Genomic DNA, 121,896 nt, shown 5'->3' on the forward strand with positions numbered 1-121,896 from the left:
TATGCACGTGTAATACTTTTGAAAATAGAGCCTTTTCAAAATGAATGAATCATTTATACTAACTCTATACTTGATGTTTGATTGACTATTGACGACGGCACAAAAGCTCTGGTGAGTTTGTGGTTCTTTTCATATATCTTTCATGTGTATGAACGTGTAATACTTTTGAAAATAGAGCCTTTTCAAAATGAATGAATCATTTATGCTAACTCTATACTTGATGTTTGATTGACTATTGACGACGGCACAAAAGCTCTGGTGAGTTTGTGGTTCTTTTCATATATCTTTCATGTGTATGCACGTGTAATACTTTTGAAAATAGAGCCTTTTCAAAATGAATGAATCATTTATACTAACTCTATATTTGATGTTTGATTGACTATTGACGACGGCACAAAAGCTCTGGTGAGTTTGTGGTTCTTTTCATATACTTTCATGTGTATGCACGTGTAATACTTTTGAAAATAGAGCCTTTTCAAAATGAATGAATCATTTATGCTAACTCTATACTTGATGTTTGATTGACTATTGACGACGGCACAAAAGCTCTGGTGAGTTTGTGGTTCTTTTCATATATCTTTCATGTGTATGCACGTGTAATACTTTTGAAAATAGAGCCTTTTCAAAATGAATGAATCATTTATACTAACTCTATATTTGATGTTTGATTGACTATTGACGACGGCACAAAAGCTCTGGTGAGTTTGTGGTTCTTTTCATATATCTTTCATGTGTATGCACGTGTAATACTTTTGAAAATAGAGCCTTTTCAAAATGAATGAATCATTTATACTAACTCTATACTTGATGTTTGATTGACTATTGACGACGGCACAAAAGCTCTGGTGAGTTTGTGGTTCTTTTCATATATCTTTCATGTGTATGCACGTGTAATACTTTTGAAAATAGAGCCTTTTCAAAATGAATGAATCATTTATACTAACTCTATACTTGATGTTTGATTGACTATTGACGACGGCACAAAAGCTCTGGTGAGTTTGTGGTTCTTTTCATATATCTTTCATGTGTATGCACGTGTAATACTTTTGAAAATAGAGCCTTTTCAAAATGAATGAATCATTTATACTAACTCTATACTTGATGTTTGATTGACTATTGACGACGGCACAAAAGCTCTGGTGAGTTTGTGGTTCTTTTCATATATCTTTCATGTGTATGCACGTGTAATACTTTTGAAAATAGAGCCTTTTCAAAATGAATGAATCATTTATACTAACTCTATATTTGATGTTTGATTGACTATTGACGACGGCACAAAAGCTCTGGTGAGTTTGTGGTTCTTTTCATATATCTTTCATGTGTATGCACGTGTAATACTTTTGAAAATAGAGCCTTTTCAAAATGAATGAATAATTTATACTAACTCTATACTTGATGTTTGATTGACTATTGACGACGGCACAAAAGCTCTGGTGAGTTTGTGGTTCTTTTCATATATCTTTCATGTGTATGCACGTGTAATACTTTTGAAAATAGAGCCTTTTCAAAATGAATGAATCATTTATACTAACTCTATACTTGATGTTTGATTGACTATTGACGACGGCACAAAAGCTCTGGTGAGTTTGTGGTTCTTTTCATATATCTTTCATGTGTATGCACGTGTAATACTTTTGAAAATAGAGCCTTTTCAAAATGAATGAATCATTTATACTAACTCTATACTTGATGTTTGATTGACTATTGACGACGGCACAAAAGCTCTGGTGAGTTTGTGGTTCTTTTCATATATCTTTCATGTGTATGCACGTGTAATACTTTTGAAAATAGAGCCTTTTCAAAATGAATGAATCATTTATACTAACTCTATATTTGATGTTTGATTGACTATTGACGACGGCACAAAAGCTCTGGTGAGTTTGTGGTTCTTTTCATATATCTTTCATTTGTATGCACGTGTAATACTTTTGAAAATAGAGCCTTTTCAAAATGAATGAATCATTTATACTAACTCTATACTTGATGTTTGATTGACTATTGACGACGGCACAAAAGCTCTGGTGAGTTTGTGGTTCTTTTCATATATCTTTCATGTGTATGCACGTGTAATACTTTTGAAAATAGAGCCTTTTCAAAATGAATGAATCATTTATACTAACTCTATATTTGATGTTTGATTGACTATTGACGACGGCACAAAAGCTCTGGTGAGTTTGTGGTTCTTTTCATATATCTTTCATGTGTATGCACGTGTAATACTTTTGAAAATAGAGCCTTTTCAAAATGAACGAATCATTTATACTAACTCTATATTTGATGTTTGATTGACTATTGACGACGGCACAAAAGCTCTGGTGAGTTTGTGGTTCTTTTCATATATCTTTCATGTGTATGCACGTGTAATACTTTTGAAAATAGAGCCTTTTCAAAATGAATGAATCATTTATACTAACTCTATACTTGATGTTTGATTGACTATTGACGACGGCACAAAAGCTCTGGTGAGTTTGTGGTTCTTTTCATATATCTTTCATGTGTATGAACGTGTAATACTTTTGAAAATAGAGCCTTTTCAAAATGAATGAATCATTTATGCTAACTCTATACTTGATGTTTGATTGACTATTGACGACGGCACAAAAGCTCTGGTGAGTTTGTGGTTCTTTTCATATATCTTTCATGTGTATGCACGTGTAATACTTTTGAAAATAGAGCCTTTTCAAAATGAATGAATCATTTATACTAACTCTATATTTGATGTGTGATTGACTATTGACGACGGCACAAAAGCTCTGGTGAGTTTGTGGTTCTTTTCATATACTTTCATGTGTATGCACGTGTAATACTTTTGAAAATAGAGCCTTTTCAAAATGAATGAATCATTTATGCTAACTCTATACTTGATGTTTGATTGACTATTGACGACGGCACAAAAGCTCTGGTGAGTTTGTGGTTCTTTTCATATATCTTTCATGTGTATGCACGTGTAATACTTTTGAAAATAGAGCCTTTTCAAAATGAATGAATCATTTATACTAACTCTATATTTGATGTTTGATTGACTATTGACGACGGCACAAAAGCTCTGGTGAGTTTGTGGTTCTTTTCATATATCTTTCATGTGTATGCACGTGTAATACTTTTGAAAATAGAGCCTTTTCAAAATGAATGAATCATTTATACTAACTCTATACTTGATGTTTGATTGACTATTGACGACGGCACAAAAGCTCTGGTGAGTTTGTGGTTCTTTTCATATATCTTTCATGTGTATGCACGTGTAATACTTTTGAAAATAGAGCCTTTTCAAAATGAATGAATCATTTATACTAACTCTATACTTGATGTTTGATTGACTATTGACGACGGCACAAAAGCTCTGGTGAGTTTGAGGTTCTTTTCATATATCTTTCATGTGTATGCACGTGTAATACTTTTGAAAATAGAGCCTTTTCAAAATGAATGAATCATTTATACTAACTCTATACTTGATGTTTGATTGACTATTGACGACGGCACAAAAGCTCTGGTGAGTTTGTGGTTCTTTTCATATATCTTTCATGTGTATGCACGTGTAATACTTTTGAAAATAGAGCCTTTTCAAAATGAATGAATCATTTATACTAACTCTATATTTGATGTTTGATTGACTATTGACGACGGCACAAAAGCTCTGGTGAGTTTGTGGTTCTTTTCATATATCTTTCATGTGTATGCACGTGTAATACTTTTGAAAATAGAGCCTTTTCAAAATGAATGAATCATTTATACTAACTCTATACTTGATGTTTGATTGACTATTGACGACGGCACAAAAGCTCTGGTGAGTTTGTGGTTCTTTTCATATATCTTTCATGTGTATGCACGTGTAATACTTTTGAAAATAGAGCCTTTTCAAAATGAATGAATCATTTATACTAACTCTATATTTGATGTTTGATTGACTATTGACGACGGCACAAAAGCTCTGGTGAGTTTGTGGTTCTTTTCATATATCTTTCATGTGTATGCACGTGTAATACTTTTGAAAATAGAGCCTTTTCAAAATGAATGAATCATTTATACTAACTCTATATTTGATGTTTGATTGACTATTGACGACGGCACAAAAGCTCTGGTGAGTTTGTGGTTCTTTTCATATATCTTTCATGTGTATACATGTAATACTTTTGAAAATAGAGCCTTTTCAAAATGAATGAATCATTTATACTAACTCTATACTTGATGTTTGATTGACTATTGACGACGGCACAAAAGCTCTGGTGAGTTTGTGGTTCTTTTCATATATCTTTCATGTGTATGCACGTGTAATACTTTTGAAAATAGAGCCTTTTCAAAATGAATGAATCATTTATACTAACTCTATACTTGATGTTTGATTGACTATTGACGACGGCACAAAAGCTCTGGTGAGTTTGTGGTTCTTTTCATATATCTTTCATGTGTATGCACGTGTAATACTTTTGAAAATAGAGCCTTTTCAAAATGAATGAATCATTTATACTAACTCTATATTTGATGTTTGATTGATTATTGACGACGGCACAAAAGCTCTGGTGAGTTTGTGGTTCTTTTCATATATCTTTCATGTGTATGCACGTGTAATACTTTTGAAAATAGAGCCTTTTCAAAATGAATGAATCATTTATACTAACTCTATATTTGATGTTTGATTGACTATTGACGACGGCACAAAAGCTCTGGTGAGTTTGTGGTTCTTTTCATATATCTTTCATGTGTATACATGTAATACTTTTGAAAATAGAGCCTTTTCAAAATGAATGAATCATTTATACTAACTCTATACTTGATGTTTGATTGACTATTGACGACGGCACAAAAGCTCTGGTGAGTTTGTGGTTCTTTTCATATACTTTCATGTGTATGCACGTGTAATACTTTTGAAAATAGAGCCTTTTCAAAATGAATGAATCATTTATACTAACTCTATATTTGATGTTTGATTGACTATTGACGACGGCACAAAAGCTCTGGTGAGTTTGTGGTTCTTTTCATATATCTTTCATGTGTATACATGTAATACTTTTGAAAATAGAGCCTTTTCAAAATGAATGAATCATTTATACTAACTCTATATTTAATGTTTGATTGACTATTGACGACGGCACAAAAGCTCTGGTGAGTTTGTGGTTCTTTTCATATATCTTTCATGTGTATGCACGTGTAATACTTTTGAAAATAGAGCCTTTTCAAAATGAATGAATCATTTATACTAACTCTATATTTGATGTTTGATTGACTATTGACGACGGCACAAAAGCTCTGGTGAGTTTGTGGTTCTTTTCATATATCTTTCATGTGTATACATGTAATACTTTTGAAAATAGAGCCTTTTCAAAATGAATGAATCATTTATGCTAACTCTATACTTGATGTTTGATTGATTATTGACGACGGCACAAAAGCTCTGGTGAGTTTGTGGTTCTTTTCATATATCTTTCATGTGTATGCACGTGTAATACTTTTGAAAATAGAGCCTTTTCAAAATGAATGAATCATTTATACTAACTCTATACTTGATGTTTGATTGACTATTGACGACGGCACAAAAGCTCTGGTGAGTTTGTGGTTCTTTTCATATATCTTTCATGTGTATGCACGTGTAATACTTTTGAAAATAGAGCCTTTTCAAAATGAATGAATCATTTATACTAACTCTATATTTGATGTTTGATTGACTATTGACGACGGCACAAAAGCTCTGGTGAGTTTGTGGTTCTTTTCATATATCTTTTATGTGTATGCACGTGTAATACTTTTGAAAATAGAGCCTTTTCAAAATGAATGAATCATTTATACTAACTCTATACTTGATGTTTGATTGACTATTGACGACGGCACAAAAGCTCTGGTGAGTTTGTGGTTCTTTTCATATATCTTTCATGTGTATGCACGTGTAATACTTTTGAAAATAGAGCCTTTTCAAAATGAATGAATCATTTATACTAACTCTATACTTGATGTTTGATTGACTATTGACGACGGCACAAAAGCTCTGGTGAGTTTGTGGTTCTTTTCATATATCTTTCATGTGTATGCACGTGTAATACTTTTGAAAATAGAGCCTTTTCAAAATAAATGAATCATTTATACTAACTCTATATTTGATGTTTGATTGACTATTGACGACGGCACAAAAGCTCTGGTGAGTTTGTGGTTCTTTTCATATATCTTTCATTTGTATGCACGTGTAATACTTTTGAAAATAGAGCCTTTTCAAAATGAATGAATCATTTATACTAACTCTATACTTGATGTTTGATTGACTATTGACGACGGCACAAAAGCTCTGGTGAGTTTGTGGTTCTTTTCATATATCTTTCATGTGTATGCACGTGTAATACTTTTGAAAATAGAGCCTTTTCAAAATGAATGAATCATTTATACTAACTCTATACTTGAAGTTTGATTGACTATTAACGACGGCACAAAAGCTCTGGTGAGTTTGTGGTTCTTTTCATATATCTTTCATGGGTATGCACGTGTAATACTTTTGAAAATAGAGCCTTTTCAAAATGAATGAATCATTTATGCTAACTCTATACTTGATGTTTGATTGACTATTGACGACGGCACAAAAGCTCTGGTGAGTTTGTGGTTCTTTTCATATATCTTTCATGTGTATGCACGTGTAATACTTTTGAAAATAGAGCCTTTTCAAAATGAATGAATCATTTATACTAACTCTATATTTGATGTTTGATTGACTATTGACGACGGCACAAAAGCTCTGGTGAGTTTGTGGTTCTTTTCATATATCTTTCATGTGTATACATGTAATACATTTGAAAATAGAGCCTTTTCAAAACGAATGAATCATTTATGCTAACTCTATACTTGATGTTTGATTGACTATTGACGACGGCACAAAAGCTCTGGTGAGTTTGTGGTTCTTTTCATATATCTTTCATGTGTATACATGTAATACTTTTGAGAATAGAGCCTTTTCAAAATGAATGAATCATTTATACTAACTCTATATTTGATGTTTGATTGACTATTGACGACGGCACAAAAGCTCTGGTGAGTTTGTGGTTCTTTTTCATATATCTTTCATGTGTATACATGTAATACTTTTGAAAATAGAGCCTTTTCAAAATGAATGAATCATTTATACTAACTCTATATTTGATGTTTGATTGACTATTGACGACGGCACAAAAGCTCTGGTGAGTTTGTGGTTCTTTTCATATATCTTTCATGTGTATACATGTAATACTTTTGAAAATAGAACCTTTTCAAAATGAATGAATCATTTATACTAACTCTATACTTGATGTTTGATTGACTATTGACGACGGCACAAAAGCTCTGGTGAGTTTGTGGTTCTTTTCATATATCTTTCATGTGTATACATGTAATACATTTGAAAATAGAGCCTTTTCAAAACGAATGAATCATTTATGCTAACTCTATACTTGATGTTTGATTGACTATTGACGACGGCACAAAAGCTGTGGTGAGTTTGTGGTTCTTTTCATATATCTTTCATGTGTATGCACGTGTAATACTTTTGAAAATAGAGCCTTTTCAAAATGAATGAATCATTTATACTAACTCTATACTTGATGTTTGATTGACTATTGACGACGGCACAAAAGCTCTGGTGAGTTTGTGGTTCTTTTCATATATCTTTCATGTGTATGCACGTGTAATACTTTTGAAAATAGAGCCTTTTCAAAATGAATGAATCATTTATACTAACTCTATACTTGGTGTTTGATTGACTATTGACGACGGCACAAAAGCTCTGGTGAGTTTGTGGTTCTTTTCATATATCTTTCATGTGTATGCACGTGTAATACTTTTGAAAATAGAGCCTTTTCAAAATGAACGAATCATTTATACTAACTCTATATTTGATGTTTGATTGACTATTGACGACGGCACAAAAGCTCTGGTGAGTTTGTGGTTCTTTTCATATATCTTTCATGTGTATGCACGTGTAATACTTTTGAAAATAGAGCCTTTTCAAAATGAATGAATCATTTATACTAACTCTATACTTGATGTTTGATTGACTATTGACGACGGCACAAAAGCTCTGGTGAGTTTGTGGTTCTTTTCATATATCTTTCATGTGTATGAACGTGTAATACTTTTGAAAATAGAGCCTTTTCAAAATGAATGAATCATTTATGCTAACTCTATACTTGATGTTTGATTGACTATTGACGACGGCACAAAAGCTCTGGTGAGTTTGTGGTTCTTTTCATATATCTTTCATGTGTATGCACGTGTAATACTTTTGAAAATAGAGCCTTTTCAAAATGAATGAATCATTTATACTAACTCTATATTTGATGTTTGATTGACTATTGACGACGGCACAAAAGCTCTGGTGAGTTTGTGGTTCTTTTCATATACTTTCATGTGTATGCACGTGTAATACTTTTGAAAATAGAGCCTTTTCAAAATGAATGAATCATTTATGCTAACTCTATACTTGATGTTTGATTGACTATTGACGACGGCACAAAAGCTCTGGTGAGTTTGTGGTTCTTTTCATATATCTTTCATGTGTATGCACGTGTAATACTTTTGAAAATAGAGCCTTTTCAAAATGAATGAATCATTTATACTAACTCTATATTTGATGTTTGATTGACTATTGACGACGGCACAAAAGCTCTGGTGAGTTTGTGGTTCTTTTCATATATCTTTCATGTGTATGCACGTGTAATACTTTTGAAAATAGAGCCTTTTCAAAATGAATGAATCATTTATACTAACTCTATACTTGATGTTTGATTGACTATTGACGACGGCACAAAAGCTCTGGTGAGTTTGTGGTTCTTTTCATATATCTTTCATGTGTATGCACGTGTAATACTTTTGAAAATAGAGCCTTTTCAAAATGAATGAATCATTTATACTAACTCTATACTTGATGTTTGATTGACTATTGACGACGGCACAAAAGCTCTGGTGAGTTTGTGGTTCATTTCATATATCTTTCATGTGTATGCACGTGTAATACTTTTGAAAATAGAGCCTTTTCAAAATGAATGAATCATTTATACTAACTCTATACTTGATGTTTGATTGACTATTGACGACGGCACAAAAGCTCTGGTGAGTTTGTGGTTCTTTTCATATATCTTTCATGTGTATGCACGTGTAATACTTTTGAAAATAGAGCCTTTTCAAAATGAATGAATCATTTATACTAACTCTATACTTGATGTTTGATTGACTATTGACGACGGCACAAAAGCTCTGGTGAGTTTGTGGTTCTTTTCATATCTTTCATGTGTATGCACGTGTAATACTTTTGAAAATAGAGCCTTTTCAAAATGAATGAATCATTTATACTAACTCTATACTTGATGTTTGATTGACTATTGACGACGGCACAAAAGCTCTGGTGAGTTTGTGGTTCTTTTCATATATCTTTCATGTGTATGCACGTGTAATACTTTTGAAAATAGAGCCTTTTCAAAATGAATGAATCATTTATACTAACTCTATATTTGATGTTTGATTGACTATTGACGACGGCACAAAAGCTCTGGTGAGTTTGTGGTTCTTTTCATATATCTTTCATGTGTATGCACGTGTAATACTTTTGAAAATAGAGCCTTTTCAAAATGAATGAATCATTTATACTAACTCTATATTTGATGTTTGATTGACTATTGACGACGGCACAAAAGCTCTGGTGAGTTTGTGGTTCTTTTCATATATCTTTCATGTGTATACATGTAATACTTTTGAAAATAGAGCCTTTTCAAAATGAATGAATCATTTATACTAACTCAATACTTGATGTTTGATTGACTATTGACGACGGCACAAAAGCTCTGGTGAGTTTGTGGTTCTTTGCATATATCTTTCATGTGTATGCACGTGTAATACTTTTGAAAATAGAGCCTTTTCAAAATGAATGAATCATTTATACTAACTCTATACTTGATGTTTGATTGACTATTGACGACGGCACAAAAGCTCTGGTGAGTTTGTGGTTCTTTTCATATATCTTTCATTTGTATGCACGTGTAATACTTTTGAAAATAGAGCCTTTTCAAAATGAATGAATCATTTATACTAACTCTATATTTGATGTTTGATTGACTATTGACGACGGCACAAAAGCTCTGGTGAGTTTGTGGTTCTTTTCATATATCTTTCATGTGTATGCACGTGTAATACTTTTGAAAATAGAGCCTTTTCAAAATGAATGAATCATTTATACTAACTCTATATTTGATGTTTGATTGACTATTGACGACGGCACAAAAGCTCTGGTGAGTTTGTGGTTCTTTTCATATATCTTTCATGTGTATACATGTAATACTTTTGAAAATAGAGCCTTTTCAAAACGAATGAATCATTTATGCTAACTCTATACTTGATGTTTGATTGATTATTGACGACGGCACAAAAGCTCTGGTGAGTTTGTGGTTCTTTTCATATATCTTTCATGTGTATGCACGTGTAATACTTTTGAAAATAGAGCCTTTTCAAAATGAATGAATCATTTATACTAACTGTATATTTGATGTTTGATTGACTATTGACGACGGCACAAAAGCTCTGGTGAGTTTGTGGTTCTTTTCATATATCTTTTATGTGTATGCACGTGTAATACTTTTGAAAATAGAGCCTTTTCAAAATGAATGAATCATTTATACTAACTCTATATTTGATGTTTGATTGACTATTGACGACGGCACAAAAGCTCTGGTGAGTTTGTGGTTCTTTTCATATATCTTTCATGTGTATGCACGTGTAATACTTTTGAAAATAGAGCCTTTTCAAAATGAATGAATCATTTATACTAACTCTATATTTGATGTTTGATTGACTATTGACGACGGCACAAAAGCTCTGGTGAGTTTGTGGTTCTTTTCATATATCTTTCATGTGTATGCACGTGTAATACTTTTGAAAATAGAGCCTTTTCAAAATGAATGAATCATTTATACTAACTCTATACTTGATGTTTGATTGACTATTGACGACGGCACAAAAGCTCTGGTGAGTTTGTGGTTCTTTTCATATATCTTTCATTTGTATACATGTAATACTTTTGAAAATAGAGCCTTTTCAAAATGAATGAATCATTTATACTAACTCTATATTTGATGTTTGATTGACTATTGACGACGGCACAAAAGCTCTGGTGAGTTTGTGGTTCTTTTCATATATCTTTCATGTGTATGCACGTGTAATACTTTTGAAAATAGAGCCTTTTCAAAATGAATGAATCATTTATACTAACTCTATATTTGATGTTTGATTGACTATTGACGACGGCACAAAAGCTCTGGTGAGTTTGTGGTTCTTTTCATATATCTTTCATGTGTATACATGTAATACTTTTGAAAATAGAGCCTTTTCAAAACGAATGAATCATTTATGCTAACTCTATACTTGATGTTTGATTGACTATTGACGACGGCACAAAAGCTCTGGTGAGTTTGTGGTTCTTTTCATATATCTTTCATGTGTATGCACGTGTAATACTTTTGAAAATAGAGCCTTTTCAAAATGAATGAATCATTTATACTAACTCTATATTTGATGTTTGGTTGACTATTGACGACGGCACAAAAGCTCTGGTGAGTTTGTGGTTCTTTTCATGTATCTTTCATGTGTATGCACGTGTAATACTTTTGAAAATACAGCCTTTTCAAAATGAATGAATCATTTATACTAACTCTATACTTGATGTTTGATTGACTATTGACGACGGCACAAAAGCTCTGGTGAGTTTGTGGTTCTTTTCATATATCTTTCATGTGTATGCACGTGTAATACTTTTGAAAATAGAGCCTTTTCAAAATGAATGAATCATTTATACTAACTCTATATTTGATGTTTGATTGACTATTGACGACGGCACAAAAGCTCTGGTGAGTTTGTGGTTCTTTTCATATATCTTTCATGTGTATACATGTAATACTTTTGAAAATAGAGCCTTTTCAAAACGAATGAATCATTTATGCTAACTCTATACTTGATGTTTGATTGATTATTGACGACGGCACAAAAGCTCTGGTGAGTTTGTGGTTCTTTTCATATATCTTTCATGTGTATGCACGTGTAATACTTTTGAAAATAGAGCCTTTTCAAAATGAATGAATCATTTATACTAACTGTATATTTGATGTTTGATTGACTATTGACGACGGCACAAAAGCTCTGGTGAGTTTGTGGTTCTTTTCATATATCTTTTATGTGTATGCACGTGTAATACTTTTGAAAATAGAGCCTTTTCAAAATGAATGAATCATTTATACTAACTCTATATTTGATGTTTGATTGACTATTGACGACGGCACAAAAGCTCTGGTGAGTTTGTGGTTCTTTTCATATATCTTTCATGTGTATGCACGTGTAATACTTTTGAAAATAGAGCCTTTTCAAAATGAATGAATCATTTATACTAACTCTATATTTGATGTTTGATTGACTATTGACGACGGCACAAAAGCTCTGGTGAGTTTGTGGTTCTTTTCATATATCTTTCATGTGTATGCACGTGTAATACTTTTGAAAATAGAGCCTTTTCAAAATGAATGAATCATTTATACTAACTCTATACTTGATGTTTGATTGACTATTGACGACGGCACAAAAGCTCTGGTGAGTTTGTGGTTCTTTTCATATATCTTTCATGTGTATACATGTAATACTTTTGAAAATAGAGCCTTTTCAAAATGAATGAATCATTTATACTAACTCTATATTTGATGTTTGATTGACTATTGACGAAGGCACAAAAGCTCTGGTGAGTTTGTGGTTCTTTTCATATATCTTTCATGTGTATGCACGTGTAATACTTTTGAAAATAGAGCCTTTTCAAAATGAATGAATCATTTATACTAACTCTATATTTGATGTTTGATTGACTATTGACGACGGCACAAAAGCTCTGGTGAGTTTGTGGTTCTTTTCATATATCTTTCATGTGTATACATGTAATACTTTTGAAAATAGAGCCTTTTCAAAACGAATGAATCATTTATGCTAACTCTATACTTGATGTTTGATTGATTATTGACGACGGCACAAAAGCTCTGGTGAGTTTGTGGTTCTTTTCATATATCTTTCATGTGTATGCACGTGTAATACTTTTGAAAATAGAGCCTTTTCAAAATGAATGAATCATTTATACTAACTCTATACTTGATGTTTGATTGACTATTGACGACGGCACAAAAGCTCTGGTGAGTTTGTGGTTCTTTTCATATATCTTTCATGTGTATGCACGTGTAATACTTTTGAAAATAGAGCCTTTTCAAAATGAATGAATCACTTATACTAACTCTATATTTGATGTTTGATTGACTATTGACGACGGCACAAAAGCTCTGGTGAGTTTGTGGTTCTTTTCATATATCTTTTATGTGTATGCACGTGTAATACTTTTGAAAATAGAGCCTTTTCAAAATGAATGAATCATTTATACTAACTCTATATTTGATGTTTGATTGACTATTGACGACGGCAGAAAAGCTCTGGTGAGTTTGTGGTTCTTTTCATATATCTTTTATGTGTATGCACGTGTAATACTTTTGAAAATAGAGCCTTTTCAAAATGAATGAATCATTTATACTAACTCTATATTTGATGTTTGGTTGACTATTGACGACGGCACAAAAGCTCTGGTGAGTTTGTGGTTATTTTCATATATCTTTCATGTGTATGCACGTGTAATACTTTTGAAAATAGAGCCTTTTCAAAATGAATGAATCATTTATACTAACTCTATACTTGATGTTTGATTGACTATTGACGACGGCACAAAAGCTCTGGTGAGTTTGTGGTTCTTTTCATATATCTTTCATGTGTATGCACGTGTAATACTTTTGAAAATAGAGCCTTTTCAAAATGAATGAATCATTTATACTAACTCTATATTTGATGTTTGATTGACTATTGACGACGGCACAAAAGCTCTGGTGAGTTTGTGGTTCTTTTCATATATCTTTCATGTGTATGCACGTGTAATACTTTTGAAAATAGAGCCTTTTCAAAATGAATGAATCATTTATACTAACTCTATATTTGATGTTTGGTTGACTATTGACGACGGCACAAAAGCTCTGGTGAGTTTGTGGTTCTTTTCATGTATCTTTCATGTGTATGCACGTGTAATACTTTTGAAAATACAGCCTTTTCAAAATGAATGAATCATTTATACTAACTCTATACTTGATGTTTGATTGACTATTGACGACGGCACAAAAGCTCTGGTGAGTTTGTGGTTCTTTTCATATATCTTTCATGTGTATGCACGTGTAATACTTTTGAAAATAGAGCCTTTTCAAAATGAATGAATCATTTATACTAACTCTATATTTGATGTTTGATTGACTATTGACGACGGCACAAAAGCTCTGGTGAGTTTGTGGTTCTTTTCATATATCTTTCATGTGTATACATGTAATACTTTTGAAAATAGAGCCTTTTCAAAACGAATGAATCATTTATGCTAACTCTATACTTGATGTTTGATTGATTATTGACGACGGCACAAAAGCTCTGGTGAGTTTGTGGTTCTTTTCATATATCTTTCATGTGTATGCACGTGTAATACTTTTGAAAATAGAGCCTTTTCAAAATGAATGAATCATTTATACTAACTGTATATTTGATGTTTGATTGACTATTGACGACGGCACAAAAGCTCTGGTGAGTTTGTGGTTCTTTTCATATATCTTTTATGTGTATGCACGTGTAATACTTTTGAAAATAGAGCCTTTTCAAAATGAATGAATCATTTATACTAACTCTATATTTGATGTTTGATTGACTATTGACGACGGCACAAAAGCTCTGGTGAGTTTGTGGTTCTTTTCATATATCTTTCATGTGTATGCACGTGTAATACTTTTGAAAATAGAGCCTTTTCAAAATGAATGAATCATTTATACTAACTCTATATTTGATGTTTGATTGACTATTGACGACGGCACAAAAGCTCTGGTGAGTTTGTGGTTCTTTTCATATATCTTTCATGTGTATGCACGTGTAATACTTTTGAAAATAGAGCCTTTTCAAAATGAATGAATCATTTATACTAACTCTATACTTGATGTTTGATTGACTATTGACGACGGCACAAAAGCTCTGGTGAGTTTGTGGTTCTTTTCATATATCTTTCATGTGTATACATGTAATACTTTTGAAAATAGAGCCTTTTCAAAATGAATGAATCATTTATACTAACTCTATATTTGATGTTTGATTGACTATTGACGAAGGCACAAAAGCTCTGGTGAGTTTGTGGTTCTTTTCATATATCTTTCATGTGTATGCACGTGTAATACTTTTGAAAATAGAGCCTTTTCAAAATGAATGAATCATTTATACTAACTCTATATTTGATGTTTGATTGACTATTGACGACGGCACAAAAGCTCTGGTGAGTTTGTGGTTCTTTTCATATATCTTTCATGTGTATACATGTAATACTTTTGAAAATAGAGCCTTTTCAAAACGAATGAATCATTTATGCTAACTCTATACTTGATGTTTGATTGATTATTGACGACGGCACAAAAGCTCTGGTGAGTTTGTGGTTCTTTTCATATATCTTTCATGTGTATGCACGTGTAATACTTTTGAAAATAGAGCCTTTTCAAAATGAATGAATCATTTATACTAACTCTATACTTGATGTTTGATTGACTATTGACGACGGCACAAAAGCTCTGGTGAGTTTGTGGTTCTTTTCATATATCTTTCATGTGTATGCACGTGTAATACTTTTGAAAATAGAGCCTTTTCAAAATGAATGAATCACTTATACTAACTCTATATTTGATGTTTGATTGACTATTGACGACGGCACAAAAGCTCTGGTGAGTTTGTGGTTCTTTTCATATATCTTTTATGTGTATGCACGTGTAATACTTTTGAAAATAGAGCCTTTTCAAAATGAATGAATCATTTATACTAACTCTATATTTGATGTTTGATTGACTATTGACGACGGCAGAAAAGCTCTGGTGAGTTTGTGGTTCTTTTCATATATCTTTTATGTGTATGCACGTGTAATACTTTTGAAAATAGAGCCTTTTCAAAATGAATGAATCATTTATACTAACTCTATATTTGATGTTTGGTTGACTATTGACGACGGCACAAAAGCTCTGGTGAGTTTGTGGTTATTTTCATATATCTTTCATGTGTATGCACGTGTAATACTTTTGAAAATAGAGCCTTTTCAAAATGAATGAATCATTTATACTAACTCTATACTTGATGTTTGATTGACTATTGACGACGGCACAAAAGCTCTGGTGAGTTTGTGGTTCTTTTCATATATCTTTCATGTGTATGCACGTGTAATACTTTTGAAAATAGAGCCTTTTCAAAATGAATGAATCATTTATACTAACTCTATATTTGATGTTTGATTGACTATTGACGACGGCACAAAAGCTCTGGTGAGTTTGTGGTTCTTTTCATATATCTTTCATGTGTATACATGTAATACTTTTGAAAATAGAGCCTTTTCAAAACGAATGAATCATTTATACTAACTCTATACTTGATGTTTGTTTGATTATTGACGACGGCACAAAAACTCTGGTGAGTTTGTGGTTCTTTTCATATATCTTTCATGTGTATGCACGTGTAATACTTTTGAAAATAGAGCCTTTTCAAAATGAATGAATCATTTATACTAACTCTATACTTGATGTTTGATTGACTATTGACGACGGCACAAAAGCTCTGGTGAGTTTGTGGTTCTTTTCATATATCTTTCATGTGTATGCACGTGTAATACTTTTGAAAATAGAGCCTTTTCAAAATGAATGAATCATTTATACTAACTCTATATTTGATGTTTGATTGACTATTGACGACGGCACAAAAGCTCTGGTGAGTTTGTGGTTCTTTTCATATATCTTTTATGTGTATGCACGTGTAATACTTTTGAAAATAGAGCCTTTTCAAAATGAATGAATCATTTATACTAACTCTATATTTGATGTTTGATTGACTATTGACGACGGCACAAAAGCTCTGGTGAGTTTGTGGTTCTTTTCATATATCTTTCATGTGTATGCACGTGTAATACTTTTGAAAATAGAGCCTTTTCAAAATGAATGAATCATTTATACTAACTCTATACTTGATGTTTGATTGACTATTGACGACGGCACAAAAGCTCTGGTGAGTTTGTGGTTCTTTTCATATATCTTTCATGTGTATGAACGTGTAATACTTTTGAAAATAGAGCCTTTTCAAAATGAATGAATCATTTATGCTAACTCTATACTTGATGTTTGATTGACTATTGACGACGGCACAAAAGCTCTGGTGAGTTTGTGGTTCTTTTCATATATCTTTCATGTGTATGCACGTGTAATACTTTTGAAAATAGAGCCTTTTCAAAATGAATGAATCATTTATACTAACTCTATATTTGATGTTTGATTGACTATTGACGACGGCACAAAAGCTCTGGTGAGTTTGTGGTTCTTTTCATATACTTTCATGTGTATGCACGTGTAATACTTTTGAAAATAGAGCCTTTTCAAAATGAATGAATCATTTATGCTAACTCTATACTTGATGTTTGATTGACTATTGACGACGGCACAAAAGCTCTGGTGAGTTTGTGGTTCTTTTCATATATCTTTCATGTGTATGCACGTGTAATACTTTTGAAAATAGAGCCTTTTCAAAATGAATGAATCATTTATACTAACTCTATATTTGATGTTTGATTGACTATTGACGACGGCACAAAAGCTCTGGTGAGTTTGTGGTTCTTTTCATATATCTTTCATGTGTATGCACGTGTAATACTTTTGAAAATAGAGCCTTTTCAAAATGAATGAATCATTTATACTAACTCTATACTTGATGTTTGATTGACTATTGACGACGGCACAAAAGCTCTGGTGAGTTTGTGGTTCTTTTCATATATCTTTCATGTGTATGCACGTGTAATACTTTTGAAAATAGAGCCTTTTCAAAATGAATGAATCATTTATACTAACTCTATACTTGATGTTTGATTGACTATTGACGACGGCACAAAAGCTCTGGTGAGTTTGTGGTTCATTTCATATATCTTTCATGTGTATGCACGTGTAATACTTTTGAAAATAGAGCCTTTTCAAAATGAATGAATCATTTATACTAACTCTATACTTGATGTTTGATTGACTATTGACGACGGCACAAAAGCTCTGGTGAGTTTGTGGTTCTTTTCATATATCTTTCATGTGTATGCACGTGTAATACTTTTGAAAATAGAGCCTTTTCAAAATGAATGAATCATTTATACTAACTCTATATTTGATGTTTGATTGACTATTGACGACGGCACAAAAGCTCTGGTGAGTTTGTGGTTCTTTTCATATATCTTTCATGTGTATGCACGTGTAATACTTTTGAAAATAGAGCCTTTTCAAAATGAATGAATCATTTATACTAACTCTATACTTGATGTTTGATTGACTATTGACGACGGCACAAAAGCTCTGGTGAGTTTGTGGTTCTTTTCATATATCTTTCATGTGTATGCACGTGTAATACTTTTGAAAATAGAGCCTTTTCAAAATGAATGAATCATTTATACTAACTCTATATTTGATGTTTGATTGACTATTGACGACGGCACAAAAGCTCTGGTGAGTTTGTGGTTCTTTTCATATATCTTTCATGTGTATGCACGTGTAATACTTTTGAAAATAGAGCCTTTTCAAAATGAATGAATCATTTATACTAACTCTATATTTGATGTTTGATTGACTATTGACGACGGCACAAAAGCTCTGGTGAGTTTGTGGTTCTTTTCATATATCTTTTATGTGTATGCACGTGTAATACTTTTGAAAATAGAGCCTTTTCAAAATGAATGAATCATTTATACTAACTCTATATTTGATGTTTGATTGACTATTGACGACGGCACAAAAGCTCTGGTGAGTTTGTGGTTCTTTTCATATATCTTTCATGTGTATGCACGTGTAATACTTTTGAAAATAGAGCCTTTTCAAAATGAATGAATCATTTATACTAACTCTATACTTGATGTTTGATTGACTATTGACGACGGCACAAAAGCTCTGGTGAGTTTGTGGTTCTTTTCATATATCTTTCATGTGTATGAACGTGTAATACTTTTGAAAATAGAGCCTTTTCAAAATGAATGAATCATTTATGCTAACTCTATACTTGATGTTTGATTGACTATTGACGACGGCACAAAAGCTCTGGTGAGTTTGTGGTTCTTTTCATATATCTTTCATGTGTATGCACGTGTAATACTTTTGAAAATAGAGCCTTTTCAAAATGAATGAATCATTTATACTAACTCTATATTTGATGTTTGATTGACTATTGACGACGGCACAAAAGCTCTGGTGAGTTTGTGGTTCTTTTCATATACTTTCATGTGTATGCACGTGTAATACTTTTGAAAATAGAGCCTTTTCAAAATGAATGAATCATTTATGCTAACTCTATACTTGATGTTTGATTGACTATTGACGACGGCACAAAAGCTCTGGTGAGTTTGTGGTTCTTTTCATATATCTTTCATGTGTATGCACGTGTAATACTTTTGAAAATAGAGCCTTTTCAAAATGAATGAATCATTTATACTACCTCTATATTTGATGTTTGATTGACTATTGACGACGGCACAAAAGCTCTGGTGAGTTTGTGGTTCTTTTCATATATCTTTCATGTGTATGCACGTGTAATACTTTTGAAAATAGAGCCTTTTCAAAATGAATGAATCATTTATACTAACTCTATACTTGATGATTGATTGACTATTGACGACGGCACAAAAGCTCTGGTGAGTTTGTGGTTCTTTTCATATATCTTTCATGTGTATGCACGTGTAATACTTTTGAAAATAGAGCCTTTTCAAAATGAATGAATCATTTATACTAACTCTATACTTGATGTTTGATTGACTATTGACGACGGCACAAAAGCTCTGGTGAGTTTGTGGTTCATTTCATATATCTTTCATGTGTATGCACGTGTAATACTTTTGAAAATAGAGCCTTTTCAAAATGAATGAATCATTTATACTAACTCTATACTTGATGTTTGATTGACTATTGACGACGGCACAAAAGCTCTGGTGAGTTTGTGGTTCTTTTCATATATCTTTCATGTGTATGCACGTGTAATACTTTTGAAAATAGAGCCTTTTCAAAATGAATGAATCATTTATACTAACTCTATATTTGATGTTTGATTGACTATTGACGACGGCACAAAAGCTCTGGTGAGTTTGTGGTTCTTTTCATATATCTTTCATGTGTATGCACGTGTAATACTTTTGAAAATAGAGCCTTTTCAAAATGAATGAATCATTTATACTAACTCTATACTTGATGTTTGATTGACTATTGACGACGGCACAAAAGCTCTGGTGAGTTTGTGGTTCTTTTCATATATCTTTCATGTGTATGCACGTGTAATACTTTTGAAAATAGAGCCTTTTCAAAATGAATGAATCATTTATACTAACTCTATATTTGATGTTTGATTGACTATTGACGACGGCACAAAAGCTCTGGTGAGTTTGTGGTTCTTTTCATATATCTTTCATGTGTATGCACGTGTAATACTTTTGAAAATAGAGCCTTTTCAAAATGAATGAATCATTTATACTAACTCTATATTTGATGTTTGATTGACTATTGACGACGGCACAAAAGCTCTGGTGAGTTTGTGGTTCTTTTCATATATCTTTCATGTGTATACATGTAATACTTTTGAAAATAGAGCCTTTTCAAAATGAATGAATCATTTATACTAACTCAATACTTGATGTTTGATTGACTATTGACGACGGCACAAAAGCTCTGGTGAGTTTGTGGTTCTTTTCATATATCTTTCATGTGTATGCACGTGTAATACTTTTGAAAATAGAGCCTTTTCAAAATGAATGAATCATTTATACTAACTCTATACTTGATGTTTGATTGACTATTGACGACGGCACAAAAGCTCTGGTGAGTTTGTGGTTCTTTTCATATATCTTTCATTTGTATGCACGTGTAATACTTTTGAAAATAGAGCCTTTTCAAAATGAATGAATCATTTATACTAACTCTATATTTGATGTTTGATTGACTATTGACGACGGCACAAAAGCTCTGGTGAGTTTGTGGTTCTTTTCATATATCTTTCATGTGTATGCACGTGTAATACTTTTGAAAATAGAGCCTTTTCAAAATGAATGAATCATTTATACTAACTCTATATTTGATGTTTGATTGACTATTGACGACGGCACAAAAGCTCTGGTGAGTTTGTGGTTCTTTTCATATATCTTTCATGTGTATACATGTAATACTTTTGAAAATAGAGCCTTTTCAAAATGAATGAATCATTTATGCTAACTCTATACTTGATGTTTGATTGATTATTGACGACGGCACAAAAGCTCTGGTGAGTTTGTGGTTCTTTTCATATATCTTTCATGTGTATGCACGTGTAATACTTTTGAAAATAGAGCCTTTTCAAAATGAATGAATCATTTATACTAACTGTATATTTGATGTTTGATTGACTATTGACGACGGCACAAAAGCTCTGGTGAGTTTGTGGTTCTTTTCATATATCTTTTATGTGTATGCACGTGTAATACTTTTGAAAATAGAGCCTTTTCAAAATGAATGAATCATTTATACTAACTCTATATTTGATGTTTGATTGACTATTGACGACGGCACAAAAGCTCTGGTGAGTTTGTGGTTCTTTTCATATATCTTTCATGTGTATGCACGTGTAATACTTTTGAAAATAGAGCCTTTTCAAAATGAATGAATCATTTATACTAACTCTATATTTGATGTTTGATTGACTATTGACGACGGCACAAAAGCTCTGGTGAGTTTGTGGTTCTTTTCATATATCTTTCATGTGTATGCACGTGTAATACTTTTGAAAATAGAGCCTTTTCAAAATGAATGAATCATTTATACTAACTCTATACTTGATGTTTGATTGACTATTGACGACGGCACAAAAGCTCTGGTGAGTTTGTGGTTCTTTTCATATATCTTTCATTTGTATACATGTAATACTTTTGAAAATAGAGCCTTTTCAAAATGAATGAATCATTTATACTAACTCTATATTTGATGTTTGATTGACTATTGACGACGGCACAAAAGCTCTGGTGAGTTTGTGGTTCTTTTCATATATCTTTCATGTGTATGCACGTGTAATACTTTTGAAAATAGAGCCTTTTCAAAATGAATGAATCATTTATACTAACTCTATATTTGATGTTTGATTGACTATTGACGACGGCACAAAAGCTCTGGTGAGTTTGTGGTTCTTTTCATATATCTTTCATGTGTATACATGTAATACTTTTGAAAATAGAGCCTTTTCAAAACGAATGAATCATTTATGCTAACTCTATACTTGATGTTTGATTGATTATTGACGACGGCACAAAAGCTCTGGTGAGTTTGTGGTTCTTTTCATATATCTTTCATGTGTATGCACGTGTAATACTTTTGAAAATAGAGCCTTTTCAAAATGAATGAATCATTTATACTAACTCTATACTTGATGTTTGATTGACTATTGACGACGGCACAAAAGCTCTGGTGAGTTTGTGGTTCTTTTCATATATCTTTCATGTGTATGCACGTGTAATACTTTTGAAAATAGAGCCTTTTCAAAATGAATGAATCATTTATACTAACTCTATATTTGATGTTTGATTGACTATTGACGACGGCACAAAAGCTCTGGTGAGTTTGTGGTTCTTTTCATATATCTTTCATGTGTATGCACGTGTAATACTTTTGAAAATAGAGCCTTTTCAAAATGAATGAATCATTTATACTAACTCTATACTTGATGTTTGATTGACTATTGACGACGGCACAAAAGCTCTGGTGAGTTTGTGGTTCTTTTCATATATCTTTCATGTGTATGCACGTGTAATACTTTTGAAAATAGAGCCTTTTCAAAATGAATGAATCATTTATACTAACTCTATATTTGATGTTTGGTTGACTATTGACGACGGCACAAAAGCTCTGGTGAGTTTGTGGTTCTTTTCATATATCTTTCATGTGTATGCACGTGTAATACTTTTGAAAATAGAGCCTTTTCAAAATGAATGAATCATTTATACTAACTCTATACTTGATGTTTGATTGACTATTGACGACGGCACAAAAGCTCTGGTGAGTTTGTGGTTCTTTTCATATATCTTTCATGTGTATGCACGTGTAATACTTTTGAAAATAGAGCCTTTTCAAAATGAATGAATCATTTATACTAACTCTATATTTGATGTTTGATTGACTATTGACGACGGCACAAAAGCTCTGGTGAGTTTGTGGTTCTTTTCATATATCTTTCATGTGTATACATGTAATACTTTTGAAAATAGAGCCTTTTCAAAACGAATGAATCATTTATGCTAACTCTATACTTGATGTTTGATTGATTATTGACGACGGCACAAAAGCTCTGGTGAGTTTGTGGTTCTTTTCATATATCTTTCATGTGTATGCACGTGTAATACTTTTGAAAATAGAGCCTTTTCAAAATGAATGAATCATTTATACTAACTGTATATTTGATGTTTGATTGACTATTGACGACGGCACAAAAGCTCTGGTGAGTTTGTGGTTCTTTTCATATATCTTTTATGTGTATGCACGTGTAATACTTTTGAAAATAGAGCCTTTTCAAAATGAATGAATCATTTATACTAACTCTATATTTGATGTTTGATTGACTATTGACGACGGCACAAAAGCTCTGGTGAGTTTGTGGTTCTTTTCATATATCTTTCATGTGTATGCACGTGTAATACTTTTGAAAATAGAGCCTTTTCAAAATGAATGAATCATTTATACTAACTCTATATTTGATGTTTGATTGACTATTGACGACGGCACAAAAGCTCTGGTGAGTTTGTGGTTCTTTTCATATATCTTTCATGTGTATGCACGTGTAATACTTTTGAAAATAGAGCCTTTTCAAAATGAATGAATCATTTATACTAACTCTATACTTGATGTTTGATTGACTATTGACGACGGCACAAAAGCTCTGGTGAGTTTGTGGTTCTTTTCATATATCTTTCATGTGTATACATGTAATACTTTTGAAAATAGAGCCTTTTCAAAATGAATGAATCATTTATACTAACTCTATATTTGATGTTTGATTGACTATTGACGAAGGCACAAAAGCTCTGGTGAGTTTGTGGTTCTTTTCATATATCTTTCATGTGTATGCACGTGTAATACTTTTGAAAATAGAGCCTTTTCAAAATGAATGAATCATTTATACTAACTCTATATTTGATGTTTGATTGACTATTGACGACGGCACAAAAGCTCTGGTGAGTTTGTGGTTCTTTTCATATATCTTTCATGTGTATACATGTAATACTTTTGAAAATAGAGCCTTTTCAAAACGAATGAATCATTTATGCTAACTCTATACTTGATGTTTGATTGATTATTGACGACGGCACAAAAGCTCTGGTGAGTTTGTGGTTCTTTTCATATATCTTTCATGTGTATGCACGTGTAATACTTTTGAAAATAGAGCCTTTTCAAAATGAATGAATCATTTATACTAACTCTATACTTGATGTTTGATTGACTATTGACGACGGCACAAAAGCTCTGGTGAGTTTGTGGTTCTTTTCATATATCTTTCATGTGTATGCACGTGTAATACTTTTGAAAATAGAGCCTTTTCAAAATGAATGAATCACTTATACTAACTCTATATTTGATGTTTGATTGACTATTGACGACGGCACAAAAGCTCTGGTGAGTTTGTGGTTCTTTTCATATATCTTTTATGTGTATGCACGTGTAATACTTTTGAAAATAGAGCCTTTTCAAAATGAATGAATCATTTATACTAACTCTATATTTGATGTTTGATTGACTATTGACGACGGCAGAAAAGCTCTGGTGAGTTTGTGGTTCTTTTCATATATCTTTTATGTGTATGCACGTGTAATACTTTTGAAAATAGAGCCTTTTCAAAATGAATGAATCATTTATACTAACTCTATATTTGATGTTTGGTTGACTATTGACGACGGCACAAAAGCTCTGGTGAGTTTGTGGTTATTTTCATATATCTTTCATGTGTATGCACGTGTAATACTTTTGAAAATAGAGCCTTTTCAAAATGAATGAATCATTTATACTAACTCTATACTTGATGTTTGATTGACTATTGACGACGGCACAAAAGCTCTGGTGAGTTTGTGGTTCTTTTCATATATCTTTCATGTGTATGCACGTGTAATACTTTTGAAAATAGAGCCTTTTCAAAATGAATGAATCATTTATACTAACTCTATATTTGATGTTTGATTGACTATTGACGACGGCACAAAAGCTCTGGTGAGTTTGTGGTTCTTTTCATATATCTTTCATGTGTATACATGTAATACTTTTGAAAATAGAGCCTTTTCAAAACGAATGAATCATTTATACTAACTCTATACTTGATGTTTGTTTGATTATTGACGACGGCACAAAAACTCTGGTGAGTTTGTGGTTCTTTTCATATATCTTTCATGTGTATGCACGTGTAATACTTTTGAAAATAGAGCCTTTTCAAAATGAATGAATCATTTATACTAACTCTATACTTGATGTTTGATTGACTATTGACGACGGCACAAAAGCTCTGGTGAGTTTGTGGTTCTTTTCATATATCTTTCATGTGTATGCACGTGTAATACTTTTGAAAATAGAGCCTTTTCAAAATGAATGAATCATTTATACTAACTCTATATTTGATGTTTGATTGACTATTGACGACGGCACAAAAGCTCTGGTGAGTTTGTGGTTCTTTTCATATATCTTTTATGTGTATGCACGTGTAATACTTTTGAAAATAGAGCCTTTTCAAAATGAATGAATCATTTATACTAACTCTATATTTGATGTTTGATTGACTATTGACGACGGCACAAAAGCTCTGGTGAGTTTGTGGTTCTTTTCATATATCTTTTATGTGTATGCACGTGTAATACTTTTGAAAATAGAGCCTTTTCACAATGAATGAATCATTTATACTAACTCTATATTTGATGTTTGATTGACTATTGACGACGGCACAAAAGCTCTGGTGAGTTTGTGGTTCTTTTCATATATCTTTTATGTGTATGCACGTGTAATACTTTTGAAAATAGAGCCTTTTCACAATGAATGAATCATTTATACTAACTCTATATTTGATGTTTGATTGACCATTGACGACGGCACAAAAGCTCTGGTGAGTTTGTGGTTCTTTTCATATATCTTTCATGTGTATGCACGTGTAATACTTTTGAAAATAGAGCCTTTTCAAAATGAATGAATCATTTATACTAACTCTATATTTGATGTTTGATTGACTATTGACGACGGCACAAAAGCTCTGGTGAGTTTGTGGTTCTTTTCATATATCTTTCATGTGTATGCACGTGTAATACTTTTGAAAATAGAGCCTTTTCAAAATGAATGAATCATTTATACTAACTCTATATTTGATGTTTGATTGACTATTGACGACGGCACAAAAGCTCTGGTGAGTTTGTGGTTCTTTTCATATATCTTTCATGTGTATGCACGTGTAATACTTTTGAAAATAGAGCCTTTTCAAAATGAATGAATCATTTATACTAACTCTATACTTGATGTTTGATTGACTATTGACGACGGCACAAAAGCTCTGGTGAGTTTGTGGTTCTTTTCATATATCTTTCATGTGTATACATGTAATACTTTTGAAAATAGAGCCTTTTCAAAATGAATGAATCATTTATACTAACTCTATATTTGATGTTTGATTGACTATTGACGACGGCACAAAAGCTCTGGTGAGTTTGTGGTTCTTTTCATATATCTTTCATGTGTATGCACGTGTAATACTTTTGAAAATAGAGCCTTTTCAAAATGAATGAATCATTTATACTAACTCTATATTTGATGTTTGATTGACTATTGACGACGGCACAAAAGCTCTGGTGAGTTTGTGGTTCTTTTCATATATCTTTCATGTGTATACATGTAATACTTTTGAAAAAAGAGCCTTTTCAAAACGAATGAATCATTTATGCTAACTCTATACTTGATGTTTGATTGATTATTGACGACGGCACAAAAGCTCTGGTGAGTTTGTGGTTCTTTTCATATATCTTTCATGTGTATGCACGTGTAATACTTTTGAAAATAGAGCCTTTTCAAAATGAATGAATCATTTATACTAACTCTATACTTGATGTTTGATTGACTATTGACGACGGCACAAAAGCTCTGGTGAGTTTGTGGTTCTTTTCATATATCTTTCATGTGTATGCACGTGTAATACTTTTGAAAATAGAGCCTTTTCAAAATGAATGAATCATTTATACTAACTCTATATTTGATGTTTGATTGACTATTGACGACGGCACAAAAGCTCTGGTGAGTTTGTGGTTCTTTTCATATATCTTTCATGTGTATGCACGTGTAATACTTTTGAAAATAGAGCTTTTTCAAAATGAATGAATCATTTATACTAACTCTATACTTGATGTTTGATTGACTATTGACGACGGCACAAAAGCTCTGGTGAGTTTGTGGTTCTTTTCATATATCTTTCATGTGTATGCACGTGTAATACTTTTGAAAATAGAGCCTTTTCAAAATGAATGAATCATTTATACTAACTCTATATTTGATGTTTGGTTGACTATTGACGACGGCACAAAAGCTCTGGTGAGTTTGTGGTTCTTTTCATATATCTTTCATGTGTATGCACGTGTAATACTTTTGAAAAAAGAGCCTTTTCAAAATGAATGAATCATTTATACTAACTCTATACTTGATGTTTGATTGACTATTGACGACGGCACAAAAGCTCTGGTGAGTTTGTGGTTCTTTTCATATATCTTTCATGTGTATGCACGTGTAATACTTTTGAAAATAGAGCCTTTTCAAAATGAATGAATCATTTATACTAACTCTATATTTGATGTTTGATTGACTATTGACGACGGCACAAAAGCTCTGGTGAGTTTGTGGTTCTTTTCATATATCTTTCATGTGTATACATGTAATACTTTTGAAAATAGAGCCTTTTCAAAACGAATGAATCATTTATGCTAACTCTATACTTGATGTTTGATTGATTATTGACGACGGCACAAAAGCTCTGGTGAGTTTGTGGTTCTTTTCATATATCTTTCATGTGTATGCACGTGTAATACTTTTGAAAATAGAGCCTTTTCAAAATGAATGAATCATTTATACTAACTGTATATTTGATGTTTGATTGACTATTGACGACGGCACAAAAGCTCTGGTGAGTTTGTGGTTCTTTTCATATATCTTTTATGTGTATGCACGTGTAATACTTTTGAAAATAGAGCCTTTTCAAAATGAACGAATCATTTATACTAACTCTATATTTGATGTTTGATTGACTATTGACGACGGCACAAAAGCTCTGGTGAGTTTGTGGTTCTTTTCATATATCTTTCATGTGTATGCACGTGTAATACTTTTGAAAATAGAGCCTTTTCAAAATGAATGAATCATTTATACTAACTCTATATTTGATGTTTGATTGACTATTGACGACGGCACAAAAGCTCTGGTGAGTTTGTGGTTCTTTTCATATATCTTTCATGTGTATGCACGTGTAATACTTTTGAAAATAGAGCCTTTTCAAAATGAATGAATCATTTATACTAACTCTATACTTGATGTTTGATTGACTATTGACGACGGCACAAAAGCTCTGGTGAGTTTGTGGTTCTTTTCATATATCTTTCATGTGTATGCACGTGTAATACTTTTGAAAATAGAGCCTTTTCAAAATGAATGAATCATTTATACTAACTCTATATTTGATGTTTGATTGACTATAGACGAAGGCACAAAAGCTCTGGTGAGTTTGTGGTTCTTTTCATATATCTTTCATGTGTATGCACGTGTAATACTTTTGAAAATAGAGCCTTTTCAAAATGAATGAATCATTTATACTAACTCTATATTTGATGTTTGATTGACTATTGACGACGGCACAAAAGCTCTGGTGAGTTTGTGGTTCTTTTCATATATCTTTCATGTGTATACATGTAATACTTTTGAAAATAGAGCCTTTTCAAAACGAATGAATCATTTATGCTAACTCTATACTTGATGTTTGATTGATTATTGACGACGGCACAAAAGCTCTGGTGAGTTTGTGGTTCTTTTCATATATCTTTCATGTGTATGCACGTGTAATACTTTTGAAAATAGAGCCTTTTCAAAATGAATGAATCATTTATACTAACTCTATACTTGATGTTTGATTGACTATTGACGACGGCACAAAAGCTCTGGTGAGTTTGTGGTTCTTTTCATATATCTTTCATGTGTATGCACGTGTAATAATTTTGAAAATAGAGCCTTTTCAAAATGAATGAATCATTTATACTAACTCTATATTTGATGTTTGATTGACTATTGACGACGGCACAAAAGCTCTGGTGAGTTTGTGGTTCTTTTCATATATCTTTCATGTGTATACATGTAATACTTTTGAAAATAGAGCCTTTTCAAAACGAATGAATCATTTATACTAACTCTATACTTGATGTTTGTTTGATTATTGACGACGGCACAAAAACTCTGGTGAGTTTGTGGTTCTTTTCATATATCTTTCATGTGTATGCACGTGTAATACTTTTGAAAATAGAGCCTTTTCAAAATGAATGAATCATTTATACTAACTCTATACTTGATGTTTGATTGACTATTGACGACGGCACAAAAGCTCTGGTGAGTTTGTGGTTCTTTTCATATATCTTTCATGTGTATGCACGTGTAATACTTTTGAAAATAGAGCCTTTTCAAAATGAATGAATCATTTATACTAACTCTATATTTGATGTTTGATTGACTATTGACGACGGCACAAAAGCTCTGGTGAGTTTGTGGTTCTTTTCATATATCTTTTATGTGTATGCACGTGTAATACTTTTGAAAATAGAGCCTTTTCAAAATGAATGAATCATTTATACTAACTCTATATTTGATGTTTGATTGACTATTGACGACGGCACAAAAGCTCTGGTGAGTTTGTGGTTCTTTTCATATATCTTTTATGTGTATGCACGTGTAATACTTTTGAAAATAGAGCCTTTTCACAATGAATGAATCATTTATACTAACTCTATATTTGATGTTTGATTGACTATTGACGACGGCACAAAAGCTCTGGTGAGTTTGTGGTTCTTTTCATATATCTTTCATGTGTATGCACGTGTAATACTTTTGAAAATAGAGCCTTTTCAAAATGAATGAATCATTTATACTAACTCTATATTTGATGTTTGATTGACTATTGACGACGGCACAAAAGCTCTGGTGACTTTGTGGTTCTTTTCATATATCTTTCATGTGTATGCACGTGTAATACTTTTGAAAATAGAGCCTTTTCAAAATGAATGAATCATTTATACTAACTCTATATTTGATGTTTGATTGACTATTGACGACGGCACAAAAGCTCTGGTGAGTTTGTGGTTCTTTTCATATATCTTTTATGTGTATGCACGTGTAATACTTTTGAAAATAGAGCCTTTTCAAAATGAATGAATCATTTATACTAACTCTATATTTGATGTTTGATTGACTATTGACGACGGCACAAAAGCTCTGGTGAGTTTGTGGTTCTTTTCATATATCTTTCATGTGTATGCACGTGTAATACTTTTGAAAATAGAGCCTTTTCAAAATGAATGAATCATTTATACTAACTCTATATTTGATGTTTGATTGACTATTGACGACGGCACAAAAGCTCTGGTGAGTTTGTGGTTCTTTTCATATATCTTTCATGTGTATACATGTAATACTTTTGAAAAAAGAGCCTTTTCAAAACGAATGAATCATTTATGCTAACTCTATACTTGATGTTTGATTGATTATTGACGACGGCACAAAAGCTCTGGTGAGTTTGTGGTTCTTTTCATATATCTTTCATGTGTATGCACGTGTAATACTTTTGAAAATAGAGCCTTTTCAAAATGAATGAATCATTTATACTAACTCTATATTTGATGTTTGATTGACTATTGACGACGGCACAAAAGCTCTGGTGAGTTTGTGGTTCTTTTCATATATCTTTCATGTGTATGCACGTGTAATACTTTTGAAAATAGAGCCTTTTCAAAATGAATGAATCATTTATACTAACTCTATACTTGATGTTTGATTGACTATTGACGACGGCACAAAAGCTCTGGTGAGTTTGTGGTTCTTTTCATATATCTTTCATGTGTATGCACGTGTAATACTTTTGAAAATAGAGCCTTTTCAAAATGAATGAATCATTTATACTAACTCTATATTTGATGTTTGGTTGACTATTGACGACGGCACAAAAGCTCTGGTGAGTTTGTGGTTCTTTTCATATATCTTTCATGTGTATGCACGTGTAATACTTTTGAAAATAGAGCCTTTTCAAAATGAATGAATCATTTATACTAACTCTATACTTGATGTTTGATTGACTATTGACGACGGCACAAAAGCTCTGGTGAGTTTGTGGTTCTTTTCATATATCTTTCATGTGTATGCACGTGTAATACTTTTGAAAATAGAGCCTTTTCAAAATGAATGAATCATTTATACTAACTCTATATTTGATGTTTGATTGACTATTGACGACGGCACAAAAGCTCTGGTGAGTTTGTGGTTCTTTTCATATATCTTTCATGTGTATACATGTAATACTTTTGAAAATAGAGCCTTTTCAAAACGAATGAATCATTTATGCTAACTCTATACTTGATGTTTGATTGATTATTGACGACGGCACAAAAGCTCTGGTGAGTTTGTGGTTCTTTTCATATATCTTTCATGTGTATGCACGTGTAATACTTTTGAAAATAGAGCCTTTTCAAAATGAATGAATCATTTATACTAACTGTATATTTGATGTTTGATTGACTATTGACGACGGCACAAAAGCTCTGGTGAGTTTGTGGTTCTTTTCATATATCTTTTATGTGTATGCACGTGTAATACTTTTGAAAATAGAGCCTTTTCAAAATGAATGAATCATTTATACTAACTCTATATTTGATGTTTGATTGACTATTGACGACGGCACAAAAGCTCTGGTGAGTTTGTGGTTCTTTTCATATATCTTTCATGTGTATGCACGTGTAATACTTTTGGAAATAGAGCCTTTTCAAAATGAATGAATCATTTATACTAACTCTATATTTGATGTTTGATTGACTATTGACGACGGCACAAAAGCTCTGGTGAGTTTGTGGTTCTTTTCATATATCTTTCATGTGTATGCACGTGTAATACTTTTGAAAATAGAGCCTTTTCAAAATGAATGAATCATTTATACTAACTCTATATTTGATGTTTGATTGACTATTGACGACGGCACAAAAGCTCTGGTGAGTTTGTGGTTCTTTTCATATATCTTTCATGTGTATGCACGTGTAATACTTTTGAAAATAGAGCCTTTTCAAAATGAATGAATCATTTATACTAACTCTATACTTGATGTTTGATTGACTATTGACGACGGCACAAAAGCTCTGGTGAGTTTGTGGTTCTTTTCATATATCTTTCATGTGTATACATGTAATACTTTTGAAAATAGAGCCTTTTCAAAATGAATGAATCATTTATACTAACTCTATATTTGATGTTTGATTGACTATAGACGAAGGCACAAAAGCTCTGGTGAGTTTGTGGTTCTTTTCATATATCTTTCATGTGTATGCACGTGTAATACTTTTGAAAATAGAGCCTTTTCAAAATGAATGAATCATTTATACTAACTCTATATTTGATGTTTGATTGACTATTGACGACGGCACAAAAGCTCTGGTGAGTTTGTGGTTCTTTTCATATATCTTTCATGTGTATACATGTAATACTTTTGAAAATAGAGCCTTTTCAAAACGAATGAATCATTTATGCTAACTCTATACTTGATGTTTGATTGATTATTGACGACGGCATAAAAGCTCTGGTGAGTTTGTGGTTCTTTTCATATATCTTTCATGTGTATGCACGTGTAATACTTTTGAAAATAGAGCCTTTTCAAAATGAATGAATCATTTATACTAACTCTATACTTGATGTTTGATTGACTATTGACGACGGCACAAAAGCTCTGGTGAGTTTGTGGTTCTTTTCATATATCTTTCATGTGTATGCACGTGTAATACTTTTGAAAATAGAGCCTTTTCAAAATGAATGAATCACTTATACTAACTCTATATTTGATGTTTGATTGACTATTGACGACGGCACAAAAGCTCTGGTGAGTTTGTGGTTCTTTTCATATATCTTTTATGTGTATGCACGTGTAATACTTTTGAAAATAGAGCCTTTTCAAAATGAATGAATCATTTATACTAACTCTATATTTGATGTTTGATTGACTATTGACGACGGCAGAAAAGCTCTGGTGAGTTTGTGGTTCTTTTCATATATCTTTTATGTGTATGCACGTGTAATACTTTTGAAAATAGAGCCTTTTCAAAATGAATGAATCATTTATACTAACTCTATATTTGATGTTTGGTTGACTATTGACGACGGCACAAAAGCTCTGGTGAGTTTGTGGTTATTTTCATATATCTTTCATGTGTATGCACGTGTAATACTTTTGAAAATAGAGCCTTTTCAAAATGAATGAATCATTTATACTAACTCTATACTTGATGTTTGATTGACTATTGACGACGGCACAAAAGCTCTGGTGAGTTTGTGGTTCTTTTCATATATCTTTCATGTGTATGCACGTGTAATAATTTTGAAAATAGAGCCTTTTCAAAATGAATGAATCATTTATACTAACTCTATATTTGATGTTTGATTGACTATTGACGACGGCACAAAAGCTCTGGTGAGTTTGTGGTTCTTTTCATATATCTTTCATGTGTATACATGTAATACTTTTGAAAATAGAGCCTTTTCAAAACGAATGAATCATTTATACTAACTCTATACTTGATGTTTGTTTGATTATTGACGACGGCACAAAAACTCTGGTGAGTTTGTGGTTCTTTTCATATATCTTTCATGTGTATGCACGTGTAATACTTTTGAAAATAGAGCCTTTTCAAAATGAATGAATCATTTATACTAACTCTATACTTGATGTTTGATTGACTATTGACGACGGCACAAAAGCTCTGGTGAGTTTGTGGTTCTTTTCATATATCTTTCATGTGTATGCACGTGTAATACTTTTGAAAATAGAGCCTTTTCAAAATGAATGAATCATTTATACTAACTCTATATTTGATGTTTGATTGACTATTGACGACGGCACAAAAGCTCTGGTGAGTTTGTGGTTCTTTTCATATATCTTTTATGTGTATGCACGTGTAATACTTTTGAAAATAGAGCCTTTTCAAAATGAATGAATCATTTATACTAACTCTATATTTGATGTTTGATTGACTATTGACGACGGCACAAAAGCTCTGGTGAGTTTGTGGTTCTTTTCATATATCTTTTATGTGTATGCACGTGTAATACTTTTGAAAATAGAGCCTTTTCACAATGAATGAATCATTTATACTAACTCTATATTTGATGTTTGATTGACTATTGACGACGGCACAAAAGCTCTGGTGAGTTTGTGGTTCTTTTCATATATCTTTCATGTGTATGCACGTGTAATACTTTTGAAAATAGAGCCTTTTCAAAATGAATGAATCATTTATACTAACTCTATATTTGATGTTTGATTGACTATTGACGACGGCACAAAAGCTCTGGTGACTTTGTGGTTCTTTTCATATATCTTTCATGTGTATGCACGTGTAATACTTTTGAAAATAGAGCCTTTTCAAAATGAATGAATCATTTATACTAACTCTATACTTGATGTTTGATTGACTATTGACGACGGCACAAAAGCTCTGGTGAGTTTGTGGTTCTTTTCATATATCTTTTATGTGTATGCACGTGTAATACTTTTCAAAATAGAGCCTTTTCAAAATGAATGAATCATTTATACTAACTCTATATTTGATGTTTGATTGACTATTGACGACGGCACAAAAGCTCTGGTGAGTTTGTGGTTCTTTTCATATATCTTTCATGTGTATGCACGTGTAATACTTTTGAAAATAGAGCCTTTTCAAAATGAATGAATCATTTATACTAACTCTATATTTGATGTTTGATTGACTATTGACGACGGCACAAAAGCTCTGGTGAGTTTGTGGTTCTTTTCATATATCTTTCATGTGTATACATGTAATACTTTTGAAAATAGAGCCTTTTCAAAACGAATGAATCATTTATACTAACTCTATACTTGATGTTTGATTGATTATTGACGACGGCACAAAAGCTCTGGTGAGCTTGTGGTTCTTTTCATATATCTTTCATGTGTATGCACGTGTAATACTTTTGAAAATAGAGCCTTTTCAAAATGAATGAATCATTTATACTAACTCTATATTTGATGTTTGATTGACTATTGACGACGGCACAAAAGCTCTGGTGAGTTTGTGGTTCTTTTCATATATCTTTCATGTGTATGCACGTGTAATACTTTCGAAAATAGAGCCTTTTCAAAATGAATGAATCATTTATACTAACTCTATATTTGATGTTTGATTGACTATTGACGACGGCACAAAAGCTCTGGTGAGTTTGTGGTTCTTTTCATATATCTTTTATGTGTATGCACGTGTAATACTTTTGAAAATAGAGCCTTTTCAAAATGAATGAATCATTTATACTAACTCTATATTTGATGTTTGATTGACTATTGACGACGGCACAAAAGCTCTGGTGAGTTTGTGGTTCTTTTCATATATCTTTCATGTGTATGCACGTGTAATACTTTTGAAAATAGAGCCTTTTCAAAATGAATGAATCATTTATACTAACTCTATACTTGATGTTTGATTGACTATTGACGACGGCACAAAAGCTCTGGTGAGTTTGTGGTTCTTTTCATATATCTTTCATGTGTATGCACGTGTAATACTTTTGAAAATAGAGCCTTTTCAAAATGAATGAATCATTTATACTAACTCTATATTTGATGTTTGATTGACTATTGACGACGGCACAAAAGCTCTGGTGAGTTTGTGGTTCTTTTCATATATCTTTTATGTGTATGCACGTGTAATACTTTTGAAAATAGAGCCTTTTCAAAATGAATGAATCATTTATACTAACTCTATATTTGATGTTTGATTGACTATTGACGACGGCACAAAAGCTCTGGTGAGTTTGTGGTTCTTTTCATATATCTTTCATGTGTATGCACGTGTAATACTTTTGAAAATAGAGCCTTTTCAAAATGAATGAATCATTTATACTAACTCTATACTTGATGTTTGATTGACTATTGACGACGGCACAAAAGCTCTGGTGAGTTTGTGGTTCTTTTCATATATCTTTCATGTGTATGCACGTGTAATACTTTTGAAAATAGAGCCTTTTCAAAATGAATGAATCATTTATACTAACTCTATACTTGATGTTTGATTGACTATTGACGACGGCACAAAAGCTCTGGTGAGTTTGTGGTTCTTTTCATATATCTTTCATGTGTATGCACGTGTAATACTTTTGAAAATAGAGCCTTTTCAAAATGAATGAATCATTTATACTAACTCTATACTTGATGTTTGATTGACTATTGACGACGGCACAAAAGCTCTGGTGAGTTTGTGGTTCTTTTCATATATCTTTCATGTGTATGCACGTGTAATACTTTTGAAAATAGAGCCTTTTCAAAATGAATGAATCATTTATACTAACTCTATATTTGATGTTTGATTGACTATTGACGACGGCACAAAAGCTCTGGTGAGTTTGTGGTTCTTTTCATATATCTTTCATGTGTATGCACGTGTAATACTTTTGAAAATAGAGCCTTTTCAAAATGAATCAATCATTTATGCTAACTCTATATTTGATGTTTGATTGACTATTGACGACGGCACAAAAGCTCTGGTGAGTTTGTGGTTCTTTTCATATATCTTTCATGTGTATGCACGTGTAATACTTTTGAAAATAGAGCCTTTTCAAAATGAATGAATCATTTATACTAACTCTATATTTGATGATTGATTGACTATTGACGACGGCACAAAAGCTCTGGTGAGTTTGTGGTTCTTTTCATATATCTTTCATGTGTATGCACGTGTAATACTTTTGAAAATAGAGCCTTTTCAAAATGAATGAATCATTTATACTAACTCTATACTTGATGTTTGATTGACTATTGACGACGGCACAAAAGCTCTGGTGAGTTTGTGGTTCTTTTCATATATCTTTCATGTGTATGCACGTGTAATACTTTTGAAAATAGAGCCTTTTCAAAATGAATGAATCATTTATACTAACTCTATATTTGATGTTTGGTTGACTATTGACGACGGCACAAAAGCTCTGGTGAGTTTGTGGTTCTTTTCATATATCTTTCATGTGTATGCACGTGTAATACTTTTGAAAATAGAGCCTTTTCAAAATGAATGAATCATTTATACTAACTCTATACTTGATGTTTGATTGACTATTGACGACGGCACAAAAGCTCTGGTGAGTTTGTGGTTCTTTTCATATATCTTTCATGTGTATGCACGTGTAATACTTTTGAAAATAGAGCCTTTTCAAAATGAATGAATCATTTATACTAACTCTATATTTGATGTTTGATTGACTATTGACGACGGCACAAAAGCTCTGGTGAGTTTGTGGTTCTTTTCATATATCTTTCATGTGTATACATGTAATACTTTTGAAAATAGAGCCTTTTCAAAACGAATGAATCATTTATGCTAACTCTATACTTGATGTTTGATTGATTATTGACGACGGCACAAAAGCTCTGGTGAGTTTGTGGTTCTTTTCATATATCTTTCATGTGTATGCACGTGTAATACTTTTGAAAATAGAGCCTTTTCAAAATGAATGAATCATTTATACTAACTGTATATTTGATGTTTGATTGACTATTGACGACGGCACAAAAGCTCTGGTGAGTTTGTGGTTCTTTTCATATATCTTTTATGTGTATGCACGTGTAATACTTTTGAAAATAGAGCCTTTTCAAAATGAATGAATCATTTATACTAACTCTATATTTGATGTTTGATTGACTATTGACGACGGCACAAAAGCTCTGGTGAGTTTGTGGTTCTTTTCATATATCTTTCATGTGTATGCACGTGTAATACTTTTGGAAATAGAGCCTTTTCAAAATGAATGAATCATTTATACTAACTCTATATTTGATGTTTGATTGACTATTGACGACGGCACAAAAGCTCTGGTGAGTTTGTGGTTCTTTTCATATATCTTTCATGTGTATGCACGTGTAATACTTTTGAAAATAGAGCCTTTTCAAAATGAATGAATCATTTATACTAACTCTATATTTGATGTTTGATTGACTATTGACGACGGCACAAAAGCTCTGGTGAGTTTGTGGTTCTTTTCATATATCTTTCATGTGTATGCACGTGTAATACTTTTGAAAATAGAGCCTTTTCAAAATGAATGAATCATTTATACTAACTCTATACTTGATGTTTGATTGACTATTGACGACGGCACAAAAGCTCTGGTGAGTTTGTGGTTATTTTCATATATCTTTCATGTGTATACATGTAATACTTTTGAAAATAGAGCCTTTTCAAAATGAATGAATCATTTATACTAACTCTATATTTGATGTTTGATTGACTATAGACGAAGGCACAAAAGCTCTGGTGAGTTTGTGGTTCTTTTCATATATCTTTCATGTGTATGCACGTGTAATACTTTTGAAAATAGAGCCTTTTCAAAATGAATGAATCATTTATACTAACTCTATATTTGATGTTTGATTGACTATTGACGACGGCACAAAAGCTCTGGTGAGTTTGTGGTTCTTTTCATATATCTTTCATGTGTATACATGTAATACTTTTGAAAATAGAGCCTTTTCAAAACGAATGAATCATTTATGCTAACTCTATACTTGATGTTTGATTGATTATTGACGACGGCATAAAAGCTCTGGTGAGTTTGTGGTTCTTTTCATATATCTTTCATGTGTATGCACGTGTAATACTTTTGAAAATAGAGCCTTTTCAAAATGAATGAATCATTTATACTAACTCTATACTTGATGTTTGATTGACTATTGACGACGGCACAAAAGCTCTGGTGAGTTTGTGGTTCTTTTCATATATCTTTCATGTGTATGCACGTGTAATACTTTTGAAAATAGAGCCTTTTCAAAATGAATGAATCACTTATACTAACTCTATATTTGATGTTTGATTGACTATTGACGACGGCACAAAAGCTCTGGTGAGTTTGTGGTTCTTTTCATATATCTTTTATGTGTATGCACGTGTAATACTTTTGAAAATAGAGCCTTTTCAAAATGAATGAATCATTTATACTAACTCTATATTTGATGTTTGATTGACTATTGACGACGGCAGAAAAGCTCTGGTGAGTTTGTGGTTCTTTTCATATATCTTTTATGTGTATGCACGTGTAATACTTTTGAAAATAGAGCCTTTTCAAAATGAATGAATCATTTATACTAACTCTATATTTGATGTTTGGTTGACTATTGACGACGGCACAAAAGCTCTGGTGAGTTTGTGGTTATTTTCATATATCTTTCATGTGTATGCACGTGTAATACTTTTGAAAATAGAGCCTTTTCAAAATGAATGAATCATTTATACTAACTCTATACTTGATGTTTGATTGACTATTGACGACGGCACAAAAGCTCTGGTGAGTTTGTGGTTCTTTTCATATATCTTTCATGTGTATGCACGTGTAATAATTTTGAAAATAGAGCCTTTTCAAAATGAATGAATCATTTATACTAACTCTATATTTGATGTTTGATTGACTATTGACGACGGCACAAAAGCTCTGGTGAGTTTGTGGTTCTTTTCATATATCTTTCATGTGTATACATGTAATACTTTTGAAAATAGAGCCTTTTCAAAACGAATGAATCATTTATACTAACTCTATACTTGATGTTTGTTTGATTATTGACGACGGCACAAAAACTCTGGTGAGTTTGTGGTTCTTTTCATATATCTTTCATGTGTATGCACGTGTAATACTTTTGAAAATAGAGCCTTTTCAAAATGAATGAATCATTTATACTAACTCTATACTTGATGTTTGATTGACTATTGACGACGGCACAAAAGCTCTGGTGAGTTTGTGGTTCTTTTCATATATCTTTCATGTGTATGCACGTGTAATACTTTTGAAAATAGAGCCTTTTCAAAATGAATGAATCATTTATACTAACTCTATATTTGATGTTTGATTGACTATTGACGACGGCACAAAAGCTCTGGTGAGTTTGTGGTTCTTTTCATATATCTTTTATGTGTATGCACGTGTAATACTTTTGAAAATAGAGCCTTTTCAAAATGAATGAATCATTTATACTAACTCTATATTTGATGTTTGATTGACTATTGACGACGGCACAAAAGCTCTGGTGAGTTTGTGGTTCTTTTCATATATCTTTTATGTGTATGCACGTGTAATACTTTTGAAAATAGAGCCTTTTCACAATGAATGAATCATTTATACTAACTCTATATTTGATGTTTGATTGACTATTGACGACGGCACAAAAGCTCTGGTGAGTTTGTGGTTCTTTTCATATATCTTTCATGTGTATGCACGTGTAATACTTTTGAAAATAGAGCCTTTTCAAAATGAATGAATCATTTATACTAACTCTATATTTGATGTTTGATTGACTATTGACGACGGCACAAAAGCTCTGGTGACTTTGTGGTTCTTTTCATATATCTTTCATGTGTATGCACGTGTAATACTTTTGAAAATAGAGCCTTTTCAAAATGAATGAATCATTTATACTAACTCTATACTTGATGTTTGATTGACTATTGACGACGGCACAAAAGCTCTGGTGAGTTTGTGGTTCTTTTCATATATCTTTTATGTGTATGCACGTGTAATACTTTTCAAAATAGAGCCTTTTCAAAATGAATGAATCATTTATACTAACTCTATATTTGATGTTTGATTGACTATTGACGACGGCACAAAAGCTCTGGTGAGTTTGTGGTTCTTTTCATATATCTTTCATGTGTATGCACGTGTAATACTTTTGAAAATAGAGCCTTTTCAAAATGAATGAATCATTTATACTAACTCTATATTTGATGTTTGATTGACTATTGACGACGGCACAAAAGCTCTGGTGAGTTTGTGGTTCTTTTCATATATCTTTCATGTGTATACATGTAATACTTTTGAAAATAGAGCCTTTTCAAAACGAATGAATCATTTATACTAACTCTATACTTGATGTTTGATTGATTATTGACGACGGCACAAAAGCTCTGGTGAGCTTGTGGTTCTTTTCATATATCTTTCATGTGTATGCACGTGTAATACTTTTGAAAATAGAGCCTTTTCAAAATGAATGAATCATTTATACTAACTCTATATTTGATGTTTGATTGACTATTGACGACGGCACAAAAGCTCTGGTGAGTTTGTGGTTCTTTTCATATATCTTTCATGTGTATGCACGTGTAATACTTTCGAAAATAGAGCCTTTTCAAAATGAATGAATCATTTATACTAACTCTATATTTGATGTTTGATTGACTATTGACGACGGCACAAAAGCTCTGGTGAGTTTGTGGTTCTTTTCATATATCTTTTATGTGTATGCACGTGTAATACTTTTGAAAATAGAGCCTTTTCAAAATGAATGAATCATTTATACTAACTCTATATTTGATGTTTGATTGACTATTGACGACGGCACAAAAGCTCTGGTGAGTTTGTGGTTCTTTTCATATATCTTTCATGTGTATGCACGTGTAATACTTTTGAAAATAGAGCCTTTTCAAAATGAATGAATCATTTATACTAACTCTATACTTGATGTTTGATTGACTATTGACGACGGCACAAAAGCTCTGGTGAGTTTGTGGTTCTTTTCATATATCTTTCATGTGTATGCACGTGTAATACTTTTGAAAATAGAGCCTTTTCAAAATGAATGAATCATTTATACTAACTCTATATTTGATGTTTGATTGACTATTGACGACGGCACAAAAGCTCTGGTGAGTTTGTGGTTCTTTTCATATATCTTTTATGTGTATGCACGTGTAATACTTTTGAAAATAGAGCCTTTTCAAAATGAATGAATCATTTATACTAACTCTATATTTGATGTTTGATTGACTATTGACGACGGCACAAAAGCTCTGGTGAGTTTGTGGTTCTTTTCATATATCTTTCATGTGTATGCACGTGTAATACTTTTGAAAATAGAGCCTTTTCAAAATGAATGAATCATTTATACTAACTCTATACTTGATGTTTGATTGACTATTGACGACGGCACAAAAGCTCTGGTGAGTTTGTGGTTCTTTTCATATATCTTTCATGTGTATGCACGTGTAATACTTTTGAAAATAGTGCCTTTTCAAAATGAATGAATCATTTATACTAACTCTATACTTGATGTTTAATTGACTATTGACGACGGCACAAAAGCTCTGGTGAGTTTGTGGTTCTTTTCATATATCTTTCATGTGTATGCACGTGTAATACTTTTGAAAATAGAGCCTTTTCAAAATGAATGAATCATTTATACTAACTCTATACTTGATGTTTGATTGACTATTGACGACGGCACAAAAGCTCTGGTGAGTTTGTGGTTCTTTTCATATATCTTTCATGTGTATGCACGTGTAATACTTTTGAAAATAGAGCCTTTTCAAAATGAATGAATCATTTATACTAACTCTATATTTGATGTTTGATTGACTATTGACGACGGCACAAAAGCTCTGGTGAGTTTGTGGTTCTTTTCATATATCTTTCATGTGTATGCACGTGTAATACTTTTGAAAATAGAGCCTTTTCAAAATGAATCAATCATTTATGCTAACTCTATATTTGATGTTTGATTGACTATTGACGACGGCACAAAAGCTCTGGTGAGTTTGTGGTTCTTTTCATATATCTTTCATGTGTATGCACGTGTAATACTTTTGAAAATAGAGCCTTTTCAAAATGAATGAATCATTTATACTAACTCTATATTTGATGATTGATTGACTATTGACGACGGCACAAAAGCTCTGGTGAGTTTGTGGTTCTTTTCATATATCTTTCATGTGTATGCACGTGTAATACTTTTGAAAATAGAGCCTTTTCAAAATGAATGAATCATTTATACTAACTCTATACTTGATGTTTGATTGACTATTGACGACGGCACAAAAGCTCTGGTGAGTTTGTGGTTCTTTTCATATATCTTTCATGTGTATGCACGTGTAATACTTTTGAAAATAGAGCCTTTTCAAAATGAATGAATCATTTATACTAACTCTATATTTGATGTTTGATTGACTATTGACGACGGCACAAAAGCTCTGGTGAGTTTGTGGTTCTTTTCATATATCTTTCATGTGTATGCACGTGTAATACTTTTGAAAATAGAGCCTTTTCAAAATGAATGAATCATTTATACTAACTCTATATTTGATGTTTGATTGACTATTGACGACGGCACAAAAGCTCTGGTGAGTTTGTGGTTCTTTTCATATATCTTTCATGTGTATGCACGTGTAATACTTTTGAAAATAGAGCCTTTTCAAAATGAATGAATCATTTATACTAACTCTATACTTGATGTTTGATTGACTATTGACGACGGCACAAAAGCTCTGGTGAGTTTGTGGTTCTTTTCATATATCTTTCATGTGTATGCACGTGTAATACTTTTGAAAATAGAGCCTTTTCAAAATGAATGAATCATTTATACTAACTCTATACTTGATGTTTGATTGACTATTGACGACGGCACAAAAGCTCTGGTGAGTTTGTGGTTCTTTTCATATATCTTTCATGTGTATGCACGTGTAATACTTTTGAAAATAGAGCCTTTTCAAAATGAATGAATCATTTATACTAACTCTATATTTGATGTTTGATTGACTATTGACGACGGCACAAAAGCTCTGGTGAGTTTGTGGTTCTTTTCATATATCTTTCATGTGTATGCACGTGTAATACTTTTGAAAATAGAGCCTTTTCAAAATGAATGAATCATTTATGCTAACTCTATACTTGATGTTTGATTGACTATTGACGACGGCACAAAAGCTCTGGTGAGTTTGTGGTTCTTTTCATATATCTTTTATGTGTATGCACGTGTAATACTTTTGAAAATAGAGCCTTTTCAAAATGAATGAATCATTTATACTAACTCTATACTTGATGTTTGATTGACTATTGACGACGGCACAAAAGCTCTGGTGAGTTTGTGGTTCTTTTCATATATCTTTCATGTGTATACATGTAATACTTTTGAAAATAGAGCCTTTTCTAAACGAATGAATCATTTATGCTAACTCTATACTTGATGTTTGATTGATTATTGATGACGGCACAAAAGCTCTGGTAAAACATAACAAACTCGAATTACTGCTTAATTTTTATTTGTGATGTTGTTGTGTGTGTGATTTATGTATTGCAGTATTAGTAGTTAGTTGTTCTCAATAATGGGTCTATTTACTCGAGTTCCGGATCTCAAGCCTAGAAGACAAATTGTAGTACGAGTTCAGAGTAACCTAAATAATTTTGACTGTCGTGACACAATACCGAAAGGGATTTGTGTTCCTTTTCAAAGGATAAATACAATAAAGATGTTACATGTCTCAAGTTAAACTTGCTTACTGCTTGCAGCAGGATATTTTTCCAGAGAAGGGCTCGATCAGAAGGAAGAAAAATTCCATTCCACCGCTGATTTCTTTGTTTAACTTGGACTACAATTTGGCTTGAGATTCTTAAATAAAACTATCAGCTTCATTTCTGACGTTCTTTTATTAACATTACATACATATTTACATACCATTCTTTCGGTTACATACAAAATTATAAGACACTGATACTTTCGCGGCTGCAGTACAAATATACGAAGGCGAATACAATATTACAACAGTAGGAATAAAACTTGTTAACTAAGAAAACAGTATTATTTTCTCACGAAAGACACATAAAAATATATTTACAATATAACATGATCACTAACGATTCATAAAATATAATTTGGGTATTAAATAACTGATTGTTGCATAATTTTTTTCCAACTACTTATTTAGCTCAGATCCATTAATTCGCATAGTGCTTTAAGGGATATTGGTAATTGAAAATCATTCAGAGGGTTGCAAGTTAATGTATGAATAATGTACGAATAATACGGATGTTGATTTATTTATATTGAGCCGAATTTAAGTGTGCTACGAAATGGCGTGTTTCCTCCATTGATTGTGTTCAATTTGCAGGCCACCTATGTAATTTGATCAATGTTATTACAAGTTCTTTAAAAAAAACAGTCATACAAAGTTACTGATTCTTTATCGTAAAGTACTGAAGTTATCCTTTTTCACAAACGCAAGAGAGAAAACATGAATTAAGGAACAGTTTAATAAATAATCCAGAGATTACTTGAATAAGCAAACAGTGATGATTTGCGAAACGTTGTAGAAGAATAATATCCCGAGACGCAGCACACAGGAACCAGTATTTGCTCTCTTCTATATTGTATACTCTTTGCAGTCTTCAGAAGGATATTAATTCAAATAGTCACTTCATAAATACAATTTTAAAAATGGCCGCAAAAATCGTATTTTAAAAATATTTCAGAAAGATATGTACTGCCAGAAAAAGCAAGCACTGATTATTATCGAAATACACAAATCCTTTAATTTCACAGTACGAGATGTGTTTTAAAAAGACCGAACTTTTGTTATAAAATCTGCTCACTTTACAATATTTTAAGCACTGTCCGCCTTAAAGTAGCTCCATTTGCGGGCAATACACCGTTCCCTATGTTTCTTCCATTTTTGGAAAGCTTCTGGCGCACAGTGTCTGGGATGGCGCGCAGTCTTTTGTACCATTGTCCTGAATCTCTTCTATGGTTTGGAAACAACGTCCTTTCAAAGTGATTTTAAGTTTGGGAAACAAGGGAAAAAAAGGTCTTAAAGAAGTTTTTATTGCCATTTGCAGTGGAAAGCAGTTCCTGACGGGTTTCAACACTGTTCTGTTTCCGATCGTCAGTCAATTAGGGCGGCACGAATTTTGCACTGACACGAGACATCTAAATTTTTTGAGTCAACATTTGATGACATGATCCTATACTGATACTCACTTCGTTAGCAACTTCTCGAACAGTTCAACGACGATTTCCATTAATTATATCACGAACTCTCTCGACATGGTCATCTGTTTATGTGGAAAGTCGTCCAGGCTTGGGATTCTCACCGACCAACATTCTGCCCTTTTTCGAAACGCTTAAACCACATATAGCACTGCGTTTGACTCATACAATCCTCTCTGTATGCTTGATTAAAATTTTTGCGAAGTTCATCGCAATACAGAGTCGTATCCAGAAGTAGTAGGACTGATTTTTTCCCGCGCGCGGCGGAGCAATGTAGGGGGGCTGCAAGGCCGGATGTTATGGGGGAGCCTTGGGAACAGGTGTCGACCGGCGGCAGTCGCCTGCGGCGTTAGTAGAGTGTGGACCACTGTGTTAGTGACCTCCTGTTGTGACGCCTCGTCGTCAGTTGCGATGGAGCGAAATTTGGAGCAGCGGTACGCCATCAAGTTTTGCGTCAAGCTGGGAAAATCAGCGACCGAAACCAAAGACATGCTTACGCAGGCCTACAAGGAGGATACCATGAGCCGCACAATCACCCCGTAAAAAGAAGGGCAGAATGTCGAAATCGATGTTGATTGCATTTTTGACCGTCTGGCACTGTCCATAAGGAGTTTGTATCTCCTGGACAGAGTGTAAATGGAAGATTTTACGTGGAAGTGCTCACACGGCTGCAAAATCTGATCACACGCGTGCGACCAGACCTAGTGGGGAAATGGAAGCTCCACCATAACAACGCGCCGTGCCACGTGGATTGTGAGAGATCTCCTGACCAAATTCGGCATTTCCACGTTGCCTCACCCCCTACAGCCCTGATGTGGCACCGCCGGACTCCCACCCGGGTGTCTTGATTGCTTACGTTCAGATGGACTGGGTTAGTGTGTGTGTGTGTGTGTGTGTGTGTGTGTGTGTGTGTAATAGATCTGAACCTCGTCGAACTAGTGAATTGTATCATGTCCCATATTAACATTTACTAAATGTAGAATGATTATTTAAAATCACACTTATGAGAGAGATCAATATTATTGTAAATTACATTGATTCGATATTCAACCAGTTAGTGTTCCGTCTAACTTTCTGACATGGCGGATGTGTGTGGTGTAAGTGAAACCTCGAGTGTACAGTTTTCCTCGTTTTTATGCAGAGAATGTAAAAGAAATAAGGTATGTTTGAGTACAGCGTGTAAACCATGCCAAATTAAAATTGCAAATACATGTGAAAAAAAAAACGCAAGTCATAGTTACTAGCGTTCCTATTGAAAGTGACAGTGAATTAATACATTGTACAAATTGTCAAGCAACAAAGGAAGAACTGTCTTCATTACAAGAAGTAATCAAGGTACTCAGTAGTGATATTGAATCTTTAAAACAACAACTAAGTCAATTTCAAACCAACGCACAAACAGAAGAGAACGCAGTGCAAGGTCAAAATTCGTGGTCAAGTGTAGTGAGAGGTAAATTTAAAAAATCGCCACAAGCATGTAATAATGTTTCCAGCAAATCCGATATTGTTCCAACGAATGGTTTCTCAGTGTTGGATGAGTTGGTTTATTCTTATACTTCACAGAATACAAACAGTAGTAATAGCAGACTGAAAGAGACAACAAAGTGTCAAACCCCTTTCCAGTACAAGGGTCACATGTGAATGGCAAAGATGCATCGAAACTGCATACTACACACGGTAACACAACTAATATTGCTGTAAATAATGACTTAGTGTATCCTTGTACTTTACCAAACACACATCAACAGAAGCAGACTTACCGAAACAAACAATGAACAGATATGTCCCCCTGTACATGATATACACAAAAATTGCAGTGCCATTTCAAACACCTGTGCGTCTAAAGCATGTTTAGTGAATGGTTATGAAGAAACGCCTAAAAGAATGTCGAAACAAATGTGTGAATCATCAAAAGTGGATAAAGTACCGGTGTCTACAAAGGCTGATTTATTAATTCCTAGTACACTAGTACACATCCTCCAAAATTCAATGAATAGATCTAAAACAGCTGACAGAAACCCGACCATACAGGGACAGTCAGGGAAAAAGAATTGTGCATCTACATTCCAAAACCTCAGTGACAATATATCGGTAAGTTCCATTGTAAAGCCAAATGCCAAACTTGAACAAGTGTGTGAAGATATAAACAAACTATCTGCAAATTTAACCGATGATGATTTCGTCGTTCTCCTTGCTGGTACAAATAATTTTCCGCAAAACAATCCCCCTACAAACAGAAACACTATGTGCCCTCGAATCTACTTTGGAATGTCTGAATTAAAGAAAAATAAACTCGGTTGTTGTCACCGTTCCCTATAGATACGATTTTCCGCATCGTCCAAATAGAACCTCGACTAGGCAAATTCTTCAATTCAATAACAATGCTGAATGCATATTTCAAAAATGTGGAATTTATAAATATTAGTCGTTTCCCAAGGTATCATTTTACAAACCATAGATTACATTTAAATAACGTAGGTGAAAATGTACTTTATCACAAGATACTAGATAGTGTACAATGAAAGAGGCTTAAAAAAAACTGAATGGTACTGAAATTGCAATTCCGGAATGCAATATTTTTACTATAGATAACGGCAAAAATAAAAGTCATTATTTCAATACAAATTTGGCCTCTACAAATGATACTATGATTGTGTACAAGGGTATTAATAACGTACCTACCGGCACTCAAGAAAGGTCAAAAAATCCAAAAACTATTATCCGCGTTGCTAACCCTGAATTCCAATTTCCTAAACAAAAGAATAAAAATACTGTTACTTCTTCTTCATATGAGACCCATGCTTCCTCTATAGCACAACAAAGAAGATTATGCTGGAAATTTTATTTAAAAATATGCAGGAACATAGTCTAATTTGTTTAACAGAACATTGGAGAAAACAAGATGAACTTGGTATTATTAATATTCCTAATTATAACCTAGCTGCAAGTTACTGTAGAACAAATATGAAACAGGGAGGATCCTGTATATTTTCACGATCAGATGTATTAATTAAAAAGGTAACGAAATTTGAAAGATTAGACATAGATAAACATTTTGAGGCATCCATTGTTGAATTATTATCTTATAAGGTAGTATTATATGTATATATAGAACGCCAGAGAATGATGTAAATATTTTAGCCGAAATTTAGAAAATATTCTTTCTTATTATGAAACAAAGACGAAGGATGTAGTTGTAGTGAGTGATATAAATATTGATTTCTTGGACCATAGTTCTATTGATGGCCAATTGAAAATATTACTACTTAGCCATAATTTAGAAGCAATACTTAATGAACCAACGCGAATAGCGGAAAATTCACAAACTGCCATCGATCAGGTGATTATAAACCAAATTAAATTCGATTGCTTTGTTAATGTTTTCAATAGCGGGTTTTCTGATCATAGAGCAGAAATAGCCACTCTGTACTCATACAATGCAAATGTGTTAGTTAATCCACAAAACAAAAAAACTGGTTGTTCAAAAATAATAAAAATGAGAAAAAGAAATTTCAGTGAAGACAATATTTTACAGTTTAATAAATGTCTAGAATCCGACGACTGGTCAAGTGTAATGTCTAAATCATTTTATTCGGCGAACGATAAGTTTAGTATATTTTTTAGTAAATTTAAGTTGATATTTGATCAGTGTTTTCCATAGGCAACGTTTACAATTAAGAACACAAAACAAAAGAAATGGATGACGCAAGGTATAATGGTGTGTAGTAAAAAGATGAAGTCACTAAACCATCTTAGCAAAACGATTAAGGATAATAGTATTAAGATATACTGTAAAAATTATAAAAAACATATATAAAAAGGTAATAAAACAAGCCAAAATATCCTATTATAATAATGTAATTTCTAATGCAGAAAACAAGACCAAAGTGGCCTGGAAAATAATTAAAGAAGAGACAAATCAAAAACCACAACATGTGCAAAATACTGAAATAAAACTCGCGAACGGCAAAAACTGTAAAGACCCTCATGTTATTGTTGAGCTTTTCCACTCTTACTTCAGCAATATAGTTACTAACCTACTTAAATCACAAACACCATTGAATGATATTAAGAATAACACTAATCGAATTAATCAAATAAGTAGTTCTTTATTTATAGTTCCAACAAATCCTTCTGAAATAATATCAGTAGTAAGGAATTTTAAATACGGATCATCAAGGGGACCGGATGACATCCCGGAATTTATTATCAAAAGATGAATGCACGCAATTGCACAGCCTCTGTCTCACATAATTAATGACTCATTCTTACAAGGTATATTCCCATACATCCTGAAATGGGCCCTTATAAAACAATTACACGAAAAAGGTGACAAAAGGAAATGCGAAAATTACAGACCAATAGCTCTCTCCTCTAAATTTTCGAAAATTACAGAATCCATAATGAAAAATAGATTAATTACGCATTTGGAACGTAACAATGTTTTATCTGACTCGCAACATGGTTTTCTTAAAAATAGATCCACATCAACAGCTGCCCTTCATTTTTTGCAAGTAGTAGACTCAATAGAGAGTAAATCATACCCACTATCTATATTTTGTAGCTTAAGCAAAGCTTTCGACTGTGTCAACCATTCGTTACTCTTAAGTAAATTAAATGCATATGGAATAAGAGGTGTTGCTAACCAATGGTTTCAAACTTACCTTACAAATAGACAACAATTTGTAGAGATAAATTTCATTAATGAAGACAACTTGTATATCGAAACTTACAGATCAACACTTTCCATGGTTAACATAGGAGTTCCTCAAGGACCAGTCTTAGAACCGATATTATTTCTTTTATATGTTAATGATCTACCTATCACTTTATATCACTCATGGTAAGTCATTTCTTGTATGCACATGACACAAATATACTTGTAAAAGGAAGTAATTTAACTGAGCTTCAAAATAATATAAATATAACCGCAAGAGAGCTAGAAATTTGGTTACACCACAATAACTTAATTATTAACACCGAAAAAACCAAATGTTTATATTTTTTCCCAACTAATTCATCATCGATTAAACCTTCGTTTACAATTCATAATAATAATGTGGAATGTGTTTCAAATACAAAATTCTTACGATTAAACCTAGACGACAAACTTAAATGGAAACATCATATAAACAATTTATGCCAAAATTTATCTTCTATTGTTTATATGGCTTATACACTTTCCTCTGTTCTTAACCTAGACACTTTAATTTCATTATATTATGCGTCATTTTATTCCCGAGTACAGTACGGTATTGCCTTCTGAGGTGTCACTAATGATTTGTTTACAATATTTAGACTACAAAAGAAAATAATCCGTATCATTACACATTCCCATTTTCGTAGTAGATGTAGAAGCAAATTTCGTGAACTCAGATTGCTTACTATACCGAGTTTGTATATATATGAGGTATTAAAATTAGTCAGAAAAAATATAGATAGCTACTTAACTCATGCCGACGTACATGAATATAGAACTAGAAACCGTGATAAATTTGTAATACCGTCACACAGAACAAGTATGTTTGAAAAAAAAAAAAAAACTACATTTCATAGAGGTGCGGTACTTATATAATAAATTACCAAGAGAATTGAAATACATAAAAGATGATATAAAGTTTTTGAGAGAGGTTAAAAATATGCTAATTTGTAAAACTTATTATTCTGTAGATGCGTATATAGATGAATAATCCTTTATTATTTCTGAAGGCAGTAAAACTTGGTATGTAGATATATTTTAACCATTAGATTAAATAATACAGTGAAACCTCTCTAAAGCGGACAGCCGTGGGGAATCAAAAATTGTCCGCTATATAGAGGTGTCCACCTTAGAGAGGTTTCAATATTTTCTTACGTAAATTAATAAACAAGGTAATATGCAATTAGAAAAAAAATATTTTTGCATGAATCAAGTATTTATGAATATTACCAAAATGTTACTGTACCTGCATTATCTTGCGCCATCCAATTCGAGGCACAACATGGGAATAAGATGTTATAATTTTCTGCTCTTTACACTTATCGTACTTACTACGTTTTCAGTGTGTTGCTTTAATTTGTGAGTTAATTGCAGTCCAGCAATAACTTTTTTAAAAGACAATATGCGTACCCGTGGTCAAAAAATACCAAACTTGTCTTCTGCTTGGTTTGAGATTCCAGCGGGACAGTAGAATGATGTGTCATCCCAAACAGTGGGCAACTGTCAATCACTTGTTTCTGAAGCAGGTTGGGTGGGACTGGAATGCAAGCAACGAATATAAGGATGTTATGAAACAGAGATCCTTCCTCTGGGTTGCTGAACAGACAGTTGAGGAGGCAAAATGTTGTCACACACACACGTTCTTCCTTGGTGACATACGTATGGTTTACTAAAAGTGTATTTTTACTGCACTTTCCAACTTGTTTCTAGAGACAGTGTCCGTAATACGGAGGTAAATAGTACCTATAAAAGACAAGAAAGATTGTCCGTGTCCGCTTTAGAGAGGTTTGCCAATATTTTTTTCCTATTACAGTGTTCGGGGATTTCAAAATGTCCGTTATAAGAGGTGTCCGTTAGTAGAGGTTTTACTGTAAATCTTTTTTTTCTTCTTTTATTGTAAAATTTTTAGTTTTTATATTTGTATGCTTCTAGTTTGTATGTGTTTATTAAAATCGTATGTGTATGTGTTTATTAATTGTATTGTTTGTATGTATGAAGAGATGTATTTAACCAATGTATTATTACGAAATGACATGTTCTATACCATATGTACAAATTTGTGTACTTTGTATTATGAAATGAACGCAATCAATCAATCAATCAATTCCTGTTCCTCCTTATCAAGAGGCAGCTCAAGGGGCATCGTTTCGACTCGGTGGAAGCGGTCCAAGCGGCTACGACGAGGGCGCTGAACGGCATCCCGGAGGACGACTTCCAGAAGGCTTTCGCGACCTGAAAGGCTCGCTGCTAGAAGTGTGTGAATGCCCAAGGGGCCTATTTTGAAGAGTGTTAAGTCAATGTACCAAAATGTTCAATAAATTAAAAAAAAAAAAATCAGTCCTACTACTTCTGGATGCAACCTTGTATTTCACACACACACACACACACACACACACACATTCGTCTTCAAGCTCTTTTAGTGTCACTTTGTCACTAATTTGACTAGTGCATATGCTCACTTCAGCGGCTGTATTTTCGTAACTAACCGACATAGCGAAACAAGGCAATTGAATTGCGAGTGAATTGTCAATAATAGTAGAATATCTATGTTAATGATAATAAGATGAAAATTATATGTATTCTAATAGTTTATTATTACAAAATACTCTTAATAGCTTTCAATAATTAAAGAAGAAACTAATGTATATTTTGTTCTATTAAAATAAATACAAAATTAAGGAAAATTTAATTACTACTATTTACAAAATATAATTATATTAATATTAACATATGCTATAAAAAGAATCCTTTGATTCGTAGAGCAACCCTACTTGAAAAAAAAGTTCGAGAAACACTTCAGGTAATAATTTATTATAGTTATTCTTCAGTTCGTTCCTGTCACAGAGAGCAATGTTATGGCCTCTTGATGGAATATATTATTGAAATGCCACTGTAATAACCCCAAAGCATATCATATATGTTTGTTAATTTCAAGCAATATCTTCTTCCGTTAATTCAGGAGCATACAGTAAGTTGGAAAAGTAACGGAACTTTTTTCTTTACAAACACTAGCTCCATCTATTGAAGCAATACATCACCACAAAGCTGGATATCTGCTCAACAAAACGAGACCACAATCATGAGAATCATTTAACGGATTATCAAGTTATAGCAAGAAAAGTGAGTGTATCTGGTGTCGCCTCGTCACAAACATTATGGAGCAAAAAGCCTATATTCAATTTTGTTTCAAGCTAGGTAAAACATTTACACACAAACATTGCAAATGATGAAAAGTGTATGCGATTAAGTGCTTATCTCGTGCACGTGTGTTCGATTGGTATACGCGATTCCAGGAAGATCGCGAGTCCTGGAAAGACTACCTAAAACCAGGCAGACCGAAAAACAAAAATGCGATGAGTTGGTGGAACAAGTGCGCAAAATGATCGCCCACGATATGAAATCGACTGGGAGATTGACGGCGGAGGAATTAAATACGACGAAAGACAGGATTCACGAAAATTTTGACAAAGCATGTGAAGAAACGGAAAGTCTGTGCTCGATTTGCTCCACACTTCTTAATTGACGACCAAAAAATTGGTCGCGATGAACACTGCGCGGACCTGATTAAAACAGTCAGACGGAACAGAACATTCTTGGAAACGATTGTAACTGGTGATAAGACTTGATGCTTCAAGTACGGCCCGCAAACAAAACGCCAAAGTGCTACGTGGAAGTCCCCAGGTTCTTAGAAACCGAAAAAATTGCGTTTTCAAAAGTCATGTGAGAAGATAATGTTGATTTGTTTTCACGATTCCAAGGGTATTATACTTCGGGAATGTATTAAAACATGGTCAAAATGTTAATGGTGAATCTTATGAAATGGTAATGATATCTTGGGTCTTATCGAGCGTTTGTGGAAGGAATTCGTTCGCGTATGGCCCGAGTATCGAGAGACAGGCAGTTGGTTTTTATTGCACGCCAATGCACCATGTCACAGAACCGTCGCAGTTCGTGACTTTTTGGCTAAAAAACAGATTTGTGTGCTTTCACATCATCCGTATTCGCCTGATTTATCGCCGTGTCACTATTTCATATTTCCTAAATTAAAATTGGCCATGAAAGGAACATCTTATGACAATGTTACACATGTCCAATCTGCCGTAACGAGGGTCATTGAGGCGATTCAGAAAAAGAACATTCAAAACTCTACGCTAGCATTGGTTGAACGTGCCTAGGGATGTACTGATGCAGAAGAGATGTATTTTGAATAAAAAGAACCGCAGTTGGTAAAGTAGCTAATTTTTTTTTTCTATTTAAGAAGTCCCGTTATTTTTCCGACACACTGTGTATATTTATTTGTTGTGTGTAATTAAGTGTTGCTGTAGGTAAGAACGTCGACGGAAACCTTTATTACATATCTTGCAGATGTGCTTTTTTTCCGTGGCATGAATTGTCATATGGTTATACAGAGACCCTGGCTGTGTAAATGTTTTATGACATTGTGAACACATATATGGTCTAATACCAGTGTGAATTCTTTCGTGAATCTCCAGAATTGACCGACGGCTGAACGTCTTCTCACAGAACATACAAGGGAAAGGTCTTTCATCATCGTGTATAGCTCTCACGTGTCTCTGCAGCGTGCCTTTGGAATTGAATTGTTGACCACATTCACCACAAGCATAGCGTAACTTTTTATTACACGAAAGAACTAATCCTTCGCATTTAAGAAATTTTTCATTCTCTACACTTCCATAGTTATTAATCCTATTCTCTATAGTGGGTTCAATACATTCTTCTTCTGAGATTGCACGTAAGAGCAACTTATTATCTCTCCGTACCAGTGCATAGCCTGGTAATAAATTTAGTTCCGTATCATGTTTTGCAGTTTTACAAGCGTCCTCGGGTATGTTGAATTCTGCGTCCGTCCTGTTAAAATAAATGATATTTGATTATTTGCTTATAGACGCTACAGAATAAACAACTGAATAAAAATATGTGAACTTTATATCCGTTTGAAATTGAAAGGACGTTATATCATTCCGACGTTCATTGATATGTTAATCGGTAACACATCCCTTACATTAGTCCTTGAAAATAACCTTCCTATTGTTAAAAAATTCTAGAAGAGTTAAAGGAACGTGAATCACTATATGTATGTATATAGTTTCTGACACCAAGATAAGACAAAAAGTATAGACCAACCTGGATGCACAAATGCTTCCTTTCGGAGTTCTGACCCGACTACAATAGGTCTCGAAGTTTTGGAGCTATGTAGATTTAAAGTTTATCTTTTTATGTTTTCGGCAGCCTATAACTCCGAAAGGAACCATTTATGTACCCACGTTGGTCTGTACTTTTTGTCTTATCTTGGTGTCAGGAAACACCTCCCAAACCTTGTCGGTGTTGTTTTGAAACACCCTATATATATATTTTTTTTTTTCTGGTGCTACGCAACGATAAAGCGTACCAGTTATCTTTTTAACGAGAACGGAATACTTAATTTTTTTGCCTTAAAAAGGGATTGACGAGCAACTTCGAAAATACCAAATAGTAAATAAATAGTTTTATTGTTGTCCTTTTTCTTTTTCTTTCTTTCTTTCTTTCTAGAGAAAGAGTTGCAAATATTTGTTCCTTCTTGAAGTCAGTTAATTGTATTAAGAGACTAGAAATATTTGGGCCCTTCTTTCTCTCCCTCGATGGTACATTCCCGATCCTCCCTTTTTTTACTCCTTTTTCGCACCGTAATATAAACCATAAAGGCTCTGAACCAATCAGACTTTTTTTTTCTGAAAAGATTGACCTCCCACAACGAAATAATCCCAACAAATTTATCTGTCGCTGAAGTTCGACTGAACAGAAAGCCAGTACAAAAATTCTGTTGGGACTTCAACTCTGTACTTTTTCCGCAGAGGAGCCTTTTGCTCAGTTCCCATTTTAATGTACTCAATTAATTGTTTTTATTTATTATCAGGAAGAGGATTAAGTGAAATCATCTCCTAGATTTTTTTCTCTCAAAGTTCATCCATTAATTTAGTAGAGGTTTGCAGAACATTTTGGTAGCATGACTAGTATTCTGAAGAACATTATGTGAAGAAGGTATGTGTGTTGTTATTGAAATTCAGGATTTGGGGAACTCTTGATGCCTTTTGAAAATAAACAATAGCACCTAACTTTCCGTTTACAAAGCGAGAAAAAGCAAAAACAGATCACTAAAATCATTGATTACCTTTACGTTTATTGCATTATAAACTTAAAACGTAAGAATCATTATATAACCCTCTATGTACATAACAGTTTTTAATCACAAGACCGTAGTGATATGATACTGGACATTATTGTTATTATTATTATTATTATTGTTAATAATAATAATAATAATAATAATAATAATAACAACAACATATGCTGAAAGGTATTCAACTTTTACCCATTACGAACCTGAGGTCCAGCGTACCAGCACCTTTATTTTTAGAAATAAAACACTGTGAATATATTCATATGTAAATAGTTGAAGTAAATAGAAAATTTCATCATAGAATTTACTATCTCTTTTTCGGCTCTTTAGCACTAATCTTTCCTTGAAGATTTTCACTCATAAATACCTCTAAATTGTAAAAAGAATTTCTGGTGACTGAAACAGTCCGACATTTTTGTGGAATGTAAACACGTTCTTTCATAACATCTCATGAAGAAGTACTTTTATGCATAATATACACACACTGACATTTCACAGCTTGAAAATTTTAGTGATACTTACGAGCGAAAATCTTCAAGGGAAAAGTAGCGCGAAGAAATCATTAAATCATCGGGAATGTTGTATGTACATCAACTATAAGTATATTTGTTTTCCGATGATTCACTTTTCTTTAGCTCACTAGGATTATCTCACACTAGAAAATTTTTTCGAAAGAATAAACGTGGCCATGTGTTACCAATGAAGATACCAGCGAGTGTCGAAATGGTTTAACCATTTTAAACTCAAACTGAAGATAGTATATTTTTATATCATATTTGAATACTTAATATAATAGCAAACTGGTCAAGACAATAAGACATTAAACCCCGCCTTTCGGGACAGACAAAGATGATCCGAGGGCTGGGGCGCATGTGAAGCTCCACACTTCCTTGATTTAGGCATCTTTACCCTCACGTAGCCCAAGGTACTCATTTTAGAAAACACATTGCAACGAGAGTAAAAGAACAAAAATTTACCGTTTTCTTTCGGGAACTGAATCCTAGTGGTACTCTTGATAGAAAGACGCCTTAACAATTACAACATGGCGTCTGTACAATAAAACCATTTTATACCATAAAAACAACGGATTAGAAGCTATCATTGAATTATCTTGTACTCAAAGTTGGAAAAGAATTTTACGAAAACAATATAAATTAATGAAAGGAGGGAACAACCGATTTATTTTACACACCACACTCCTGTTTTGTAAGTTGTTTAATTCTCACCTACAGAGTACTTATCTCGTGCACGTGTGTTCAATTGGTATACGCGATTCCAGGAAGGTCGCGAGTCCTAGGAAGACGACCTAAAACCAAAAATTGCGATGAGTTGGTGGAACAAGTGCGTAAAATGATCGCCCACGATATGAATTCGACTGGGAGATGGATGGCGGAGGAATTAAATACGACGAAAGACAGAATTCACGAAATTTTAACAAAGGATGTAAAGAAACGGAAAGTCTGCGCTCGATTTGTTCCGCACTTCTTACCTGACGATCAAAAAATTGGTAGCGTTGAACATTGCGAGGACCTGATTAAAACTGCCAGACTGAACAGAACATTCCTAGAATCGATTGTAACTGGTGGTGAGACCTGGTGCTTCAAGAACGACCCGCAAACAAAACGCCAAAGTGCTACGTGGAAGTCCCCAGGTTCTTAGAAAGCGAAAAAATTGCGTTTTTGAAAGTCACGCGAGAAGACAATTGATTTGTTTGCACGATTTCCAAAGGTATTATACTTCGGGAATTCGTTCCACACGGTCAAACTGTTAATGGTGAATATTATCTGGGTGTTATCGAGCGTTTGTGGATACAAATCGTTCGCGTAAGGCCCGAGTATCGAGAGCCGGGCAGTTGGTCTTTATTGCACGACAATGCACCATATCACAGAACCGTCGCAGTCCGTGACTTTTTGGCTAAAAAACAAATCTGTGTGCTTCCACATCCTCCGTATTCACCTGATTTATCGCCGTGTCACTATTTCCTATTCCCTAAATTAAAATTAGCCATGAAAGGAACATTTTATGACAATGTTACACACGTCTAGTCTGCCGTGACGAGGGTCATTGAGCAATTTCAAAAAAGAACATTCAAAACTCTATGCTAGCATTGGTTGAACATGCCCAAGGATGTGCTGATGCAGAAGGGATGTATTTTGAATAAAAAGAACTACAGTTGGTGAAGTAGCTAATTCTTTTTTCCATTTAAAAAGTTCCGTTATTTTTCTGATACACTGTGTATTTTTATTTGTTGTGTGTAACTAAGTGTTGCTGCAAATAACAACGTCGACGGAAACCTTTATCACATAACTTGCAGATGTGCTTTTTTTCCGTGGCATGAATTGCCATATGGTTATACAGGGTTCCTGGATGTGTAAATGTTTTAGAACATTCTGAACACACGTATGATCTAACACCAGTGTGAATTCTTTCGTGAATCTCCAGAATTGACCGACGGTTGAATGTCTTCTCACAGAACATACAAGGGAAAGATCTTTTGTCAATGTGTGCATCTCTCACGTGTCTCTGCAGCGTGCCTTTGGAATTGAATTGTTGACCACATTCACCACAAGCATAGCGTAACTTTTCATTGTACGAAAGAACTAATCCTTCGCATTTAAGAAATTTTTCATTCTCTACACTTCCATAGTTATTAATCCTATTCTCTATAGTGGGTTCAATACATTCTTCTTCTGAGATTGCACGTAATAGCAACTTATTATCTCTCCGTACCAGTGCATTGCCTGGTAATAAATTTAGTTCCGTATCATGTTTCGCAGTTTTACAAGCGTCCTCGGATATGTTGAATTCTGCGTCCGTCCTGTTAAAATAAATGAATATTTGATTATTTGCTTATAGACACTACAGAATAAACAACTGAATAAAAATATGTGAACTTTAAATCCGTTTGAAATTGAAAGGACGTTATACCATTCCGACGTTCATTGATATGTTAATCGGTAACACATCCCTTATATATATATTTTCTGACACCAAGATAAGACAAAACGTATAGACCAACCTGGATGCACAAATGCTTCCTTTCGGAGTTATAAGCTGCTGAATATATATATATATATATATATATATATATATATATATATATATATATATATATATATATATATATATATAATTTAAGGGTCCATAGCTCCAAAACTATGGGACGTACTGTGGTCGAGTCATGACTTCACTTAGAAACTAATATGTGCACTATCCAAAAATATGTGTTTCAGAATCCTACGGTACTCACGCAACAATTTTTATGGAGGGAGTTTGGCTATGGGCATACAATTTGAAGTACTCACCAAACACCTTTATAAAAACTGTTCCGGAAGTACCGCAGGATTCTGAAACTTCGATATATGGATAGGGCAGATACTAGTTCCTAAGTGAAGTTTTGACCCGACTACAATAGGTCTCGAAGTTCTGGAGCTATGTAGATTAAAGTTCATCTTTTTATGTATTCGGCAGACCATAACTCCGAAAGGAACCATTTGTGTACCTAGGTTGGTCCGTACTTTTTGTCTTATCTTGGTGTCAGGAATCACCTCCCAAACCTTTTCGGTGTTGTTTTGAAACACCCTGTACACACACAAATATACATATATATAATTATTTTTTCTGGTGCTACGCAACGATAGCGCGTACCAGTTATCTTTTTAACGAGAACGGAATATTTCGTTTTTTGCCTTAAAAAGGGATTGACGAACAACTTCGAAAATACCAAATAGTAAATATATAGTTTTATTGTTTTCCTTTTCCACTTGTTTCTTTCTTTCTTTCTAGAGAAAGAGTTGCAAATATCTGTTCCTTCTTGAAGTAGGTTAATTGTATTCAGAGACTAGAAATATTTGGGCCCTTCTTTCTCTCACTCGATGGCACGTTCTAGCGCCTCCCTTTTTTTCATTCCTTTTTCGCACCGTAATATAAACTATAAAGGCTCTGAACCAACCAGATTTTTTTTCTGAAAAGATTGACCTCCCACAACGAAATAATCCCAACAATTTTTTGGTTGCATGATTAATATTCTGAAGAAAATTATGTGAACAAGGTGTGTGTGTTGTTATTGAAATTCAGCATTTGGGGAACTCTTGATGTGTTTTGAAAATAAATAATAGCAGTTTACTTTCGCCCGTTTACAAAGCGAGAAAAGAGCAAAAACAAATCACTAAAAATATTGATTACACTAGTCGACAAAAAACAACTGAGGGTGATGGAGAAAAACTGATTGCAGATTCGAATTCTACGTGAAAAGTTCTATTAGAGTCAGGTATTTTTATTTCTGTGCCAAAATCTTGTTGACTAGTATTATCATTACGTTTATTGTATTATAAACTTAAAACGTAAGGATCAGACATTTTTAAAGCATCTTTATATAGTCCTATATGTACACTCATGTCAAAAATTATTGTCGCATGTCTATAAATATGTTGTTGTAGGAATATAATTTGACAACGAATTCGCCCGGTATTTCTTATAATATTGGTATGTGTATAATCGGCAAAGACATGTATGTGGCAAATTTCATGTCAAAAGAGCAGTAAATAAGAACAATAAAACAAAAATAAAACTTTCTTGTCCATTTAGCAACATTTTGTTTTACTCATTCTAATTTTCGTATTTATAATTCTTTTCCTATGAAATTTACCACAAATATACATTTCCCGATTATACACATAGTGTCAGTATTAAAAGTACCCTGCAAAATCATTATCAAATTATATTCTTACAAGAAGACAGTTATAGATATGCGACAATCATTTTGGACATGAATGTACATAATAGTTTTTAGTCACAAGACCGCAGTGATATGCTACTTGACATTATTATTATTATTATTATTGTTAATAATAATAATAATAATAATAATAATAATAATAATAATATCATATGCTGAGGTTTAACCATTATGAATCTGAGGTCCAGCGTACCAGCACCTTTATTTTTAGAAAAAAAAAACGTTGTGAATATATTTATATGTAAATAGTTTGAAGTATATAGAAAATTTCATCATAGAATATAATATCTTTTTCTCGGCTCTTTAGCACTATTCTTCCCTTAAAGATTTTCACTCATAAAAACCCCTAAATTCCTCAAATTGTAAAGGGAATTTCTGGTGACTGAAACAGTCCGACATTTTTGGGGTCTGACTGAAACAGTCCGACATACCAGGAGACGTGCTCTATCTCATCCCATATATAAGGACATTGAAACTGACACACCTGCTCAAATAGCATAGGATGCTCCCGGGACTTACCACACCCATCTGGTAGTTTATATCGAATTTTTGGGCAACGAGTCACGTTTGTGGGTCCTTGGTAGTCACTCCAGTGAAAGAGGTTCGTCAGTGAACATCAAATCGTATGTGTAGAGCGGTATAATGGGGGACATATCCAAACTTCAAACGAGGGTAGATCGTAGGAGCGCTTCTAGTAGGTGCATCTGTGTCCAAACCTTCAACATTTTGTGACGTCTCACGACCTACAGTATCCAGGGTGATGTGTGCATATGAACAGGAATGACGAACCATACCCAGGAGGAGCAACTGCAGAGGAAAACGGAAGCTGTCTGAAAGAGAGGTCAGGACATTGACTAGGACTGTCACACGAAAACGAAAAACCACCGACAGCATCGGCAATCATCGCAAAAGTGAATACACACCTCTCAGAACCTGTTTCACGAAAATAGTCCGTCGATAACTACATCCATGGCACGGTTGTGATACCGAAGTCTTTTATCAGTAGCACAAATGCCGCAAAGCGGGTTCAGTGGTGCCAGAAGCATAAAACCTGGACGCTGGATGACCTAAAACGTGTCACATTCTCGGATGACTCCAGCTACACTGTTTTCCAAATAACAGGGAGTGTTCGTCTGGAAAAGCCCCTCTGATGCATACAACCCAGACTGCTTTGTATCTACAGTCAAGCATGGAGGCAGATCTGATGCTTTGGAGTGAAATATCGTGGCAGACTTTGGGCCCCCTAATTGTTCTAAAGGATTGTGTCACTGCTAAGGACTATAAGACCATTTAAATCCTATGGTACGAACACTCTTCCCGGGTGGTGGTGCTGTGTTTCAGCATTACAACTGCCCAATCACACTGCTAAACTTGTCACAGAGTGATTCGATGAGCATGACAGTAAGACTGAACATCTGCCACGGCCCGCTAAATTGCCGGATCTCAACATTATTGTCCCTGTATGGGGTTTGTTAGAGGGTCGTGTGAGGAAACGTCTCCCTCCACCACGTGCACATGCTGAACTTGTCAATGCGCTTCAAGAATGGCTGAAAAAAAAAAAAAAAAAAAAAAAACACTCTGCAAACGGTGCAGGACCTCTATCAATCCCTCTCAAGTCGTGTTGCTGCTGAACTGGCCGCCAAAGGGGCCTCAACACTTCATTAAATACAAATTATGGCCTTCTATCAGGTATTTCAATTTCAATGTCCACTATCTACATATATATATACAGGGGTTGGACACAAAATCTAAAACGTTTGCAAAAGTATGAAAATCATACCTAGTATGGTGTGAGGACTCCTTTTGAGTCCAAAACAGCTTGGATCCGACGTGGAATGGACGTATACAGATCCTGAATCGTGACGTGTGGAATTTTGTACCATTGTTCCTCTAAAACATGCTCCAGTTCCTTAAGGGATGCTGGTGGAGGGTAATGAGACCGAATACGCCTTTCTAACTCAGACCACAATCGCTCAATGATGTTCAGATCTGGTGATTGTGGGACCCAGGGGAGGTGTGATAGCTCCTGGTCATGCTCCTCAAACCATGATTTCACGGTTTTTGCAGCGTGACAGGATGCCAAATCATCTTGGTAGATGCCATCACCACCAGGGAACAAAAATTGGACCACCTGGTTCCCTAAAGTGGCCTCATACGCCTTAGCATTTATCATTCCACGCAGGGCTATGATGGGACCTGCAGAAAATCACGATATCACTGCCGATACTGTAACAGAATCACCCCCATGCTTTACAGTTGGGAGCAGACAGTCTGTATCATAGGCCTGCGACGGTCTTCTCCATATGTAAACACGACCGGTTGTTGGAAACAAGGTGAAGGTCGATTCATCGGACCACATTACGTGTTTCCACTGCTCATGAGTCCACGCCTTGTGGTCCTTGCACCACTGGATACGCCTCTTCACATTTACTGCTGTGACCAGGGGTTTAGCGATAGCGTTCTGCCATGAATTTTCATTTTATCAAGTTCCCGTCGCACTGTTTTCGATGAAACCGGGTTCTGTAGGCCTGAATTGAGTTCAGACGTAATTTTCATTGCAGTGATCTTCTTTTTAGCTGCTACAATCCGTTTTAATGACCTCCGGTCCCTATCTGACAGGATTGTCTTTCGACCATTGTTGTGCTATGCAGACGTCGTTTGCCCATGAAATGTGTATGCCCTTGTGACATTGGACACAGTGCCTTTCGATACCCCACAATGTTCGCCACTGTTGCCACTGAAGCTCCAACCAGACAGGCTCCAACGATCATGCCTCTTTGGAAGTCTTGTCAGGTCGCCCATTTTACCACACCACTTTCACACCACGACACTCACAGGTGAACTGGTTACTGCTGACGGAAGAGGAAGGTTCACATGACACATTGAAAATAAAAAACGATCGGCAACCGCAACACGTGTTGTACAGTGGAAGGCCAAACTTACGTGTCCTGTATGAAGTGTTTTTAGATTTTTTTTGTCTTTTCCCTGTATATACACGATACATTGAATATTTTTTTTTAGTTTCACTATATCTTGTGTAACAACATTTTAGTATAATCTGAAAAATAAATGAATTAATTATTTTGTTGCAAAATGGATTATCTATCAGAAACACATGCGAATGAATTAAGATTTTCTTATCTGCAGCCATCTGAGGTCTGGAAACTTATTGAGATTATGACTATCTTAAAATGTATAGAGAAGGAAGAGGAATGAAACGACTTCTTCATAAAAATAATAATAAGGGGACTGATTAGAATGTAAATATTAAAAAAAAAAAAAATACTGTAACCTTTTATGACATATTATAACGAGACACAGCCCAAATGACGGAACGGAACACTCAGATAGTCTTATTAAACTACATTCCTGAATTACGTAAAAATATTACCAATGGCTACGTAAAAGTTTACCTTTGATTGCGAACGTTATCCTCGGTTTCAACTTTGTCATTGAGACTCTCAGGTACAAACTCCACTTCCTCTACCACAATTTCTTCATAATCATCACCTGCATCATCATCACTATTGTTTCGTTCCTCTTCTTTGATTAATAGAGTTACAATAGATGGCTGAGTACCACCAGTGCTGAAGTCACTGTTTTCACAAACACTCTGTACAGGAAATGGATTAGTACTGTCCTGCACTGTTTGACAAAGCGACGAAGAAACTGAACAATCTTCCAAGACTTCACGGTTATTAGTATCTTTAACACAAGCACTACGATTACTCATACTATTACTATTATCTCTTGATAAATCCAACTGCGACACTATCTGGACCTCTGAACTCCGGGAATCATCTTTTACACTGGCAACTTCATTCCAAAGGTTCTGAGTTGAACTAACTTGTTCTTCGTTGACAATTGGTAACCCTTCTTCTTCCGATATCTGTTGAGTCAGTAATGGTTGCGCTAACATCAAATCCTGAAATGAAGCAAAGAATGTTTCGTTATTAGAATGAATGTGGTTAACCTAAACTTTAGAAGACTTTAAGAAAATTAATTTTATAGTGAAACCTGTTAGCTTCATCACATGCCTACCTTGCCTTCATTTATGTATAACTTGCATTTTTCTATAACAATCAAATGAAATGAAATTTCTAACTTTACTTCACACCGGTTATGCCTTTTACGTTAAACTCTGAAGTGTACCCCTGTATTCAGATTGGCAGTATGGGGACAAGCATCATTATATAAAAGAATGATCCCGTCTGACAGCACTCCAGAGCGCTTTGACTTTATGGCGCGTCTCAGTTTCTGCAAATAGTCTTTATGGCGCTTCGTAGTTATTGTAGCTCCACGCTCGAGGAAGTCAACTAGCAGAGATCCTACGCATTCGAAAAAGAAGATCATCATGACTTAACTGGAACTGGTGTGAACAACATTGGATTTCTTTGGTGGGGAAAATTGCGGCGTTTCCATTTTTGGCTTTGCCGTTTGTTTCGGGCTCAAAATGGTGGCACCATGTTTCGTCCCCTGTGACGATACGCGATAAAAACCCATACTCTTCCTCGTGCTACCACTGCAGATACATCAGACATGAAGCCATTCTGTCAATCTTTTGTCCCTCCGTTAGTTGATGCGGAACCCACTTCGCGCATTTTTTTTTCGGAACTGCAGGTGTTCTTTCACAATAGAATGCACGGAGCCATGATTAATTCCGACCTGAACACGAATTTCTTTCTCTGGGATTCGTCGGATTATTCTGATAAGACCATCAATCCGCGCAATCACACCTGGGGTAAGGGCTCGATGAGCCTGTCTTGGGTGCGAGTCGTCTTGTAATGATGTGTATCCTTCACGGAATCTCTTATGCTACTTCTGCACACTTGTCAGTGATATACAGTGTTCGCTATACACAGCAGACATGCGACGACGAATTTCGCGTATTCCAACACCCTTAGGCACCACAAAACGAACCACACCTCTCTACTATTTTGTGCTTGTCTCCATTTCTAATGCTGGAAGAACACGCTTTTCATTACGCTCACCTATAGAGCAATAAACAAACAACTGCATGCACCTGTGAGTTGTCACTATGCATTTCTCCTCCTGAGAGATACCAGAATCGATAAGTAACAGAAGTGATGCCAACTTTTGCGAGGAATGTGTTTTATAAAGGTGTTTGTTTTTCATTTGACTGTTCCTCATATATATATATATATATATATATATATATATATATATATATATATATATATATAATTGTATTACGTTATTAATATTGCTTTCTACTAGCTACATATCCTATTTCGTTATGCAACCAAAAATGGTCTGGATGTAGCAGGTATAGTATAACATCCAAGGGGTCTTCGTAAATTATGTTTCAGACTGTGAAAGTTCGAGAGACTTTAAGAAATGATTGAATGTGAGAAAATCTCATTAACAAAAAAAGAAAAGAAAAAAAAAACTTTCATAAAATACAGTGAAACCTGTCTATGTTGGCCACCATCGGTTCCATCGAAAAGTGGCCAACTTAGACAGGTGGCCAACTTACAGAAAATAAGTGTGATTTGTGTATTTTAAGAATAGGATTTCTAGTATTACTTGATTGTAAAATTTTAATAAGCAGTGGCACGATAGCTACTTATAAATAATGTATATAGAGTAATCATAAAAATATACAGTACTAGAAAATATTACTATAGTATGCAAGAGCGCCGATTTCTCTGTAAATTTGGGGGGGGGGGGCATTCAGATGCAGAAGGTATATATATATGAAGATTTTAAGACAAATTGCACTCAAATTATACCAAATATTGTATATTCATAAGTAAAATAGAGGCCACATGAGCTTAGGGGGCCCCCTCGGTCCCCCCAGGATCGGCGCTCTTGATAGTATGTTTAATATATATGCGTACCTTTCTCTTCCTGAAAACTAGTCTGGTACATTGGATTATTCGGATTGAAAACACAATAACACAAACAACCATGAAATAGAAGTGTATGTACGCAGTTTATTGAAATTGATATTATAGCACACTGAGTTATTCAGATTGAAAACAAGAAAAGCTAAGTTATAAATTGAGAAATTCATATGCAATTTATATGACTTCTTTTCAGTTGTTACTGAATGGTGGTTCATTCTAGACATATTTGCTTTATTCTTTTTGGCAGATATACACATTCTAATATTGTAGTTAACTACCTCTTGTTAATGAGCTAGAAGTGTTTTCCTCGGAGTAAAAGATGTTTTGAGAAAATCTTGAGGGAATTCATATCTCAAAACCTCCGCTACCTTTTGACATGCAGTAAGGTGCCAATAAATGACAATTGAGCTTTAACTTTGAGAATTTTCCGGAATTATTAAAGCTTCCCACTGATGAAAGGAGCCGATATAGCTAATGGTTTTACCAAAACAGACAGGGTAAACAAATACGTACAACCATTTCCTGAATTCCTGTACGTGCCTTTTCTTAATCACATCTTCCTTCACCACCTTTTTATGAGGGTAGTGTTCTGGCCATTGACCTCCAAGAACAAATCGTACGAATCTATGCTCCTTTGTGTCCAGGCACAAATACAGAACATCTGCCTCTCATATGGGAATTCGAAAGAGTTAAGAAAAATAACAAAACTGTATTTTTCGCGGCCAAGATACGCAGGTAAATTTATCATTATCATCATAGGGTAAACATTGCTTCAGTGTGGCCAATTTCCAAGACAGACAGGTGGCCAACTTATAGAGTAGTAAGTAACGAATGTCTTATGGGGAAATGCAGGTTCAAGACGAACTAGGCCAAGATAAGCAGGTGGCCAACTTAGAGAGGTGGCCAAGTTGACAGGTTTCACTGTACACAAGAAACATGATTCTTTTGAGGGTAAAATAAAGAAAGGAACCTAAGGCTAAAAGAAACATTGCCTCACTAAAAAAATTTAATGTCTTCCTCAGCTAGACTATATTGTCGAAACGCATCAAGTCTCGGCAAGCAGGTAGTAAAGGAAACAAAGGAACATTTTTCATTCGACTGAAAATGTATTTAATTACGACTAAAAAGTAAAATATTTTAAAAAAGAAAAAAAACATGCTTTCTTTGAAAAAATAATAAACACAAGAAAAGAAATGGTATTTAAAAAGTTAAAAAAATCTTTTTTCAAGACAACTACTTTAAAAAACTATTTATTAATGACTAAAAAGAAAAACATAGGATGCAATCTCATACACAATCAATTTATAATGTAAGTATATGAGAGCGCTCTCCATTAGTTGTGCGTAAGAATTTACTTCATTTTTTTTTTCTTTTTAGTATGACTTATTTTATTTGTGCTGTTTACTACAATTGCTTCTTTTTATATAGCTCAGATAATTTATTTTTATTTATCAATGTTTTTCTCTTTCCTTTCTAAACGCAATAATCATTACTCACCTCTGTTTTTGTTTTTGGACTTTTAACTGTCTGCTTTCTGGCAGCAGACAAATATGTTTTAAGAATATTTTCTGCTTCATAACACATTTCTTTAAACTCAACAAAACTCTCAATCTTCTCGAGGCAGGCAAGACACACAAACTTCGGCAGAGCATCAGTTGTACTAACCTGAAAAATACACAAAAGCAGTTAAGGACTATGGATTAGTAAGCTGAAAAATTTGATTTCATTGGCAAAAGCAATATCAAAATTAGTATTGGCAACCTGTCTAGTTTAGTTACCACCATTTTCTTGTAAGACATGTATTAATTACTTTTACTCTGTACGGTGGTTACCTGTCTATCTTGGGACTTTGCCGCATTCAAACAATGTTATTATTATTTTAACTTTAAAAAAAAAATTAAAATAAATAAATAAAATAAAATAAATGTTGTAATATGAATTGTTGTGTTTTGTATGATGTTCCCTTTCCTTGAGATTACATGCTATGTTGAATGTATCACTGACTAGTGACACCGAACCTACTGGGCCCGTATGGGCTCGTCATCAACAGTCACTGATACACTCACCAAGCCAATCATCTACGGAAAATAGAACTCAAATTTGGCCCGAAATATAAAGCTTCCAAACTCTCTTCCATCTCGACTCACAGTCCGATATCCAGGCCTGCAGTTCATCATCCACCTCCCATCCGGAAATAGGTTGTGAACCACGACTACAGACACAGGACACCGACCTCCGAGTGGAGCTGGCAATGAGCACAAAGAAGATCTTAATGTTGTCTGTGAAAGCCCTATCTGAATCTATTAAAAAAAAAAAAATCTTGAAACAGAATTTTGTAATTTAAAAAAAAAAATCCAAACTGAGATTTTGATTGAAACTGATAAAATGAGAAAATTCTACAGATTCGGTTGTTTTCAACTCGGTCACACTAAGGAAAGTCTCTTCCCTGAATTTCACAGCTATTTTGTTTCCCCAGTAAACTTATTCTATACATACTGCTCTCTGTTTTGATCATGCTTCGCATGCATACCGAAAACATCAACTACGTATTTCTATCACTTCTTAAAATTACAAGATAGTTAGATTTCGTATTCGAAAAGAAAGATGCGTTCACGGCTAGTAAGTTTTATTCTTCAAAATATTCATGAATGTATTATTGGACAAAATATTCGATAACAGGAAAATATTTACATTAAACTGACATACCCATCTAAATAAAATTTAATAAGATCGATTTCTATACTTTTCAGAGCCGAAACATTCTTTACTTTTGCTCATATTCTCGAAATATTCATATTCTTTGATATTCGTTTAATATTCTTGCCTTCTAGAACATTGACATTGTATCGACACGCAAAAACAAACAAAAGGACACAATAGAAATACAATACACTACTGAAAATAATAACTTCACTGCCTACATGTTGTGGTTAGCTAATTTCACTCTTGTATATATTCTTTGGTGCTTACACTCCTCTGTGCATCGAGATTGTGGCCGGCGTAGAGGATTTACGCTCTTCGCGACCTCTTTTCAGCTCGGACCCACCTGACAATCTAGCACAGGCAAAACATTCATGTACATATTGACATACTTAAACCTAAAGCCCTACTCTAACTATACTAACTTAACCTAAACAAGCATATATATATATAAAAAAAATCACACATATATTTCATAAAGCACCATACTTATTTTGCATTTATATTTTGTTTTGTTTCGCTACCACATTCATACCGAAGACGCAGTGGTCATTTTTGCATCAGTGTCGCTCTGAATATATATTGAGTTTATTAAAAAAAAAAAAGGAAAAAAGGCATTTACTAGTAATTATATAAAAAAAAAACTGCAATTTCTAACTTGATGGGTATCAGATTTTAAAATATTACGTAGGTTTAGCCTATTGCTGAAAGTTTTCAGTTACCGGTACGCAAAGATGCATGTACCCTTGCACTTGACAGCAGCCGTGAATCTGACACTTATCTACGAAATCAACATTCATAATCATTCTATTTCAAAAAACCAAAGAAAACATGCCAAAATAAATAAAACTTAATTTGAGTTACCGAAAATGAATACTTTCTAAGATTTTGGGGAATCTAAAACATCTTTCTTCACTGGGGAAAATGTGTGTGTGGTACACACATTTTCTTGAGATTACAACAATCGCTCTGTGCTGAGATTCTAGCTTTCTTTTCCCCCCCATCGAATGAAAACACGATGTCACATTGCCTGAATCTACATGTGTGCGGCGTTGAGGGAAACTTTACGTACTTAATGCTTCATATTACGGATATTACACGTACACCAGAAAATATATTCACACATGTTTGTTTGTCAGAACAAGGAAAATTTTGAAGCCCAAATACCTGGAGTGAGTTTCACTTTCACTATTTCTTACTTACTTGAATCCTCTTCTTACACAGAGACTGAACGGATATATTAACAACAAAAAAAAGGTTCCTGACGACTTTTCCACCCGAGATTCCTGGGAAACTCGTAAAACGTGGTCTCAAAACAGTTTTAGGATACTAACTCCTACAGCACCTATCCAGAAAAAAGGCATCGAGCGTTGCTTGACTTCTTCTTCCTCGATGTCTGCACAACTGCTCAGTGTTCATTCTCCTTCACCGTCTCCTCTGGCTTCTCTTAGGTTCTCTGGCTGACCGAGAACGCAAAATTTGCTAAGGAGCTCATTCCGTAACACTAGACATCTACCATGCTAGTATCCATTATGTTATACGGAATCACTTCACAATTGGAATATTACTGGATTAATAATTTTGTTGAAAACACCAAACACAGCACGTTTGTCTCTGATGACAATTTCCAATATTCGCCAGAACGAAGAATTTAACACAATTTAACGTAATCACAAATTATTCCACTATTTCTGCAGACGCTAAACACTGCACGTCTGACTCCTGAAATGGCTGACGCCGTAAGACAAAGAGTTACAAGAAGATGATCCCTAATTGGAAGATAATCATGACGTAATGATCGGATGATAGGCTTCTGTGTGAAGATCAAAGAAAACCGAAATCTCAGCCGCAGCTGTGATTGCGGATTATCCAATCAAATAAATTTACTTCAAAACAAAGAGATGCACCAAGAAGAAATTATGGCTGACTTTCTTAATTTGGAATTTTGAAGAAGATTTTACGAAATAAAATTTTTAGCTTTCTTGTGAAGATTCCCTATGCCGAAATATGAATAGAAATGAACTGAAAACCATTGAAAAAGCTGAAATATACACTTATTTGTCTAAAATAATGACATATTCATGGATAAATGCGTAAAATATATAAAATATAATTAATAATCATGTAATCTTCATATAACATCCATTGAAACGATCTGTTTTACTAAAATTACGCAAAATTCTCGACCTACGGTTTTCTCTACTATAAATAAAAATTTCTCTTACATTCTAAATAAATTTTAAACTTTTCCCTGCCAATATACAAGGTACTCAAAAGCATCGGGCCATGTTACGTTATGCTGAGCATAAGGTAACATCCTCCGGGAGCTTCGGAGAAAAAAAAAAAAATCTGAACTTATGAGTTCTTCTTAAGTTGGTTTTTTTTTTTTTTTTTTTTTTTTTTGTTACTACAAAATTTTCTGGAGATTATACAAGACAAAACATCCCTTTTTTTTTCTCAATTCTAATTACAACTATACATTCACCCTATATAATATTCTAACCTAACCTTAACCTATAAACTAAGTTTTCTTTCTCTTTTTTTTTTTTTTTTTTTTTCATCCTTCTAATAATTCCTTTCTTTTCTCTTCTGAACAGCGAAACAGTTTCAGATTGTCAAAACTCTGAACTCCTATGTTTTCTCCCTTCAGAGTTTGCAATCTCGCTGAATTTCGAGATAAAGATACCACTTTGTAAGGTCCGACGTATGTGTGCATAAATTTAGCAAACACCTTTTTGGGTATTGACGATATATGGTGAGTTTTCACCATCACCAAAGAACCTTCTGTGATGATGTCTTGTTGTTTCCGCAGCTTTCTCTCCTTCTTCGGTTCTGCTGCCGGAACAGAAACTACAAATTTCTTGTCTTCCTTTACTTGCACCGTCTCTTTTGGCCAAATGAAGTTTTCTTTGAAGCTCTTGGATGCTGAATACGATAAGAACCGCTCCGCTGGAGTACATCCGAGAGCATCACACCAAGAGTGATTGCACAAATCTTGGGCTGCTTTTAGAAAATTACTCCATTTGACCTGATTCTCACTACAATTGAGAATCCTTCCAGATGGCATGTAGTTTTCTAAAATCCCCGAATTTCGGAAGCTGCCAAAACATTGAATTTTGAATTTGGAAGGTTAGTATCAAAATCGAACGAGGTTGTTACCAAATTGAAATTTTGACTACTCGCTAACCGATCTTTTTCTTTCTGGGGAGTTGAGGAATCCACATCGCAGTCCACACTCTCCCCTAATGAGGGCTGCGATATGCATTTCCCAAACTATTCCCGTTCGTTTCCGGTGGCTGAGCCATCGTAGGTACGAATGTCGTATATTGCGGAGGCCATCCAGTGGACATCGCCATGTTCACTCCTGGGGAAGAAGTGGACGTGGGAGCCGCCACTCCCCCTCCAGGAAGTAAATTCGGCGCGTATCCCGGATAGGCTTGCGCTCCTGCTGAGTTCATCGCGTTTGGCGCGCATGTCTGAGATGTACCCCGCGGATACCCATAACTCATCGCTGCTGGATAGTAGCGTTGGTTGTACCCATACGGAGCATTCCGATTTCCATTACCATCTCTTACCCAATTCGGTCTTCCTTGATTGGGCCATGGTCTTCGAGACTGAAAGTTCCTTCTTCGACCCCGGTTTCCGGAAAATCGGTCATCTCCTTTGCCATTGGAATTTCCTTCCTTCCTCTTGCTTTCGTCTTCCTCCGTCTGAGACGAAGTATCTTTGGTGGTTTGTTTTCCTGACTTCTCTGTCTTTTTGACGACTTTCGCCTGACGCACCTGAAAGCGTCTAAACTTCTTGTCCGTGACCGGTTCACTAGGCTCTGGATGTCCCTCTATCTCAGCTATTTTCACCATAAGGTGTTGAATGTTCTTCGGCTCAACAGCCCTCAACAACTTGGCATCACCAGCTGGTAAACAATCCAAGACTATCTCAATAAGTTCGGTTTCATCCGGGTGTTGTGCCACAGCATAATATTCTGCTACAATTTTCCATGCAAAGTCCGTCAATCGGTTGTACTTCGCTCGATCGTACTTCATTCCCTGAATGAACTTCTTTTGCAACCTTTCCATTCTTGCCGAAAAATAGTGTTCTCGGAACAGACGCACAAAATCCGCATAACTATTAATGTCTTGACATACAGTCTGGAACCATGTCTTGGCCCCAGCTGTTAAGCAACAAGGTACCAAGGTTAGACGTTCGTGTTCTGATGCCGAAATTACCTTAAAAGTTTGTTCCAAATTTTCTAAAAATGTTCTAGCCAAACCGTATTCACCAGAAAATGTAGGTAAGTGATTTAATTCAGAAAGTCTTAAATTTAGAGTTCGCTTGCCAAAGCCTTCCTCGCTTCTACCGGGGTTCACGGGAGAATTGTGGCCAACGACGGGGCTCTTTGCACCCAAGTGATTTTGACCGAAAATAGAATAGTGTTGATAATTTTGTCCAGAAATTAAGTTGTCTGGCATCGATACCACCGCGTGACCACATATTCCCTCCTGAACTCCAGCACACGAAGGAGTCATGTCTGCTACATTACTAGAGGACACCACATGGTTCAACCGACAACTAGTATTGGAAAATCCTGACACCTGAGGTGAAACTAACAATGGATTCGATCTCCTGGACAACGCCTGGTAACCTATTGTCTCAACACAGGACGTATGTGACGTGTTTAAGTTCAACGTACGTGAAGATAATTCAAAGGGAAGGACATTTGTGCCGTGGATATTGGTCGGCTGACAGACAGAGACAGTCACCGTGGGAATAGTACGAGTCTCCCCAACTGAAGAGACCGGTACATCCACTTGGATGTCTGGCTCGGTCCCGTCAGACTCGATTCCATCACCGACAACAAAGTCTCGCGCTCGTTTACGACCACACCGTTTATCTTCTCTTTGGTTTTGTTTTTCCTCCAACGTCTGAATCCTGGCTTCAAGTGCCTGACACGACCTTTGGGTACTTAGTTCGAGATGTGAGAACTCCTTAGTCAAGTCATCACATCGTCGATTCTGCGCTTCAACCGATAACCGGAGACCTTCCTCAACGGCATCTACCCGCGCGTCTATTTTATTCTGATAGTTCCCAACGGAGGTATATAAATCGCGAACTTCCGACCTAACAGCCTCTACGTCTTCGTTCACATGGGCTACTTTTTCATTAATCGTTTGTAACAATTCAAATTTAACATTGTCCAATTTTTGATTCACTGCCTGAAAGTTACTATGAATGTCCTGAAATTTACTGTCAACCTGATTGCTCATCGCCTGAAATTTATTATCTACTTTTTCAAATTTTTCGTTTAGGGTTACAGTTAAAGTTTGACTGAAGCGTTCCATCATGGCTGCAAAGTCCGTTAATTGCACATTTGGACCGGAAGCTACGTTTCCTCGACTTCCTTCCTCCTTATCAGAATCATTCGGACTACCCCGCGTTACACGTTCGCCTTCATCACTCTCAGTTTCCGGAGATTTCGGAAGTGGCAACACTGTCACCTGTTTCGCCAGGCAAGGCTTACATAGCCACGGCTCACTACTCTTGTCTAACTCCTGCACTTGTTCCTCTGACAAACCATAACATTGGGCATGTACCCATCTAAAACAACTGTCACAATAAACACTAAACCCTGCAATTTCGTCAGAACAGCATATATATTCACTCGGATGACGAGATTCGTTACTTGATCTGCTACCCACAGACATTTTCACTTTCATGAAGTTTGTTTCCCACAACATCACGCACATACAGATTCAGAAGTGACCATGTTTCATTCAATGTAGCGATTGTCATAATGATCCCCATTACAAATACTCTGCTGTGATTGTTTGTTTTCCTTAGCGCTCGCGTAGGATTGAAACAACAGAAATCCTGGATAAGGGTCGCCATTTTTAACAATAAAAAATAAAATTTAAAATAAATAAATAAAATAAAATAAATGTTGTAATATGAATTGTTGTGTTTTGTATGATGTTCCCTTTCCTTGAGATTACATGCTATGTTGAATGTATCACTGACTAGTGACACCGAACCTACTGGGCCCGTATGGGCTCGTCATCAACAGTCACTGATACACTCACCAAGCCAATCATCTACGGAAAATAGAACTCAAATTTGGCCCGAAATATAAAGCTTCCAAACTCTCTTCCATCTCGACTCACAGTCCGATATCCAGGCCTGCAGTTCATCATCCACCTCCCATCCGGAAATAGGTTGTGAACCACGACTACAGACACAGGACACCGACCTCCGAGTGGAGCTGGCAATGAGCACAAAGAAGATCTTAATGTTGTCTGTGAAAGCCCTATCTGAATCTATTTAAAAAAAAAATCTTGAAACAGAATTTTGTAATTTAAAAAAAAAAATCCAAACTGAGATTTTGATTGAAACTGATAAAATGAGAAAATTCTACAGATTCGGTTGTTTTCAACTCGGTCACACTAAGGAAAGTCTCTTCCCTGAATTTCACAGCTATTTTGTTTCCCCAGTAAACTTATTCTATACATACTGCTCTCTGTTTTGATCATGCTTCGCATGCATACCGAAAACATCAACTACGTATTTCTATCACTTCTTAAAATTACAAGATAGTTAGATTTCGTATTCGAAAAGAAAGATGCGTTCACGGCTAGTAAGTTTTATTCTTCAAAATATTCATGAATGTATTATTGGACAAAATATTCGATAACAGGAAAATATTTACATTAAACTGACATACCCATCTAAATAAAATTTAATAAGATCGATTTCTATACTTTTCAGAGCCGAAACATTCTTTACTTTTGCTCATATTCTCGAAATATTCATATTCTTTGATATTCGTTTAATATTCTTGCCTTCTAGAACATTGACATTGTATCGACACGCAAAAACAAACAAAAGGACACAATAGAAATACAATACACTACTGAAAATAATAACTTCACTGCCTACATGTTGTGGTTAGCTAATTTCACTCTTGTATATATTCTTTGGTGCTTACACTCCTCTGTGCATCGAGATTGTGGCCGGCGTAGAGGATTTACGCTCTTCGCGACCTCTTTTCAGCTCGGACCCACCTGACAATCTAGCACAGGCAAAACATTCATGTACATATTGACATACTTAAACCTAAAGCCCTACTCTAACTATACTAACTTAACCTAAACAAGCATATATATAAAAAAAAAAAATCACACATATATTTCATAAAGCACCATACTTATTTTGCATTTATATTTTGTTTTGTTTCGCTACCACATTCATACCGAAGACGCAGTGGTCATTTTTGCATCAGTGTCGCTCTGAATATATATTGAGTTTATTAAAAAAAAAAAAAGGAAAAAAGGCATTTACTAGTAATTATATAAAAAAAAAAAAACTGCAATTTCTAACTTGATGGGTATCAGATTTTAAAATATTACGTAGGTTTAGCCTATTGCTGAAAGTTTTCAGTTACCGGTACGCAAAGATGCATGTACCCTTGCACTTGACAGCAGCCGTGAATCTGACACTTATCTACGAAATCAACATTCATAATCATTCTATTTCAAAAAACCAAAGAAAACATGCCAAAATAAATAAAACTTAATTTGAGTTACCGAAAATGAATACTTTCTAAGATTTTGGGGAATCTAAAACATCTTTCTTCACTGGGGAAAATGTGTGTGTGGTACACACATTTTCTTGAGATTACAACAATCGCTCTGTGCTGAGATTCTAGCTTTCTTTTCCCCCCCATCGAATGAAAACACGATGTCACATTGCCTGAATCTACATGTGTGCGGCGTTGAGGGAAACTTTACGTACTTAATGCTTCATATTACGGATATTACACGTACACCAGAAAATATATTCACACATGTTTGTTTGTCAGAACAAGGAAAATTTTGAAGCCCAAATACCTGGAGTGAGTTTCACTTTCACTATTTCTTACTTACTTGAATCCTCTTCTTACACAGAGACTGAACGGATATATTAACAACAAAAAAAAAGGTTCCTGACGACTTTTCCACCCGAGATTCCTGGGAAACTCGTAAAACGTGGTCTCAAAACAGTTTTAGGATACTAACTCCTACAGCACCTATCCAGAAAAAAGGCATCGAGCGTGGCTTGACTTCTTCTTCCTCTATGTCTGCACCACTACTCAATGTTCTCTCTCCTTCACCGTCTCCTCTGGCTTCTCTTAGGTTCTCTGGCTGACCGAGAACGCAAAATTTGCTAAGGAGCTCATTCCGTAACACTAGACATCTACCATGCTAGTATCCATTATGTTATACGGAATCACTTCACAATTGGAATATTACTGGATTAATAATTTTGTTGAAAACACCAAACACAGCACGTTTGTTTCTGATGACAATTTCCAATATTCGCCAGAACGAAGAATTTAACACAATTTAACGTAATCACAAATTATTCCACTATTTCTGCAGACGCTAAACACTGCACGTCTGACTCCTGAAATGGCTGACGCCGTAAGACAAAGAGTTACAAGAAGATGATCCCTAACTGGAAGATAATCATGACGTAATGATCGGATGATAGGCTTCTGTGTGAAGATCAAAGAAAACCGAAATCTCAGCCGCAGCTGTGATTGCGGATTATCCAATCAAATAAATTTACTTCAAAACAAAGAGATGCACCAAGAAGAAATTATGGCTGACTTTCTTAATTTGGAATTTTGAAGAAGATTTTACGAAATAAAATTTTTAGCTTTCTTGTGAAGATTCCCTATGCCGAAATATGAATAGAAATGAACTGAAAACCATTGAAAAAGCTGAAATATACACTTATTTGTCTAAAATAATGACATATTCATGGATAAATGCGTAAAATATATAAAATATAATTAATAATCATGTAATCTTCATATAACATCCATTGAAACGATCTGTTTTACTAAAATTACGCAAAATTCTCGACCTACGGTTTTCTCTACTATAAATAAAAATTTCTCTTACATTCTAAATAAATTTTAAACTTTTCCCTGCCAATATACAAGGTACTCAAAAGCATCGGGCCATGTTACGTTATGCTGAGCATAAGGTAACATTATGTTGCTAATATGAAATTTCACCATTGGATGTCACACACTTGAACACCCAAACCGTATTCGTGAAACTTACCACTCTATAACTACTGAATTTTTAAAGATTTTTTTAATATAACCTATACAGTAAAACCTGTCAACTTGGCTACCTGCTCATCTTGGTCTGATTTGTTTTGAACCTGCATTTTCCCTTAAGACATTCATTACTTATTACTCTTTAAGTTGGCTACCTGTCTATATTGGAAGTCGGCGTCATTGAAGCAATGTTTACCCTATGATGATAATCCTAAATTACCTGCGTTATCTTGGCCACGCAAAAATACCGTTTTGTTATTTTTCTTAATTCTTTCGTATTTCCACATGAGTGGCAGATGTTCTGCATTTGTGACTGGAGACAAAGAAGCGTATTACGATTTGTTCTTGGAGGCGAACGGCAAGAACACTATCCTGATAAAGGGGCGGTGAAGGAAGATATGAATAAGAAAAAGCACGTACACGAATTCAGGAAATGGTTGTACGTATTTGTTTACCCTGTCTATTTTGGTACAAGCATTAGCTATATCGGCTCCTTTCATCAGTGGGGAGCTTTAGTAATTGCGGAAAATTCTTAAGTTAAATCTAACCATCTCAATTGTCAACTATTGGCATCTGACGGCTTGTGGAAAGTTAGCGGAAGTTTTGGGATATCAATTCTCCTAACACTTTCTCAAAATATCTTTTGCTCCGAGGGAAACGCTTGTAGCTCGTTAACAAGATGTAGACGATACTATTCAAGTACTACAAAATTAGAATGTGCATGTGTACCAAAAAAGAATGAAAGATGCACAGTACATAACTTTAAAAAAAGCTGTCGTGTCATTGCTTACAGAAGTTTTATAATCAAGTAATACTAGAAGTTCTATTCTAAAACTACACCAATCACAAGAGACCGGATGTTAGGCAAAATGCCTATTACTTAATATTAAAGATATGATAAAAATAACGTTTTAAAATTTATATGGGGAGTTATAGTTTCAATTTAAGACAATTTTATTTTGCCTATTTCGTCCCCTTACTGCCTAAATTATTGCATTAGTGCCTAATGTTGTCTATTCTATGCACTTTCTTCAGAATAAGACTTTTATTGGGAAAATATACTATTTCATATTTCAAGAAAGGATCCTGCCGTTTCCGTAAGTTATGATGAAGTAAAGATCAAGCTTCACCCTGATACAATAAAAGAATGTCATCGAAAGCAATGACACAGTATGATCCACATTCTTCCCTCCTACTTTCTCTTGTTTGCAACAGTGTTGCATTCTATAGATGTACAAAAGAATTAAAGTTCTTTACGCTAGTAGTCGGCAGTCCCAGTTTTCTGTAGATTTGTAAGACATTTTTAGAAGCAGGTTTACCTCTGGAAATTACAAAATGACTCACTGAAGCGTTTCTTGTCAAAGTACACAGGTAAACAGGTACTGAGTGAGTCAACACTGCGCAAAAATTACGTAGACAGTTGTTATTCAGTTGTTATGGAAAGAATTGGGAAATACGTGAGTGAGGGAAAAAAATTAGGTTTCGATTGAGGAAACGACCAATGGCGCGGGACGGTTCCTAGCTGTTGTAATCGGTATAATGGAACATGATCAACAGCCCAAAATATTTCTTCTAGCACGTGAGGAACTGCTACAGAAACAAATAATACAGCAATCGCTCAGTTGTTCAGTTTCTCACTGAATTTACTTTCCCCAGATGGTGTTATTCCGTGTGTACGAATTCCTGTATGTACCTGTGGTATGAACTCCTTTGTGTACAAATCAAATGTGAATTACGAACTGCTGTTTGTGGTGATAAAATGAAGTAAAATTTTGGACTGCTGTGTGTACTGATAAAGTGTATAAAATTTTGAACTGCTGTGTGTACTGATAAAGTATATAAAATTTTGGACTGCTGTGTGTACTGATAAAGTGTATGATAAAGTACTGCATAGAATGTATTTACCAAATACACATGGAATGCATGTTAAGCTTCCTTTTTATATATACAGTAAAAAAAAAGGTATTAGCAAACAGGTATGATTCGATATTCTTAGAACATTATCTATGGCTTGAATTTATTTTTTAATTATAATGAGTATTTATCGTCATAATTTCGAGTTACATTTTAGTGTCTTTTTTTTAAATGTTAAGTGCCTATTTGCCTGCCCATTTTCCAGGTTTTTAATACCTAAACATACGGTCTCTACCAATCACACTTATTTTCTGTAAGTTGGCCACTTTCCAATGAAGCCGATGGTGGTCAACATAGACAGGTTTCACTGTATTAATTGGCCAACTTGTTTTTAATAGAAAAACTCTTGTTATCATGCAGACTAAAAATCTGGGTGGCAATATTTGGAAAATTTCATTTCTAATCTATTAGTTCATGAAGGAAGAGTAATATTTAAGAAACTCATTTATGAATGAGCCAAGTACGTAAGTGAAACAACACTGAGACGTTTGCGCGATTATCATACATTTGTACCGTCAGCGACAAATGTTCTTTCCATCTGATGAAATTAGTTTCGAATATAACTTCAGAGTGGAAGGAAAATTTGAGTATAGTTTTCAGTAAAGTAAAAAGATTACAATTTTCTGTACGTTCCGGCCACACCATCGTTATTTCCAAAATAAATTTTACCCTATGGAATGAAGTTTTGTCGCTGACTGTAGATAACAGAAACAAGCAACGAGTATGAATAATGGTCATCACATGACACACATATAAGAGGAGTAATGGACAGCTGGTATTGTGAAATCAGAGAAAAGACGAAGAAAACATGATTCGAAAATGTAAGCTGGGTAAGGGTTCGGCTCTTGGGTCTAACCTAGAAGGAATCGAGCCATTAGAACGAAATTTACAGGAGCTATAGATCATCAACTACGAAAAAAACGCTAAAAAAATAACATTTGCTATTTACACATAACAGTAGGGATGGGGGCCATACCTCTTAAAATTTGTTCAAAGGGGATAAATCTTGCAAAATTAAATCTCCCTAACATCCTGAAAAAGGATATTTTAAAAAAATCCTTTTTACCTCTATTTGGTGCGAGCAAACAGGGTATATTCCCTCATAAAATCCTATGGTTCGGCTCTTGAGTCTAGGCTAGAAGAGGCTGGGCAATTGGAACAAAGCTTACAGGATCTATAGTTCATTGGCCTGCAATTAAAGCCCGAAAAAGATAACATTTTCTAAGTACAGAACACATAACCGGGGGAACGGGGCCACATCCCTAAAAAATTGTCCGAATAGAATAAAGGTTGCAAAACACCATCTGCTTGTTCTCAATAACCAGCAGGTCCACTACACAAGTTAACATTAGGCTAAAACAATGTGCATTTATTTATGTTCAAATTGGCAACGTTTGGAAAGAGTGGAATGTATACCATTGCAGAGCGAGAGAAATGTGCCAATATAATTGGCTGAACGTGCTGTTGCCATAGAAACAGTTCTTCTTACCTGCCTGTTATGACCACGTGCAGGAAGGAAAACCAGAAGAAAGCAACTGTTACAAAGGACAAGCTGTATCAAATAGACTTTAGTAGCAAGCAGTGGCGTATTTACGATTTTGTTTCGGGAGGGGCTTCGCTAACTTTCGGGGGGGGGGCGCTTTGCCTGGAAATATGAAAATTCTGCAAGATATTTCATTTACTTTACTATACTAAGTAAGACTCCGGGGGGGGGCTTAAGCCCGGAAGCCACCCCCTAAATACGCCACTGGTAGCAAGGTAGGTTCCTTTCTATTCCGAAGTTTAATATTTAATTCACATAATATTGCCGAGTGAAGGGGAATTAAAGCCCAGCAGGCACGTTGTTTTCTGTCTTTACTACAACTAAATGGGAAGAGGAATCTGTGTTCTAGAACCAGTTTGCTCAAATGGGCCCAGTCCGAAAAATCCCGTTATTTTTTTTTTTTTCGGGATGGACCACCGGAAAAAAACCCACTTGGGTTTTTGAGCTTTTTGTTAGTATATTATTGGTACAAATAAGGTGATCACAATAAAAATGATTTTTATCAGATTTTGAGCAAATTAGATGTTTTCACGTTCAGGGATACAACAACATTCAACATACCTTTATCAAGTTCTGAACGCACTGAATGAATGTATGAAAAAAAAAAACTTACCTTAGCCTGAGAGAACTGTAGAGAAATTAACCTTAGCTGAGATAATTGTAGAAAAAAATAATGTATGGATTATACTTATAGTCTATTTGAAGTAAAATATGCAATTTTATATTTTGGAGAATACTTTCCGTTCCAAGTTGGCGACGCCAAGAACGTTATTCTGATACGTTTGATGGATTTAAGGCCATAGGTGCTGGCACTAACAGTAAATATGTAAATACATTAGTAAAACTATTCGGATTCTTTCCTACTTTTGATGGTAATACAAGTATTCTTCAGTAAAATTAGGGTTTTCCAACAACAATAATTTAGTTAAGTTATTTGTTGCTGGTCTTCAAATAAGCATTCTGTGGATTCAACACCAGCAATAGCGTAAAAATTCTTGTTAAATTTAAGAAGCTTACTTAATGAGTGATAGCGTGTTCAATATTATATTACAAATCACCACTTGCCGAGTAAGCACTTGTATGCTCCTGAGTAGATCATTCTAGGCATTAACTTTTAGAGTGGTTTATATTTCTTGATTAAAATAATATTGCCCTTGTGTTTAATGTGTGAGCGTTTCCGCTTGGTACTCCCTCTTATTTTTATTGCACTCTTGAAATTTTCCCTTGTACTTAAGGTGTTTTTCTACGAATATCTGCTTTTATATCGTATGGGAAGATTAATAATGTGCCCTTGTACTTAGTATATGACTATGTGTGGGGGGATTTGAAAACACATATCGTATGTCCTGTGCACGTGGATACTTCTTACTGTTGTACTACGTAGAAAAATGATTCTATTTGGTGTACAAGCGGCAACAGAACACATAAGAAAACGCAGATCACGCTGTATTCTCACTGCATGTTGAGTGTGAATACAACATGATATGGGTTTGTTGTGTTCTATTACCACTTGTACATGATATAGAATCATTTCTGTACGTAGTGCAACAGTTAGAAGTATCCTCGTGCACGGGAGATGAGAAGTAGCTGTTCAGCGTATAAAATGTCCGGGAAAATTTGAGAAAGTCTTTCATTTGCCCATTGTATGTCAAGAACAAAACCCAACGAACCCCTAAGGGACTTCTAACGTGTTCCTACTACTAATTCTACTCCTCCTCCTATTTCTACTACTACTTATACTATGGATACGTATAGTAAAACTGCACGCAAAATGTTTAATAGGAAATGGTAAGCTCTCTCAACTCACTCTTATAGATAAACAATGTATAATTTTGCCTTGTACTTCCCGCTGTAGTCCGTCTTCGCCAAATATATTTAACTTTCTGTCAGTCTTTGTTAAACAAAACCTACATAATGTAAAGAAATATTTCCCAACATCTCCTGCCTCAAGAAGGCTTCCAAATGACGTTTCTTCACTCATTTCATCTTCAATTTACCACCACAAACTTTATACACAACAATTCCGTGTTAATACGGGAACAAACGAATCTCGAAATTAATACACAACAAATCAAAATAAATCAGATGACTCAAGTACAGAATAAGGAACTTTACCTTTAAAGAAAGTAATCAAATTTCTTTCATACTAACATCAAATATGTTAATACAAAAATATCCTATCTGAAAGTTATAAATTAAAAGTTTAATTGAAAACAAGATAGTATAAGTCTTTCCTCAAAACGTCCCAATTGAAAGGAATGATCTTATACAGAATGAGCCCTGCGAATCACAATAAAAATATATTTTGAGTTACCTACATTGAATAATTTGTGTAATAGTTGAAGCACGATATTCGCATCCGCGCCCAGTGAGAAGAGTAATTTTTTGGGTGCATTCAGCTTATATACTAATTAAAATGGTTTATTATTCTAGATGTGAAGAATCATCGTCACCTAAAGAATCGTCAAGTGTTTCGAAACCTAGTAAAGAAAGTGATCAGTGGGGATTTGACTTGTATCCTGAGAGACGTGGTGAAAAATATAAGCCTAGTTTTTGGAAAATAGCATGGTTTGGCGAAGGACGAGAAAACATTGATAAAATAAAATGTGAAAGAAAAGTATATTCGTGTGTGAAAAATAGTTAAGTATTATTCACCAAACTAGATGCTGCGAATTTACGTTTTTGTCCTAATACGTAAACTTGAATTAAGTAATTCTGAGTTTTGATGCATCCTTGTAGGTTGTTCAGAGTGCAAGGGTACTAATTGTACTATGTATATATTTACTTGTTTTTGACATTTTAGGAAATACCCTTCATACTATGGCTAAACTGCCGCAGATGATGGTCCCAGACAAGACCAATATGAACCTGTTGTCAACGTTCTACTACTACTTTAGGCATATATTCCGAAGTTGGGCGTCCGCTTTCGTCAAGTTTTTTCACTGTTATCTCCTTTCCACACTTTCTGTAATTTGTTATTAGGTTCATTAATCCGTGCCCTTCACAAACTTTTAAAAGATTTTGCTCGTTATCAATGTATTCCTTCACAAATGTTAAAACTGCTAGTTCATTGCCCTTGTACATTCGCCATGTTGGTAACATAAATGCTCGTTTCTTTCCCACAATGCAACTGTTCAGTTACCTTGCGCCAAGTAGTTCCCTCCGCTCGCCATATAGTCCCATGTTTATAACCGCTTATATATAACAAACAAACAGATTTTTCGAGACTCTTATATATTATCAAGCACACAAACGATCAAATTATCCATATCTTTCCTGTAAATTTTAAAAATTTCGCTGGAAACGGACGCCCAACTTTGGAATTTAACCCCTACTTTATTATACCTTACCTACCATTATCCATTTCATTTCAGGCCTTCCCTATTCACTGTTAATCACAGAAATTTATTATTTTCATTTTTCCATTGCCCTTTTCTACATCCGTACGCATCCACATCATGGTTGGGTGGTTTAAACCATGCTTTAAACCTTAGTATAAACCAGCTGTTTTTTTTTTTTTTTTTCACGAAAAAAGAACTGGTTAAAAAAAAATGCTTTAAATTGTGTGAAGTGCATAGTGACGTTTCTGAATATCAAACCATCTGTATTTGCTTTATCTTCTTTTCGATATGTTACTTTCGGAGGCTACCTTATGCGTAAGTCTTCTCCTTGATAACCTCGGTAATTGCATAAGGATGTTAAGCCTAAACATACAAAACGAAACCAAATTGTATATTTCTGTTTGCCTGAATACTTGTTCTTTTATAAAGAAGCCAAGGTTGCTTAAATAATTAGATTGATAGAAATTGGCAAAATTTATCGACTGCCTACGTAGCTTCCAACATTAGCTTGGATTGGACTATCAATTTTAATTTTATTGAGTAATATCTATATACTAAATTCGTAATTTAATACTGCAGCTGTAGCGTACTAATTATACATTGACCGTCAAATTTTACATGCAAAGTTGCAGGGAAGGTTCTAAATTACTGGTCCCCCATGTAAGTTAGTAGCTGGTTGGTTTCTTTCTGTACTTAAGTCTATAAATTTAATTTACACAGTATTGCCGAGCGAGCGTTAGCGAGTGAAGGCGGGTTAGAGCCCCGCAGGCCACGTTGTTTTCTGTTTTTATTACTGCTCAATTGGAAGGGGGACCAGTAATCTAGAACCTTGCCAAAATTGCATTTAAAGTAATAACAGGATTTCCCGGTGGCTAAGGTAAGAGTTTCCTGATTTAAGAAATTTATTGACCGGACCACCCAAATTTATAATGAAACTACAGTTCCGATTTCCAAATAGTCGAATATACTGTTTATGTTCGAGTGAAGTTCCATTTTGCTGTTCAAAGTTCAAATGGAGGACAATTTCTGTCGTATTTAAGCCGAGAAGCGGCTTGGATTCCAGTTTAAGCTTATATGACTCCTTCCAGTATAACACCGTTGTTGCGTAATAACACCAAGGCGAAACAAACTTATTTCTGTCCATATGTAATATAAATACACAGAGCAAATTGTTTAAACCAGAAAAACTGGTTTAAACAAACAAAAAACACTTTTTTTAAAAATAAATCCATGGGTTTTGCCAACCCTGATTCACATAGTGTTACTGCACAAAATTAGTATCCTCGAACTGCTAAGTGTTGCGAACTATTCATTACTCAGAAATTTTTAAGTATTAGGTAAATAAACATTTTAAGGGGCGTTTGGGGGTGTAGTCCCCTATTAAAGACATGTTGCTTGAACATTGGAAGTTATAAAAAGCATACGAAAATACTTTTTTCCTGTGTGTAACCATCCAATGGCCGAATACTTACATTCGTGAAAAAATGTATTTCTTTCTGCATCACATACGGGAAGTTAAACTCGATCTCTTCACTGCCTTAGAAAGTGCCTAAAGGAGGAGGTCCATTAATAGTTACAGCAGCGTTTCCCAACCTTTTTCAACTTGCGGCACACTTCAGGGTAACTTGAATTCTCGCGGCACACATATTATTATTATTATTATTATTATTATTATTATTATTATTATTATTATTATTATTATTATTATTTGAAAATATAAAATACTGTAGTATTTTTTTCTGATTACTGACATCCTTCTCACAGAGAAGAAAGCTAGACCACTGTTTTTTCCCCGTGGTAAATCATTATGCTTATTTTTCATTTTAATTTAAAAATAGAAAACAATTACAATCAGATATAGGGCTCAAGTTGTTAAAAATACACTTTTTTTTTCGAAAACTCTATCCAACCTTTCATTAAGAAGGAGGATCACTAAATAACTAACGAACAAACGAATCTCTTTTACTTTTAAACCACAAATATAGGTAATTCGTATGCATGTTTACTTTGCCGGAAGGATTGAATAATATTTTATAATTTCAAGTTACGAAATAGTCTGCAACAATAAAGAAGCAATAATGGTCATAACAATGATAACAAATACTTTTTTTTCAAAATTAGAAATGTACAGAAAAATGTTCTACAGAAAATTAACACAGTATGAAACTTTAAATTTTAGATTCATAGTAGTAATTTGAAATACAAATACACCTTTTTCTGTATGTCTTGCAATTTGATTGCTATAGAATTAATAATTTTGTTCCGATTTCCTCGCGGCACACCAGCGACCCATTCGCGGCACACCGGTTGGGAAACGCTGAGTTACAGTGTGTGGATGTATGGCTTAAGAACTACAGTGCATTAAGCACAAACCAACTTGTGCTAGGGGCTACTAAAAACACGAATGCTCTCTAAGTCAAGACGGGAGCGCAGCACAGAGGCCCGAGCGAGAGCGAGGTAGTGCGTTCGTATGGAGCATGCGCGTCAGTGACAGTGGGTATTCACATAAATGAGGATTGTGGAAAAACACTTTATAAGGCATGAAACAAATTTATTGTGTGTCGTGGTGCTTTGGGGGGGAGGGCTCAGTGGTAGAGTGTTCACCTCCGGTGCCTGGGGTCCCTGGTTCGATCCCAGCTCGCGCCGTGTGGACTTTGTGGTGGACAAACACCGTGCTCGTGGGTTTTCTCGGGGTTCTCCCGTTTCCTCCAACTTTCTTCATTTCCCTTATTTCTCATTATCACCGTCTCCTTTAGCTTAACCGGCATAACCGTGGAACGTTAACTTTAAAGATTTCATTTCATTATTCGCAATGCTTTGCAACACTTGCATTATCATTTGCGCACTGCCTTCACGTAGCACTTCCTTTCATCCTGTCTTTCTTACTGAGTAGTATGTGTTACAGGGCACACTTAGTGAGCTCCTCCGTGGCTAAGCGGTTAGCGTACGCGCCTTTGGCGTGGGAGACCCGGGTTCGATTCCCGGCGGGAGCTCATGTGGTTCGGATTCCTCGTTAATCAGTAGGTCCATGTCTCATATAGCCTCGCTGCTGAAAGGGACGCTAAACTAAAATCAACTCAGCAGAGCACACTTAGCATTTCACACTCCCATCTTATTATAGATTTAATATGTAACATTCCGATTTTTTCTTTCTTTAATCCTAATGATAAATGGAATAATAAACTTCTTCCGTGTATTTTCAACATCTATGCCCTCATAACATGGGATAACACCCAACATTCGGCCCATTTCACTATTTATCTCAGACACAAATCACCTCTCACTAATTTCTTATCTAAATTATTGTATTTCCCTCCATTACAGCAGCATACACATATCCTACCTTAGTTAATAACAGAGTGGGTTTGAAACATTGTTATATTATCCTCTACTCCCTATTAACCTCATATCACATCATTCCGCGAACTCATACAGTCCAGATTTTAGCTTCCGTTTTCTCGCTTATTACTCACTCTTGCCTACACTGATGATCATTTCCGTGTTTCTTGCTCTCATGGTGACATTTCCTCTGGTTCTGTTCATTTCTCCCTAAATTTTGTATTTCGGGGCCGCCATCTGCGACAGTTAACCCATACTATTTTTATTTTCTATAATTTGGGGATATTATTTAGTTTCTCCCACAAATCACTTGGTGGTGACTCCGGCTTAGTTTGTAGTGATTACGGTTCATTATTTGTAATTGTGATGAATATAAATACAGTGTGAATGTATGGCATAAAAACTACAGTGCATTAAACATGAACCACCTTGTGCTAGGTGGCCACTGAGAAGCAATGCTATCTGCCGAGTCAGAGCAAGATTGCAGCAGGGGGCCCCGAGCAGAAGCGAGGGGATGCGTTCATGGGGACAAGGCGCATTAGCAATGGTGCGTATACCCATAAAGGAGGTAGTTTACAACGGCTTACTGTAAGTCAGATAGCGGCTCCAGAACCGTCGATGAATTTGGGGGAGATACTAAATGTCATCCTTACTTTGGTTCTATCGTATTTTAGGAGGGCAAAAATTTATAAAATTCCAGAAGAAATGTTACGTGATTTCACAATAGGATTTTAAGTAAGCAAAGTATATCGGGATCTTACCTCTCACATGTATAAGGCAGAATTTGAAGTGCAAAGTGTACTCTATATCACGTAATACACCATATAGAAGACATGTTGAAGTGATATATGAGGGCAAAGTACAAAGTGATCTTTAGAAGTGTCGCAAAGCCGCGCCAGGTTAAGTTCTGCAGGTAGCCCCTCAAAACTATTATATTTGAGAGAAAATTTAGTGAATTATACGAAATTTAAGCATCAGACGAACGAAAAACTTAATAAAGAGCATCACTGTACGTACTGAAGCCATATTAGGTAAACCAACAATAAAGTATAATGTATCATTGTTGCAAACTCACAGCCTTAGTAACTAACCTAGGAAGTGTGGTGCAGTAGGGAAGAGAAGTGTACCAATTTATTCTAACAACTCTACAGTGCCCCACAACATATCGCCCCTTTTAAGCTCGGTGCTGCCTATTTTTTCCTGGGGGATGGGGGGCATGCATTTGTAAAATCTACAGAAGAAATATGTGAGTTGATTTTACAATAAATTGTACAAGTAATTAAAACATATCGGGATCTTACCTCTCATATGTATAACTAGCCTTCGGCTAAGGTGAGGGCTTCGCTCCCAGACCCCAGACTACGGCCTCGCACTTCTCTTATCCATAACATCTCTATCTTAAGGGACTTCGAGATATGGTAATCTTAGTTCAAGTATCACTTTTTTTCTTCCTTCCTAAGGGAAACACCGAAAAGCAATGAAACACGTCGTTGATTAACATGTCTGTAACTCCTGAGGGATTTCGAGATACACCCATGTTATTGTAATAATTCTAACCTATCCTTTTACTTCCCTTCTAAGTAAGATATATATAAATAATAAAAAAAAAAAACCCTGAAACACGTCTTTAATTATTTTAAATCAAAACTCCAAATACCAAATTTCATGTCTGTAACCTTAACAAGTTTCGAAATATGCCCAATCAATTAGAACACTTGTAACTGAACTCGTTTTTTTTTTCCTTTCCTTCTAAGACAAATATCAAAAACGGTGAAACACGTATCTTAATTATTTTAAATGAGAAATCCAAATAGCGAATTTCATGGCTCTCACCTTCAGAGATTCCGAGATTTGGACACCTTATTATAATAATTGTAATTCCTATGAATAAACAGTTCTGCCATTAAAATTAGTTTTTCTTTTATTTTAATGACCCTCAAAATAAGCAAAATGGTGAAAAATCAAAAAGCGTTACGTGACAAAAGGAGGGAAGCGTTTCCGTCTTGTGTTACGAAGTTTGACAGGGGCGAGGGAGTAAAACTGGCCAAAAATAGCGTTACGTAATATGTGAACGGCCCCAAAGTTCGTATTCAAAAAGGGGGATATGTATTGATTGTCACATTACTCCAAATTTTGTGTATATTAACTACAAGATGTAAAACTAGAGATGCAAGGGCTTGGAAAAAAAAAAACTGCTTTTTTTGGGAAAAAAAACTCGGTTTTTTCTGCTTCGCTTTTTTGCTTGGGAACTTTGGGCTTTTTCAAAATTCTGCTTTTTATTGGTAAAGCAGACTTTGTTTCGCTTCTCTATAACACAAAAAGTCATTTAATTATTGGTTGATGCCGATAATAATATAAAACCTCGAAATCAAACCATGAATTTCGAAAAGATATTTCAAACAATTTTTCTTCAACATATTTACGTTATGAATTCCAAAGGATTAACCAATGTATATAATAAGAACTTTTAACCTCTTATATACAAAAGTAAGCAGGGTTGGCAAGAACCATGGTTGTTTTTGAAAACATCAAAAACCCGTTTTTTTTGGGGGGGGGGGTTTAAACCAGTATTTTTGGGTTTAAACCAGGATTTTTGATTTAGATATTTTGCTTTATGTATTTATATTACATATTCACAGAAATAAGTTTGTTTCGCCTTGGTGTTATTATGCAACAGCGGGATTACGCTGGAAGATATCCCATAATCTTAAAGAAGTCCGGTCAGTAAATTTCTTAAATTGAGAAACTCCCACCCTAGCCATCGGGAAAATCCCGTCATTACTTTAAATGTAAAACAATAACGGGAAAATCCTGTTATTGCTTTGCATGTAAAATTTAAAGGTCAACGTATCATAATCAGTACGCTAAAACTGAGGTATTAAATTACAAATTTAGTATGTAGATATCATTGAAAGTCCAATCCAAGCTAATGTTGGAAGCTACGTAGGCAATCGATAAATTTTGCCAATTTCTATCAACATATTTAAGCAACCTTGGCTTCTTTATAAAACAGCAGGCATTCAGGCATGCAGAAATATACAATTTGGTTTCGTTTCGTATGTTTAGACTTAACATCCTTACGTAATACCGAGGTTATCAAGAAGACTTTCGCTTAAAGTAACATCCGAACCGCTACTTGGTTTACGCATGAAAGAAGGGTTGTGGTTCGACCGAGAATTGAACATGGGACACCTTGATTAAAAGGTGAAAAGGAAATAAAACTAATGCAGATGCTTTGATATCTGGAAACGTCACCATGAAGTTCACAGGATTCGCATTTTTCGTTCTTTTTATTTTTTTGGTTTAAACCAGTTATTTAAAAAAAAAAAAAAGCTGGTGTAAACCAACCAACCCTAAAAGTAAACACTTCTTTTAAAAAATACACAAATAACTAGCAAAATTGTATGTAGTATTTGTACTTCAAAATATTCCATACCCTCTTTTTGAAACAAAATAAAATTAAAACAAGAAAAATACTTAGATTTATATGATACACTTAAAGGCTGCACATCTAGAGCTTTTGGTTCTGTATATTCTTGACATTCTACAGTTAAATTTTATATAACCACCATCACGGCTTACCCAATCCTCAAGTTTTCTGAATTTTTAACAAGAGGGATTCAACATATCATTACGGAACCCCCTCCCCTACCAAAAAAGTGCACAACAAACATGACTGAGTGGTTAGCTTTTGCGCTTCTATCGGGAAGTCCGGGATTCAACTCAGCATTCGACCATTCTGACAAAGCTTTTCTTCATTCTATCTGTGAATGTAGAAATAATGCATGTACTGTGAGTTGGCTGACTTCCTTTCTTATTGTTTTTAAATCGTTATTATTACTAATTACCAGCAGTGACCGTTTTGCAAAGGTTAGGGGCCGGTGTTTCGGACTGAAGCCTGTTCCCCAAAGTTACGGAATTCTACAGTTAAGTTTTATATAACCACCATCACGGCTTACCCCAATCCTCAAGTTTTCTGAATTTTTAACAAGAGGGATTCAACCTATCAGTACGAAACCCCTTTCCCTACCAAAAAAATGCACAACAAACATGACTGAGTGGTTAGCTTTTGCGCTTCTATCGGGAAGTCCGGGATTCAACCCAGCATTCGACCATTCTGACAAAGCTTTTCTTCATTCTATCTGTGAATGTAGAAATAGTGCATGTACTGTGAGTTGGCCGACTTCCTTTCTTATTGTTTTTAAATCGTTATTGTTACTAATTACCAGCAGTGACCGTTTTGCGAAGGTTAGGGGCCGGTGTTTCGGACTGAAGCCTGTTCCCCAAAGTTACGGAATGTCTAAAGCAAACGAAATATCTATTAGTTATGCCTTTACTCATAAACTTTAAGCTCTCGTCAAATAAAAATTACGAATGTTTTCAAAAACTAAACATTAGTAAGAAAAACCCCTCCCAAAATACTTTTCTAAATCCACCACTGATTCTCAGTATAAAATGATGTTCAAGGTTGTATCCGGAAAATTATTGCTAAATATGTAAAGGAAACGAAATATTAGTTATGCCTATACTCATAAACTTCAAGCACCTCCCAAATAAAATTAGAGCTTTTTAGAAAACAAAACAATCAGAGAAACCCCTCCCAACGTACTTTTCTAAATCCGCTACTGATTATTTGTATAAATTGGTATTCAAGGTTGTATCCGGAAAATTATTGCTAAATCAATGCACAGCTACAGTATAACAGAAATGTGGAAGTACGGTTTGACGGATATATAGAAAAACGTCAGTTTAACTTTTGCGCTAGAAGCTAGAGTACTAAGCTCTTAGAAATGAAACACAAATGACAAACTAAAATGATCTAGAGAAGAAAAAAATGTCGATAACTCAAAAGTATTTTAACTATAAAATAAAGTTAAATAGCCTTTAAAATTGCCCTCAAATACTACATTATTCATGTTAGCTTTAATTCGTAAAACATGTGCTCCATCCATCTTGATGGTGAATTTCAGAGTGAAATATGGCATTTAGGTCATGGAATTCTTATCTACCTATAGAATATACTATAAGAAAGCTATTTAGATAGAAAAATCATGAAAATGAAAAAAGCCAAAATTTCCAAAATTCTCGTTTTTTTCCCAAAAAAGCCAGCTTTTTATGTGAAAAAAACCATCGATTCAAAAACGCCGGCTTTTTTGCATCTCCATGTAAAACACTTACATATTTTAAAATTTTTAAATGGTTTTGGCCCCACTAAGCTACCGGTGTACCGTTCTTTCCTTGTGAGCAGAGTTTAGTTCGGGAACGTTCTTAACCTATCAAAATTATCATGTTTCGATTGTCATATGAATTAACACATTTTATTTATGTATGGTGCAAATTGAGAATACACCTGCCATTTTAGTGGAAGTACATAATATGGTTCCGTAACACTTCACTAGCAACTGAAGAATTTTTTCCCACATTCAATTAACAGCTCATGGAAACTAGATTTCATTTAATTATTTTAAATATTATATTTCTCTTTGTTTATATTAAAAGTCAGACATGTCTAATTTAACTCTTGTTAACATAATGACTTCGCATCTATTTCCTTTTCGGATATGTCTTTACGGTCATAGTTTTGGTGTATGTGTTTGGGTTGAATATCTTTTTGTGTGAATGTAATTGTCTTAGGTTAGATAGACAAAGTTGCATTAAATTGTTAATTTTTTGGACGAATCAATAAGTAACGCACAACAATTTATGTAGAAGGAACGGTAATAAAGAACACATGAAAAATATGTACGCAATACAAAGTAAAGATGTTGCAGAATCTGAAGAGAAAATCAATAAAATGTTGGAAAAATCGAGGAAAGGCTGTGAAGAATATGGAATGAAAATATATATTAAAAAGACAAAGGCCATGGTGATTGGAACGAAGGGGTCGGTGTCAAATATAGAAGTAGGAGAGGACAAAATAGAACAGGTGACTAGTTTTTGGTAACTGGGTAGTATTATTAGTGATGATATGAAATGTGAAAGTGAAATAGAAGCAAGGATAGGAATAGCGAAAGAAGCTTTAGGAGGAAGAAAAGAGTATTTTGTAGGACCTTGAATAAAGAGTAGAGAAAAAACTCATAAAATGCTTCGTGTAGAGTATTGTACTGTATGGGTCGGAGACATGGACATTACGCAAAAACAATGAAAAAGAACTGGAAGCTTTCGAAATATAGGTGTGGAGAAAAACGGAGAGAATTGGCTGGGTCAAGCAGAAAACGAATGACAGGGTGTTCGAAATGGTGGTGGAGAAAAGAACAGTTTCAGATATTATTAAGAAGAGGAAGGGAAATTGGTTGGCACATTGGCTAAGATGGAACTGTATCATTAAGACCTTCTAGAGGGTATAATAGCAGGAAAAAGTAGGAGAGGACGAAGGAGACTACAATTAATGGACGATCATACGTGAAGACGAAAGACTGTGCAACATAGAAACTTCTCAGTTACCAAATCTCTCAACGTATTTCTCGCATTGTGGCACAAACTTCAAGATAACCTACTTATAAAAGTCTGACTTCCGGGAGTATAGACATCTGTGCACATTGATTTCAATTTGTACATGAACCACATCATAATGCACCGTATGAAATGTTGAACATATTCGAAGGTGGATTCGACGGTCACTGCGAGTTGCTTGTTCAGTGGTCATGCCATTCTGTTCGCTTGATGCTGTTTGTGGACACCCGGCACGTGGCCTATCCACAAGGTTTACACGACTCTCTTCAAACAATCTGGACGTCCTGGAGATATTGTACAATCCATACAGTCTTGCCAATACACGCCATTTCCGTCTAAAACTCCTCCGTGGCTAAGCGGTTAGCGTGGGAGACTCGAGTTCGATTCCTGGCGGGAGCTCATGTGGGTCGGATTCCACATTAATCATTAGGTCCACGTCTGATATAGCCTTGTTTCTGACTGGGAATTAAACTCGAAATCAGCTCAACCATTTCCGTGTGAATTTCACTCAGATTTTGTTCTTTTGCAGGACGAACTACACACTTGTGTTTTCACAAGTAAATAACTTTTAATTCACGCTTCTGCCGCTAGAGGTACACCTGAACAAACTACCAATTACATTTCGACCTTCAGGCACTTTTCTTTCAGTTTTTACGTCATAGACTAGCACAATATGCGTTATTTATTTATTGATCCGCCCCTGTATTTAAGTGGAATAATTTGTTGTTAATATCGAAATAAAATTTGGGATTAGGAAGTGAAGGGTTTAAAAAAATCTATATGTGTGCATTGTTCCTGACACAGTGTTATTGACTCTCTTTTTCCTTTATAGGTCCTATTATCAAACTAATGTTGGCTGCACTAAATAGTTCAGGATGGTAAGTATTTTCTTTCACTTCTATAGCGCTGCCAAAAGTCTTAATCCGTGGTAAAAATGCGAACTAAGGCTCACACGCTTTGAGCCAATAAATGTTTAGCTGTTGCTGAGCGAGAGAGAGGATGACGAATGAGAGTAGAATTCCTTTAGCCGGTAGTAGCGCTTGGAACGAGAGACTAGGTGTCAAGTGAATGTGGCAAATCTATTGTAGTGGAACTTTCTCATGAAGTTATAACATTGTGTATGCCTTAAGATAGCTAAGCGCCATCCATGTAGCTTAGGACATTCTTTATAACAGTATATTGCCCTACGATGCCTAGGCGACATTTATATAGCTGGGTTTGTGGTTCGTTCCTTATCCATATCTTAGTGTAAGAGTTCAATTCCCGTTAAGATGCTTAATCACTGCGAAATTAAAATACCGCCAATTTTACAGTAATTATGTGATATCTTCAAATAGATAAAAAAAATAATCGAAATGTGGAACAAGAGCGTCCTAGACAATATTATTTAGCATGAGGTACCGTTATCACGAGGCACCTAGTAGCTTTCTGTTTGCAGCCACTTAAAAACGCGAAAATAAATGCCGATTTTCTAAATGGCTGGAAATCGAAAGCAGATAAGTGAGTCATGATAACGGTATCACATGTAAACTAATATTGTGTAGAGCTCTTGTTCCACTTTTCGATTATGTTTTATCTATTTGAGGATATCACATAATTACTATAAAATTAGCTGTATTTTAATTTCGCCGTTATGAAGCCTCTTAAGGCGAAACCATCTATGGATACCGTGATGAGTCCCACGCCTCCATTTCCCGACAATTGAATGTCAGATTGTAAAATAAACTACGTCTTAAGTAAGAACTATCCATACAGAATCACCCTGTGCATCCCGGGTTCGAACCTCGAATTCAGGAATACAGGTTCTTGAAACAAATAGATGAACAACTGTAGTTCGACTTTTGCTTCTCGTCTCATATAGCATAATCTTATTGATGTACGTTAACCCTTTTACTATATCCCGAATCGAATGTGACTATCCTACCCATCCACCACTGTAGATTTGTACTTGTATACACCACATATCACGTACCAGTTTGCTGCTGCACATGTGTACTGTATTGCTTCTTTAAATACTTACTATTTGCTTTCTCATTTAACGACAACACGTGCAACAACTGACATTTTCATGTAGCATGGTAAATATCTATATGTACAGCACACATGCCATATATGTTGGGTGCCTCAGAATTAGTAATTGTGAATTATGCACCTTTATTTAAGATAATAATAATAATAATAATAATTGTTGTTGTTGAAATTTAAATGGCGTATTTGTGGAAAATATTTAAAATCATTGTTGTTTACTTTCTCTTTTAGTGCATTACAGCATTTAGCTTTTAGTAGCTGTAATTACAGCAAGTTCTCGCAATTACATGATTTATGCAGTGTTGCAAACTTTATCAATGTTTATATATCCGGAGCGGTTTAAGATATCGAAGTGCTGCAAACGGCAAAATAATGTATAAGTTCATTGCAAACCATACAAGTAACTAGATATGATAACTTATTTAAAAATTTTTTCGAAGTAAAGCCTTTCAAAAACATTCATAACTTCAAGGCCTGGTAAGTTCGTTCCTATTCATTCGAAACAACCCATACCATGACAGTGGTATCCAACACTAAGGTAACTTTCGATGTGAATTATCCTGTCCATCTCCCTTCTGATGTATATATGATAGAGGCTTCCAAACTTTGGATGTCCGTGATACTATAACATCCTTAGTATGCAACACTGAATAGTACATGTGGTATTTTAATTTTTTGTTTGGCATGTTGATTTGAAAAATGTAATAATGTGATGTAGTGCCATTTGAAAAAGATACACAGATATATACAAGATACACAAACTCATTCTCCTTATCTGGAACAACGAAGAATTGCCACAAGAGTGGAAAGAGTCAATCATTGTTCCAATTCACAAGAAAGGCGACAAAACTGACTGTAATAATTATCGAGGCATTTCTCTTCTGTCAACATCCTATAAAATCCTTTCAAATATTCTGTTAGCAAGATTGACCCCATACGCAGATGAAATTATTGGAGATTATCAATGCGGATTTAGACGAAATCGATCAACTATCGACCAAATATTTACCATTCGTCAAATACTCGAAAAAAAAGTGGGAATACAATACCCCGGTGCATCAACTATTTATTGATTTTAGAAAGGCTTACGACTCGGTTAGGAGAGAAACATTATACAACGTTCTTACAGAGCTCGGAATACCGAGAAAGCTAATTAGATTAATTAAGATATGTTTAAGTGAATCCCAAAGTAAAGTCCGGGTAGGAAAATTTTTGTCCGCGAGCTTCCACGTTGAAAATGGCCTGAAACAAGGAGATGCGTTGTCGCCATTATTATTTAACTTTGTGCTGGAATACGCCATAAGGAAAATCAAAGATAGCAACCAGGGCCTAGAGTTTAACGGCATTCACCAGATTATGGCATATGCTGATGATGTAAATTTAATAGGGGATGATAGGAGAACAGTAGAAATAAATGCAGAGATATTATTAAATGCTTGCAGGGACATGGGTTTAGAAGTAAATGCAGAGAAAACTAAATACATGGAAGTGCGTCGGGACCGTAATACGGCAAATTGTGGAGGCGTTAAAATATTTAATACTTTTAATAAAGTGGATACTTTCAAATATTTAGGATCAATATTAACAGACGAAAATCATATTCACGAAGAAATTAAATGTCGACTAAAAGCAGGGAATTCGTGTTACTATTCGGTTCAAAATCTCTTGTCGTCGCGAGTTCTGTCGAGGAATTTGAAGCTTAAAATATATAAAACGATAATCATGCCTGTTGTTCTGTATGGTTGCGAAACATGGTCGCTTACTCTGAGGGAAGAACATAGACTGAAAGTATTTGAGAACAGGATCCTGAGAAGAATATTCGGACCCAAGAGGAACGAGAATGGGGAATGGCGGAAGCTTCATAACGAGGAACTACATATTTTATACGGTTTACCCAACATTGTTAGGGTCGTCAAGTCTAGGAGGCTTAGGTGGGCAGGTCACGTAGCTAGAATGGAAGAAAGTAGAAACGCTTTCAAAGTCTTGACTGGTAGACCCATAGGAAAACGACCATTAGGAAGACCTAGGCGCAGATGGGAGGATAATATTAAGATGGATCTCGCAGAGATAGGAATACAAAGTAGAAACTGGATCCAATTAGCTAAGGATAGAAGTCAGTGGAGAGCTTTTGTGAACGCGGCACTGAACCTCCGGGTTCCATAGGCCATAGAGTTAGTTAGTTAGTTTTAGTAACTTTATATTGGGTTCGTAACACTGTTCATCCAGTGATATTACAAAATACCTAGAACGTTGTATCCCTCCCTATAGTTTCTTGGTGCAAAATTTCGCTTCTCTGTCTTTTACGATTTCTGAGATATTTATTACATGTGCATGGAAGAAAGTTTTGGTTAGTTTTAATTATTATTAGATCAAAAGATCCAATATATATCAATCAAAAATTTTCTTGTAGGCCTTATATCTGGAGGACTACATATAGTGTAGCCGAACCCAAACTATCACTCAACTCAGTATTATGTCCTTATTCCATAAAAAAAATCAGAAAACTCGATTTAGGGGCCGTTCAAAAATTTTGTGATCCTAATCCTAAAACTAATAATTGGCCAAAATCGCAATCTTTAGATGCCTTTTTTTTTTTTTTTTCGATCATTTCTAAAATTCTTGTTACCTTTGGCTTTTAACCTAAACATGTTGGATGTGGAGAAGTATTCAATACACTATTCAATACGGATTCGATTCTCAGTGGAGACAGTGTAAAAAAGCTTTTTCAGGCCAGCCACCTTGAATGAGGTTTTCCTCATTTGCACCAGGCGAATGCCGGAGTGGTACCTAACATACAGGTCCCAGCTCGCTTCCTTCCTTTCCTTTCCTCGGACAGTGTACTCCCCGAGGGACGTCATCCCTCATACGTGAAAGGCTAACATGGCCATAGATGCCGAAAGCACAGAAATCTAATTCCTAATCCTAATACTAGCGACGGGCTAACATGGCCATAGATGCCGAAAGCCCAGAAATCTAAATCCTAAAAACGTTGAATTTTGTAATATTTAGTCCTGAAATGTATATGAAGATGCAATATAGTTGTAGAAATGAAATTATACAGAATTGTATATAGCTTAGTCTTGGTAAGGGACAGTTAAAATTTGTTGATATTTTTTTATGATATTGCTCCATCTTTTGTCAAAGTTATAGTTGGAGCTTTTGACCTGATGTAAAATGATTCGAAGACATTTCATTCTATGAAGGTTGAAAATTGAGCAAAAGTTGTATTTCTGTAATCGTGCACTTCGTTGATATAATATGTTGTGATAGGCGTGAGACAGCCGTTTCTTTATTTTTTCAGGCTCTAAAGTGTTCCTCGATCCTGGTCTCAATGTCCCACTTTGTCGTACCACTGTATGTTTCCGAGCATTATATATATATATATATATATAAGATCATTATCATTTATAGCTTTCATTCTGCGTTATTTGAAATTTCTGAAATTCTTATTAGTAAACCTATTAAATATTTGTGCTACAATTGCTTAAAGGAAAAGTCATAACCTTATTAAAATATTATTTTTTTTTTCAGCCCAGTGGACATTCGTCGACATATCTCATGCGAAGTGTGTGACGTATCTGTGAGTGGTGGCTACGATCCGCAATTAAATCAGGTAATGGAGATCTTAGTCTCAGACGTTATTTTCTTAAGATTAAAAGTTCTTTTAAAAATTTGAAGAATTAACACCATCAAAGAGTGCTATTCCCCTGTATTAAATTAGAAAAAAAAAAAAAAAATACTCAAATCTGTGAAATGTCTCTCTTCAAGAGTATAAGCTTCCTGATATACGAGATACTAATTTTAGAAAGGCCCCAGTTCGAGAGCTACGACATTTAGTAAAACTAGTATAAACCAGCTGTTTAAAAAACAAACGAAAAAACGAAAAATGTTCGTAAAAGTGTAACTATTCGTAAAATCTTGATGATCACACATTTGTGGGTTATCACGTTTCACTTCCATATATTATAAATTCCCCATTCTTTACTCAAAGAGATTATATTACAAAAGCAACTTTTTTTATGTAATTTTATGGATGTTTCTTTTGTGATTTTTTTATAGTTTGTTATTATTGTATGCAACCGAAGGAAAATTCTAAACATTGTTTTGTTTTAATGTTTACTATTGATAAAATACATCGAAATGCCGTACTTTTTTGGGGAGGGGGGTCATACAAACCCCACGAGAGGCAATTATTGAAATCATAAAAATCTTTGGTAACTATTAATGTATAAATGGGTCAGAGCCAAAGTAGACTCAAATAATTCGTATCTTTATTCACTTTTCTTCCTGATATGTAAAGTAAGTCGTTATATTTCTTTAACTTGAACTAATAAAAGTCGTAGTGAACTGACTTGGACTAGATTAGTTCTTCTGTACTCTGTAGTACTTTGAAATTGTCCATATGTAGTTCTGTATAATAGCTCCACTTGTGCAATTGTTTATCTTTTTGTCCTTGTGTCCTAATGACTCTTGACGATTATATTAACAAATATGTAAAGATCAGTCCAACGTATTTTTATCAGGAGTCCTTCGTGAGTGAGTCGGCAGACGTATCGCATTTGTGGCCAATTAGTTCAAATGGAGGACAATTTCTCTTGGATGTAAGCCGAGAAGCGGTTTGGATTCCGTTTTATGCTTGTGTCACCCCTTCCAGCATAACCCGGTTGTTGCATAATAACACCAAGGCAAAACAAGCTTATTTCTGTCCATATGCCATATAAATACATAGAGCAAATTATTTAAACAAAAAAAAAAAAAAAGGTTTAAACCAAAAACTTTTTTTTTTTTTTTCAATAAAAACCATGGTTTTTGCCAACCCTGGTATAAACTTTATAAACTTTTATGTAAATATACTGTTCATGTTCCAGAATTATTTCTCGTCACTGCAATGCATTTTAGAAGATAAATCTCAATATCAAAAAAAGAGTTAGAGAAGTTATAACACAATTCGTTCTGCAGGTATCGCATGGTTCAGCTTCATGGATATGTAGGTGGTGTTTATGCTATATCAGTGGTTCTCAACCTTTTTTGGTAATGGCACACTTTCCTGAACACCTGCGACATTGCAACACACTGGTTTGATTTTCAAAAAAAATAATAATAATAATAATAATGTAAATTAAAATATGAAATATTCTCTTTGAGGTTACTGCAAAAAATGAATATTCCTTTTCTTTAACGTAATAAAATACTATTTTCTTATAATTACTGTGTCAATCGATATTTTGGATATAGGAAAAGAAAAATTCCGGCCAAGTAGTTAATTAATTAATTAATACATACTATTTATTTATCTTTTATTTAATTATACCAGGGCAGTCGAAGGGTTCCGGAATTTTGTTGCGCGCTCTTTATTGCTAGAATGTAAGTACACATTTACTGAATCGCCTGCAAAGTAGGCTTCTTTGAAACACACGCACACAGAGACACACTCAACTGCTCCTGTCATTGCTAGAAATACAGAGAAAAGTGTCTGTATCTTCCTTTTGGCATCTTCCGCAGTTCAGCCGTCACGTTGGTTTTGATCGTCTTCTACGGTGGTGAAACGGGTATCTTTGAGGCCAATTTTTCCTTAAAGCATTGTCACCGTAAACTGTTTTAAGGTTATCGAAGTCTCTGAAGCAGATTTCTCCAATTTACACATGAACTTGATGTTTACGCGTTGTTTGAAATGCAACATTACCCACTGTTCACGACGCACTCCTCCGTCCAGCTACAACACTCGTATACTGCCTGTTATCACCTGTTCACACATGTTAAAATCATTATAAGACAACCTAAGGACCGTGCTGTACAAGAGTCATTGCGATTGCATCATAAAAACCAAAACTACAACAAGATTCCGGGAACTTTTTTACTGCCTTGGTATATACACAGCTGTTTTGTTGATATTTATCTATGTTTTCTGTAATTTTCTTTATAGTAATGTTTTTCTTTACTGCGTCCATCTTATGAGAGTCTACGAGTTTTTTTTTTTTTTTTTTAAAAAAAAAAAAAAAAAAAAGCAGATTCTCGAAGGAGAGAACTGTTCTGACACCACTCTTTTGTTTTTAGCTTCAATTTTAAGATTTTCAAACTGAACAGCAGGCTGTAGCCATTGGCGAGAAGTTCTATATAAGAGTAGTGACCATAGTGGGGTAAGAATTTCTCACAGGCCACCTAAAGGGATAGATGGTCTAAGGTTTAGTCCAAAAGGGTGGCTAAATTTTAGTGAATTCTCCTAGCTTCTCAGTCGAAGAGGCGGTTGGGAATTACGGGGACAGCAGGAGAGGTTATCTCCGTATTGATGCAAAATTAGTTACGGGGAGATTAGTATTTGTATACGGCAGTGCTATGTCTCTTTCAAGAGGGGATCTTTGAGATGGATTCATTAGTCGCTCAGCAAGAGGGTTGAGTGACTGGGGAAGCAGACTAGGCGCTAGACTTTATCAGTTTTTTTGGACTAAGTCTTTCAAGTGGAAGGAAAATTGAGAGTTCTAGGTACCCGGTTTTTGCTCTTTAATAGAAAAGGGTGATTTATGAAGGAAAACGGATATTAATGAAAGAGGAATCAGCTGATTTAATCCTCTAGTGCATGGTTTTTCCTTTTGGCTACGTCTTATACATCTTGCTATAGCTGCAATAGTACAATCCAAACGGCTATAACATGCATTTACTATGCTCTGCTGTGGATCTAATTGTAATTTTTCAAATTAGATCTCATGTAATTGAATTTTGGTAGCGCGTAAACGCTAAATGGTAACATAAACAATAATTTCAAAAATTCATGCACTGTAGGGTTAAACTTATTTTTACAGACCAGATCCTCTGTAGATGTGAAAAGGTGCTCTCAATATACACTAGCGTGCGCAGGACATTGGGAATGTGGGTGCCAGATCTAAAGTACCACCATATGGAATGTCGTCCTCCCCCCCCCCCTTTCCCCTAAGAAGAGATAGCGTCATTGCACCCGACGCTGCGTCGGCGACGCACGGCACACATGCAGACGGGAAATAATTTACACGAAATCTCTTCTCAGTTTGTAATAATTCTACAAAAAAAAAAAAAAAAGTTTGTCTAATGGGAGTGCCAAGGCACCCATGGCACCCACGTTGCGCACGCCTATGTCAATATATGGACACTGGATTGTCCAAGCAGCTGCTAGGCAGTGCTACCAGCTATATGGTTTGAGTGAAGAGCACCGACTGCGGGAGTGAGAGACTGTTTGGCTGTTCTGGGAAACGAACTGGGTGGCGTAGTGGTTAACGCATCAGCACAGTATGCCGGAAATCCCGGGTTCATGTCCTGGTACAATCATTCATTTTTTTTACTCTGTGTGTTAATAGTAATTTTCGTTCAGTTTTTTCGTAACCTACTTTTCTTCCTCTTTGTAACACGTATAATTTACTCAAATTAGCTCAAATTGTGTTGAGAGCTACGATAACACAAGTATAAACTGAAAGTGGGAACTCTCTTAAATTTGTAGAGATATTTCATGATATTAAATGTTGATATTTTTGTTCAGAAAATGTCAGATTGCAGGTAAATCTTTGCGTTTCTTAAGAAGGAAAAGTAAAATATGAAACATTACAAATGGACAGTGATGCAGTCTTTCATGTATAACCGTATATTATTTGTAAGCTAGTAAATTTAAGTACATAACTCGTTTTCCACATAATGCATATTCTGTTATAATGAGTTGGTTACTGCATTGATATTATAAAGGTAACCAAGAAAGCTCTATCGCTTTTTCACCCACCACCTTCGTACATCGATATATCACCTAAGACGTACCTGGAAGATCAAAAATAGTACCCATCAGCATCGTCGACCTTCTGCCAACCTTTTGGAAGGCCATGTATTCCATCGCGGTAGAACTTGGTGGACCGTCAAGCGAAGAAAGTATCAAGTGCATTTTGCACCACTACTAGGGATTTGAACTGGCGTCCTCTAAGGTGATTGTCCAAGGAATGGAACAGGTGATAAGCGGACGGTGCAATGTGTGGGGAGTATAGCGGATGCAATAGTGTTTCCCATCCAAGGCGTAGAATGGTGTTCCGAGCCATCTTAGCCACCTGGGGCTTAGCGTTGTCCTATAACAGTGTACCCCTTTGCGATTCAGAAGCGCTCCAGAGTTTTGATTTTCTTGAATATGACTCAACTGCTGACAGTACGCAGTTGCATTCATGCTCTGAAGAGCTGGTAGCAGTTCACGCTGCCGCGATCAGTCCAACCAAACATGGAGGAAAACCTTTTTCTGGTGCAGTGATGGTTTCGGCTGTTATGGAACCAATTAATAGGATGCTAACCAATGATGACGGCACCCTGCCGCTTCGTACAGGACCCACTTCTCATCAATGTCAACACTGTGTCCGGAAATGTCTCCTTTCTCAGAGGTGACAGCAAAGAAACACAGATGTCTGTTCACGTTGTCTTCTGGCCCGGAGTCAGATCATGTGGGACCCATCGATCCAACTTTTAGTGCCTCCCAAGTTGATGGAGGTGTTGCTGAATGGTTTCTACACTCATACTAAATTGTAGTCCAAGTTCCTCACATGTCTGGCACTGTTCGCCTCAATTGCTGCCTGAAAATCTTCATTTTGTACATGTGTTGGTCTTCCGGCACGTGGTGCGTTTTTGAGTGTTTCATGACCGTCCTTAAACTTGTTAAACCACCGCTGCACTGTCCGCGTAGTCACGACACTCTCACCAAAGGCCTCGCATATCTTCTGCCTCGCTGCAGCGGCGTTTGACCGCAGTTTAAACTCGTACAGCTTACACGCCCTTATGACTCTCTGTGGCGGTCCGATGTTTACTCTGTCTTTGCCACAACCAGGTGGTATGTTGGATATACCCACACCAACAACTGACTTTCGCCTTATCACCATCCGCATTCAACTCACGGTGTGAGAGCCAATTGATTGTGAGAGACCTCCACAAAAAGCAACAGAACTTTCTTGGTTACCTTTATAAAAGTGTCGGAGATATAAGCTTGTAATTACGTTTTTATCTTTTGTTCCCAGGTTGTGGTATGTCAAAATGTGGCTAGAAGTGAAGGAGTCGTCCAAGGTGTTCTCGCCCATGAAATGATCCACATGTTTGATTACTGTCGAAATAAACTAGACTTCAAGAATATTGATCACCTTGCGTGCACGGAAGTTAGAGCAGCTAACCTCACACATTGTAGCTTTCTTAGCGCTTGGGGCCAAGGAGATGCATCTCCGTTTCGAATAAGTCAACAGCATCGGGTAAGTCCTTACAATTGATCTGTTTAACCCTAGGACTCCCGGTGGGGTCCAGTGGACCTCAAGACAATGTTTGACAGTTCGTCAGTATTATTTTCCGGGATTCTAAGGGTTAATTACTGTTTTGATTCAAAAATAAAACCAGTTGAGAATGCTCCAATTGCATTGCCAGGACGAACTTAAACAGAACTGTTGTCTACGACAAATTGTTCTTATAAAAAAGCAACAAACCAATAACTAGAGGAAGAATAATTGCATATGGGAAGCTGCAATGTCTAAAAAGCAAGTTGCTCGAGCCGTGAGCCTGTATATTAAAACAGTAAGATATTAAATTGAACGATTCAAAGCAGAAGGGGAACAGGGATTACAAATTCAAGCTAAACTGAGTAGACCGCAAGTGACAACGGAAGACGAAAATGTTTCGATTATTGAAGCTAACACAGCAAACCCGTTTGCTGCTGCAACAAACCTAAAGACAACTTTAGGTCTAAAATGCAGTGCAGAGAGAGGTAATTGCACTCATATTATATGTTCTGCTTTGCAGGTCAAACTAACAAATTCACATATACATGCTCGCTTATAGTTCGTAAAAGTGACGCGAAAAATTCCATTACTTTCAGATAGTTTTTAATGCTCCATCGAATAGAGGGCTCAAAATTGAAAAATTCGCAAATAACAAACACACACAGACAGACAGACAAAAGTGAACTTTGTGGTGAACAAACACCGTGTACGTGGGTTTTACCGGGGTTCTCCCATTTCCTTCCACTTTCTTCATTCCACCATTTCATTCATCTCTCATCATCACCGTCTCCTTTACCCTAACCGGCATAACTGTGGGACGTGAAACTAAAAAAAAAATTCAGTAACGAACTTTTTAAGTTCATTGACTAGTCTGCTAAAATCTGGCAAGATTTTAAAGCATTGGTATCATGAGGAATAGAAACCTGCAGCTAAATGCTGAATTCAGTCCAATGTAGTTTTTTTTCATTGCAACGGTTGCTAAATTAGGTTCATCAGTTAAAAGTTGTGTGGTCAGGGTGTCTATTAAAATTCCAAAATGAATTTTCGTGACTTGTTCTTTTTCTAACATTTTCAAGAGCGAATTTGGGTTGCGACTTAGGCCGAATTTTCATCTATGTGATAGAAACGTACTTTGCTTGCGATTTGGTAGTGTCTAAAGCCGACCATAGACATTTTTTTGTTACGGTATGTTTTTCACTACCGGTAACATAGCTCAAGTGGTAGAGTGTTGGCTTCGCATTCGGGAGGTCGTGGGTTCGAATCCCGCTGCCGACCATCCTGACTGAGGTTTTCCAGGGTTTCCCTCAGTCCTACCAGGCAAATGCCGGGATGGTACCTACTAAACAGGCCCTGGCCGATACCTTCCCAAATCCTTTCCATTGTTGTTGTTGTTGTTGTTGTTAGATATCCAGTGTAAAATGGCCTCTGAGCTGTATCTGGTGATTGTTAAATAAATAAATAAAATTCTATATTACAGTATTCCTTGTACATTTTATCGGTAGGTTATTTTTATTATAATATGTATCACTGCTGACTAGCATATTGTAAATCAGTACCGACAATATAACATTGATAGCTACATAACGTAAGTGATGTAGCATGACGGCTCAGATGGTGTGCTTTGCAGTCACTATATTTAAGTCACTATATTTATCTTGTTAATACTACGGAATTATACTACGATGACATGAGATAACCTATTTATTATTACGATTGTAGTCAATAATAATGAAATTGTTTTAAATCCAAAAGTTATTCGGCATTAATGTACGAAAAAACGTTATAGGTTATTTTTGTTTACATAATTTTAGGCCTAATGTTTGACCGGAAGAAAGATAGAATTTATTGTTTATCTTTATAGAGATTCAAATTATATTTAGCATAACTGCCATTATTCTCATAAAAGTACGAACACCTTAATGTGTTCCATGACAAGCTTACCTGGTCTGGGGTTTTGAAGTCTGACCTTGCATGAATTGTGCGTCTTCCTGAGATGTAAACAAATGTCTGCCATGTTATGTCTCAAAGTGGGAACAGCCACATTAAATACTCAATATAGAAGAAAAAGAATAATGGAATATGCGGAAATAAATAAATAAATTCTCTTTTCTTTTTGTTAAAACTGATTTTATATTTTACGAGACATAAAAAAAAATTAAATATCAATACTTATTATAGTTAAATCTAGTGTTGTCAAGAGGGGGTGTGTAAGGTGTACAGAAGATCCTATATAAAATATAACAGGAAAAGAGCACAAGAGCCCTTCTAAAATATAAAAGGAAAATGTGCATCTAAAAGGAAATTTTGGACCGTAAACCCTGTCAAAACCAGAAATTTGACTAACCTGGCACACAATTAGGCAAAAATAGGGCTCTTGTGAGATATAAATTGTGACTAAAAATGTTTCCTCTGGGAACGGCCTATCTTTAACATGGCAATTCAACTAGAGGTTGATCAAAAGAGATGGAAGCCGTCCAATATGTTTTCTTGGTGCTATTCAGGGTAATTTTGAAACAAGGAGGATGCTCAGGTAATATTGGAACCAACCAGATAGTCAACCAGGTGGTAAATTTTAGTACTGTGTGAGCATCTCAGGATACAGGTTAGTGACTATATCCTCCATTTTGTTGACTTCTAGAAGTTGCATGAGAACTTCTATTTAAACCACTTGAAGTATAAGTGACTTTGGGGTATCAGTGACATTGTTTTGATGACTAAATTCAAAATTGTTAACCAGAGACAATAGTCATTTTTCCATTATGTATATGATGATGATGAAGAGTTGTTAAGCGTATCGCTAAGTCACACAATTTCAGACAGTCTTTAGAGGGGAAGGAAATGAGTAATGACAAAATCTAATAGTCATGAACTTCGAGTCTTATAATTAGCTGCTGCTATGAGACCAGATAGTGAAAGCTCTGCACATCGTCTTGATGTTGACATCTTAAAAGCATGTTATTTGATATATATTAATACTGTTGACGGTACTGATTCCATAGTCACTTTAAGTTAGGTTTTTTTTTCTTTCATGAGCGTTGTTGTTGTGATACGGTTAACATATAAATTCAAAATTCCACAGAAATTGAATTATGCTGTATAATCAAAACCTCATTTGCATACTTTCGAGAAACTAGTGAAAAATAAATTTGTTATTCCTGATAGCGTAAATAGATGTTGAAGCAACTCCAGCGTGCAATTTATTTATGTGTCTGATTTCTTTTATTATTGTGTGAATTTCGTATGATGTGAATATATATATATAATGTGCAAGTTATCCGCCCTCTTAAATATGAAATGTGGTTTTAATATTTGTACTAAATGAGGTAGAAGTAGGATAGCTATAGGTTAGGTTAGATTAGATTAGTTAGGTAGATTTCTTTCTTATTGTGTGTTGTATTGCTTTGATATTAATGTCATGCACGGTCTTGCGGATAACTAAATGAATATCGTTAAATGAAATGAGATATAAATATCAAGCTTTTGCCCTCCGTAAAAGGGAGTGTATTCAGTATTTCAAATATGCTGAATTATAGGGAAAATAATAGTAACATTTATTTTTTTTTTTTGTTTGTTTGTTTGTTTTTTGTTTGTTTGTTTTTTGTTTATTGATTGGAGATTATAAGTATGGGCACGCCTGGTGAGATATGGAGTTAACCTCAACTGTGAACTATACTATGTTTAGTGGTAGCAATGAGTTATTTTCCTTTTCCAATTTCTTAAAGGAATTTTGTTATCCGTTCTTGAAAATGACTCCTTAAGAGATGAAGGAGTATTGTTGTTATTTAAAGAATATGAAATTGCAATAAAAGATATACAAATATTTAAAGTTTTTATTTGGTCAAGTCGAAAACAGTACATATTTGTACATACAGTTGACTGATTAATATTGTCTTCAAGTTGAAGTACTATAAATAAGATTAATGATAGTCTTCGTTTAAGTAAAGCTTAAAGGTTTCGATGCTGGGTGTCGCTTCAGCAAGATCTTGGAATTAATGACACAACATTTTTTTTAAATAGTCAGATGCAATAAACGTTCGTTAATTTTTAGAAACAAAACTTGTCTGGTCAGAATTTGAGTTAATCCTTTTAAGCCAATGTGGTTGTTCTGTACTGTATTGGATTGGCGCGCGAATGGTGGTGATTGCCACACTACTCTTCGGGCATCTGTTCATTGGGATATAGACGAACCAGTAATTATGGCCTAAAAGGAAAACATCATGAATAGAATTTTTTTCTTTCTTTCTTCAAAAGTTATTTAAAATTTTATGATTCATACTAAATATAAATATAAAATAAAACAGCTACATTAAATTATCATTATGGGAAATTTAAGCGTTACATTTTGGTGGTGAATTTTGACGTTTTATAGAACAAAATTTTCCAATCACTACTTACATTTGCGCAGTTAAAATAAATCGTGACCCAAAAGCTAAATTTCGTGACTTTCATGACAGATAGACACCCTGGTGGTTAAAGGTCAGAACCAAGTTAACTTGTTACGAAATTAGCAACTTTCATTTTTCGTATAATATAGCAAAGTGGAAAAAAATCGTAGATTTGCATTAGAATAATCTTTTGAATAACGACATTTGAAACATTTGCTTGTGAATATAAAGAACTTTATGTTGGAGTTAACATCTATACTCAACTTAAAAAGTTCGTTACTGAATTCTCTGTGTCTGTTATTTCTGAATTTTTCAATTTTGAGCCGTCCATTTTGAGGATGTGTCTTCGTAAAACAACATATCATAGAACGTTTTAACAGAACTCTTAAACAAAACATTTGGAAGGAATTGAATAGTCAAGGAAATTATAAATGGATAGATAGATATATTCCAAGAATTGTTTAATGAGTATAATAATAAAGTATATAGAACAATTGGTATAAAACCTGTAGAAGTTAATAAGAAAAAATATTTCTTTTGAAGTTCGTTCTGGCAATGCTCTTGGAGCATTCTTATATTCTTTTTTTCTTCCAAGGAAAGAATGACAATCGGTGAGGAGAGGTAGCATAAGAAAACTCTGATATATATATATATATATATATATATATATATATATATAGAGAGAGAGAGAGAGAGAGAGAGAGAGTCTCCTTGATTTTTTCGAAATAGTATTAGAAGCCGCGGTGGCTCAGTGGTAGAGCGTTTACCTCTATGCATGGGGTCCTTGGTTTGATCCCAGCTCAGTAGTGGACAAACACCGTATGCATGGGTTTTCTCGAGGTTCTCCCGTTTCCTCCTACTTTCTTCATTCCACCATTTCATTCATTTCTTATCATCACCGTCTCCTTTAGCCTAGCCGGCATAAATGTGGGACGTAAAACTCAAGAAAAAATCAAATGAAAGAAAGGCTTTCTCTTTCGTTTTTTCTTTCTTTTTTCTATCTCATGTTTTTCTTTCTTTTATCTTTTCAAATTAAGAAAAGAAAACGGGAATAATAAAAAAAAGAGAGAGAGAGAGGGTGTAGACCGGTCACGAAATCAGAAAACGGCCACGAAAGTCATAAAACAGTCACGAAATTTAGCTTTTGGGTCATGATTTTTTTTCTGTACAAATATAAGTAGAGACTGGAAAATTTTGTTTTATAAAACGTCAAAATTCATCGCCAAAAATGTCTATGGTCGGCTTTAGACGCTACCAAATCGCAAGTAAAGCACGCTTCTATCTCATGCATGAAAATTCGACCTAATTCGCTCTTGATATTGTCCTTCAGCTGGCATCATTGAGCAGTGGCGATGTAAATTGCATCACTGAAACCACCTACGCATCTAACCAGTTTATTCAATTGCCGCAAAGAGGAGATCGAAAAAGAACAAGAAAGGGTAAAACAATATTAGCCAACTTACAAGAGAGAGAGAATCCATCAGTACAACTGTTTACAACCAGTGTAATATTTTTCAAGGATTCGTCTATTTATGTGTATTTAGATATGTAATTTTAAGAGTATTGGATTTGTGAGTGTTTGCTGTTGGTTAGTTACAGTATACAATGAATATATAAAGAAAGTGATGTGAGGAGACACCAAGCTTTTGTCGCTCCAGGGAACAGCCTTTGAACGTAGAGATAAGGTAAAGATAAGTGCTAAACAATATAGGTACTGTTCATAGTTTTAGTACAAAATTTTATAGTTTGGTAAAGAAAAGGTCACGAAAAAGTCACGAAATTTCATTTTGGAATTTTAGTAGACACCCTGAGAAAGAATTTCATTGTGACAAGATAGACGGGAAAAAAAAGAAGAGTTATTTTTAAGTAGGAAGCAGTGGCGGATCCAGGGGGGCGATCGCACCTTCCAGAAGAGGAAACGTTCTTATTTTATATATATAAATAAAACCCATCCCAGAGTTTGGAGCTCGTAAAAGTAGCTCTAAGTAGCAGTATTACACCCCACCTCCCAGAAATCAGTCCTGGATCCGTCCCTGGTAGGAAGAAAGAAAGAAAGATCTTTCTCACTTTTTTTTTTAATACGTTGGATTAGAGTTAAGCATTTACAACAAGGAGGCTATATGAGATGTGGACCTACAGCTTATCGTAGAATCCAAACCCATGAGCTTCCGCATTGTCGCTTACATTGGAAATCAAAGACACGCATTCTATTGGGCAATAAAAGCGCTTCTGCAAGCCTTTACTATTACTTCTAGGTATAGTTGCAGCAGAAAGACCTAATTTCTCATTTTTCAGAAATGGGAAGACGGATGAGATGGGAAGATGGATTATTCGAGATAAGAATCGAGTAAGGAGACACTCCTTCATAAGCAGCCACCTATTCAATACGCACTGGTGTACATTAGGTTTTCCTGACTTGAATGTTGTTCAAAAAGATACGGCTGTTAAGAAATTTTGAAACCAACGTACCATTTTATTATGTCTTACAAATATAAATATATGACAACAAACTTCACAATTGTATTTCTCTCAAAATTGATATATTATTACTAGGGCAACCAATTTTAAGCTTTATACAACTGTTTATTACGCTTTATTTTCCCTTACATTATGCTTTTTCCTAAATTATGCCTTAAAATGCTGTTTCTTGAATTATACCTCATCTTTTACCCATTTCTATTACATATTTGCTTTATTCTACTCGCTTTTTTTTACTGGGGCCGCGGTGGCTCAGTGGTAGAGCGTTCACCTCTAGTGCTTGGAGTTCCGGGTTCGATCCCAGCCCCCGTCAAGTGAACTTTGTGGTGGACAAATACCGTGTGCGTGGGTTTTCTCGGGGTTCTGCCGTTTCCTCCCACTTCTTCATTTCACCATTTCATTCATTACTAATCATCACCGTCTCCTTTAGCCTAACCGGCATAATCGTGGGACGTAAAACTTAAAGATTTCATTTCATTTTTCAAAAATGTCATGAACCAGTCTGAATAGCCGATTGGTCTAAGGTTCTGAGCTGGCGATCTGAAGATCTGTCTGTTGCTGGTTCGAATCCCGGTCAGGGCAAATATTATATCCTTTTATTAATAATCGTATCCTCTTTAAATCTCAAAATTAACCCGCTCTAGTGGAAAAAAATATAATATCCAGAAAAATGTATTTTTCTTTTATTTAAAAAACTTCCAAAAGAGAAGCCCCCAAAACATTAGCGGAAAACGAAAAGCATAATTGCATCTAAAGCATAAAAATAACTGTCTTTAACACGGAAGAGAATTCTTCACAAAACTGTTAATAGCCACTGTACGGATACCTAACAATCTTTGAGTGACGTCACAGGCGAAAGAGACGGAAGAAATAGGGTCTCTTCTATTCTATGGAAATAAACCTAAGCGTCCTCATTAAAATACGGAAGAAAAGCAATGACCAACTTTAGAAATAGGAAAAATAATATTTTGGCCAAAGTGGAAAAGGATACAGGGTATGACGTAGTTGGGTGAATGTTACGGTTTGTGATGTGGAAGAGAATTGAGATGGTAGATAACGACTTCACTCAATCGAGTTGGCAATCACTACGATTCAGTCCTATGCGTGTGCTGGATCTCATCTCCGCACAGTCTTTCGTGGTTCATAACCCGCGAAGGCCCACCCTTGGCCTATAGGGCAGTAACTTATAGCTCCGAATAATTTTTTGTTTAGCTGTATTAAATTTACGGCCAAAGTGTGCTTGTGTTTAAGCCACTGTGAGTTAGAGGTCTGCACGATCCAGAATTTTTAGACCGGGCCCGCCCGGCCCGTGAATTTATGTGGGGCCTGACCCGAGTCCGAAACATGTTTTAGCATTTAGGGCCGAGCTCGTGTGATAAACAAAATGAGCCCGAATTATAAAAACTTTATAATTTACGCTAAATTGTATTTTTATTTACAGCAATTAGAAGTTTAATTTTGCAGTTGTGTTTTAAAAGTTCTCCAGAAAGAACGGTGCAATATATCATTGTACAGTATATTTACAAAGTTAGGCCCGAGAAATATGGTTGTATATTCAAAAATTTACGGCCCGGGCCCGAAGTGATATATGCTTTGTAGGCCCGAATCCGACCCGCGGGCCAGATCGGACTCAAACCCGTGGGCCGGCCTCTACTTTGAGTACACGCGACTTTTACTTGTCATTATAATTTGATTAGTGTTTAGGATGGTTGTACTTATGTAAATATCATAAGTCTAATATGATCAGTATGCACGATTGATTAATCAAGATAACCTGAGAAAGAGTTAACTAGATCTAATTATGACGTTGACCCAGTGTATTCTAGAGTAGATTGGGAGCTCAATATTGCTTTCCTTCGTAATTCGTCTTTATGGCGAAGACTCTTTGAATTCACTATTACTTGCTTTATGTGATATTATAACTCATGCTAATACTGTCAATTAAGGGTAGAATGTTTCATGTTTTGGACGGCACGATCCTGGAACTCAGGATCTTTGATACTGTATGCTACCGATGTATCAACCTTTCGTAATTAACCCAAAGAGTACTAAGATATCTATTAGAAATTCCAGTTGATTTGCTTTTATTGTAAATAATTGAAAGGTAATGATGAATACCTGTAGTATCATATATTTCTAGGTATGTGTTGGGTTTAAAAAAAATCGTGACAAATTCAATGAATCATTTATATTCACTTTTTTATATTTTTAAGAGTAGACAAGTAATACTCCTTTATAAAATAAATAAATAATGTGTCGTACCTTATAATTTATTAAAAATATAGTTTTTCTAAGTTTAATTAATAGGTGATATTTTATAATTAAACTAGCTGAACCTGCGCTCTCTACACAGCGCATCATTCGTATATATGAGCATAAATCTCCTTCTCATTCCTCACAACATATGTACATGCCCCTACAGGGGGAGATTTTTTCGATTATTTTTTCTCAATATCTCGCACCGTTTGCAAGATTTGAGCTTACTTCTGGAATACTTTATGTATGACCAGTGTTTTCTTTCTTCTTGCATGCAGTATAAGCAAATACATTACATACACAATTAATTATAATATCAGTTATATATGGTGTTCATGGGGCAAAACACCCCAAAAGTAAAGATTCATCTTAGACTGGAGAAATGATTATCGTTCCTTTTTCATTATTATTTGGCCATGAAACAAACACCTGAGACATATACAACCCCTATATATATAGCAATATGGTGTTGGAATGTATAACGCGTAAGATATTATTATTTTAATTTCAACACTTCCAGCGTACTCGGAAAAATGTAATAAAGAAATAATGGCTTTTTTTTAATATTCAATTAGAACTGTACAATCTACACAAAATTTGCAATCGATCAGTGAAAATAACATCTTTCTAGAGCCTGCAGTTTCCGAGATCTCATTGTTGAAAGGATTGGCCACAAACATATAAACGTCCACAAACGTATGGTTTAAAAAGCTCCAAAGATGGCAGAACAATTCATTTGCATTGATTTTGGAGAAAGCTTATTAAAATACAAAGGCTTTGAACAATAATATTAAAACATAAACGTTATGAAAAAGATGTATTTAAATAATTTATTTGAAGTACGTGAAACTGAATTTATTCACGTCTTTGTTAAACGTGAAATCACAAGTAACCGTAAATCAAAGGGATGAAATAAAAAGTTAGAAGTTGGAGCTCATCCGTTTCTATTGCTATTCTAGCATTTTAATAGATAGATGATTAAAGAAATAATAAGGATAGTATTCTAGCTAGAGTACTTTAATTGACAATCATAAATTGGATACACAAAACAACGAATAAGTGAGAATGTTCTTTATGCAGGCATATTAGCAAAGAATATATTCAAATTATCTTTATGCCTTTTAGTGATTTGAACATTCATACAATACGAATAACAAATTATATTTACTACTGAACAATAAAAGCTGGTGACGACGAGAAACAAGTTGTACTTGCAATTAAACCAATGTCATTAACATGAGAGAATCGGTAGTATAGTGGAAATATGTTTAAGAAAACAAAATTTCATAATGAAATTACAATAAATTTTGCCTATTAGGGGAAACCATTCTAAATCACATTCGGCCTGGTCAAAACCAAAATATCTAAAGGAATATTAAAATGGGGTGACTATAGGTTACGGAAGTCACGAAAGTCATGAAAAAGTCACGAAATTAGAAAACGGCCATGAAAGTCAAGAAAAAGTCACGAAATTTAGCTTTTGGGTCACGATTCATTTTATCTGTACTAATACAAGTACAGACTGGAAAATTTTGTTCCATAAAACGTAAAAATTCACCACCAAAAATGTCTATGGTTGGCTTTAGACGCTACCAAATCGCAAGCAAAGCACACTTCTATTGCGTGCATGAAAATTCGACCCAAGTCGCACCCAAATTCGCTCTTGAGATTGTTACTAAATTTAATGGTTTGGTAAAGAAAATGTCTCGAAAAAGTCGCGAAATTTCATTTTGGAATTTTAATAGACACCCTGTAAAAGAAAACTTGCGTTATGCCTGGTGAATAAGCCATTTTAGTGGTGACGATCTAATAGCGAAGTAAACCAAGAACTAAAGAATCTAGCTTCCAAGAGATGTAAGATAACATGTGATTTCCAAGCTCAGTATTTATTTTAACAAAAGAGACACTGACCAAAGCTTAAAACCCACTTTATTTTAAATTATAATTTGTAACTGTTTCGGATATCTAGCATATCCTTCTTCAGACACTATCGAAAATAAATGAAAATATACAGACATATATAAATATTATTATGACAAAGTTTAAATTATTTAACCGTCATATATATAGTCATTATTATGAAAAAGTTTAAATTCTTTTAACAGACATATGTATAGTTATTGTTGTACTTTTTTATTTTTATTTATTTATTTATATTTTATTATTATTATTATTATTATTATTATTATTTCTTCCTATTTACTGAGGCCTTCAGCCAATCCCATAAGTCTTCGTTTTCACTTTCCAACTAATCACGTTCCTTCATTTTTGGTTCTTATAAGGGTCTTTTTTTTTAATTTATTTTCTTTTTCTCTATGCTATTCAAACTTACTTGCCATAATTCATTAATAGGTAAGCCCCCCCTGTCCAGTTCATCAGTTTATCTCTTCCTACCTTCTTTATCCAATCTGCTTCTTTCCACTTCGTTATTATTATTCTTTTCTCCATCTCCAATACTTCCGTCTTATCCCAATTAAAATAATCAATCCAAAGCCATGAATAGTCTCAGTATTTATACATAACGAGACTGCTGACTTTCACTTTCAATACGCCACCTGTTGTTTACCTTTCTGTGTTCCTGTCTGTTTTTAATTTTACATGCTCAAGTTTTTCTGGCTATGAATTACACTTCATAAAATTTTAATTTTTTTTAAATATTACAAACAATTGTTCTGAAATATAACACAGTTGTATTAAATATGACACAAGTTAACAAATTAATGAATACTAACCAAAGATGATGTATTTTCTAAACGAAGAGGTTGGTAGTTAGAGTGTTTTAATACATAACTGGAATTTATAAATGAAGTCTGAACTATAAAGATGATTATTCTTCTATGTCTATATACAAGGAAGGTGGAAGAAGCCATGGAGAAATATATAAACAAATCTCAGTACATTTGAATAAATTTGTTTCAGGAATGCGTGAAAACCAAAGCTGTAAAATCTGTGATGGCAGTTCGTAACGTATCAGAGCAGGAAGCAAGACGAGCAGTAGAAAGGGTCTTCAGCAAATGCTACAATGACTTGGAGCCAATTGGACGAAGAATTCGAAGGAACTCCACCGATATGCAAAAAGCCTACCTTGAAAAGCATATTTATGGATACGAATAAATAATAGACAATCAAATAATTTTTTTTGTAAAATATTGTATAGTGAATGAATAGATGTAGAAAAAACTGGTTTTGTAGATAGATACGTTATAAAATATATAATTTTATGCCAAATTCACAAAATATATTTCTTCACACAAAACCCTAGGTGTACGATCTGTAAAATTGTCTCTCTAAGTATTCCCAAACGATGTTTACGAATAGGTGCCTAGAGACAAGAAATGACCTGTCTAGTTGCAATAATGTGAACTAACTTTGGGGGAGATGGCTGAAATTCAACTTAAATATAGAAGAGACTACGTAAATTCTATATTTCAAAGGCAAATCGTCCTAAAATGAATGAAACATAGTCAAAAAGCACGAGACATTAACATTAATGTCAATGGAAAATTAGTGAAAACAAATCATTCCTACCATATGTCAAAAACTATAATAAGGAGATGGATAATTGAAAGCTTATTACAAAGACATATTAAAGAGCTTAAAAACGATGTGTAGCACGTAAGGTAAATATGGATAGAACATTGTCAAAAAGTCGTTGTTTGAGTAAAATCAATAATAATGATAAAGTATATAATAAGGAGATGGCTAATTTTCAAATCTTATTGCAAAGACATAATGAAGAGCTTAAAAACGATGTATAGCACGTAAGGTAAATATGGATAGAACATTGTCAAAAAGTCGTTGTTTGAGTAAAATCAATAATAATGATAAAGTATGTATCTTCTTCGATTTATCCAGGAGTTTACCTGCTTGAAATATTGATTTGGAGTCTCCAGATTCGATTTATCACGCAACGTGACTTTTGACCTGGTCATGTGACACAGTCTGCTTATAGCAAACCGGATAGGCCATTTTCTTCTCTTGAAAGGCAATATAGATTTTAATGGGTGTGCAAGCTGATTCTTATTGCAGGTTATTGCTTTTGAATAAATTGTTAAAAAAAAAAAAAAAAAAAAAAAAAAAAAAAAAAAAAAAAAAAAAAAACTTTGTAAACCTACCTTTCTCGCTGCTTCAGGTCTATTTCTTATTGTTTGTGTTCTTCAAATGTTTTGATAAGTTGTGAAATAATTTTATTATTGCTGCTTGCATCTCGAATTGTTCTCTAATCTTGATAACATTGTAAAGGGTTTGGATCACTACGAGACATTGGCGCCTATTTTGGATTCTCCCAGTTTATTGGACGTTCATTCTGTATATTTTTTTTTTAATTGAAGTAAAACCATAAGAGACTCCCTATTTTTCCACTTTGCCCAACTGCTAAGTCATTATTCTTTCCTAGTTTTTTTTTTTTTTTTTTTTTTTTTTTTTTTTTTTTGCCGCGGTGGCTCAGTGGTAGAGCGTTTACCTCTGGTGTTTGGGGTCCTTGGTTCGATCCCAGCTCGCGCCAAGTGGACTTTATGGTGGACATACCGTGTGCGTGGGTTTTCTCAGAGTTCTCCCGTTTCCTCTCACTTTCTTCATTCCACCATTTCATTCATTTCTCATTATCATCGTTTCCTTTCGCCTAGCCGGCATAACCGTGGGTCGTAAAACTTTCAAGATTTCATTTCATTTTTTCGAATTGTTCTCTGATTCTGATAATATTGTAAAGTTTTTGGATCACTAAGAGACATTACGCCAATTTTGGATTCCTCCTGTCTGGCATCTTCGTTTATTGAACTTTCAGTTTATATTTGTTATTGAAATAAAAGCACAAGAGACTTCCTATTTTTCCACTTATGGCCAACTGTTAAGTCATTATTGTTTCCTACTTTGTGTCTGTTTTCTACTGCAGCCATGACTCTCTTAGCATAATTGTTCATTTGCTATTTTCTACTCGTACAATAATCTGGCTATACTGAAAGCCGGGCTGGGGTGGGAGGCTTTAAAATTAGCTTCTACAAAAGGCTGCTAAACCGAGAGAATGTGGAGATGGTACTTAGCATTGTAAGAGAGTTCAATTTGGGACCAGATCAGTAGAACAATCAAATAATAAAAAAAGGGTGTGTGTGTCAATTAATGACACTCGTCAATTCATTAATAGAAAAGGTCCAAGAGACGCAAATTACAGAGTAAAGGAAAGGTTCTACCATACCTCAGCCATGATGCGGTAACAAGACTCCTCTGATGTGTTTCAGGGCGTGAGACAATCCTACAACTACATCAGTGATAACCATGTATCGAACCTGAGCCTTTAGTATAGACATCGTAATTTCTCTCTCCTTCACTAGAACATGAAAGAGCTAGGCTCTTTCAAAATAAAAGATGATAGTTTCTTGCCAGTGTGACACCTCTGTCATACAGTTGATAGTAAGGGTATGGCTGGCCTTACATCTTTGATCAATTAACTTCGTGTTGCA

General features: G+C 34.7%; 2 protein-coding genes across 4 annotated transcripts; one reads left to right on the plus strand and one right to left on the minus strand.

Annotated features, from left to right (window-relative positions):
- Positions 1-51,777: 51,777 nt before the first annotated feature.
- LOC145680187 (uncharacterized) lies at positions 51,778-85,160 on the minus strand. Of its 3 annotated transcripts, none has more exons than XM_081750431.1 (4): positions 84,720-84,965; positions 69,150-69,317; positions 65,196-65,707; positions 51,778-55,735 (listed from the first exon to the last, which is right to left on the minus strand). In XM_081750431.1, exons 1-4 carry the CDS (start codon positions 84,891-84,893, stop codon positions 55,159-55,161), a joined length of 1,431 nt encoding a protein of 476 aa, XP_081606557.1. In that variant the 5' UTR covers positions 84,894-84,965; the 3' UTR covers positions 51,778-55,158. The 3 variants fall into 3 exon arrangements, with proteins under 3 accessions (XP_081606557.1, XP_081606558.1, XP_081606556.1); XM_081750432.1 differs by lacking the exons at positions 51,778-55,735; positions 84,720-84,965 and adding exons at positions 55,744-59,862; positions 85,028-85,160; XM_081750430.1 differs by lacking the exon at positions 51,778-55,735 and adding an exon at positions 55,747-59,862 and having other exon boundaries at positions 84,720-84,964.
- An 84-nt stretch (positions 85,161-85,244) lies between these two features.
- LOC145680188 (mitochondrial inner membrane protease ATP23 homolog) lies at positions 85,245-119,707 on the plus strand. The gene is made up of 5 exons (XM_081750433.1): positions 85,245-85,551; positions 96,878-96,923; positions 101,605-101,686; positions 107,076-107,300; positions 119,360-119,707. The coding sequence occupies exons 1-5, from the start codon at positions 85,329-85,331 to the stop codon at positions 119,552-119,554; spliced, it is 771 nt and encodes a 256-aa protein (XP_081606559.1). The 5' UTR covers positions 85,245-85,328; the 3' UTR covers positions 119,555-119,707.
- Positions 119,708-121,896: the final 2,189 nt, after the last annotated feature.

This window comes from Thermobia domestica, chromosome 3 (genome assembly GCF_964235325.1).
Source record: "Thermobia domestica chromosome 3, izTheDome1.hap1.1, whole genome shotgun sequence".
Taxonomy (NCBI): domain Eukaryota; kingdom Metazoa; phylum Arthropoda; class Insecta; order Zygentoma; family Lepismatidae; genus Thermobia; species Thermobia domestica.

Coding starts and splice junctions, on each gene's coding strand:
- LOC145680187 (XM_081750431.1), bottom strand. CDS start 84,893: ATGAGTGAAGAAACGTCATTTGGAAGCCTTCTTGAGGCAGGAGATGTT. Junction 69,318..84,719: donor TACATTGTTTATCTATAAGA/GTGAGTTGAGAG, acceptor TGTATTTTTCAG/GTTAGTACAACTGATGCTCT. Junction 55,736..65,195: donor GATAACGTTCGCAATCAAAG/GTAAACTTTTAC, acceptor TTATTTTAACAG/GACGGACGCAGAATTCAACA.
- LOC145680188 (XM_081750433.1), top strand. CDS start 85,329: ATGGTTTATTATTCTAGATGTGAAGAATCATCGTCACCTAAAGAATCG. Junction 96,924..101,604: donor GCACTAAATAGTTCAGGATG/GTAAGTATTTTC, acceptor TTTTTTTTTCAG/CCCAGTGGACATTCGTCGAC. Junction 101,687..107,075: donor ACGATCCGCAATTAAATCAG/GTAATGGAGATC, acceptor TTTTGTTCCCAG/GTTGTGGTATGTCAAAATGT.